The 128,373-nt window shown below is 26.9% G+C and overlaps 17 protein-coding genes across 23 annotated transcripts in view; 6 read left to right on the top strand and 11 right to left on the bottom strand.

Moving 5' to 3' along the window:
- Positions 1 to 20,215: 20,215 nt before the first annotated feature.
- On the bottom strand, positions 20,216 to 21,701 carry LOC134831331 (SOX domain-containing protein dichaete-like). Its single transcript, XM_063845046.1, has one exon. The coding sequence runs from the start codon at positions 21,551 to 21,553 to the stop codon at positions 20,660 to 20,662; it is 894 nt and encodes a 297-aa protein (XP_063701116.1). The 5' UTR covers positions 21,554 to 21,701; the 3' UTR covers positions 20,216 to 20,659.
- Positions 21,702 to 30,045: 8,344 nt separating this feature from the next.
- On the top strand, positions 30,046 to 31,592 carry LOC134838497 (sulfotransferase 1A2-like). Its single transcript, XM_063854041.1, has 3 exons — positions 30,046 to 30,427; positions 30,482 to 30,738; positions 30,791 to 31,592. The coding sequence occupies exons 1-3, from the start codon at positions 30,087 to 30,089 to the stop codon at positions 31,168 to 31,170; spliced, it is 978 nt and encodes a 325-aa protein (XP_063710111.1). The 5' UTR covers positions 30,046 to 30,086; the 3' UTR covers positions 31,171 to 31,592.
- A 263-nt stretch (positions 31,593 to 31,855) lies between these two features.
- LOC134838203 (glycoprotein-N-acetylgalactosamine 3-beta-galactosyltransferase 1-like) lies at positions 31,856 to 33,089 on the bottom strand. Its single transcript, XM_063853681.1, has 4 exons — positions 32,923 to 33,089; positions 32,556 to 32,855; positions 32,116 to 32,491; positions 31,856 to 32,059 (listed from the first exon to the last, which is right to left on the bottom strand). The coding sequence occupies exons 1-4, from the start codon at positions 33,087 to 33,089 to the stop codon at positions 31,856 to 31,858; spliced, it is 1,047 nt and encodes a 348-aa protein (XP_063709751.1).
- Positions 33,090 to 33,492: 403 nt separating this feature from the next.
- Positions 33,493 to 42,172, bottom strand: LOC134838192 (glucose dehydrogenase [FAD, quinone]-like). Its single transcript, XM_063853670.1, has 5 exons — positions 42,144 to 42,172; positions 36,837 to 37,054; positions 36,275 to 36,748; positions 34,577 to 35,394; positions 33,493 to 33,690 (listed from the first exon to the last, which is right to left on the bottom strand). The coding sequence occupies exons 1-5, from the start codon at positions 42,170 to 42,172 to the stop codon at positions 33,493 to 33,495; spliced, it is 1,737 nt and encodes a 578-aa protein (XP_063709740.1).
- Positions 39,302 to 40,083, top strand: LOC134830821 (DNA-directed RNA polymerase III subunit RPC7). Its single transcript, XM_063844409.1, has 2 exons — positions 39,302 to 39,452; positions 39,512 to 40,083. Exons 1-2 carry the CDS (start codon positions 39,374 to 39,376, stop codon positions 40,030 to 40,032), a joined length of 600 nt encoding a protein of 199 aa, XP_063700479.1. The 5' UTR covers positions 39,302 to 39,373; the 3' UTR covers positions 40,033 to 40,083.
- A 1,113-nt stretch (positions 42,173 to 43,285) lies between the features above and the next one.
- LOC134827889 (exocyst complex component 1) lies at positions 43,286 to 49,036 on the top strand. Its single transcript, XM_063840752.1, has 2 exons — positions 43,286 to 45,658; positions 48,646 to 49,036. The coding sequence occupies exons 1-2, from the start codon at positions 43,361 to 43,363 to the stop codon at positions 48,991 to 48,993; spliced, it is 2,646 nt and encodes an 881-aa protein (XP_063696822.1). The 5' UTR covers positions 43,286 to 43,360; the 3' UTR covers positions 48,994 to 49,036.
- Positions 49,022 to 49,619, bottom strand: LOC134827891 (uncharacterized). The gene is made up of 2 exons (XM_063840758.1): positions 49,460 to 49,619; positions 49,022 to 49,319 (listed from the first exon to the last, which is right to left on the bottom strand). Exons 1-2 carry the CDS (start codon positions 49,503 to 49,505, stop codon positions 49,105 to 49,107), a joined length of 261 nt encoding a protein of 86 aa, XP_063696828.1. The 5' UTR covers positions 49,506 to 49,619; the 3' UTR covers positions 49,022 to 49,104.
- Positions 49,620 to 49,670: 51 nt separating this feature from the next.
- On the top strand, positions 49,671 to 52,709 carry LOC134827890 (major facilitator superfamily domain-containing protein 8-like). 4 transcript variants are annotated; one of them, XM_063840754.1, is made up of 5 exons: positions 49,671 to 49,840; positions 50,085 to 50,290; positions 51,014 to 52,126; positions 52,184 to 52,271; positions 52,330 to 52,709. In XM_063840754.1, exons 2-5 carry the CDS (start codon positions 50,093 to 50,095, stop codon positions 52,581 to 52,583), a joined length of 1,653 nt encoding a protein of 550 aa, XP_063696824.1. In that variant the 5' UTR covers positions 49,671 to 49,840; positions 50,085 to 50,092; the 3' UTR covers positions 52,584 to 52,709. The 4 variants fall into 4 exon arrangements, with proteins under 4 accessions (XP_063696824.1, XP_063696825.1, XP_063696826.1 ...); XM_063840755.1 differs by lacking the exon at positions 49,671 to 49,840 and adding an exon at positions 49,928 to 50,028; XM_063840756.1 differs by lacking the exon at positions 49,671 to 49,840 and adding an exon at positions 49,942 to 49,991.
- A 404-nt stretch (positions 52,710 to 53,113) lies between these two features.
- On the bottom strand, positions 53,114 to 55,727 carry LOC134837985 (organic cation transporter protein-like). The gene is made up of 5 exons (XM_063853401.1): positions 55,528 to 55,727; positions 55,018 to 55,347; positions 54,804 to 54,958; positions 53,649 to 54,287; positions 53,114 to 53,589 (listed from the first exon to the last, which is right to left on the bottom strand). Exons 1-5 carry the CDS (start codon positions 55,704 to 55,706, stop codon positions 53,237 to 53,239), a joined length of 1,656 nt encoding a protein of 551 aa, XP_063709471.1. The 5' UTR covers positions 55,707 to 55,727; the 3' UTR covers positions 53,114 to 53,236.
- Positions 55,728 to 57,859: 2,132 nt separating this feature from the next.
- Positions 57,860 to 59,223, bottom strand: LOC134838144 (solute carrier family 22 member 4-like). The gene is made up of 3 exons (XM_063853618.1): positions 59,147 to 59,223; positions 59,048 to 59,080; positions 57,860 to 58,997 (listed from the first exon to the last, which is right to left on the bottom strand). Exons 1-3 carry the CDS (start codon positions 59,221 to 59,223, stop codon positions 57,860 to 57,862), a joined length of 1,248 nt encoding a protein of 415 aa, XP_063709688.1.
- Positions 59,224 to 59,299: 76 nt separating this feature from the next.
- Positions 59,300 to 61,640, bottom strand: LOC134838098 (organic cation transporter protein-like). The gene is made up of 5 exons (XM_063853558.1): positions 61,477 to 61,640; positions 61,105 to 61,422; positions 60,146 to 60,921; positions 59,608 to 59,789; positions 59,300 to 59,554 (listed from the first exon to the last, which is right to left on the bottom strand). Exons 1-5 carry the CDS (start codon positions 61,638 to 61,640, stop codon positions 59,390 to 59,392), a joined length of 1,605 nt encoding a protein of 534 aa, XP_063709628.1. The 3' UTR covers positions 59,300 to 59,389.
- Positions 61,641 to 63,071: 1,431 nt separating this feature from the next.
- LOC134827781 (unconventional myosin IC) lies at positions 63,072 to 79,807 on the bottom strand. Of its 2 annotated transcripts, XM_063840593.1 has the most exons (7): positions 79,716 to 79,807; positions 78,584 to 78,695; positions 67,111 to 67,282; positions 66,283 to 66,861; positions 65,510 to 65,716; positions 63,307 to 65,454; positions 63,072 to 63,170 (listed from the first exon to the last, which is right to left on the bottom strand). In XM_063840593.1, exons 3-7 carry the CDS (start codon positions 67,234 to 67,236, stop codon positions 63,156 to 63,158), a joined length of 3,075 nt encoding a protein of 1,024 aa, XP_063696663.1. In that variant the 5' UTR covers positions 67,237 to 67,282; positions 78,584 to 78,695; positions 79,716 to 79,807; the 3' UTR covers positions 63,072 to 63,155. The 2 variants fall into 2 exon arrangements, with proteins under 2 accessions (XP_063696663.1, XP_063696662.1); XM_063840592.1 differs by lacking the exons at positions 78,584 to 78,695; positions 79,716 to 79,807 and adding an exon at positions 70,987 to 71,375.
- A 1,931-nt stretch (positions 79,808 to 81,738) lies between these two features.
- LOC134827233 (origin recognition complex subunit 5) lies at positions 81,739 to 83,093 on the top strand. Its single transcript, XM_063839817.1, has one exon. The coding sequence runs from the start codon at positions 81,777 to 81,779 to the stop codon at positions 83,040 to 83,042; it is 1,266 nt and encodes a 421-aa protein (XP_063695887.1). The 5' UTR covers positions 81,739 to 81,776; the 3' UTR covers positions 83,043 to 83,093.
- LOC134827234 (glutamyl-tRNA(Gln) amidotransferase subunit C, mitochondrial) lies at positions 83,037 to 83,674 on the bottom strand. Its single transcript, XM_063839818.1, has 2 exons — positions 83,423 to 83,674; positions 83,037 to 83,367 (listed from the first exon to the last, which is right to left on the bottom strand). The coding sequence occupies exons 1-2, from the start codon at positions 83,671 to 83,673 to the stop codon at positions 83,091 to 83,093; spliced, it is 528 nt and encodes a 175-aa protein (XP_063695888.1). The 5' UTR covers position 83,674; the 3' UTR covers positions 83,037 to 83,090.
- A 2,891-nt stretch (positions 83,675 to 86,565) lies between these two features.
- On the top strand, positions 86,566 to 87,101 carry LOC134837173 (uncharacterized). Its single transcript, XM_063852528.1, has 2 exons — positions 86,566 to 86,778; positions 86,841 to 87,101. The coding sequence occupies exons 1-2, from the start codon at positions 86,682 to 86,684 to the stop codon at positions 87,053 to 87,055; spliced, it is 312 nt and encodes a 103-aa protein (XP_063708598.1). The 5' UTR covers positions 86,566 to 86,681; the 3' UTR covers positions 87,056 to 87,101.
- Positions 87,102 to 87,196: 95 nt separating this feature from the next.
- On the bottom strand, positions 87,197 to 114,841 carry LOC134837172 (probable serine/threonine-protein kinase kinX). Of its 3 annotated transcripts, none has more exons than XM_063852525.1 (9): positions 114,740 to 114,841; positions 113,693 to 114,406; positions 112,821 to 113,001; positions 89,952 to 91,313; positions 89,379 to 89,646; positions 88,366 to 88,698; positions 88,016 to 88,306; positions 87,608 to 87,805; positions 87,197 to 87,541 (listed from the first exon to the last, which is right to left on the bottom strand). In XM_063852525.1, exons 2-9 carry the CDS (start codon positions 114,390 to 114,392, stop codon positions 87,500 to 87,502), a joined length of 3,375 nt encoding a protein of 1,124 aa, XP_063708595.1. In that variant the 5' UTR covers positions 114,393 to 114,406; positions 114,740 to 114,841; the 3' UTR covers positions 87,197 to 87,499. The 3 variants fall into 3 exon arrangements, with proteins under 3 accessions (XP_063708595.1, XP_063708597.1, XP_063708596.1); XM_063852527.1 differs by having other exon boundaries at positions 88,366 to 88,677; XM_063852526.1 differs by having other exon boundaries at positions 89,379 to 89,631.
- Positions 114,842 to 126,125: 11,284 nt separating this feature from the next.
- LOC134838040 (probable serine/threonine-protein kinase DDB_G0282963) overlaps positions 126,126 to 128,373 on the bottom strand; it is a 15,327-nt gene continuing 13,079 nt past the window's right edge. The window contains exon 2 of the mRNA XM_063853488.1: positions 126,126 to 126,868. Coding sequence (XP_063709558.1) covers positions 126,805 to 126,868 — 64 coding nt within the window. The 3' untranslated portion in view covers positions 126,126 to 126,804. The remainder of the gene's footprint in view (positions 126,869 to 128,373) is intronic.

Below are 128,373 nucleotides of genomic sequence, written 5' to 3'. Positions count from 1 at the left end.
TGAGCAATGATTCCGTTAAAGAACTTCAGAGCTTTCAAGTAACGCACCATTTACGCTTGAATTTATTGAACGATAATGAAAATGTTAGAAAGACATTTAGAGAGTCGTTTGCAAGTCATTTGATGTAAATTTTTAAACCCTTTAAAAACATCATAAATTGCGAAAAATCATAATTTTCAAAGTCATAAACTGTTGCAAAACTGTGCAATAACTTACTTCTGTTCAATTAAAAAATTACCGAAGAGGTATTTCTCCCTCGTTTTATAAAATATGAAATAATATGAAAAGTGTAGCGAATTTAGTGTATTTTGATACAGATACAAACAAAAACAAACAAGAAAAATAAATAGCCCTAAAAACTAGAGCACTGTGTGATCCTCTTTATTATTTGGGTTATAAGTGAAATCAGGCGAAAATAATATTTTTGATATGGAACAAAGACTAATCGTATCATAAACATGTCATAAGTCTGTTCAATTAACCATGGAAATTGAATGGAATACAGTGTTTAACTTTTTTTTCTCTTAATAGATACTACTGAGAATCTAACCACTCATAAAACAGAACATCTGCTTATTCAGTTCCTTATTTGTTTAAAAATGTTTCTTTGAAATTGACCAAAAAACATGAATTAAACACAAAATAAACAATAAAAATCTCAAATCATCGTTCATCTGCCGAATTTTACAAGTTTCGAACGTTTTTTAAAAGTCTCTTTCTCGGAATTCACAATGCCATGCCGAAATAATTCTACAATTAAAACGTGTGTGCCCTTTCATTGATAAACAATTAATAATAAATAACTAAAAATTTACAACTCATTAACCAATAAAACGATTAAAGTTTCTCAAGAAAACATTTTTTCAAGTTTTTCATTCAACGTATCGGACAAAACTTTAATAAATAGCATTTAAAAATGGACAAAAGAATAAAATAAATGAATGAATTCTCGTCAGACAGTATGTCGCCGACAATTCTCTTCTCTTTTTTTTTTGTCATGAAAGGAACAAGAGACATTAAAGTTTTAAAAATATAAAAATTTGTTGTAATGCTCTTAATGTGCATTTAATTTTGAGGTTTTATTTCAACTTTTATGCAAAGCAAAACAAGAGACTTGCATGAATAGAAAAAAAAGCAATGAAAGAATTTTTCATTAACAAAAGAAATCTTTTCAAAAGCATTTTTGTAACATCATTTATTACAAGTTTTATTTTGCAGGTTTCATGATTCAACGATTTAATTGTTTGTTTGCTTGCTTGGTTGACCGAGAGTCATAAAAACAATTTTGCTGAATTCTTGCAGAGTTTGGTATGTATCGGAGTTAATTTCATAAGATTAGATAAAAATCTATCTAAAGTTTAATAGTTTTTCAAAATATTTCAGTTTAAAAAATTAATTTAAAATATATTTATAATTAGTAAGATTTAATAATATTTTATATAGGAATATTTTTTTTTATTAAATATCAAAAATTATACCATAAATCGATAAAAAATGATTTAATCTAATTTATACAATTTAAACATTAATTTATGCTCAGTTTTTGATATTCAGTATGAAAAAATATATTAAAAAATTATAAAAAATAAATATAAAAAATATAATAAAAAAATAATATATAATAAATTAATAAATAATAATTAATAATATAAATAAACAAATAATATAAATATAATATAAAAATATGTATATCAACAATTGAAGCATAAATCGAAGTTTAATTTGTAAAAATAAAACGAAAACACTTTTATTGAATTAATTTTTATCGATTTATGATACAATTTTTGATATTTAGTGTAAAAAATAATAAATAATATAGAAAAAAAAAATATATTTTTTTCCGCAGCTTAAAAATAATAGTACCTAAGAATAATATAAATATTTTGTAGTTTAAAAAATTATTATTTATTAATTATTTTATTTTTTTTCTTAAATTATTTATTTCATAACTTGTATACAATTTCTTATGAAATATATCAAAAATCGATAATTAGTAAGATTTTGCATATGGTGACAAAAATATCGATTTAAAGTAATAATAACATGAAAATATTCCTCCCCTCTTTTCATCACTCAAACCGAATATTACATAATTAGTCTTGATTTGATGATTCCATGTATGCCTTGTTTCTCTGCATGCTACAAACAAAATCATTGATGTAACAAATATGAAAATCCCTCTTTTGTACAATTTAATTTAATCACCGTTCGTTTACTCGCACTTTATTAAGGACTTTTACGTATGTTTTTTACGCGACGTCGTCATCATCATTTGTTTGTAAAAATACAGCCTCAATGTTACAGTTAAACATCCTATTCAAAAGCACTTTAGTGTAATTGATCTGCATGGACTCTCGAGTTATAATGAATAGCATATTTTTTTATATATTTTTTTACGAGAGGTTACGGCCTTTACTTGCTGTACATGTGTTCCATAAGTCCTTTTAATCGCTTTTTATGATTCAAAAAGTACGTAAAGAGTTTTTAATATAATTTCTTAACTGGCGTACACATAGTTTTAATATTTTGATCCTCGAAATCATTTATTTAGAGAACACTTTTAACGAACGAAAAATACTTTTCGCATCGATGCACACTGAAAAAAATTATTTTTTTTTATAACGACACACAAAAATATGCGATATGCAAAGCAAAGCACATGCACATGTAAGTGGTTGGATTTATTCAAGTATTTTCCCAAAAAAAAAAATATAAAAATGCTGAATTACAACATTTCATGTGAATATTCAAAGCGTAACTTTTTCAAATCCAAATATTGCGATCCAATTAAAATTAAAACTATACATGATAAAGTTCGTGTTTTGAACATTAATTTTTGGTAGTTTGTCAAAAATATTCGAGTTGAATAAAATCAAAACTTTTTTTTTATTCAATAATTGTTCGATAGAGCACAAACCCGAAATTCAAACAATAAATGCCGCCCGTACAAATAAGAAAAACGGTAGTCATTCTTATTACGCGCGTGCTTAGTTTCGGAAATTGTTAGAAAAATGTTTGAGATTCTAATCAATTGATTAAAATTGATCGAATTTCGGTCTAAGTGAAACAAAAAACCTCCGAATTGCTCGAAAAACTAATAAAAAAGGCAGACTCGCAGCATGATATGAAGCTCAGTTGAAATGCTTATGTTTTTTATGTGGATAAGAGGTAAGCGAGATGGTATCAAAGTGTAAAGACGGGCACAAAAGCAGTCAAAGAAGAAAAGAGAGGTGTTGGAATTATAATTGTTTTTTATGAGCTGATTCATCATTATTTATGACTTTTTAATTTATTACACGTTTGCCTTTGAAATCCAACAAAAAAACAACAAAAAGCATCCAAAGGCTTGTTTCATCTCTTTTTGCATCTCTTCAATGTTATTAAAATGTTGGTGTGCAAATGAGCTAATCTTGTTTCTTTTTTATGCGATTCTGCAAGCAGTTGTTATGCAGACTATGTTTCAACGCCGCTGTTTTATTCAAATCACACTTCTGAAATTTTTCACATGGAAAATAGGGAAGTTGTATGCAGCAACCACTTCATTTTCCATGGATTGCGTATTTTTGTACTCTCTTTTTTTATGTATGACACACATTGAATGATATGGTACTTAGACTGTCAGTTATGCATTAATATATATGTTTTTTTTTTGTGTTTTTATGTTTTGAAATGCAGCAGCAAAAAATTACACACCTCATGAACTGAACACTATTTACTGAGGCGTAATATATTAATTGCGACCTCAGCAAATAAAAACAGCAACGATAAGTGTGAGATGTTTGTTTGCATGTACTTCTTTGTTTTCGATCATTTAGCAGAATTAAAATTATTAAAATTATTAAAATTATTAAAATTAAAATTAAAATTAAAATTAAAATTAAAATTAAAATTAAAATTAAAATTAAAATTAAAATTAAAATTAAAATTAAAATTAAAATTAAAATTAAAATTAAAATTAAAATTAAAATTAAAATTAAAATTAAAATTAAAATTAAAATTAAAATTAAAATTAAAATTAAAATTAAAATTAAAATTAAAATTAAAATTAAAATTAAAATTAAAATTAAAATTAAAATTAAAATTAAAATTATTAAAATTAAAAATTAAAAAAATTAAAATTAAAATAAAAATTTAAAATAAAAAGTTAAAATTAAAATAAAATTAAAATTAAAATTAAAATTAAAATTAAAATTAAAATTAAAATTAAAATTAAAATTAAAATTAAAATTAAAATTAAAATTAAAATTAAAATTAAAATTAAAATTAAAATTAAAATTAAAATTAAAATTAAAATTAAAATTAAAATTAAAATTAAAATTAAAATTAAAATTAAAATTAAAATTAAAATTAAAATTAAAATTAAAATTAAAAATTAAAATTAAAATTGAAATTATTAAATTAAAATTAAAATTAAAATTAAAATTAAAATTAAAATTAAAATTAAAATTAAAATTAAAAATTAAAATTAAAAATTAAAATTAAAATTAAAATTAAAATTAAAATTAAAATTAAAAATTAAAATTAAAATTAAAAATTATTAAATTATTAAAATATTAAAATTATTAAAATATTAAAATTATTAAAATTATTAAAATTATTAAAATTATTAAAATTATTAAAATTAAAATTAAAATTATTAAAATTATTAAATATTAAAATTATTAAAATTATTAAAATTATTAAAATTATTAAAATTATTAAAATTATTAAAATTAAAAATTAAAATTTTGAGCTTTCAAAAGAAATATTAAAGATAAAAAATTTGGAATATCCTTTAGATATGTATTCCTTTAAGAAACTCATAAATTATCCTAAATAACTATAAAATTTCTAACAAATTAGAAGTTAACAACTTCGTTTCGTGTTCACATATTCAGTTTACCCAAAATTAGTTTTGCAACATAAATTACGTTTAATAATTTCTTTCGCATGCTTTTTTTATCATCATCATAAAAAAATATGTATGAAATTATGCCTCCTAGCCAATTACACAGAACAGTAGCAGGTAATTGAAATCTATGAGAATAAGACAAACAGACTGCAACAAAAGTAAAAAGGACGAAAAACAACAGAGTGATATCCCAATAACAAAAAAAAAACGAAAATTTTCACAGGTAGCAAAATTAAATAGAACAATGTTCAACCCTTGTTACATTTTTTTTGCATTTTTGCCCTTCTTAATTCTGTAATCTAATGCATCATCTACAAAACGTATGAATTTTGATTACTTATCCTTTTTTCGACACTTACATATTAGCTACCCATCTGTTAAACGATAACATTTTATTTTTTTTAACACTTTTATAATTAAATTAGGTACAGACAACAAACTTATCATGTATGTCCTTGAAGTGAACATGGGTTAAAATAAAATGAGAGTGTCAGGATATTTAAAATGTGCATATTAATATTTTTTCTATTGTTGAGATAAAAAAAGTTAAGGCCGCTCTAAATAAAGTTTAAAGTCCAATGGGGCAAAATAAATTTTAAAAAAAGTTAAAAATTTCATCAAAAATTACTATTTTTTGCTTTATTTTCATAATTTATCTATAAATTTTAAATTTTTTATTTATTTTTTTTTTTTTGTTAAAAATTTTTTTAACATGAATTTTATTGTCTTACAAAATTTGAATAAAATCACACCAAAAAATTTTTAAAATTTTTTGACAATTATTGCTTTACAGAATTTTTATTTTTAAATTGAACTTGAAATAATCTATATTCACTTTTTAATTTCAAAGAAATATTTTTAAAAAAAATTTATTAAATTATTATTTTTTTATTAAATTAAATTTTAAAAATATTAATCAATGATCAAAAATTGTTGATTTTTTTTATTTTCGTTATTTGATGATATACAATAATATTAATTATTTAAAAATAAACGAAAATAAAATATAACATAACAATTTTTTTTTTTTAAGAAAATCCGACAAAAAAAGTTATGTTATGTTTTATTTTCGTTTATTTTTAAATAATTAATATTATTGTTTATCATCAAATTTTTAACAAATATTTCACTTAAAGTACATTCCAACCTACTCATTGTTTTCTTTTTTCATTCCAAAAATATTCATCTTGTTTTTCTGATATTTAATTGTTGTCTACTCCGGAACTTCTTGAAAGAAAGTGAATGTTTATCTTTCTGTCTCAGAATTGAAATAACAATATTGAGGCTGATTTCGAGTGTTTTTATAAAATATTGACGATACATTTTTCTTATTCTTCTGTTGGTCAAAAATCGTGAGAAAAAATTTGTCCGGTATCCTCGTAACGGAAAGAAATTTAATCCTTTCCAATTAAAATTACAATCATTTATCTGCTCTAAAAATGTCTTTTGTACGAATCTCACTATAATATTATTTTTGTAGGGATAATTTGAGATGAACTCTGTGAGAATGACCAAAAATGACAGCAATAACTGTAATAAAGGAACAATGACAAACTACAAGGGTCAAGATTGCTCTCATTGTGTTATTTAATTCCTCACTATCTTCCGGCACTTTAGGGTAATTCAACGTTTTATTTTCGCATTCATACGGAATTTGAATGAAATTAAAGCGATTTGAATCTATTTCGCATCTAAATAGAAGAAGAGCATATAATAGTGAGAAATTAGACAAGGATTTCTATTTCATGCTGTTTTAAGTGTATTCTATGCATTAATATGCATGGTAATGAACTTAATTTCTTTCCTTTTATTGTTTGTGTATAAAAATAATTGATAGATAGGGAATAAAAACATTCTTGCCGTACATTTGTATAAAAGTGACTTGTTTTTTTTTTGTATTAGGCCGCTCCAAGTTTTTTTTGAGCTTTTTGTCTCATGCTTCATTTTATCCAATGGGGCAAAATAAAAAAAAAAGTTAAAAGTTTCATCAAAAATGACCGTTTTTATGTATATTTACATATTTTTCAATGAATTTTTTAAAAAATTATTTTTTCTAAATTTTCCATTGAAAATGACATTTTTACAAAAAATTTCTTCTATAAATTTTTTTTTCGAAAATCATCAAAATTAAGTAAAAAATTTTTTTATGAAAAAAAAAATTTTTTTTTTCAATTTTTTAGTTGCAATTGCACTGAAATTAATTTAAAACTTTTTTTGATTTTGAAAAAAAAAATTTTGGGACATAAATTTCGAAAAAAATTTGGAGCGGCCTTATTTAAATATGTTTGCACCTAATTTTCTGTACGCAAGAAGCTGTTCACATTCATTTATATAATCTTTTACGTGCGCAAGCTTTGTTCTCCATGTCATCTCTTAAAATGGTGAAAAAAGTTATGTGTTTTTTATGAGAAACATCCATTGTTCAAAAAATACTATATCCTAGATTTCTCTCAGTGTTTCACAAAATTTTCGAAAAACGTTTATAACAATAAAAAAAAATCTGAAAACAGAGCATACAGGAATAATAGAAAAGGTAATAACAATAGATGGAGAGAAATAATAAAAGATACACAAGCAAGGTGCGTATAATAAAGGATACACATTTAAGCCAAGTTATCTTAAAAAATCCACACGCAGCATCCATGCACGACGAGAAGTAAAAAGAATAATAGAAACATAGAATGATGAAACAACAACGATAACAATAGTGTTATAATAATAATAACAATTTATTCTTTTTTCAACACAGAATCTTTTGTTATTCAACTTTTCTATCCTTCTCCTTCTTCTTCTTCCTTCTTTTATTTTAAAAGATTTTTTTTGTGAGCTCGAGGGTGTTGTTGTTTCAATTTATCGTAATAATAATATTACAAAAGCATCGTTTGACCAGATGTTTAAAGGATTGAAATACATTCCAGACAGTCTGTCGCCCCTCCGTTACTGGCCTACACGCTGCGATCGCCTATAAAAAAAGTTTATTAAGTTATTAAATTATTGAACTTTTGACTTTCGGTCATTTTGATCATGAGAAAATTCCTACTGCACCATAAATAAAACAGAAATTCCTCAAAGAAAAGACACTCCTAATCTTTTCTTCACAGAAATATTTCGGCTTGAACTTAAAGGAGAAGAAATGACTATGGATAAAAGTAGTGCAACGGAAGAAATGGACGAATCAATGAAATACCTCGCTATTCGTAACGAAAATTCAACGTGCGATGAGTCATAAAATAAGAACGTGGAGATGATGGAGAATTAACTTACTTTTCTCGTATGTCAATGGCAGTAAAATAAATACAAAAACTGAAGCACGCGATAAATGAATATTGTTATGTGAAATTACTTTTTAAATCACGTACAGAAAGATGCGGGAAATGTGAAAAAATAAAACAAAAGAAATGAAAATACTCAAATTTTTTTGATTTTAAAAAAAATAAAATAATAAGGAAAAATAAAAATATTTAAAAAAATTGAAATTAAGAAAAATTATTTGAAAATATAAGAAAAATAAAAAAAAAAATAGAAAAGTTAAAATTTATTCAGAATGTTCAAAAATTTCTCTTTTTTTCCAATTTTTTTTTTATTTTTCAATTTTTTAATAATTTTTTTTTATTTCAAAATTATTTTTTATTTCAGAAAATTTTTAATCAAAAAATCTAAAAAAATTTGAAAATTGAAGTATTTTAATTTTTTTCAAAATTTAAAAAAAATGAAATTATGAAAAATTATCAGAAAAATTCAAGAAAATTAAAATGTGTTTCTCAAAAAATTTTCAAATTTTTTAATAAATTATTTTTTATTTAAAAAAAAATATTTCAATTCTCTTTTTCATTTTAGGTATTTTTTTTAATCAAAAAATTTTTAAAAAAAATGAAGTATTTTCATTTCTTTCGTTTAATTTCACATTTCCCGCATCTTTCAGGCGATTTTTGCTTGTGAATTACGTTTTTCTTTACAAAGAAAATAAAGAATTTCGTAACGAATTTGAACACACATCAATTCATCTTAAACACAGGTTGGAACAATGCTCGAAAGTCACATAAATCAATACAATCTTTTCTTTTTTTGTGGATGTGAATGTGTGTAAGGTTGTTCAACAAACACACAAAATACAAAAATGCATCATTATTGATCGAGTATTTTATGCAGTGTCAGATCAGACAATAATATATAATAATAATAAATAATGATTCGTACGTAAAAGTAAAGCAACAATGAAAAATCAAGCAGAATTTTGTCTTATTTATTGTACAAGAATAATGTCTGACTTCACAAATAACAAAAAAAGGTGCAAATGGTTCATTGTGTTTACGATCATCAAGCAATTAGTTTGATCGACAAAATCGAATCGTGGGAGATTCTAAAAAAATTTAAGGTCAGGCTAGACTTTGTGTCTCCTTTTTTAATTTTTTTTTCTTCTTTCAGACATGTTGGCACCTTTTTAGATGTATCTTCTTAATGAAGCTTGAGAAAAAAAAAGTAAATTAGTCCATAATAAAGCATGTAATAGAACATCTTAACAAACAAAAGAAAATAAACCGTAAAAGATTTTAATTCCTAACGATTTGTTGAGTTACAAAATTATACAAAGAAGGATCGGTTTAACTAATTTTTACTTTGTCTTTACAGAATCGTCTTCTTCTAAGCATAACAAAGATTAAAAATCGGAGATCTGCCAGGTGTCGCATAAGATATGTACCTGATGCTGAAGAAAACCTTTTATACATAACAGCGACGATATTTACGACAAGAAATGAATGTTCACTCTTCATTAGAGAAATTAGAGTTCAGCCATAAATCACAATTAAAGATTTTTGTCTGTATGACTTGTTCGACCTTTTTCGTTTGCAAATAATTGTTGTCTATTATTACGTTGTTGCTTTTTTTCATACATCGTAGGGAAAAAAATGAATCGGAAGACACAAGAAATCAAAGTTTGCTAAATTAAACCCTTTGATTGCAGTACAATGTGCAAAAATTTATCAAATTAAGATCAAGACCCTTTGCGTACGTGTCAAAAGTATTTACCCTTCGACTTGTTTAAACATTCATACTATCTTACAGAAAACGCAACAGTTTGCCAAATATCGAAATTGTAAGCGAACAAAGTTTGAATGAAAAATTGTTTGAGGTCCATGGGTTTTGATTTCAACAAAAGAAGAATTAAAAACGCACCATGGAATACATTTGCAAGACAATGCAAAAAAAAACAACACAAAAAAGAAAATAAAAAGATGAAATGGTAAGAAGAAGGAAATCAATAGATCTAACACAAAAGACAAATGTTGCGATGTGTGTTCATTTCGTCATCTCAGAAACTCCCTCATATCATTTCAAAAAGTAAATTGTGTGTCCCAACAGCAGGAGCATAAAAAATTCGACAGGTAGATAAGCTAAACCTCAAGGGATACTCTTTACAGATGTTTTTTACGAACTTTGAAGAAATATATATATATATTATTATTATATATTATAAAATATATACAAAATATATTACTATATTTTATACATATATTATATCATATGTAATATATATATACATAAAAAATTATTAAATTAATTAAAATTTATATAAAATTATTCTTCCAAAAGCAATCAAACAGATATCTTTAAAAAAATATATATATATAATTTTTTTATAATACCTAACATATATAAATTCATTATGTGGCGGACAAAATTAATTTTTTCAATACTAATTGTATATTTTATGCATATCATTTGTAATATCATATCATATACAAAATATCAAAAATTTGAGCGTAAATTAAACAAAAACACTCTTATTGAGTTATTCTTTCATCGATTAATGGTAAAATTTTTAATTTTTAGTATGAAAAAAAAATTATATAAAAATTATATGCATATTATATACATATTATATGCATATAACATATAATATATTATTATGATATTATATTAAATACTATTATAATAATTATATTATACATTATGATATATATATAATTATTAAGCAAAAAAAATATTTTGTCTGCCACATAAATACGACATTTAATTTTTTACTAATTGTATTAATTTATTTATCGCATACCGACGATAACAAAAAAAATTTTTTTTGACATTCGTCGTTGTAGTTAATTCACTCAGATAAGTCAGACAGTATCATACAAATCACGATCTTTTGTTAAAGTGTAACAAATCTTTTCTCAATTAGCTATTTGTTTGTATCATTATAGCGATATTATTGCCTGTTGTTATGGAATTTATTACACTCAACAACATTTGACAAACATACACGCCGAGAAACGTACAAAAATGAAGAAGAGAAGGAAAAACAAATTTTCTGAATGATAAACCATGCATGATGATACTCGCTAACGATATTTACACAAGAAAGATGTTAATCCGTTCGGCAAATAGCACACCAGTTAAGTATTTTTTGGAAGAGGAAACAAACTCGACACATAGGAGGTGCTCAGAGAAAACTAAGTAGATTTATATTTAAGCAATTAATTATCTTTTCTAAGTTTTTGTAAATAGATTTCGAGGCAAACAACTTGGATTGTCGTGACATTTGTTTAACTTTGCTACTGTTTGATTTTGACAGGCACAAGCTCAAATACAAAAAATCAGAAGCAGGCGCCAATTGTTTGTCCGTATTCTAGACTTTACTTAAACAACGCGTGATTTTGACGCGATACCGTTAAACCAGCTGCTCGTCATACCTTTTCGAGGCCTATTTTGGAACAAGTTGACAGCACAATAGCAAATTAGGCGTCCTTTTTCCATCATTTATTCCATTATCTCCCAATAAACATGTGTCGGAACATTTCAGCCAAATCGAGAGAAAAGGGGTTATGTTTGTGGCTACCACTAAATGTCCATACATTTCATTGACCTGCCGAATCAAGTTTATTTAAATCAAATTAATCAAAAAACGGCCCTTCTCATTATTATTCATGAGGGTTTTTGGCATGATATGGGTTTCGATGCGACAACATGTTTCAGGCCATTTTCCGAAAGGGTTTCCCGCTTGATATTCCTTTCATGTTATGCACAAAAAGCAAAGAGTTGTAAACGGAAACATTTCTCGATGCAAAAATAAGAATAAGTACCTCTTATTATTATCACTGATGTTCGACTTTTTTATTTAAAGTGAAATGAAAACTCGAGTCGTCTGCGGAACAAAAGAAATAGAAATAAAAACACAATAAATGTAACGAGAAATTAAATAATAAAATAGTAAAAGGGTTGTTTTGCCAAAAATTTTAGCCAGTAGAGCAAAACCAGACATATTTTTGCATTTAACAGAAACAGGAAGAAGAAACGAACAACTTACCCTTTCACGCTTCAGTCCTTTTGTGTAACATAAATTTCTTGTACTTTAAAAAAAACTTCTACCTAAGCATGAAAGATGGATAAGAATCAAAAAAAACCTATCAAAAAAAGTGACAGATTTTTAGAATTGAAAAAAAAACCTGCAAAACCGCTATTTATTTACTTCGTTGATGAGATTTGATCGATTAGCTTGAAGTTGATTTCTATCATTTTTATTATTATTTTGTCAGTTGTTTTCGCTCCGTTATTGAGGTTTTGATCTAGATAAGCATGCGGCTATTGTGTTTTTTGTCCTTTTTGGAGTACCTTAACAGAAAGAATAGAAAATAATAAAAAGAAAAACAAGGGTTGTCCTGTCATCTTTTAGATGAAGAATTTTCAAGCAGATTAATTTCTAAAGATTTTTTTTATTTTGCAAAATGTCACAACGGTGAGACTCTCAAAAATATAGAATTTAATTTAAAATCTTTAATTGTATTTAAAAAAAAATTTATTGGAATCAATATTGAATTTTTCATTTATTCAAAACATAAATCCAATTTGCAAAATTTTTATCTAAATGTTCATCAAATTATTCAATTTTCTCGTGATATTCCTCTTCTAAAGAAATTTTATTTTATTTATTTACATAAATAATCATATTTTTATTTTAAATTTAATTATTTTTATTTTTTAATTTAAATCTAATTTAAAAATAGATATTTTTTATTTAATTTAATTTAATTTAAATTTAATTTTATTTGAAGATGCGGGAAATGTGAAATAAAACCAAAAAAAATGAAAATACTTAAATTTTAAATTATTAATTTTAAAATGTAAAAAAAATAATTTTTATAAAAACAAAATTTAAAAAAAATTGAAATTAAGAAAAATGATTTAAAAATATAAGAAAATTAAAAAAAAAAATTAAGAAAAAAATTTGAGAAAATTTATATGTTCAAAAATTTCTCAAAATTTTTTTTGTCAAAGCTTTTTTAATTTTCAAATTTTTTTATAATTTTTTTTTATTAAAAAAATGCTTCAATTTTTTGAAAATTTATAATTAAAAATTTTAAAACTTGAGAAATTTTCATTTCTTTCGTTTAATTTCACATTTCCCGCATCTTCTTTAATTTTATTTTATTTTATTTTTATTTTATTTTTATTTTTATTTTATTTTATTTTTTTTTTATTTTTTATTTTTTATTTTTTATTTTATTTTATTTTATTTTATTTATTTAATTTTAATTTGATTTTTTTTTATTTAATTTTTTTAATCATAAGAATGATGAAAAAAAATTTTCAGATGCTGATCTAACATTTAATTTAAGCCTAATTATTATCATTATTTTCATCATCGTTGTAAAAACATTCAAATTTAAACACTTAGTGAACCATTGTTAAATAAATTACATTCTCAATTGTGTCACTGAACATATTTTTACTAAAATAATCAACATTAAAAGTATCTCTGAATAGTTTAATTTACAAAAAAAAATTAAACAAAAAAAATATTGATGATTATCGTCATTACCATTATTTTTATCACCATCAAACAACAACGAATAATAAATATGAAGTTCTATTCTATTTGTTTTGTTAAACGCAATACAATAACAAAAATCAAAGTAAGCAAGGCGCGACAAGTTTATCGTTTTAGTAGCTTCCAAATCATTGTTGCTTGTAATTATGAGACAATGCAGCGGAAACGGGAAATAATAGTGTAATTTTTTATCGAAATCAAAAGTGAGCTTATGAAATTTTGAGATTAACAACTTGGGTGTTTTCGTATTCAATTGTTTATAAATTAAGTTTTCATAACACATGCTCTTGAAAATTTTACTCAGAAATTATTGCAATTTGGACAATGATCACACCCTGCTCTCAATTAAGTTAGTCTTTCAGTGTTTAGCTAAAGAATAAGATATTTGTACAATAACAGCATGGTTTGAATAAAAATGAGTCAATTCAAGACAATTTAGACCCTTTTATAATTTGTCTTTGAAAAAAATAGATTTTTTGCAAAATTATCAATAACAGACAATTTGGGGCCCATAAATTCTTACCACACATTGGTATTCAGACGCACTACGTGAACTCTATTATGACACAAATGCAGTTCTCCCAAAGAAAAATATACTGTATGGTCGAACCAGATGGTCAGAGACGTGTCTAAAGAACAAAAATATATCATGGTTTCGCTTTGTTCCTACCTTTATGCCTTGCCTCACACAAAATTCTGAGTTTCTTAATGCATTGTTTAGTTTGTTTATTTACATACAGCGCTTTTGTGTCTATTCTTTGCATCTCTATTATTTTCTACGTGTTTTGCAAAATCTCGAACACTTTAGATTTTTTTTCTAAATTGTTGCATTGAACATCCATCTAATATAATAAAAGAAGAACAATGTGATATTTTACAGCAAAAACCAAAAATTGTTGTAAAATTCACTTCATAATAAAGATACTAAAAAAAAAGACTTGGGTGTTAAAATAGACAATAGTGACGATGATGAATGCCTTTGAATGGCATTAAACATAAAGTCAACCTATTTTTTGGTTCTTAAAGTACACAAAAGAATTTTTCATAATTGAAAAGTCAATCATTAAAGTTTCCATGAGGCACAAGAGATGAGGCCACCCGAGCTGTTGAATTTATTTTTTTTTGTCAATGCAAGAGCAGAAAGGATTAGCAGAAAACAAACAAACAATAAACTTACTCCCGAAATAGTTTTTCGAGTTATTCACGTATACTTCTTTTATATGTTGTTGAAAGAATAAAAAAGGCTTAAGCAAACCAATAATAATCGTTCGGGGAATATAATGACATTATTTCATGGAATTCGAATCGCATTGCAATAAAAACTGAAATATCATGTTTTTCATTAAAAAAAATAAATTTAAAAAAAATTTAAAATATATAAGGCGAAAAAGTAAATTTAACTAAAAGCTAACTCTAATTTCAGTAGCAATTTAAATCGCCGCATGCCGTCTTAACCATATCTTTGTTTGATATTAATTTGAAAATTTTGCTCTTTTCTAAAGAGTTGCCACAAGATGATGCCATGAACATGAAGCAATCTAATTTGAAAACATCTGAAGGGCAGTTAATTGTTATTAATATGACAATCATTTTTTGTTGAGTTTTGTCTTTGGCTTCCAACTTGAATTGGATGAAGATGAGTTTTTTTTAATTATAACTCACTAAAATCAGAAAATCAACCACAAACAAAAGGTTCGTATTCTAATATTTTTCTCTCTCTTTCGCTTGTTTGATACCTTGGTGATATTGAAGCGGCAATTCAATACACAATCACTGAGTCGCAAAAAGCTAATAATAAACTCTTTTGTGTTTCTGTATTCGTGTGTGAATAATTAAAAATTGATGGAATTCTCTCTATAAATATAAAAAAAAATTCAAAAGAAATAATCGAGTGAATAGATAAAAGACGAGCACAAGCGTTTTAGAATATCGCATTGTCATTCTTCATTATTTATATGTTTCATATATGTTAAAATGCTTATTGCGAAATATGTTTACCTGAAATTAGGGTTTTGTTTATCCAAAAATAGGAAAAAAATATTAAAATTAGAGGGTCGAGTGGTAAGACCAAGTACATAAAATGATGCAATATATAGACTAAAATGTTTTTAATTCATGCATGAGTTGCAATATTATTTTACGAATATATAATAAATGATCGATTTTTTGGGTTGCTTTAGTGTTGGTCAAGCATATACAAAAAGATAACAATAGAAGACTTTCATGAAAAATGAATAAATTCACACCTTTTAGCAGTTAGAATGTACATTTGTAAAGCAAAACTAATCATAATATTTAGGGTAATTTTGAAAATGTGTTTTAAAAATCTTTTCTAATTTTTTTTTATTCACACATAAATTTGTAAAGAAAATTTAAATTTAGTTTTTTTTTCGTCAAGTGTTCTTAATTAGTACTATTTACGTAAAAAAAACTAAATTTAGATATTTTTGTCTCTTTTGAATATTTTATTATTGATTATTGTTAATTATATTTTAGCAATTTTAAATTATTTAATTTGAATTCTCAACAATTGTAAAAAAACAAACAAACATTGAAGCACATTATGGAGGAATGTCCTACAAGGCACTTCTCAGGAGGCTTATCAGCTCTGCACCAAACCACAGAACAAGCTCGAAACTGGTTAATGGAACTCGATTTGAATTTATAAATTAATTTGTTGTGATTACATACGATGAAAAAAAATTTTTTTCTTATTTTTAACTATTAATTTAAAACTATTGTCAAAATTTTATATCGTTCAGATAATTTACAAATTTTATCTTCAAAGTCTTTTTAGAAAACCTCCGTTTTATCATATTCTCCTCTTGAAAGGATCTTGTTTATTCCTTTTTAGTTCGTTTTTTTAATGAATATAAATGATCTGTTTTAGAAGTTTACAACTTCTTGTATATCAATTTTTTTTAACATTTTTTTAATATATATTTTTTTTATACATTTTTAATATATTTTTTTAAATTATTTTTTTTATATTTTTTTTTAATTCAAAAGCTTCAAAAGCTTCAAAAGCTTTAGGTATCAGCTTTAAAAGAAATTTTTCTTTTTAGAAATCAATACGATTCTTCATGAGTACGAAAAATATATGCAACTTGAAATTTCGCATCATTCAAATAATTAATTAACAAATAAATAAGAGTCAATTAAGAGTGAAGGTGTTGAATTTGAACAACAACGAGAGTTATTTCACAACTAAATGTGAAGAAATTCTTTGACAAGAAATGACAAAACTTTCGATAAAACTACTTTAGTTACAGTTTTTTATGTAAGTGACTTCATTATTCATTACTTTTAATTGTATTTTTTGTACAACTAAATAAAAGTAATGAAAGCGATACACACCCTTGCTCGTACTTGACACAATTGTGAATCTTAATGCATTATGATGAATTGAATATACAAAAAAATAGACAATGATAATAATAACAAACAAAACGTTGTATATTTTTTGTCTCTAATTTTGTGTGTCTTTTCATCTTTTATATCAATTGTGACATGAACAATCTAAATGCAAACAGATCAGATTTACCTTTTTTATTTTATTTTTATATAATGTTATATGAGGTACGATTTCGGATATTTGTATATGAGGTCGAACATTCATTGCATTATTTTTATTGTGTTTCCCTTTAAATTTTTGAGTTTTTTTTTTTGTGAGGATTATGTAAGCTCAATCAAGTATAGTTCAGATAATTTTATTGAGTTTTAAAGGACATATAGTTTTATGGTAAATAATCCCCTAAAGTGTTGCCCAAGTATGACTAACATTTTTATGTGAAATTTTATGTTTCGTAATTCCTAAACGATGCCACGAGGCGCTCAACAATTGTTCACCCTAATTTAGTTTCACACAAATAATAAATTAAATCACATCGCAAAAAAAAATTTATCTGATGATGTGCATTCACGTTTGAAATTGTCAACAATCTTTTGATGCAGATTCGAACACAGAGCGTTTATCTAAAATGTTTTTAGATTTTTTATCTAAACTCTTACTGACATGCGGTGAAACTTTTGTAATATCTCTAAAAGTTCATCTTTTTACCATCCGAAAAGAAAGGATAAATTGTTTCAGTTTTAATTGTTTGGAATTGAGAGCCACGTACTTTAACGTAACCCTCAAAAGTATTTAAAAGCTCAATGGCTCTTAATATTCATTGTTTTCTACGCCACATCTCGTCATCAGTGAACAGGCATTTAGTGAGTGAGGAATTATCTTTTGTATAAACATCTGCTTAAACGAAGGATGATGATTATTGAAAATGATCGTAGGTGAGAAGTTGCCCTCAAGACATTGAAATAATTCCTAAAATAAATATAAAAAAAAAATTATAAAAAAATAAATAAATTTAAAAAAATGTATTTAATGAAGTTTTCATGGGTGAAAATTTTTTGAATTTTTTTTTTCGCGCTAAACCTTCCTTGAGTCATAAGAATCACTTTTCTCCATGAAACATATGCTCGGAAACGCATAGTTTTTGCCACAAGTGCTTAGTTTCAACTTTTGTAGGGCAAAATCAATAAAAATTTTATAATAATAAATACACATTTCAATTAGTCACTCAGCAATAAATTCATAATATTAATAATAAAACCATAAATACACCTAACATTTCAAAGAGTAGCTTCTAATTTCTGAATTGAAATATAATAAATGACAAAATTATTCATGAGATACTTGCACAAATCTCTGTTACGACTCTCTCTCTCTCGACTATAATCGTGCATTATTACATGATTATTATCTATAAACAAAGCAACAAACAATAAAATAATGCACCCCAATATTCGTACGAGCAGATATAAATAAATAAATAACAACGACGACAACAAAATCTGTATTTTATACGCTTTATTGTAATTTCTCTTCTCCCGCTTATTGGGTTGGTGTGTGTTGAACAATGAAACAGGATCAATTATCAAATTTAATAATGGTAACAAATTTCTACATTGGACAAATAGATTCAGCTGTGCTATTCTGGGTAATATTTGAGATGCATATAATAATATATTTATCATTGCTTTTGGTTGAAAACATATATTGCAGAAGAAAACAATATTGTTAATGTTAATATTATGATGATTATGAGATTTTTCATTTTTTTTTATTGAAACGTTTAATGTGAGGGTGAAAAGTTGAGTGCTGTGGTAAGTAATGATATAAGACATATGTTTCAATTCTTTATAAAAAATAGAATATTGTAATTTTTCAAAAAAAAAAAAGTATAGTATTATATTTTATGCATTATTTTTTTTTCAAACAATTAATAAATAATTATTGATTATTTTAAATATGCATATAATTATATAATATATAAATATTCTAACACTTATTATTTTAATGTATCATTTTTGATATTTATATGAAAAAAAATTATAATTTTTTTAATAATATATAATATTTATATAAATAATATTAATAATTTATCGTGATATATAATTATTGCTTTGGCATTAATTATCCTTATATATTATGATACTTTATTATATATATATAAAAATATGCATATAATTTTTATATAATTTTTTTTTCATACTAAATATCAAAAATTTGAACTTAAATTGTAAAAATTAAACAAAAACACTCTTATTGAGTTACTTTTTCATCGATTTACTGTATAATCTTTAATATTTAGTATTTTTAAAAAAAATTATAAGATGCATAGGTATTAAAAGGTTTATTTTTTATAAATATACAATATAATATACATATTATGTATTATATAATATATATATATTATATATAATAACTATAATAATTATATGATACAAATTATATACACACATATAATATAGAAAAAATTAATTTTGTCCGCCATATAATAATTTTAATAATTATTTATTAATAAAAAAAAGTAATTTAAAAATAAAAAAAAAATTGAAATAATATATACTTGTGACAAAATATGATTATCATATTAAAAAAAATTAAACTATTAACGCGCGTGTGTACTTGTTTATTTTTTATGTAAATTTTTCTTGAACTTGTGCCACACTATTGGTTAAGTTGTTATGCATGTATATTATTTAAATTGTATTATAATAATAATCATAATAATATTGAAGAGTAAAAAGGTCGCCATTATTATTTATTTACTTTTTATTCTTTGTTGCATATGTTAATGTTACCTTACATTTCAAACATAAAAAAATTGAATTGGATATTTATTAAATATAAATAATAATTAAATTTATTACATTTGTCATCCAATTATCCATTTTTTTATTGTTCGCTGAAAGAAAAAAAAATCCAAAATTTGTATCGAGAAAAAAATCAACAGCAAATTTAAGGAAAAAATCAAAGTTTTTAAGTTTGAAGATCACAGAATAGAATAAAAAAAAAAAGATTTTTGTTTTAATTAAGATTTTTGTATTTATTTATTTTTTTTACTATATAATTTTATTATTTTGAGATGCAATTTTCTTACATTTTATAATAATAATAAAACAGTTAGTTGCTTTTTTTTTACTTAAGATCTCTACTACTTTATAATACTTTTTTTTTATTTTAGTTGTACTCTTATTTATTTCATTATTATTATTTTTTTATATATAAAATAATCTTAGGTTTAATCTACTCTGTTCAGCATATTATTTACATTTCTATTTTTGGTCATTTAGAAAAAAAAAATTTTATAAGAAAAGAACAGAGTAGAAGTTTTTTTTATTTATCTATACATAAACAAATAATTATTTATTAGGAAGGAATGTAAGAAGATATTGTCGAGTCCGACGGTAAAGCAAAAATAATATTAACAGGTAAAGAGACTCTTGATAAACTGGGTTACATGACATCATATAATATCACGAAGTGAAGTGAGAATTAATTCAAAAAACAACAGTTTTTATAAATTGGAATGTTTTTTACGTTTTTTTGTTACCTAACACTTAATTATTTAAAACACCTTAACTCTTATTAAAATACCACGTGCTTAGTATAAGACAGGCACGGGCCTCCGTAACGAACTATCGATATCGGGAAGTGTTGTTTGTGATCCGGGTGACGATCCGGGCGATACACTGCTTGTCGTCGACGAGCTATAGAGGTTTTGTGAGTGAGCAGCGTACAGCGAAGGCGCCGAAATGCCCGAATAGATGCCTGAGTAGAATGAATTGAGTGTGGTTGGTACTTGAGGAGCCTTTTGTGCTTCCAAGAGTTGTTGTTGTTGGGCGGCTTGCTGTTGCGCTTGCTGCGATTGATGCAATTTTGTCAGAGCCAAATGATCAAATCCCCCGAAATATGGCACGGAATAATTTTCCAATGGATGTGCGGATTGTGTGAAATATGGAGGCAATTGATGGAACGGGTTGTACGACGAGTTGAGTTGATTTTTAGCATTTGTCATGCCTTGTAAGCCGTTTGCTGCATTAGCCAAGGGATTTTTGGGCTTGCGACGTGGGCGATATTTGTAGTCGGGATGTTCCTTCATGTGAAGTGCTCGTAATCTCTTTGCTTCGTCGATGAAGGGACGTTTTTGTGATTCCGTCAAGAGTTTCCATTCGGCGCCCAAACGTTTTGAAATCTCAGAATTGTGCATTTTTGGATTGTCTTTGGCAATTTGGCGACGTTGCAAACGAGACCATACCATAAATGCGTTCATGGGACGTTTGATGTGACCATCTCCGGGACTCATATGACCATGCATGTGATGTTGGGCTTGATGCGTTTGAGCAGTCAAGCCAGCGAGAGATGTTGGAGGGAAAAGACCTCGTTTCATGCTGGAATCCGGACTGTGTGATGGCTGAGGAGCAAAGTCTCCGGGTGTGGGCATTTCTAAACCCGTTGGAAGCGAAAAACCGTAATTTGGATGGGCAAGAGCTGCCATTTTATTCGTTTGAGGATAAATTTTGATTTTTTTTCTTCAAATATTTTCACAAAATGTTTTTTTTGTCACTTTTTTTTTACTTCTCTTTAAATTTTGAAGTAAAAAGTCACTTTGTTTTAAAGTATTTAAAAAAAATTATTATTAATTTTTTTTTATTATTGATGTATTATTATTATGTTCTTTGAACTTTGTAATTTTTTTTATGTTATTATTCTTTTTAATTTATTTTTGTTAAAGTAAAATAGAGCGATTAATTTTTTTTATTTAAACGTCTATTCAGTACAACAGATTTAACAGAACTAAGGTTAATTCAGTTCATCATTCGACTAGCTTGATTTTTGAAATTTTCTTGGTTTGAAAAAAGGTAACGCCCCTCGCCCATCAGCTTACTGCTTACTTTTGCACCAAATTCCTCCAAGCAGTTTTGAAAGCACTGCCACTATGGCACTTTGCATTGCTTACTGCTTACTTTTGCACCTTTTTTCATCCAAGCAGTTTTGAAAGCAAATGCTTACTATCGCCTTCTCACTCTTTTTTATCTTCTCTCTCGCTCTTTTTCAAAAACTCCTCCTTTGCTTCTTTGACGATGGAGGGGATAAAGCTTTCACTAATACTACCTCAGTTTCTCAGTTGAATGGATTGACTGACGAAGAATAAAAATAAAATACTAAAAAAAAATCACACAATAAGTACTCTGTCAAGAAGAATTGAATTTTCGGCTAAAATGAATATGATACAGTGACACACTCATTGCTTTTGCTTCAATTTTAATAATATAATGTAATAATAATGCGTCGAGTTTTGATTTTTTTTCATCATCGTCGTCGATCCTAATGGAATAATAGAAATGATTGAAATACAATATTTTTTGTATGAAAAGTAAATATTTTGACTAGGCATTTTTTATTATCGCTCTTGTGTCATGTGAATTGTTATTACAGTGTTAAATCGTCACTTTTATGACTTATTTGGAAATTTATGTTTATGATATGTAATTATAATTTAATTGTTAGCGTAGAACCTCCCTTCGTTCATTCATTATGAGATGACGGCGCGACATAAGGAAGAAAAATTTTTTTTTCATTTAGAAATCTTTAAAAATTGAGTCGATCCAGAAGCAATTTTTGTTATTCGCCCTCAGAAATCTTGGATGGAGAAGTGACTTTTTGTTTTTTTAATTTTATTTTATGCAATTATTTACCTTATCTAAATTTTTCAAAATGAATTTTATATTTTAATGAATTAAAATTTTTTTAAATTATTTCAAAATTTTTTCCTTTCAAAAACTTTTTTTCAAAATTTTTTTTTATACATTTCAAAAAATTTTAAATATTTTTTTTTAATTTTTAAAAAATATTTACTTTATTAACATTTTTTAAAATAAACTTTATATTTTAATGAAAAATGAATTAATTATTTTTTTTTTCAAATTTTTGATTTTTTTTTTAATTTTAAATAATTTTTGACAAATATTTATTTTATTTAAATTTTTTAAAATTATTTCGAAATATTTTCCTTTAAAAAAATTTTTTTTAAAATTTTTATTTTTTTAATTTTTTTTAATTATTTTAATTTTAAAAAATTTAAATAATTGAATATTTGTAAATATTTTTTCATGAAAAAATTTTTTAAATTTTTAATTTTTTATGATTTTTTTTTATTTAAAATATTTTTATTTTATCAAAATTAATACAAAATTTATAAAAAATAATATTTCAGTTATTTTGTTGCGAGAAATACAATTTATTTTAGATCATTTAATTTCGAAAAAAAGAATATCAATCAAATTTTCTTTGTCCATTCATTTCTTTAATGGAAATTGACCATTTTCTTACTTTAAGGGAAAAAATCAAAAGTCATGGCACTTAAACCCAAAAGAAAACGGAAAAATCGATTTTACCCTAAAATCTGTGAATTTTCTCATATATCATGAATAAAACTACTTAAAATGCAAAGTTAACCATCTCAATTAAGAACTTTTTAACATAAGCACACTTGATTCCATATTTTTTAAAAAGATTTTTATCTCACACTTTTTTATTTTTCATATTAAACGATTAAAGTTCAAGTATTTCCTTTGTTTTGTTCCCAAAACATGCAATGGAACAATTATGAAAAACGATAAAATTAAAATTAATCAAATAGTTTGCCTCTTGAAGTCCTTAGACGTAATTTTTGTCGATTAAATACAGTTTTGCGCGTTATTGTTTATCAAAATTGATTGAAATCTTAAAAAAATTATTTTATAAGGGGGTTGAATGAAGTCCCACGGTTTTTGTATGGCCACAAACGCAGTGTGCATGAGAGTTGGTAATTTTTCGTTTCCCTTCTAATTCCTTTGAATTGCTGAGAGAATCGACTAATCAAGTGGTTTTTTTTTATTTTTTGTGTTGCAAAGCAAAAATTGTATCAAAACTCTTTGACTTCCAAAGAAATGTTTTTAGGACGACTTGTTGCGATAATGATATCTTGCACCCCTTTGGAAAGTCTCAAGCGGATAATCGGTGTTAAAATTCGCTTAAGGCGTGACATTTTAACACTCAATTTCCTTTCTTCTGAAAAAAATGAATGAATGTTTAGCGAAAAATAATCCAAGGACGTGAACTCATGATATGTAATTACCAAATTCACACTATAATTAACAAGTTGGTACTTGTTGTAAAATTTCTTGGAAAATATAGCTCAATGAAGTTAAAGTAAGCGGTACATCCTTAAAAAGAAGTTGAAAAAAATGAAGAATGGTCATTGATTTTTTGCTCATGTTATGTTTTTTTTCGTTCTATTTCTCATAAAGGAAGGTTTGTTTATTGTGAGCAATAAATGTCCTTTTTTTCTTACGCTTTTGTCTTTCCGTTATTTTAGCGATCTAACGCCTAAGTTTAAAAGCAAAAAAAAAAATACTATGAGCAGACGAAAAAAAATGTTAAAACAACAAATATTCCATTGTTCGAAAACAGTAAAGAATATTTTGTGCTTTAATTGGTAAACAATACGTAAAATAGATATACAAACTATTGTTTTAGGTCTCTGTGTATCCTTTTGAACTCAACACGGAGAAAAGGTATAGAAATTGAGTCATTTTGTTAGCCCTTAATCCTCCATAGACGTACATTGTCTATGCAAACTACGAGTTTGCAAAAAGGTGCAGAAATGATTTTTGCTCTAAAAATGCAAATTTTTTGTCTTTTATTACTCAAGAAGGGGATTAAGCGCAAATAGTCAAATACAAACGAAATGGCAAAATTAACTTTTTTGGCTGTCACTTATTTGCAAATTCAAATTTACCTCAGAAGTTTTCCAATAAGACTTAAAATATAAGTTTTTATTGATTGAAGCTCGCAGATCCTGTCGAGCAGATTAGTTAAAGACTACCTTCGTCGTTCCCTTTAGGAGAACAAATTACGAGCAACATGAGCAACGTGGATGTGTCGTCTCCTGAACAAAATAATTAATCTTTTTTCATTGACAGTTTCGCTGGGTCGGAGAGAAATTTTAGTTTCGGACTTTCAAGGAGTAGATTTAAGCAAATGGCGATTGAACTGGGATCAATTTGTCCCATTAAGGCTATACTCTGATCACTGAAGGGGTCAAACTGATCCCCTTTCGAGTCCGTCATTTACAGACCCAAAAAATTAAATCTTTTAAGAGATCAATATGAACCCTTAATGGGTCGATTTGATCCCTTCCATAGGTCAATTTAATCAATCCAGGAGATCAAATTGATCTCTTAAGGTCTCATATTGATCTCTTAAGAAATCATATTGACCTCTTGAAAGATTCAATTTTTTTTGGGTCTGCAGATGACTGACTTGAAATGGGATCAGGTTGATCCATTAAGAGATCAGGTTGAACCCTTGATGAAACAAATTGATCGCATAAGGGATCAAACTGACTCCTGAGGGGTCAACCTGATCAATCTGACCCGTTTTTCGCCCATAGAGAAATTAATTTCAGAATCCATTCATTGAAGACAAGCATTTCCCCATTACTACATATTTACATTGAAAACGTCGAGCTATCACGAATTTTCCTGTAATCAACATATTTCGAATGCTTAAAGACAGCAAACCATACACATGATGCACTTAGATACCTCGAAGAGCAAGGACTTCATTAAAGCGGCGTTTTCACCTTTATGTCAGATCAAAGCAAATATTCCAATAAGAATCCAACTTGCGAAAATAATTTTTGCCGGTAGGTACCTAAATGTCGTATGCTAATAGTATTAACGCACATAAGACAATTAAAAAGGGTAACCAAAATCCAATTTCGGCCTTTAAGCATGCTGCGAAGGTAAATGGATTAACTCTTGCTCATATGCAGCGAAAACAAAGAGAAAGTTGACTTCCAACCATTGACAATAGCGAAAAAAAAGTAAAAGGATTATGTCAAGACAGTCGAAAAACTTACTTTTGCTACAATTTGATTTCATGTGACGCATTTGAACTTTTTGCCCTTAAGCTAGGATCGTCTTCTACGAAAAAAATGTCAAATTTTATTACCTTTATATTGGCATTTTTTTGCAAATGTTACTTTAAGCCCTGATTATGACCCTGAAGAAATTTTTTTTTTCTGACATTGAATTATTTTAAATTTCTTGATGATTTTTTTCTAAATAATGAAAATCATACGAAAACAAGTGTTTTCTTACTCTATTGAATAATCTGCGTGAATAAAAAGTCGAAATCACGATAAAATCAATTTATTGCAAAGGCGACTCATTCTTCAGGAATTCATATGCAAATGTACAGTTATGTGGTTTCATTTAATATTTTTATTCGAATTTCAATAATGTAAAACACAATAAACGCAAAGCCCGACAGAGAAGGATAAGAAAAATGAGTCAATTGTATTGCATTTGCAACAATGAAAAAAGAAAAATTTTCATTCCCCAAAGAAAAAAGACGGAGAAGAATGTTTCAAGTGCGAATGTAAATAACGTTTAACGGCGTTAAAGTAAATAAAAATGTTTTTTCTCCCATGAGAGTGTTGGAATAAAATACGATGAGGTCTGATTTATTTTGTACAAACAAACAAAAAAAAATTAAAGTACCTTTTGAGGAAAACTCAATTTTATTTTTAAAAAAAATCTACCGCCAAACTGATGACATTTTATTTTCAACCTTTTGAATAGTTTTTATATTTAATATTTATTAAATTAATAATCAAATCATCATCATCATCATTGGAGTGTGCAAAATTTCAAGTGCCTACTTATGTTTATATTTTATAATATTTGCCGCTAAAATAGTAAATAGTGAATTTTGATGACAATTGCATTGTCATAAACTAATAATTTAATATTTTGTGAGGATGTACAATAATAGAAAAAATTGTGGAATTGATGGTTTTGTTTCTTTGTTTGAGAGATAGGACATCTGTCATTTGTGAAAATTTTCATATCTCAATAATACTAATCAGTTTTTGTACATATTTTAATAATAGGGTAAGTTAGTAAATTGTCTTGCAAAAAAAATTAATATTTTGACAAATTCGTCTATTTTAATAATTTTTCAAGAAATTTAAAAAAAATTAAAAATTATTAATTTTTTTAAAATTTTGTATTGAAAATGATATTTTTAGAAGAATTTTCTTCTTATAAAAAATAATTTTTTAAAAATCATTGAATTTAAAAAAAATAAGTTTTCAAATTAAATTTTAAATAATTTTTTTTTTAAATTTAAGTTTTAAATTAAATTAATATTTTAAATTATTTTAAAAATTAATTTAATTTTTTAAATTAATTTTCAAAATTAAAAAAAATATTTTATAAAAAAATATTTTTCAATTTTTTAGTTGAACTGCCTTGAAATCAGTTTTAAATAAGAAATTCTTAATGTAGAAACAATAAAAATAACAAAAATATTCACCAATTTTTTTTAATGAAATTTTGTATGAAAAATTAGTTCAAAATTTTTATTTATTTATTTATTTTTTTTTTTTGAAAAATTTAAAAAAAAAAATTTTAAAGAAAAAAAGTTCGAAATAAATTTGAAGCGGCCTTATAAAAAAATCTGAGGAGTTGACCAAATATCGCAACAAAACTTAGAAAGGGGACAATTTACCGCATTTATCATCAATAAAAGTCCATTAGATTACATTAATCGCACATCGAAACCTTTACAATCAAAACAAACAACCCTTTTTAATGGGATAATAAGGGAAGCACACATCATTGAATTCATCTCCGACAAAAATATATTTTTCTTTTTGCTTAAATAGGAAGACAAAAAAACACATTACATGTTCATCCAACAAATTTGATTTAATTCTCATGTTTCATCGTTTGACAATGTGCATTAAGCTTCCGTTTTGACCTTTGGCATGGAGAAAAAATTGATATATTGACTATATAAGTTTTTTTTTTTTTGAAAAATTTATTTAAGAGAAAGCTTCAAAAAACTTCATAGAACTTAAAAGAAAACTGACAAAAATAAAAAAAAATATTTTAAAAATATGCGTTCTTTTATAAAAGAGGGCCCTAAAACAATAAAAATTAAAGAAAATTTCGCAAAATTCAAGCAAAAGAAAAATGCATGAGAGGCTAAAACTTTAAAAATAAATAATAATTTTCTGAAATAAAATTGTTGGTCTCGAATTATTTTTTTCCTTTGCTTGAATTTTGCGAAATTTTGTTTTATTTTTATTTTTTAGGGCCCTCTTTTATAAAAAAAAACATATTTTTAAAATATTTTTCTTTTAATTTTCTTTACAGAAATTATTTTTATTTTTCAGATTTTCAATATTTTTTTTCCAAATTTTTGTTCTCGAAGGAAAATCGAAACTTGAGTATAAAAGGAAGAATAAAAAACACTTTAAAGACAGGAGTTCATCATTTTACAAACGTATTTAGCAAAACAACACTTGACACAAGTAGCTGTAATCCGCTTAATTTACCATAAAATTATCTTCTCAACTCTTCTCATCAAGAGGAGGAAAATTTTAATTTGATTTCAATTGATATCAATTCAGTTCATTTTTGATAAAGGTGCAAAATTTGCGATCTCTTAGCATTTGGTAAGCGATTAAAAAGGGTGAAGTGTCTGTCTTATTTACACCAACTAAATTGATTTAATTGTTACGCTTCACTCGAATTTTTTTTTTAATTTTATGTCAATCGACTAACAGGTATATATATGATTAAATTAAATTCAATTGAAAAGATTACTTGAAAATATTGTAATGTGATTGGCCGACCTCCCACTGACATTAAATCCTGCTCTTTCAAAATATTATCACACCTTCCTTGTGTGATCAAAATACCTTTTTCTGATAAATAAAGAGAAAAAAAAAGAGAAATATATTCCATTCATTATTGTTTATCCGCAAAATAATCGCGAATGGAGCATATGAAAATACTACTTGCATGTGTGTCAACTTATAATTGCAATAAATCATTTTTTGTTGTAATTTTATTTATTTTGTAAGTTTGTGCAGAACAGAACAGCATACACGATGGCGAGAAAAAAGGAAAAATGCCGTTTTGAACATAAATTGTGGCATTTGAATGTTTTTGCAGAGAGAGTCGAAATGCAATATTTTATTTATTTACACGAAACTGTCGTTAATAAATTATTAGCTAATAAGTGCGAGCCACACATGTGTAAAAATAAGTGACCGATTAATCACGAAAGAATTTTCAAACCTTTTTTTTTTTTTTTTCTTCTTAACTAAATACTTCGACCCCCTAAAAAATCGTAAAATTCGTTTTAAAACACAATGAAAACTTAAATAAGCATAAAACCTCGTGTCATCGTCATTGATTGTTTTCCTCCAATTTCCCTGCGTAAATAATGTAGAATCTTTTTTTACTATTATAACTTTTGAGACAAACGTTTCAAGTGTTTGTCAAATATAAACACGCTGTCATTCACCGAAATTTCATTGTTTGCACTGATGATCGTTTTGTTGTATCTGATGAGGTTGGTATCTGATGAATACTCAATAAGTGGGTAAGTTACTGAAAAATTTATGTTATTTTTTAATTTTTTAAATAGTTAAATCAATTTTTTATTTTTCAATTTTCAAGCTTGAGAACCATCCAAAAGACATCCAAAGGCATTTTTCATAACTTTTGATCAATTTCAAGCTTAAAAATTATCAAATGGGCTCTCAAGATGAAAATTACGTATTTTTTACGTATTTTTTATTTTTCAATTTTTAAGCTTGAGAACCATCCAAAAGGCATCCAAAGGCATTTTTCATAACTTTTGATCAATTTCAAGCTTATAAACCATCAAATGGGCTCTCAAGATGAAAATTACGTATTTTTTACGTATTTTTTATTTTTCAATTTTCAAGCTTGAGAACCATCCAAAAGGCATCCAAAGGCATTTTCCGCAATTTTTGATAAAAATGGACAGTGTAATTACCCACACATTCATCAAAGTACAATAAACCGGTTATATATAAGTTAAGTTATAAATATAAGCGCATTGTATTACAGCTGATTATTTGTTCTTTGATTATTTTCATCGTCTGAGTAACAAAAAAAGATTATTTATCAGTTAATTCTTCATTAAATATCTCAAAAATGTCCTACAAAGTGCACGAAATAATAAAAGAAGCTTCATCTGGATTCGAAAAAAACTTTCACACTCAATTTAAGTACATTTTAAACGAATTTAATGAAGAAATAGATCCAAAAATATGCACCTTAATTAAAAAATACAACACAGTTCAACTTCCCAAAGCCTTTGAAAAGTATCTGGAACAAATTCGAGCCCTGGAAGTCTTTGAAGACGACATTTGGGTCATAACTTACCCAAAATGCGGCACAACTTGGAGTCAAGAAGCAATTTGGCAGATTTGCAATGGAGTTGATATCGACGAAAAAGGCAAAATTTCGATTCGCAACAGATTTCCGTTTTTAGAGTAAGTTTTAATTGAATTTTCTTATAAGAATAATAAAAAATAATTTTTTTTAAGAATTCAAGCAGTTGCTGCTGATCCAACGAACGAATCAGAATTTGAAATTATACAAAAATTGGAGAGACCGAGATTCATTAAAAGTCACTTACCATTAGCTTTTCTACCAAATGCGCTTTGGAATGTGAAACCGAAGATTATTTACGTAACGAGAGAGGCAAAAGACGCGGCAGTTTCTTATTTTCATCATTATTACAATTTATACAATTATTCGGGAACAAAAGAAAATTTCATGGAGCTTTTTTTGAATGGAAATGGTAAAAAAATTTTTTTTTCAAAACTCAACATTTAATATTTTTATATTTTTAGTCGAGTATGGAGACTATTGGGATCATCTTCATCAATTTTTATCTTTGAAAAGCGTTTATCCGAACATGGAACTCATCAAATTTGAGGATTTAAAGCACAACATGGATTCGGTTCTCACTCAACTTTGTAATTTTTTAGACAAAAAATTGTCTCCGGAAAAACTTTCGATCCTTAAGCAACATTTGCAATTTGATTCGATGAAAGCAAATCCAGCAATAAATCCTCCGCATCTCAAAATTCTCGTTCAAAAGCAACGACCTGGAAGTGAATACACTTTTCTTCGTCGAGGTCAAACCGGATCTCACAAAGACGAGATGCCTCCAGAATTTGTCGACAAATTTGATGAAAAAACACGAAAAAGATTGGAAGGCCTTCAATAAGGCATCATGCAAAATTTTTATCGTTATGGGAGAAAAGAAGTTAAGTGACGGAAATTTAATGACTCGTAATTATTAGACAAGTAAACAAATAATTAATTATTTCTGTATAAATAAACGGCGATTGGAAGGAAAAATAAGGCAAAAATAATTATGTGTTGTTGACACTTGAAATTGCAATCCAACCAATTTTTATGTCGTCGTCGTTAAAATGTTTGCTCTCATAATTAATTTTTATTTTATTACCGTAATTGGCGGAAAAATGAAAAATTGAAGAGAGCGGTAAATAACTTGTACAAGGAACTCTCGTTTTGTTGGCATCTCAAAAAATCGCCAAGCATATTCATTCAAACAACTTTTGGTTCATGTCTCTGATTAAAGAAAAAAAAATTAAAAAAAATAAAAATATTTAAATTTTTAAGAAAATAAAAAAAAAAATTAAAAATAAAATAAAATAAAATAAATTAAAAATATGAAAAATAAAAAAATAGAAAAAAAAAATAAAATAAAATAAATTAAAAATATGAAAAATTAAAAAATAGAAAATAAAATAAATTAAAAATATTAAAAATAAAAAAATAGAAAACAAAAAAATTAAAAATAAAATAAAATAAATTAAAAATATTAAAAATAAGAAAAAAAAAAAGGCAAAAAGAAATAAAACAAAATTATTTTTTAAAATAAAAAATTATTTTTCTTTTGGCTTTTTTCCAATATTTTTTCTCGGAAACATTACATCAGCATCTTCTTTTTTAAACTTAACCGGCAAATCCTTAACTTTTACTTCCATTTCGTGCACTTTGAACCGATAAAGCAAATATTCCATCGTCAACATATCCACAGGTTTCATATAATGAAATGCTATTGACGTGTTCGAACAACATTCGAGTCCCTTAAAACATAAAAAAAATAAAATAAAAAAAATTAAAATCATTTTTTTCGACTTACCGTTTCATTGTGATAATATTCTGCACTCGACCAATACCAAAATTTGAGATCAGCTGGTTTGTCGTTCACTAACCATTGTAAACTGACAGGAAAAAATCTTTCTTTTCCAAATTCATCGCGTGTATCTCCAAATGTTACATTTGCTACGTTATACAAACAATGCCCAATTTCAGCATCTTCGGCACCGCCATCGATTTGTGAACATTTTTCCGTATCGTAAATTGCTTTTTCGATGAAAATTTTTACAGCTTCTCGTGATAAAATGTATCCTGCTCCGCCTGATACGAAATGAGTGTTGAATTGAAATCCGAAAATTAATGGAAGATCCGATGGATATGGATAAAGGTAATGTCGTAAGTTTTCCATGATGATATATCTAAAAGTAAAAAATCAAAAAATTAATGAAAAATTCAAAAAATTTGAATTTTTTAAAAAATTACGTGTCATCATCAGCTTTTAGAAACCAATCAAACTCATAAAGATGATGTTGATAAGCATAATTAAAACTCAATTTCGTCTTTTTCCACAAAGTATCTCGAGATTCAACCAAATCCAGCACAGTGACATCGATCAAATTGTTTGAATCCGTCACATTCGACATAAAAAGTAATTTTGTGCATTTCGCGCCCCATGTTTGTTTCACCATATAAGCCCATTCCTTGAAATTCTTCTCGTGAGTAAAAACCATGCATAATATTCGCACTTTTTCATTCAAATTTATTGTTGATTCATTCGTTAAACTAAAAATTTTGAATTAAATTATTAAAAAAATCTACAAAAAATAAAATTTTATGAAAAAAAAATTACCTTGAATGTTCTTTTAGTGATAAAAACTCATTTTTGGTCGTCGAAAATGCTTCCTCGAACGGATAATTCATCTCGATCGAAGGTAAAATGACCATTAGCAGAATCAAAACGAACGCTGAACCAATAAAAATTCCCAATAAAAGCGATTGTTGATGAACTTTTGTCATTTTGCACTGATAAATCCTTCTGCCCGTTATTTTTTTTACATAAGAAGTTCATTCACCTCAATTGGTGCATCATATGTTTTTGATAAAAGTCACGTGTTAATACGAAAAACTGGTTTAAATGCGAAAAAATCTCGTTTTAAGTATTTCTTCTTCCTTTTATTTCAAAATTTGCCGGTAAGTGTGTTTACTTCGATGTCTAACGAGCAACTATTGATTTTGGAACAAATTTGGCAATTTTATATGATTTTTTTTTCGTTGATCAGCTGATTCGTTTTTATTTTATTTTTCTTTAAAATTTTTTTTTTTATAATTTAAACTTTTTTACCTTAATTTTGATTTTTTTTTCAATTAAAAATTATTTTTTTTAATGTTTAAAAATTTGTTTATTTGTTTAAAAAAAAAACTATAATCCCCAATCTTCTTTTATCATATCAGCTGCTTTTTCTCCGATCATCAAACTATAAGCTGCTGTATGACCTGAAGGAGGTTCAGGAATGATTCCGATATCAACAACTCTCAAATTTGGAAATCCATGAACTTTTAAACGGGAGTTAACAACAGTTGTAGTATCAGATTCAGGGCCCATTTTTGTTGTAGCGACCTAAAAATAAAAAAAAGTTATTAATATTAAAAAAAAAAAATTATTAAAAATTTGTTAAAGAAAAATTAAAAAAATTTTTTTTTTCGATTGTTGATAAAATTTTAAAATTAATAAATTTTAAGAAAAAATAAGAAAAATTTTATTAAAAAATTTTTTTAAAAGGAAGACAAAAAAAAATTAAATTTTTCAATTTTTATCAAAATTAATAAATTTTGTAAATTAAAAAAAAAATGTAAAAAAAATAAATTTAAGCAAAAAAATTTAAATATATTTAAAAAAAAAATAATTAAAATAATTTTGAAAAAAAGAAAAAAAAATTTAAAGGAAGGCAAAAAAAATTAAATTTTTCAATTTTTGTCAAAATTTAAAAATTAATAAATATGTAAAAAAAATAAAAATAATTAAAATAATTTAAAAAATATTTAAAAAAAAATTTTTTTAAGAAAGACAAAAAATTTTTTTTTTTAAATTTTTGTAAAAATTTAATGAAAACTGACACAAAAAAAAAATTAAAGAAACTTTTACTCAAAAGCTTAATACGATAAAATAATTTTAAAGTAATTTTTTATGAATGGAAAAAACCAACAGATTACGAAATCCATATCGCAAAGTCATTAATCTCTCCTCTCGTGTGCATAAAGAAAGAAAAAATCTATGGAGACGTCTAGTCAGTTATTTGAACCTGTTCTTTGTCTTTCTACTACTATTACAGTTTTTACAACTCAATTCACGTAATCGCAATTTTTCCGTAAATCAAACAGGTTTTCATGCGTACATGAGTTAAACTTGACCGAATTGCCTTACACGGCATTTACAATAATAAAGCATTTCACTTCCTTTGTGAGATATTTTTAACGCGAAATTACGTTTTTTTTTTCAGATTTACCTGATGATGAAAAGTGAACGACATGTGCATTGCATAACATCGCCAATAATTGTGCGAATTAAATTCGTACTGTAGACATCCAGGCACACGTGCGGGATATAATTGTGCTCCAATTTCTCTAAATGCTGGTTGATCCGTGATACGAATGGCTTCTTTAACGCCCGCAACAAGCGTTTCCAAGTCATGATCGACTTCAAAGTACGGATAATAGATGAAAGGATGTTGAAAGGGATTTCGCGAACGAAGTCTGAGATATCCTTTCGTTTTGGGATGCAACAACATCGGCATATATTGAAATGTGCGTTCATTGAGTAACGGCAAATAAACTGAGTCAAAAACATCCTGCCGCATATTCAGAGCTCTTGTTGTCGATTGTGCCGTGTCAAAGTCAAAAGCGGCAAAAAGTTGCATCAACTCGATGTCAGGATAAAACGGATCCGGATGATCGGAAACGTTTGTCTTCATATAAAGGAGACTTTCGACGCCATTTGTTGTTGCAACGCCTCGTCCATTTAACCATTCAATTACCGGTTGAGGGCCTAAAACGCGTTCCAAATTCGTCAAGTTGTCGATTGGTTTGGCGACGGTATAAATGGGACCTGCGACACCAATGTGCTCGTAAAGAGTATTTCCAACAGGAAGATCTTTGATGAGTTTTATGTTGAGTTCAGATAAATGATCAGCAGGACCAATTCCTGAGAGCATGAGGATTTTGGGAGTTTCGAAGGCTCCAGCTGCTAAAATTACTTCGCGTTTTGCTTTGACTGTGTAATATTTTTTATCGCGTACGTAACGAACTCCGTGAACTCTTCGATCATCTATTGAAAAAAAAAATAAGTTGAAAATTAGTTTTGAAATGAAAATTAATAAAAATGTTAAAAAATATTTTTTTTTGAAAATTAATTAAATAAATAAATAAAAGTAAAAAATTTTAAATATATTTTTAAAAATAATTAAAAATTTTTTGAAATTATAAAAAATTGTAAAAAAATTATTTTTTAAAGTATTTTAAAAAATTTAAAAAAAAAAAAAATATTTTAAAATTTTTTGAAATTAAAAAACGAAATAGTAAAAAAATAAGAAATTTGAGAAAAAAGTTTTTCAAGGAAAATATTTTGAAATATTTTAAAAAATAATTTTTTTTAAATTAATTCATAAAGTTTGTTTAAAAAATTTGATATAAAAAAAATTAAAAAAAAAATTATTTAAAAATTTTTGAAAAAATTTTTTAAAGGAAAACTTTTTGAAATAATTTTAAAAAATTAAAAACAAAATTAAATTAAAAAAAAATATAAATTTTAAAAAAAATGTAAATATTTTAAAATAATTTTAAAAAATTAAAAAAAAATTATTTAAATTTAATAAAAAAATCATGAAAAAAATTTTTTCGAAGGAAAATATTTTAAAATAATTTTTAAAAAATTATTAACAATTTTTTTAAAGGAAAATATTTTAAAAAATTTTAAAAAAATTATTAAAAAATTTACCATGGGGCCAAAATTTTTTAAAAAATAATGAAAAAAAAATTAAAAAAAAAATTTTTAAAGAAAAAGTTTTGAAATAATTAAAAAAAAATATTTTGAAAAATTTAGATAAGGTAAATAATTGTATAAAATATTAAAAAAAAAAATTTAAAAAAAAAAATTAAAAAAGCTTTTTTTTTTTGAAAATTTTTTCAGTAAAATATAAATTTCTTACATTCATTAATCAACAACTTCGTCACCCAACTATTCGTTCGAATATGCAAATTCTTCCTGAATCTCACAGGTTCAAGATACGCTTTTGCCGATGTCATTCTCCATCCATTTCTCGTCTGTTGTTGCATATAAGACACTCCAAGTTGCTCCGGACCATTATAATCGTTGTATCGATAACCTGCTTGTTGTCCCGCTTTGATAAAAGTCTCACAAACGGGCGATCTAAAAGGAACATCTTCAACGGGAATTGGTCCATTGTTGCCATGATATTCGCTTCCTTGAAAATCTCTCAAATACGCCGTCTCAATTTTCTTGTAATACGGCAAAATATCACGATAACCCCATCCTGGATTGCCCAAAGCCTCCCATCGATCGTAATCTCGCCGATTGCCTCGCGTGTAAATCATGTAATTAATAATCGAGGATCCGCCAAGTCCTTTGCCATGGGGCCAACAACATCGATTGTCATACATTCCTTTAAAAAAAAAAAAAAAATTTTTTTTGAGAAAATTATTAACTTTCTTTTTTTTTTTGTTAATTTCGTTCAAGGTCAAAATTCTTACCTAAACAAGCTCTCTCCTGCACCTGTGTGGTATAATTCCAATTGAAACTTGTCGACTGAAAGTAGGGCACAAGTAACGGTATGTCAGTTAAAAGATGCAATTCAGGCATTCCAATCTCCAATAAAAGCACAGTGACGGAAGGATTTTCCGTTAATCGACTTGCGATAACGTTTCCCGCATTTCCTGATCCCACGATGATGTAATCGTACGACGAAAGAGGTCGATGGATGTTGTAATTGGTCGCCCAAACTTTTGTAAATGCCCATGGCGGGATATATTGCTCCGACGAATCAACCCCGTTGAGCTTTAAGGGACTCGGAAATGGCAGTTGAAAAGCAAGTGAACACGGAATTAGTAGAAAAAGCACTTTTAACATCATTATTTAGTAATTTTTAGTTTTTGGAGCAAATTCTTCTCTTGACGACGCACAGTTTTCTTGGCAACTGACTCGATAATTCGATTTCTCACGGATTTTTTCTTGAAACAACTTTGCAACAGCACTTGCACGCACATAACTTGCAATTTTCTCTTCAAGGGTGTTTTGTGATAAAGAGTTTTGTTTAACCTCCTTTAACGTGTTTTTAAATTAAAAATTAAATTAATGACAATGTTCGGTAAAAATTACACTCCTTTCTTTAATTCAACATGTAATTATGTAAGAAAGGCTTTAAAAATTTTTTTGAGATTTTAATCATAAAAGGTTTTTGCATGCCAACTTTTTTTCCCACAATATTGTCGAACTTCTAAATTTTCTTTTTTTTACAATTTTTTTATTCAGATTATTATTCAATATTTGGTTAAATAATAATAATTGTTTTAATATGTTTAATAACAATAATTTTATAAGTGAACCGCACTCGCCGATTGCTGAAATAAGACTCACTTTCATGTAAAAATTTATTATATTTTAAACTAGATTCGTTGTTGCACCTTTATTGCAGTTTTTTGATATCCATATGATATGCGTTATGAACAAGGGGAATGCGAAAGTTGAATGGAAAGTTTGCTCGTACATCAAAAAATTTCAAGAATTCATTTTTTTTTTTAATTTTTTACGATATTAAATTAAATTATAATTTTTTTTTAAAGTTAAGAAAATAAAATTTAAAAAATGGTTCTATGTGAGTTTATATTTCAATTTTATGAAATTAAAAAATCGTAAAAAAATATTAAAAGTATTTTAAGTAAAAGTATTTTAAAATAATTAAATATTCAAAATTTTTTTAAAAGTATAAAAAAAATCATAAAAATTAAAACTTTAAGAACAAAAATTTGAAATAATTTAAAAAAAAAGTTTTTTAAATCATTTAAAAAAAAATTAAGTAAGGTAAATGATTGCAAAAAATTAAAAAAAAAAAATTTTTTTGGAAAGAAATATTAAAAAAAAAATTTTTTAAAAATTAGAAAACATTAAGAAAGTTCTTTTAAGAATAAAATAATTTTAAAAAATTAAAAAAAAAAAGTTACAAAAAGGCTTTTACTTCAAAAATTTTCAAGAATGTAATTTTTTTTAACTTAAACATTTTTTATATTCGTATTTTTTAAATTAATAAATTTTTATGAATTTTGAAACTAAAAAATTTACATCTAAAGAAAATTTTCGTAATTTTTTAACTAAACTTGTGATTTTGATGTATTTTTGCATCTTTCATATAAAATAAAGATTTTTTAAGGTTAAGAAAAAAAAAGACTCTTTACAAGTTTTTATTTCAATTTTATTTTTTTAAAGGAAAAAATTAAAAAAAAATTAAAAATTTTTTTTTTAATTATTTCATTAAATTATAAAGAAGGTATTAAAAAAATATTTTTAAAAAAATTATTATTTAAAATTTATTGAAATGTATATAAAAATTCATAATTTTTTTTTATAAAATGAAAAAAAAAAATTATTAAAAATTTTATAAAATGAAAAAAAAAATTTTTTACATCCTTCAAACATTTTCGTTCCTCATAAGTCATCATATCTGTAGTAAAAATAACGGTAAGTCGTGTGAGCGTAGCATATAAACAATTAATGACTACAAATATACTTAAAATGAGAAAAATTCAGGTTTTCTCTATGTTCATATTCATTTAAATCAAAATACGTAGAATTTTAACGCACATTCGAGCTATGCGGAAAATTCACTCGACAACCTTTATTTTTATTCATATGAACATTACAAGCTATAACTCATAAATTAAGTAATTTGTAAACGTGTTGTGCGTAATTTGTCTCGTAAATGATTAAAAATTAATTGTTTAATTTTTTTTTCAATTTTTTTACGTTAATTCATAATTTTTCTTAACAGCTGATCTGCACCAGCATGCAAAAAAAAATTCCTGCCCGCCCCAGAGCACATGGGCAGGAATTTTTTTTTGCATGCTGGTGCAGATCAGCTGTTTTATCAATTTAATTCGTCTCAACTTGAAATGTGTTTGACGTAACTTTTTTTTCACCCTGTTTTTGTTTGTTTACATCGTGTTTCACGTTATTTCAGTGCCTCGAGTTCATCGCTGTTCTTTTTAATGAATAAAATTAGATAAATAGCAATAAAATGGCAAACAGAAGTCGACCTGGCAACTCATCTTTTACTCCAGATCAACTACATGCCTTCGGAGTGTCAAATAACAAAGGTAAATATCATAAATTTGCAAATTTTAACAAAATTCTCAATAATTTTTTACTTTTTTAGACATGCCAGTTCAAGCAGGTCCTCCGCCTTTATTTCCTCCATTACTTTCGAAGCCGGTAAAGTTAAAAATAACTTCATACACGAGCGACAAGATGTTTTGGGATGAACAATTCATCTTCGAGATGAAAGAAACGCCGTATTATTTGTCAAAAACTTCTGATAACATCATTGGAGCGAGCGAAAAACCAAAAGCAAATTTCGTTTACAGTCACATGCCAGCAGAACTTCGTCCTAATTTTACGAAAAAACACAAATTACCGAACGACGGAGGAAATGCAGTGAAAAAAAGTAAAGATTTCGACTTGGAAACGCGACTGAAAATGTTGGAACAGAAAGAAATGATAAAAGTCAAGGAAGAACCGAAGATAAAAGACGAAATGGAAAGTGAAGAGGAAGAAGATGCGGGAAGTGAACAATTTGACAATGAAATGGATGACGAGAACGACTATGGGAACAATTACTTCGACAATGGCGAAGCGTTCAACGAGGAAGATGACATGGATGACGGGCCTGTTTATTAAAAAAAATAAATTTCGCATGATAATTTGATAAAAGAAAAAAAAATAAAAATTATTTAATTTTAAATTAAATTAAATTTTTAATTTTAATTATTTTAATTTCTTTTAATACTTTTTTTTTAAATTTTTAAACGTTAAACGTTAAATTTTTGAAAATTTCAAGTCAAAATTGAAATAAAATTTTACAAAATAAAAATTTGAGAAAAAATAATAATTTTGGTCACGTGACTCAAAAGATTTTTCATCTAAATTTTCGAATTTTTTGTAATTGAAAATTTTTCGATTACGATAAAATATTACAAAAAACAAAATAAATTTGTCTTAAAAAGACATTTTCTATCGAAATGTAGAAAAAAAATTTTTTAGGTCACGTGATCAAAAAAAATTTTTTTTTTTTTATTTTTAAAATTTTTATGTTCAATTTTGAAAATAATATTAACAAATATTAAATAAATGTTAAGAATCAACGTTTAACGTATAAAATGTTTAAAAAAAATTACAATCAAAAAATTCTAAAATATTTATTTTTTTTTCTCATGAAAATCCTTTTAGGGCAAAAAATGAAAATATCAAATTTATTTAATCAAAAACTACAAAAAAAAATGTCAAAAATTTTAATTTTTTCCTCCTGATTTTTTTTTCGACAAAATCGGAGGGAGGGGGTGACATAAAGTGAAATAATTAAATTTGAAGTCCTAAAATGAAGCTATTTGATTTATTGAACAAGATTTTCTTTTTACACATAGGTACTTTTTTTTCGCGTGGCAGATACGACGACTAAAATCTAAGACAAAACAAATGCTTTTCAGGTAAAATCGTATCCGATGCCAAATTGAAATGCTTTTGGTAAATCGCCTTTTTGCATCCGAAGCGGTTGTGTGTAATTAAGTTCAATGCGTGCCCTGCCTCCCAAATTAAATGCGAGTCCAACGCCAACAGCACTTCTTAAACCTTCCGTCGTGTATTCGCCATTGCCTGAATGCCCAACATTACAGAAGATTTGCGTCCTAAAGAGTTTTCCAAAACCTCCGAAATAACTGCTAAAAGGTAATGGAGACCACAAATGCGCCGCCGTGATCCAATAAATATTTCCGCCTGTTGCTGCGCCGTCTCGTTGTTCTCCCGCGCCTCCCGTATAAAAGCCACGCAACGTTTGAGGACCTCCGAGATAAAATTTATCCGCCATGGCAACGGGCTCTGTTCCTTCACCAAGAGGTAAAATTTTTCCAATTCGCCCCGAAAGTTGAACTGACATGCCCGCGAACAAGGGACAATTTATCTCGCCGTGCAAGTCATTTTTGAGATATCCTAACCGCTTGAAGGAACTATTCATGAGTTGATGACTAGTTGAGATGCGAATTCCCTCCGAAGGGAAAACAGGCGAATCTCGTAGATCGTAAATGACGTTGTACGACAAAACATTTGCCATTTTCGGACCGCAATGCTCTCGAACGAAGAACGGCGTGTTGCGATACATCGGGATTGTGTCACGAAGATACACTTCATACCGTAACGAATGCGAAATCAGGTCTTTTGGGAAATTTCCCGTTGCTTCAAATGCAATCCCCGTTTGTGCCGTCTTGAATTTAGACCAATCGAAGAGTGTAGCATGTCTCAAAACAGCCATCGATAGTTCGGGTTTGTAATCTCCGAGCGCTGTATGAAAATATGGCTTCGAAAACTTCAGTTGAAGTTCACTTGTCTTCAAATTGCTGTAACTTCCGTTCAAAGAGAGTCTTTCGCCTCTTCCAAACAAGTTAGGGGTCGATAATTCCGACACAAAACAACCCTCATGTTGATCAATTTCAGTGCCGACACTCCCCGTGATACGAGAAAGCTCTTCGCCATGGAAAATAATTTCATAACCGTTCGGAGAAGCATTCGGTCCTTTACTCGTATCGACAACAGCACTCAAATTCTTAAAAACGCCAAGTTGTTTCAACGCTTCGAGCGTATCTTTGACGCCTTCGAGCACTTCTTGCACATTTTTCGCGGCAAAAAGCTTCTTGGATGTCCTTTCGAGGTAATCGTCGTACGTGCGTTGAACGCCATCGATCCGAACACGATCGATTCGTGCTTTAAAAAGGCTAAAATCAATGCGATCGCGCTTTTGCTCCGTCGTTTTTGACGTTCCGGTTCCCATTTTCTTCGATCAACTGCTGAAAAATGAAAAAATAATTTTAATAATTTGGTAAGTTTTGAATTTTATTCTTACCTTTTTTTCCTAAACCGGATTACTTCATCATTTTTTGCTGGAAAATCGTCAAAAATCTCACATTTCTCGCAGCTGATTATGACATAACACTCCTTCGTTGACGTTTCAGCTGCCAAAGTCATCAAAAACCAAGGCCAGCTAACAAAAAATTCAGGAGTTTTTTAAATTTTTTAATTTTTTTTAAATTTAAAATTATTTATTAAAATAAAAATTAAATTATTAAATTAATAAAAATTATTAATTTTAATAAAAAATATATATATTTTTTTATTTATTTTTTAATTAAATAAAATTGAATTAAATTAATATTCCAATTAGTTTTTTTTTTTTAAAAAATTAAATTTTAAATTAAATTAAAAAATTTTTAATAAAATCAATTTTTTAAAATTTAATTTAAATTTTTATTAAAAAAAAATATTTTTTATTTATTTTTTTTAAATTTTTTTATTTATTTTTGTTTTAATTTTTTTTTTTATTTATTTATTTTTTTTTTTTAATTTTTTTTCAATTTTTCTATTTATTTTTGTATAAACAAATATTAATGCAAAAAAAAAAAACTCAAAACAACAAAAATATTGATAAATTGTTTAAATTTTGTGATTTTGTATGAAAAGAAGTATTTCAATTTTTTTTAATTTTGCCCTCCATTTTTTTTCAAATTTTTTTTTTTGCTAAAAAAAATTAAAATTTTAATAGAAAATACTGTAATGTAGATAATTTAATAGAACAATATTTTACCATTAATTTTTAGATTTTTTTTGCAATTATTTAGACAAATTTTAAATTATTTTCATTAAATAAAAAAAATTAATAAAAATTCATTAAAATAATTTATTCTCAAAAATTTTGTTAAAAATATTGAAAAATTTCGAAATTTCGTTAAAAATTCAAAAGTTTAACGTAAAAATTTTAATAGAACGAATTTTAAAACCTCAATAGAACGGATTATTTTTTTTCCATAAGAATTATCTACATTACGGTAATTTTCGGTATTCATAATTTTCATGAGCTGGCCTTGTTAAAAACAAAATATCAACAAAAAAGTGGGCGAAAAAAGAAATTCCTTCAAAAAATTACCTTTTTCTGTGTTTTCCTCACGATTTAAGCTGCAAAACTATGGCAGCCGGCATCAAATACATTTTACAAAAGGAGATTTGCGATTCGGTAGACGAGCGAATTATTTCCGTGGTGCATGTCAGCAAACTATTTAAGAAGAAAAACACGTATTACTTGTGCATTTTGAGTACCATCAAGCCTCGCGTCGTCGTATCGCTCTGCCAAATCAAACACGAAAAGGGAATTTACAAGAAAAAACGCAGTTGGGAGCTATCAGAACTGAAACAAGTCGATGGAAGAAATTCTGAAGCCGACACCCATGAATTCGACTTGATTTTAGAAAAGCAATATCGTTGGCTGGCCCCAAATTTGCACGAAAGACAACATTTCATCACAACGCTGTGGAAGCAAACGAACAAATTACGCACGAACAAAGTCGATTTCAAAAATGTCCCGCAATCGTGGTTCAGTTTGAGTCCCGAACACGGAGCTGCGGCAGATGCAAAGCCCGATGTCGAAGGAAGCGGCGACGAAAGTGACGAATTGGAGTACGAAGACTTCAATGCACTCACCGAGAAGGAAGAAACCGACTTGAATCGTCTCATGAAGGATTGCAACTACGCAATTAGCAATGCGGAGCTCTTTATGGAACAGCTAACGAACAATTTGCAAGATTTGGATGGCGCCAATGTGCAAAGTGTGCTCGCCAGTGAAGCACAAGTCAATAAACTCATGATTCAGATCGAAAAAGCGATCGACGAAGCGGAAAAAATCGAAAATCGTCTCACGAGTTACGACGAAATTTTGTGTCACATTCGCGATACGATGGAAAAAATGGGCGAAAAAAACGCAATGATCGAAATTGCCAACAGTAACAACATTAAATTGCAAGAAGAGCTGAAAATGGTAGTCACGCAACTCGATTTGCCTCATAATTTGCAAGGAGCTCTCGCAAATCCGGATTTAACGACGTCAGCTGGCTTGAGAGTCGCAATTGAAGCGGGAAAAGCTCTTCAAAATGCGATGAATGCTGAAATTGATGCCCCATTGTTGCGTTTGACAGCAGTTCAGGATCAGAGAAAACGATTTGACAAATGGAAAGCTAAATTTTCGCAATCTATCACGCGACATTTGAACAATTTGTTCATCCATTTGGGAAATGACTTTGCCGAAACGCAACCAACGAGCGATTTGGTACTCCCGAAACACAACAACGTTCATCGAGAGCTCGCGGCGTATTCGGAACTCATGCATTGGATGAAAGCCATGGACCGAAAGGCGTATGATGCTTTGGTAAAAGTTTATACAACGTCCTTGAGCAAAGTTTACGAACGCGATATTCGATCATTTTTCGAACAAGCGACGAAACGAACTCAAAACAAGCGTTTTGACTCGCGGGACGAACTGAATACTTCCGTTTCGGGCAAACTCAAGCTTCAAACGGGCAGTAAAACGGTACAACATCCATACGGATTGTTAGGTGTCAATAAGGAGTTATGGGCTCCGGGTGCAGAAACGAGCGAAAGACATGCTTTTGATTCCGTTTTAGAAAAAGTTTTGGCAGAATTGGAGCCTGTTGCGTTAAGTGAACAAATGTTTTGTATGGAATTTTTCCAACTAAATGTCTCGAGCCCGACATCAAAATCGAATGTTTTGACGCCGATGGATGTTTCAACGCCTCTCGAGAGTCCCGGAAAGTCAGATCGTGATCTTTCCTTCCCGTCGCCGCAGAAAAAACTCGATCGACAAATCAACGAAGAACTTCGTAAAATGATGTCGTCACTTTTTGGATGTTTAGAGCAAGAACTCATCGATTACATCATGTCATTCGAAAAGTACGACAGTTTTTTCTCGTTTTACGTTCTTGTTCGTCTCACACAGCATGTGATGTCGGCACAAGATGCCCATTCATTCCTCAGTATGACCTTCGGATCGGCACTGATTCATGTCAAGCGAAGCTTCGACAAATTCATGCATCAACAACTCGCCTCGATTGCCGATGCAAAAGTCCCGAAACGCTCGAAATGCGGATTGTTGCCTTACGTGGAGAACTTTGAGGAGTTCGCAAAGACCTCAGAAAGTATTTTTAAGAAGACACAACGGCGAACGGATTTGGATAAGTGGTACACGAAACTTGTGCAATCGATTTTTGAACATATTCCAATTCATGCACAAGAACATCCGAAGACGCCGCATCAAGTTATAAATATGGAGAATTTCCATCACATGCATTCCCTGTTGAAGCAATTGAAGGTTCCGGTGTTGGAGGACATGCAAAAAGATGCGAAAGTAAGATATCAGGAAGCGCTGAGAGCGTATGTCACGAAATATTTTGGAAAGCCGCTCGAGAAATTGAATGTAAGTATTTTTATTTCAATTTTTAACTTTTCAAATTTTAAACAAAAAAATATTTTTTTCCTTTTCATTTCAAAATTTTCATAAAAATTTAAAAAAATAGAAAAAGTAGTCGTCTAAAGAACGACATACTATACCGCATTTCGATATTACATACATATCTTTATTGTTGTCCTCACTTTACAATTTCATACTCCTCATTTCAATTTTCCGAACTTTTTATCAACTACAGACTTTCCATTGAAATGCATATATTTCATAATTTTGTACCCCTAATTTCACATTTTCGTACTCCTCGAAAAAGAAGAAAAACGGTCATGAAATTTTTCAAGTCAAGTTTTAATCAACTTTCGATGGATTTCAAAGCTAAAATTGAATAAATATTCATTCTAAAGTTCATTTCTGTTCATATTGGGTCGATATTTGATTTTTGGACGCTGATTTTTTTACATGTCAATCACTTTTAAGCCTAAAATTGAATAAATATTCATTCTACAGATGATTTCTTATCATATTGGGTCGATATTTTATGAAACAAAAAAATCAGCGTTTGGAAGTAAAAACGCTGATTTTTTTACATGTCATGTTTTGATCACTTTTAAGCCTAAAATTGAATAAATAGTCATTCTAAAGATGATTTTTGTTCATATTGGGTCGATTTTTGAAGAAACAAAAAAATCAGCGTTTGGAAGTAAAAACGCTGATTTTTTTACATGTCATTTTTTGACCAGGTTTAAGCCTAAAATTGAATAAATATTCATTCTAAAGATGATTTTTGTTCATATTGGGTCGATATTTGACGAAACAAAAAAATCAGCGTTTGGAAGTAAAAACGCTGATTTTTTTTTACATGTCATTTTTTGACCAGTTTTAAGCCTAAAATTGAATAAATATTCATTCTAAAGATGATTTTTGTTCATATTGGGTCGATATTTGACGAAACAAAAAAATCAGCGTTTGGAAGTAAAAACGCTGATTTTTTTACATGTCATTTTTTGACCAGTTTTAAGCCTAAAATTGAATAAATATTCATTCTAAAGATGATTTTTGTTCATATTGGGTCGATATTTGACGAAACAAAAAAATCAGCGTTTGGAAGTAAAAACGCTGATTTTTTTACAAGTCATTTTTTGATCACTTTTAAGCCTAAAATTGAATAAATATTCATTCTAAAGTTGATTTCTGTTCATATTGGGTCGATATTTGATGAAACAAAAAAATCAGAGTTTGGAAGTAAAAACTCTGATTTTTTTTGCAAGTCATTTTTTGACCAGTTTTAAGCCTAAAATTGAATAAATATTCATTCTAAAGTTGATTTCTGTTCATATTGGGTCGATATTTGACAAAACAAAAAAATCAGCGTTTGGAAGTAAAAACGCTGATTTTTTTACATGTCATTTTTTGACCAGTTTTAAGCCTAAAATTGAATAAATATTCATTCTAAAGATGATTTTTGTTCATATTGGGTCGATATTTGACGAAACAAAAAAATCAGCGTTTGGAAGTAAAAACGCTGATTTTTTTACATGTCATTTTTTGACCAGTTTTAAGCCTAAAATTGAATAAATATTCATTCTAAAGATGATTTTTGTTCATATTGGGTCGATATTTGACGAAACAAAAAAATCAGCGTTTGGAAGTAAAAACGCTGATTTTTTTACATGTCATTTTTTTGAATAAATATTCATTCAAAGTTGATTTTTGTTCATTTGGGTCGAATTTGACTAAAAAAAAATTTTGAATAAAAACGCTATTCATTCTAAAAATTGAATTTTCATGTTCATATTTGGGTCGATATTTGACGAAACAAAAAAATCAGCGTTTGGAAGTAAAAACGCTGATTTTTTTACATGTCATTTTTTGACCAGTTTTAAGCCTAAAATTGAATAAATATTCATTCTAAAGATGATTTTTGTTCATATTGGGTCGATATTTGACGAAACAAAAAAATCAGCGTTTGGAAGTAAAAACGCTGATTTTTTTACATGTCATTTTTTGATCACTTTTAAGCCTAAAATTGAATAAATATTCATTCTAAAGTTGATTTCTGTTCATATTGGGTCGATATTTGACGAAACAAAAAAATCAGAGTTTGGAGGTTCAAACTAGTCTGATTTTTTTGAATAAATATTCATTCTAAAGTTGATTTCAAGTTATTTGATTTTTTGATCACTTTTAAGCCTAAAATTGAATAAATATTCATTCTAAAGATGATTTCCATCAAAATCTCCATAATTTTTAAATAAATAAAAAAAATTTTTTTGGGGCACAGCGTTACTGACACACACACACACACACAGACGACAAGTCGAATTTAATACCGCATTTTTTCTTCGAAATGCGGTAAAAAAAATTAGGTATAAAAATTTTGATTTTTTTTTTTTAATTTAGAAAAATTTTCAGAATTTGATATGTTATGGTATAAAAATTTTTGAATCTATTTTTCAAATTATGAAAAATTTTAAAAAATAAAAAAATGAAAAATTTAAAAAAATATAAAAATTTCGATAATTTAAAAGATGAAAAACTTTAAAACCATATTATATTATGAAAATTTTAAAAATTATAAGAACTTTAAGAATTTCGAAAAATTTACAAAAAATTTTAAGAATTCTAAAAAATCATAAAATTAGTTAAGATTCAATAAAATATGAAAATTTTGATAAAGTTAAAAAATTATTAAAATTATGAAATTCTTGAAAAATTTTAAAAAATTAAAAAAAAAATTAAATTTTGCAAGATCCAAAAAAAATTTATAAAGTAGAAAATTTTTGAAAGTTATAATTAAAAAAAAAAAAATTATAAAAATTCGAACAAATTTTTAATCAAAATATGAAAATTTTTATGTACTTAAAATTTCAAAAAATTTAGAAAATAATGAAAATTTTATGAAATAGAAAAATTTTTAAATTTAAATTTTTCAAAAATTTTGTAAAATTTCTAACAAATACTCAATCGAATATTTAACTTTTTTTAATTTTATTTTTCAGTTATTCTTTGAAGGCGTTCAGCAAAAAGTATCACAAGGCGTCAAAGAAACCGAAATTTCGTACCAAATGGCGTTCTCAAAGCAAGAATTACGCAAAGTTATCGCTCAATATCCCGCGAAAGAAGTCAAAAAAGGTCTCGAAAGTTTATACAAAAAAGTCGACAAACATCTGTGCGAAGAGGAAAATTTACTTCAAGTCGTTTGGCGAGCGATGCAAGAAGAATTCATCACACAATACAACTATTTGGAGGATCGCATCCAACGTTGTTATGCCGGCGCAATGATCAGTTTGGACTTTAAAATTGACGACATTTTGAATTTCTTCACGGAAATCGCCCAATCACACTAAATTTACTTGTTAACAATAAAAAATCACGTACTTTTACGCTGAAGCAGATTTATTTGCCTTCATTTTATTTTTATGCTAAATTTTTGAACACAGTTGAATTTGGAAACTAATTTAGTCGAGGGTTTTTGGGGGAGAGTAGTGTAATTCCATCAAACCGGAGTTGGCGGCGAATGCGAGAGATGCTCCAAAGACCGCAAGTCCCGAAAACAAGACAGAGTTGTAGTAGCGGTTACGGGCAGCTTCCAACTCGAAAAAGTCTCCGTGTGGTTGGGGCATGTCGTTCATGGTAACGGTGCGATGATGCTTGCTCTTGTATCCACGACGAGCTGAAAATTTAAGAGAAAAAATTGATAAAATTTGGAATCAATACACACGACGAGCTTATACGGGTTATATAACATGGAAAATTTTCAACTTCAATTTTTCGATAATTTCTTGTTAATTTTTAGATATTTTTGATTTTTACCTGTGAAATTGACGCTGTTGCGAATGAACATACGAGCAGCTTGCATTTTTGCTTCGATTTGGGGCCTTTTTCACGCAATTAAAAAAAAGACTCACGCAGGAAAAAATTTAAAGTGTCAAAAAATGAAACGTCAAAAGTTCCTCACACTTTTGAACTCCTCAATAAACAGCTGTTTTTGGTTTGAGGAGTACGAAATTGAAAAAGTATCAAAACAAACCATTTTTTTCTTTGTTTTTTGTTAAAAAAATTACTTTTTATACCTTTTTCTTATCTTTAGACTATGTTTTTGTAATTTCAAAATCAAAATTCTTCCATTTTTCATTGGACTTAAGAAAAAACTGACTGAATTCGTACAAAAAAATTCAAAATTTGTATCAACAGGTGAGAAAGTTCAAATTCCAATTAGAAAATATTCGTTCTCGTAACTTGTTTTATCATGAATCACTCGAACGATGCTTATCAGTTTATCTTTTTGCCTTGCAAGTGACTGACATGACGTAACAAGTATCTTCAATGCTTTTATAACCGCAATGTAAAATAATATTTTACCTGAAAATCGATCTTTGAAGGTTTTTAGTCAGTTTACGTTCAGAATTCAAGCTAAATAGAAGTTTTTTCATTTCAGAGTGAAACATGGATTGGTTTAAAAAAGTTTTTCGACGAGGAAGAGTAGCGGAAGTCAATCGCAAAGAGTTACACAATCCATCGTTAGAGACAGAAACGGAATATCGAGAACGATGGGTGTCGATTCGAATAATTTATTTTACGATGTTTCTCATGTCTCTTGGATTTAGTATCATTCTTACGGGGATTTGGCCTTATTTGAGTAAGGTATTTCATGAAATTGATTTTTTTTATGTTTTTCAAGATTTTTTATGACATTTTTACAAAATTTATTCATTTTTTTTAATTTTTTTTTAAATATTAAATAAATTTATTAAAAAAATGTTTAAAAAATAAAAAAAAATATTAAAAATAAAATTAAAAAGATGAAGTTTTCAACTTCAAAACTTAACACTTTAAAGTATGAAATAAAAAAAAATAAAAAATAAAAAAAAAATTAAAAAAAAATAAAAAAAAAATTAAAAAATATAAAAAAATAAAATTAAATTAATATTTAATGAATTTTTTAATTTCTTTTTTTTTTTTTACTTCTTTTTTTTTTGCTCAATATAATTTTTTTTAGAAGTTAAAAACTTCATTAAATATTAATTTAATTTTTTTTTTATTTTTTTAATATTTTTTAAATTTTTTTTTTATTTTTTTTTAAATATTTTTTTTAAATTTTTTAATTATTTTTTATTTTTTTTTATTTGATTTTTTTATTTTTTTTTTTTTTTTAATTTTTTTTTTAATATTTTTTTTTATTTTTTTTAAAATTTTTTTATTTTTTTTATACCTAATTTTTTTAAATATTTTTTTAATTTTTTTTTATTTTTTTAATTTTTTTAATTTTTTTTTTTAATTAATATTTTTTTTTTGTAAATATTTTTTAAAAAATTTTTTATTTTTTTTTTATTTTTTTTTTTTTTAATTATTTTTTTATATTTTTAGATGGATCCTGATGCAAGTAAAGAATTCATGGGATACATTGTCGCTGCTAATCCTTTAGCTCAAATGATTTTCAGTCCTCTTGTTGGATGGATTGCCAACAAATTAGGCTCAAATCGTATTCCGCTCTTGAGTTCTTTGAGCCTTTTCACGTTTGCCAGCGGCTTGTACTCAACAATCGATCTTTTTCCATCACACAAAAAATATTGGTTACTCGCTTCACGATTTCTCATCGGCTTGAGTTCCGCAAATATCGCTGTTGCACGTTCTTATTTGTCCGCAGCAACAACTATCGATGAAAGAACGGGCGCTGTAGGGATGGTTTCTTTGGCGCAAGTTCTTGGATTCATCGTTGGACCTGCTTTACAAGCTGCTGTCACGCCATTTGGAGATAAAGGCTTTTTACTTTGGGGATTTTTGCCAATTGACATGTACACAGCCGCTGGATGGATAAATGTTTTCATGGGAATTCTCAATTTATGTCTCTTTTTGCCTTTTATCTTCAAAGAACGCAAAATTGCAGCGAAAGAAATTATGGTTTTGCAGGGAAAAACGAGCGAAAAGGAGACATGGAAAGCAATAAAACCGGATTATGTGTCGGCATGGACTTTGATCGGAGCATTTTTCATCCTTGTCTTCCATTTTGTACTTTTGGAGACTTTGGGAACGCCTCTCGTGATGGATCAATTTGCATGGACAAAGGAAGAAGCAGTGAAGTACATGGGAATTTTAATGGCGGTTGGTTCAGTTATCGCTTGTGCAAGTTTTGTCTCTATCAAACCGATGACGACCAAATTCGAAGAACGAAAAGTTCTTTTATGGGGAGGATTTTTCTTGATGGCTCTTGCAGCAGGTAGTTGTATCCCAATGGGATCTGAACCGCCGAAATTAGCATATCCCGTTGAGCTAAATGGAACATTAGATCACAATAATAACACGATTTGGGTCGACGAAAACGAAGTTGGATGTCCTATTAAGCAAGAATGGTGTGCAACGACAAATGCTTTGACGATCCCTCAATTTATTTTTGGTTATGGCTTAACTTCATGGGGATATCCGATCGGAGTAACTCTCATTCAAACCATTTTTTCGAAGATTTTGGGACCAAGACCTCAAGTAAATTTTAATTTTTTTCCTGATTTGAACTTTTTTTTAGTAATTTTAATATTTTAGGGTACATGGATGGGAATTTTAACAGGCGCTGGATGCTTTTCGCGTGTTCTTGGTCCTCTTTACATCTCTTTCGTTTACACAAATTACGGTAAATTTGATTTTTTATTATGAAATTCTGTCAAAAATTTAATTTTTTTCATCAACAGGTACCTATTTCACTTTTGGCAGCATAACATTTTTGATGCTAAGTTGCATGTTATGGCTTTATATTGTTCGTGGAAAACTCGTTCCTCCTATTTATGAGAAGCCAGCAACAGAAATGATCGAAATTGTTTCAAAAAAACCCGAAGATGAAACGCAACAAATTCCAAAGACTGAAAAATCTACAAATATTAGCACTGAAGACGCACATCAGTCAATTAGTTTACTTAAAAATGAAGATGACGACGATAGGAGATGATATTTTTACTAAAATGACAACTATTTTTATTGGAGAATTATATATTTACAACTTAAAAGTTACTTATTTTACCAACGATTTTGTGTCATGTTACGAGAAAAGTAAATAAAAAATATTTTACTTTCATCAAAAATGAAAATTATTGAGAAACGAAATTTTACATAAATTTAAAATTAAAAAATTAATTAAAATTTGAAAAAATCAAAAAACTTAAAAAAAAAATTTTATAAACTTAAATTTTTTATTATTTTTAAAAATTATAAGAATTTGAATTTTTTAAAAAAAATTATGAAAAAATTTTAAATTTTTTAAATTTTTAAATTCATTTTTAAAAATATTTAAAAAAATATTTTTTAAAATTTTTTGCAAATTTTTTTCATAAATTTTTTTGTTAAAAATTTGAAAACAACTAAAAAATTAATTTTGGACAAAAAATTCTTTAAATTTTGTCATTTTGTATGAAAAAGTATTTCAAAATTATTCCATTTGAAAACAAATTTTTGGGACAAAAACAAAATTTGGAACGGAGAATGTCTTTTTGACACAAAAAATCGATATTTTCATTTAAATAATTTAAATTTATTGCTAAATTATAGATTTTCTTAATTAAAATGCAAAAATTACTTCTAAAAATTGATTTACAAAAAAATTTTCTAATCAACAGTTTTTTGTGTCATTTCATGTTCGTCTCCCATTTTAATGGCTTCTTCAATCGTATCGGGCAATTTCGAGTTTAACGTTTCCGGAAACGACAGCGAAAACACTCCTGCCATCATTGAAATGCCTCCAAAGAGAAAGAGAGGCAATGATGGATAAAATGTTGCCAATAAGGGAGTTTGCGGCGCTGAAATTGACCCAATTCTACCAAACATCGAACAAATCCCGAGCAAACTGTTTCTTAAATTTGTTGGGAACATTTCCGCTGTGTACACGTAAATTATCGTAAAAGAGATGGAAATCGAAAATTTTCCTATGAGATACAAGACGAAACGAAGCTGTGTCTCATCTGCAAGAAAAATTATTTAAAATTTATTTTTTTTTATGGAAAAAGTTAAAATTTTTTACCTGTTGACACAAATTCTGTCGCAACGCACGATAATCCAGCTAAAACTAATGCTCCGCACATCGACCAACGTCTTCCGATCTTGTTGACGAGCAACAAAGCCAATAAATGCGCCGGAATTTCGATGATATTGCTAAAGGTAAAGTTGAAATATTTATTTCCTGCTAACGAGACGGCATTTAAACTCAATCCGTAATACACAAAAGTATTTGTGAGCCAACAAAATGAGCAATTTGCGATTCTGAAGAGTAATTTTCGACTTTTGAACACAACAAGCACTGAAGGAGACTCATGTTTACTCTCGTTGTTACTTTCAAGTTTTTCCTCGTTCTCTGTTTCTCGAGCCAACACTTCGATGGTTTTGTTTGATAATTCTTTCTTGTTCATTTTTGCTGCTTTTTTGATGATTTTTGTCATTTCCTTCACTCGGGACTTTGTGTGAAGCCATCTTAAACTCTCAGGAATTAACCAAAAATAGGAAAAGCCTAATAAAGCAGGAATGTACATCGCGAGCAAAAAATGTCGCCAATTATCTTGGAAAAAGTAGCCAATGATGCCCATCAAAGTTGCTCCAACGGCATAAAAACAACTTATTATAACGCCGCCTAAAACGCGGTATTTTGGTTGAAGGTATTCCATTCCTAAAAATAATAAGAAAAAAAATTACAAAAAAAGTTACAAAAAAAATTTTTAATTTAAAAAAAAAATACCTATGAAAAAAAATATGCAATAAAAAAAAATTTAAATAAAATTTAAAAAAATATACAAAATAAATATATAAGAAAAATAAAATAATAAAAAAAAATATTAAAAAAATAAAAATAAAATTAAAATTTCAATTAAATTAAAAAAAAAATAAATTAAAATAAAATAATAAATAAATAAAATTTTTTTTAAAATATTTAAAAAAAATAAATAAAAAATATTAAGTTTTTAACTTCTAAAACAAATTTATATTCATTTTTTATTATTTTTTTTTTAAATATAATTTTATATTTTTTTAAATTTTTTTTTTTTAATTTTTTTTATATTTTTTTAAATTTATATATTATTTTTTTATTTTTCTTATATTTTTTTTAAATTTAATTTTTTTTGTAAATTTTTTTTATATTTTTATTATTTATTTTTTGGTTTTTTGAAAATAGATGAAAAATTACCCAAAATAAAAGCTACACTGTAACATCCCGCACTGAAAAGAGGATCAATGAACTCAAAAGCCATAAACATGTAATAATTCACTGAAAGAGATCTGCAAATTCCGAAAATTCCTCCCATTACGACTCCAATAACCAATGCTGTTCGTCTCCCATAACTAAAAAAAAAACAATTTTTTAACTAAAAATTAATTTTTCTCATCAAAAAAATTCTTACTGATCCGACACATATCCCGTTATCGGCAAACAAAACAATTGCGCAACATGGTTTACTGTTCCCGCCAACGTCAGTTTCCATTTATTTTCTTTGCAAGTGATATTCCATTCCGTAGCGATCGTTTTTTCGGGCGTTTCAAACACAAATTCACTGCACTTGACAACATTCGATCGATTAAAAGCATTTTTCGTGCACTCAAAACCCTCCTTGTTGCTTATTGGACTGTATCGCGAACACTGTTCCGGACTTTTGTCAAATCGTTGGGGGATTGCGAACGAAATCCATTCCGTTGTTGACTTGTTGGTTGACTCACACTCGGGTATCGCACATCTTGAACGAGAAGAAATTTGCATTTTTCATTATCGTGTTGCGAGAAAAGTGAATTAGGCAACATTTGTAATGATTAACACTTTGTGCGAAATACTATTTTTACCATATTTGCACACAGAATTTCACAAATAGGTGATTTTTATGCTTTTTGATGACGGAACAGAGGGGAAAATTTTTTACCTGTGGTTCGGGACTCCAGCGGTAAAGATGTAACTTAAGGTGAACACAGCGTTGAAGATGATCGGAATGCAGATGAGGAAAAAGTTGATGCATTGAAATTTTCCAAAGGAGCCTAATTCCGTGAGAATTACATCGAGATCTATTCCGTCGGGTTTTTGAGTTGTTCTTGAAATTGTCATTTTTTAATTAATTTTTAAAAATTATTTTTTTCAATTGATGTTTTCAAATTTTTTTATTATTATTTTTGAATAATTTTTATAGCTTTTTTCGAGATATTATTTTTTTTTATTTTCAGGCAAAAATCAATTTTTTGAATAATTTTTTATTTTTTTAAAAAATTTTTTTAGCTTTTATTTCGAGTTTTTAAGATTTTTTTAAAAAAAATTATTATTTTTTTTTAAATTTAAAAAAAAAATTATTTTTTTTTTAATTTTTAATTATTTTTTTAATTTTATTTTTATTTTTTAATTTTAATTTTTAATTTTTTTTTATTTTATTTTATTTTTAATTTTATTTTAATTTTTTTTTAATTTTTCAATTATTTTAATAATTTATTTTTTTAATTTACAAAATTTATTTTAGCTTTTATTTCGAGTTTATAAGTTATTTTTTATTTTCAGGCAATTAATTTAATTTTTTCAATTATTTTTATTTTTTTTTTTAATTTTTCACAAATTAAATATTTCAAAATCATTTTCTTTATTTTTTCAATGTTTTTTTTTAATTATTTTTTATTTTTTTATTTTAATTATTTTTTTTTTAATTTTTTATTCAAAAAATATTTTTTCAAACAATTTTCTTTTATTTTTTCAGGTAACTCGTTGTTAATTTTGTAACAAAAAATCACAACTAAAGTAGGTGTTTAGTCTTTTTTTGTAATTTTGCCAAAAATTTTTCTGTCTGTTCTTTTAAATAATATTGAAGGTCAAGGGTGAGCAACGTGCTCTTATTGGATACAACGCTCACAGTTTACATCGTGCTCTTTACAAAAAATACTTTTTTTTCCTTCTGATAACTGTCACTCACGACTTACAGAACGAAACGACTGATAATTAGAACGATAAATAAATAAATAAATAGTTGAGCAGAGAAATTAACGTTTTTCGAACCGAACTTGGCAAAGACTTGCAATAAACTGAGACACTGATCATTCATGATTTGAGCGTCGTCGCGCGAAAAAAAAATCATTTGCGTCAATATGTTGCTTGCCGTTTCAATTAAAGATTTCAATTTATTTGTTTACGTTCGGGAGGAAAATTGTAAAGAAGGTGTTTCAAAGGCTCACGTCTCTCAGAGAATTATTACTCATCATCATCATCGTGTCTCGTAATTAGTTGTGTACCAACAAAAAGCACGTGCCGTCGCATTTTTTAAGCAATTATCGCATTTTTTATGTCGCGAAAAGTAAACGAAAAATTTTTGGTCACACTGTGAATTTATTTCAAACTTTTTTTTTTAACAAATTTTAATTGAATTCACATAACGAAACACTTGTTGCACTCATTGACATCAATTTCTAATTTTTTTCGTATCTTTGCCTAAATTGAGCACATCTTCGATCGTATCAGGCAACTTTTGGTTTGACGTTTCCGGAAAGCTGAGAGCTAAAATGCCCGTAAAAATGGAGAAAACAGCAAAAATCAAAAGCGGCAAGGACGGATAAATTGTTGCCAATAAGGGGGTTTGAGGAGCAAGAATCGCCCCAATTCGACTAAACATCACTCCGATACCTACAATGCTGTTTCGAATACTTGTCGGGACCATTTCCAATGAAAAAATTAAAAATATAGAAAATGACGTTGCGATCAAAAATTTTCCCATCATGAAAGATGCGAATTTTAAATTTGTTGCTTCTGAAATGGAGACGCATGGTAAGTTTTTTTAAAAAGATTTTCATTAAAAAAAATGGGCATATTCAGCAGTCATTCAGTGAAACTTTTGCGTAAAATTGCGGTTTGAGCTGTTTTAAGCCAACCTACTTTTTTTTATCAATTTTCTCATATTTGAGAGAGAAATAAAGTATGAGTTATCTTTATTAAATTTTCAAGCGGTTTGTTCGGTTTGAGCCAATCGAAAGTTTAAACATTTTTATAAAATCATAAATTGAAAGTTTAAACATTTTTATAAATTTATAAAAATTTTTAAACTTTCGATTGGCTAAAAACGGCTCAAACCGAACAAACCGCTTGAAAATTTAATAAAGGTCACTCATACTTCATTTCTCTCTCATACTCTCTCAAATATGAGAAAATTGATAAAAAAAAAGTAGGTTGGCTCAAAACGGCTCAAACCGCAATTTTGCGCAAAAGTTTCACTGAATGAGCGCAAAATTTTAGTACGTTTGCTGAATGGGCCCAAATAATAATTTCTTACCAACAGGAAGCATTTCTGTCGTAAAGCAAAAAATTCCTGCCAAAATCATCGTGCTTGACATCGAATATCGTCTCCCTGCCTTTTCCAAGAGAAAATATGCCAAAACATGTGACGGCAATTCAATCAAATTAACAATTGTAAAGTTCAAATATTTGTTTCCTCCTAAATGAACGGCATATAAACTCAAGCCTGTGTATACCAAAGTGTTCACTAACATGCAAAAAGTGCTATTGACGAAAATGAAGAACATCCGTTTGTACTTGAAGATCGAAAGGAGCGTTTCTCGCTTTTCCTCTGATGCATTTTCATCTAATTTTCGAGGATTTTTCAACATTTCAAGCGATTTTTCTGAAAGTTGCACATTATTCATCTTCGCAGCAGCCTGAATTATCTCCGAAATTTCATCAATTCGTGATTTTGTGTGTAACCATCTCATACTTTCAGAGATCATCCAATACAAAAAGATCGTAAAAAGCGCCGGGACGTATAATGCTAATAATAAATATCGCCAATTTTGAAGCAAATAAGCTAAAAGAGCGATTATCATGCCTCCAACGGGATAAAGAGCACTAAATGTCAATCCCCCGATAGTTCGATGTTTCGAAGGAAGAAACTCCATTCCAAGTACGAAGGCGACAGAAGCTGTTCCCGCACTAAAAAGTGTATCCATGAACTCAAAAAGCACAAAAGTCAAATAATTCGGCGACAAAGCTCGTAAAATCCCGAAAATCCCGCCAAACATCAATCCAGCGATCAAAGTAATTCGTCGCCCATAACGATCGGAAAGTATTCCTGTGATAGATGTGCAAATAAATTGCCCGATATTGTTAATTGTTCCAACAATTGATAATTTCCATTTGTTCTCGTCGCACGTGATATTCCATTCGTTCGATATTGTGATCTCCTCTGTGTCGAAGACTAATTCATCGCACGCAACAACCATCGAACGATTAAACGAGTCAGCTGTGCAAGAAGGTGCTAATGTGCTGAATCGTGAACATGATTCTGGCGTCTCGTCATAAGGTTTTTGAGGAATACTGAACGAAATCCAATGTTCTTTGGGATTTGACGACGATTCGCATTCAGGAATTGCACATCTAATGAAATTAAAATTATTAAAAATAATTTTTTCGTGAAAAATTCTTACCTATGAGGCACGACTCCCGCAGTAAAGACATAACTGAGCGTAAAAAAGGCATTAAAAATGAAAGGGATACAAAAAAGTATGAAATTTTTCCGTTGAAACTTTCCAAAAGATCCCAATTCGACGAGAATTGAGTCAAGATCGAACGTTTCTGACGCTTTTGGGGGAGTTTCAGTCATGTTTGTGATAAATTCAAAGTAATACTGAACGGAAAACTAAAAAATAGCTGTATTTGATAAATATACATTGATGCTTCACTCCCCTAAAAACGATCAACAGTTAAAAATCAAAGGTCAACTTCCTTTTAAATTACAAATTACATGATAAAATTAATTTTATGGAGCACTAATCGCTATTTTTAATCATTTTTTGTTTGCCTAGATTCAATACTTCTTCAATGGTATCCGGAAGTTTCGCATTTGAGGTTTCAGGAAAGCCGAGAGATGTGATTCCAGCTGCGAGAGAAAGACTTCCAAAGAGATAGAGGGGCAATGATGGATTAAAAGATGCCTAAAATGAAGTTTTTAATGACAAAAAATTGAAATTTTTGAAGAAATATTTACCAAAAGAGGCATTTGAGGAGCAATTACAGCACCGATTCTTCCTGCCATCGAACAAATTCCAATTAAGCTGTTTCTCATACATGTTGGAAACATTTCCGCTGCATAAACATAAATTATCGTGAATGAAGTTGTTATTAAGAGTTTTCCAAGTAAGTAAAAGGCGAATCTCCATTGAAGTTCATCTGAAATTTTTTATGTTTTCATAAAATTAATTTTTAAAAACAATAAAATTTAAAAAAAAATTAAAAATTCTTCAAAAAAAAATTTTTTTTTCAAAAAATTTAAAATTCTTCAAAAAAAATTTTTTTTTTTCAAAAAATTTTAAATTCTTCAAAACAATTTTTTTTTAAATTAAAAATTCTTCAAAAAAAAAAATTTCTTTTTCAAAAATTTTAAAAATTTTTTTTAAAAAAAAAAAAAAAAAAAATATTTTAAAAAAATTAAAATTCTTCAAAAAAAATTTTTTTTTTTTTTTTAAATTTTTTTTTTTTTTTCAAAAATTTTTTAAAAAAAAAATTTTTTTTTTTCAGAAACTCACCGGTTGGTATCAATTCCGTAACAACACAACATATTCCAGCAGAAATTGTACAAAAACAAATCGAAAATCGTCGTCCTGCTTTTTCGAGCAAAAAGTATCCAAAAACATGTGATGGAAACTCAACAAAACTGCTTAAAATGAAATTCAGGTATTTATTTCCCGCTAACGTCACAGAATTGAGACTCAATCCAAAGTAAACCAATGAATTGACACAAATACAAAACGAGCAATTGACGACGATGAAAAACATTTTCTTGTACTTAAAAATTGACAAAACAGATTCACTTTTGGTCACTTTTTCCGTCTCTAAATTTCTCGGAGGAATTTTTAACATTTCAAGCGTTTCTTTTGAAAGTTCAACTTTGTTCATTTTAGCTGCTGAATGAACAATTTTTGAAATTTCATCCAATCGACCTTTACTGTGAAGCCATCTCATGCTCTCTGGAATGAGCCAAAAGTAGAAAAATCCGATAAAAGTTGGGACATAAAGCGATAATAGGAGATGACGCCAATTTTGAAGGTAATTCGCTAAAAGTGCGATGAAAATCATTCCAACAGGATACATAATACTGAAAACCATCGCTCCCATACTTCGATGTTGCGGTTGAAGATATTCCAAACTTAAGACGTAAGCAACGTTAGATCCTCCTGAACTGCAAAAAGTGTCAAGAAACTCCAAAAGAAGGAACATCGGGTAACTTTGGGAAAAAGCTCGTAATGTACCAAAAATTCCGCCTCCTAACATTCCAATTATTAAAGCGATTTTTCTTCCAAATCTAAAAAAAATTAAAATATTTTTAAAAAATTAAAAAAAAATATTAAAAAAATATTTAAAAAAAAAAAATAATATTAAAAAAAATATTAAAAAAATATTAAAAAAAAATATAAAAAAAAAAAATATTTATTTAAAAAAATTATTAAAAAAAAATATTTAAAAAAAATTCAAAAAAAATTCTTACCGATCAGAAATAATCCCAATAATAGGTATGCAAAAAAATTGCCCAACCACATTTAATGTACCAACAATTGTTAATTTCCATTTATTTTCTTCACAGATGAGATTCCATTCCGTTTGAATCGTCTTCTCTTGAGTCTCGAACACAATTTCTTCACATCTGATGACATCCGAACGATTAAAAGCATCAAAAGTACAAGACGCCTCCATCGAAGTTGAATTGTATCGCAAACATTGCTCAAAAGTCTTGTTAAATCTCTTTGGAATAGCGAAGGAAATCCATTCTGACGAGTTTTGGGACTCACATTCGGGTATCAAGCATCTTTTCTAAACAATTTTTGTTAAAAAAATAATTTTTTAATGGAAAAAAACTCACCTATGAGGAACAACTCCCGTTGTAAAAACATAACTCAACGCAAAAAATGCCGCAAAAATGAACGGAATCGAGAAAAAAGTATAAATCTTCCGTTGAAATCGCCCAAAAGGTCCCAATTCACGAAGAATTGAATCAAGGTCGAACGTTAAGTGCTCTACTGACATACTAACGCTCATCTGATATTTCTCCAACTGAATCGACTAAATGCGAAGATGAGAGTGACAAACAAAAAGTTGTACACAAATTAATTGTTGTTGGATTTATCTAGTTACGAACAATTAAAATTCAGACAGTGCAACGACTTTCAGGCAAAACAAACGAAAATAGATAAAAAAATTTGGTTGTTTAATTAAAAGCTTATCTGAAGGTCAAAATCAAATTTTATCACAAAATTACATAAAACATAAAATTTTATCATAATTTAGTGCTCTCAATTTTGCTTCTCAAAAAAAAAAAATAAAGGAAAAATATATAAAAAAAAATTTTTTAAAAATCGAACTAAAAAGTATCAAACAAGCTTTTCTTTTAATTTTTTATTGTTTTATTCTTTATCTTTATGAAAATAAGTAATTGCTTAAAATTATTTTTTTTTTAAATTTCATTTTTCATTAAACAAGCTTGTTTGATAATTTTTAGTACGATTTTTTTTTAAATTTAATTTTCTTTAAAAAATAATTTTGAGCATAAAATAAAGAATAAAACAAGAAAAAAATCGAATTAAAAAAAAAAAAAAAAAAAATAAAAATGAAAATAAAAAAAATATTTTGAAATAAAATATTAATTTAAAAATATTTTTTTTTAATTTTTTTTATATTTAAAATAATAAAATAAAAAAAAATTAAAAATCGGTATAAAAAGTATTAAAAATCTTAAAAGTAAAAAAATAAAATTTAAAAAATATTTTTTAATTCATTAAAAATTTTTTTAAAAATTAATAAAGAATCGTTTTAAAAAATAATTAAAAATCATTTTAAAAAATTTATTAAACATTAATTTAAAAATTAAATAAAAATTGATTAAAGAAATTAAATAAAATTAATTTAATTTTTTTTTATTAATTTAGGTAAATATTATAATAATTAATGGAAAAAAAAGAAAAAAAAATTAAAAAAAGGTTAAAGAAGAATATTTGACATCTTGAGAAATTAATTCCATAATGTGAAATTTTTTCTTAAATTCTTTTAGTGAAATAAAGTAAAGATCAACTTTAAAAAAAAAATTTTCAGATACCTATTAATTTAAATTTGAAAAAAAATCAAGATAAAAAAGATAACGAAATATTAGGCAAGGTTAGGAAAATTTGCAATGAGTCAAAAATTTTATGTTTCGAATAAAAACAATTTTTTTATATTTTTATTCATTTCCCCTGTATTTGAAAATATTTTTTTTTTTATTTTTCTGACTAAATTTTACATTTTACAGCATCTAATGTATAGGAAAAAAAATAACAATACTTGGTCAAAAATGCATATAAAGGCAGCTTTCACAGTACATACAAGGCAACTATTCACAGCTTCTAATATCGATCTATATTTAAATGTGTAAGTACTTTATATCTTATCAAATATATATTTTATTTCATTTTATTTTAGTAATTTATTTGCGTCAATAAAATCATCGTTGTTGCGATAGGAAGGCAATCATGGCACTTTTTGTTCGTTGTTTTATTTTTTTTTCTTCTATTGTGCAGCAATCTACAAATTTCAAAAAAATAATTAGAAATTTAAAAATTTTTCAGATACAAAAGGCTTAACCTCATGGTTCAAGACCAAAAGTTTAGCTCGAATAATGAAACAAAAAGGAAGCAAGGAAGCAGAAAATGATACTCACGACAATCAAATGCCCACTCTTGTCTTTAACAATAGCTGGTTCGTTGCCCGTTTTCACTTCGATGACGCCTTCTTTGCCGCCAACCAAATGATGATTAAGTGTATCGGTGTCGAGTATCTGAACGGTATCTTGTCTGCCAACCGTATCAATGATCCAGATGCAACACTCGATGATTTCGGGGACTTGCAATATCAAATCGCCCTTATCTTGTTTCAAGTCAAGCGGAATGCGAATCAGCATGAGGTTATCCTTGGCATTTGTGACGGCAAAGTCAATTTTGTTCAGCGGGAGACGATGTTTCATCTTGTATTTATCGTCGAGCAAATAAACGGCCCTTGTGCTCAGGAGGAAGAAACGTTTGCGAGGTTTGTAGCCATGACGATCGAATTTCACAACAGGCGTACAATAACGAAGCCTTTCTTGACCAAACTGCATCTGCACGAAATTCGTGATTTGTGTCATATTTTCTTTAGCGCAACGTTCGTCGATGAACCACGGACCAACACTATCGGGATAATTTCGTTTTTTGTCTTTAAAGGCATTTTCAGCCAAGACTTTTAACTCTAATTGTCGTTTTCGTTCGTCACTGAGAGCTTTGCGGTACACGCGAGCCAGATGAAGTTTGTGCATGTGTTCCAAATGTTTCGACGCCTCTTGACAATGAACGGGACTCGCGGGCCATTGATGATTCATGAAGCTCGTTGGAAGTTGTTTCGCCAATCTTTGCAACCATAACCGCTTTGTTTGTTCAATGAACTTCAAGTTACACTCATTTGGCGGATCATTTCGCGTAATGAACCCTTTAATGAAGAATCTGATATTTTTGACAGCTTCTCGACGACGTTCCAAACGTTGTTGTGCCAAATTTCGACGAATATACGATTGTAATTGAATCGTCGTCTCTCGTAATTTCAAATATTTACGCCGCTGCAAAATTCCCTTCCATTTCGACTGAATAATTGAAGCGATGAAATGTTTTTGTGCTTGATACGCATCCTCCGTTTCGAACAACATCTTCGGTTGACGAATAAAAATCTTAGTTTTTCCCATGCGATAGTCTTTGGGATCGTATCCCAACTCGTTGCAAATTATTTGAACCCCATCCTTCGCCGCTCCGTGATAATTGGGCCATGTTTGTTCACTCAGCGACTTGTAACGTTGCAAAAACATCTCGTAAGTACGACGATACGCGAATCCAGCACGTTTTACACGCAAATTCTCCATGAGACCCAAATATTTGACTTGATGACGTACGAGCTCCTCATCAAACTGTCCCGGCAATTGCAAATCATTGGGTTTGATGCAACGAATGTACGATGGCTCTTTGCACATTAAAATTTCCATCAACTTATTAAGGGAATTTTTGAACTGAGTTACTGCCGTTTCAGGACGTTTCTTAATAAGCAACTCCTTTTCGCTGAAACACTCTTTAATGACGCTGTTCGTTGAATAAACCATCGCTTCTTTCAAGTCGCGGAACAGTAAATCGTTGTTTTTGTCTAAAAATCCTGTCACGCTGTAAGTTACATCGCCGGCGTAATGAACTAAACGGAATTCCTCGCGATTCATCGTTTTTTGTAATTTAGTTGAAGCAAGTTCGTGACAAATGTAATGCGCGTGATCCCCGAGATGTTTGTTCATTTTGTTCAAAAAACTGAGATCTGTGGGTTCGCCAGGACGTAAACACTCCTCATCGAGCAAAGCAATGATGCCACGATGCTTTTCCTCAATTAAGTTGCAAATTACTTTGTTATCGAAATATTCGATATTTTCCCATTCGATGCCTTCGCGTTCGTATTCCTCCTGTTCCGAACGTAGCGTCAACTCGATGAACAGCTGTTGTAATTTTTCGTTGCAGAAATTGATGCAAAATTGTTCGAAACTGTTCTTTTTGAAGATTTCGAAGCCGTAAATGTCCAAAATTCCCATTACTGCGTTTTTAGCTGAAGTTGGGCGATTCACGTGAAGGGATTTGTTCAAACGTGAAACCAACCACGTGAATAAGCGATCATAAATTGCCTTGGCAAGAGCATCACGTGCGTAAATAGCCATTTCGCGAGATAACGGAGACGTTACTTGATCTCCGCGAGCTTCGATCGTGCGATTTGTGAAGGCATTTTTGACTTTTTGTTCGTCGGCGCCAAGTAACTAAAAAAGAAAATTAATGAAAAATTGATTTTTTGTGAAGAATTTTAAAATTTACTTTAATAATAGCAGCAACAGCTTCAGGTTTAAGGATTTTAGCTTGGCCTTCTTCTTCGGTAAAACCAACATTGCCCATGTGCAAGACACTTGCGACGATTTCAAAGATGGCTTTTTGCTCCTCAGCTGTTATTTCAATGACTGACATGGCTTTTTTGATGGTATGGAAGTTTTCACGATCATTTATGCGACTTACGTTTCCTTTTTCCTAAAAAAAAAATTAATTAATTAAATATTTAAAAAAAATTAGGCCGCTACAATTTTTTTTGTGTTTTTGTCGGGGCAAATAAAAAAAAGTTAAAAATTTCATCAAAATTGATCGTTTTTAAATTTTTTCAATTTTCAAGAATTTTTGGTTTGAAATACGAAATTTAACATGAATTTTCTTCTCTAAAAAGATTTAAAAAAATATATTTTTCAAAATTTTTTGATAGATATTGTATGTAAAAAAAATAAAAAAAAAAAATTGTAAAATTAACTATTAAAAATTTTTGAAAAATAAATTTATTGAAAATATTTTTAGAAAAAAATATTCATCCTGAATTTCGTTTTTCAAAAAACAAAATTCTTAAAATTTGAAAATATTAAAAAAAAATTAAATTTTTTTGAAAAAATATGAAAAAAGACTAAAAACGGAAATTTTGATAAAAATTTTCACTTTTTTTATTATTTTTTTTCCCATTGGATTTTTGGCTTTTGAAATGGGGTATGGGACAAATACATGGAGTAGCCTTAAAAAAATTTGCTTTACAGAATTTCAAAAAATTTACTTACCCCATCACTCAAGTAGTAATACATATCCAAATTTCGCTTCAAATTCAATTCTTTCAACAATTCATCATCCGCTCCAGCAAGTAGTTGATAAAAAATATGGAAATTCCGTTCGCCGCTCGACTGATGTATCACACGACTTTTCTCCAAAAGGTAATTTAAAATGTTTCCGCTTTCAGGAACGCCCAAATAATTGAATTGAACATCCATGTATTTGCCGAAACGTGAAGAATTGTCGTTACGATTGGTTTTTGCATTACCAAATGCTTCTAATACTGGATTACTTTGCAAAAGTTTGTCTTTGACACTGTCGACGCAATTTACATGCCCCGAAGCTGCTGCGATGTATTGAAGAACTTTCTTCGAAGCTTCCGTTTTTCCTGAACCTGATTCGCCGGAAATTAAGATGCATTGCCCGCGATGCTCTTCAATCAAGGATTTAAATGCATTTTCGCTGATGGAAAAGACGTGCGGAGGCGCTTCGAATAAATGTTTGTTGCGGTAATTTTTCTCCTCTTCTTCCGTGTAAATGGGAAGTTCTTTGTATGGATTAACGGAGATCAGTACTTGACCGATGTATGTCTAAAAAATAAAAAGTTTATAAAAACTTAAAAATGAAATATATTAAAAAAAAAATAAAAAAAAAATATTTTTTAAAAAATATTAAAAAAATATAAAAAAAATTTTAAAAATTAATTTTTTTTAATATTTTTTTTTCCATTTAATAAATTAATTTTTTTTAAATATTTTTTTTTTAATATTTTTTTTATTTTATTTTTTTTATTGTACATTTTTTTTATTTTAAAAATTAAATGTGAGACAAAAACTTACATAGATAAGATTTTCTTGAAATCTTTTCCTCAAATTTTCGATAAAATCTTTGTCATCTTGAAAGTTTTCCAACAAGACCTGATCTTGCAATCCAACGCGATCACGCTCATGAAGTTCCTTTTCCATGGCAGCGAACACGTGCTGTGGCAATGAACGTCTATAATGGGTGTTGCTGTAAAAAAAGAAGAAATTTTCATTATTTTAAAGCATAAATTCAAAAAAACAATTAAAATCAATCAATGACGAGTGGATTTTTTTTGTATGAAACAATCGCTTTTGTTATCAGACACTGTTAAGTAATTTCGTAAATCGGATTTTGCAACGTAAGTGTGCGATAAGTCGAATGAAGTGTCATCAAGTAATCGTTTTTAAAAGATAATTTTATTGAAAACACTTGAAAATGTTCTATTTATGAAGAAAATTTGACATTTTTGATGAAAATTTTGTAAATGTCAATTCAAAAAATGACCGTTGAAAATTTGAAAATCGCAATTTGCTAATTCAAAAATTGAAAAAGTTCTAAAAATGATGAAAATTTATAAAAAAAAGTTCTAAAAATGAAGAAAATTTGATATTTTTGATGAAAAATTTGTAAATGTCAATTCAAAAAATGACCGTTGAAAATTTTAAAATCGCTTTTTGGTAATTCAAAAAGTAAAAATGTTCTAAAAATGAAGAAATTTAAAAAAATTTAGCATCTGCTTCGTATGTAGGCGTTCATTAATCGAATTTTTTCTGTTGTCATAACATTTTTTGAACCAAAAATAGATTTTATTAGTTTAAAAATCCAAAAAACAAACAACCTTTCACAAGCAATTATCATCTTACAAATTAATTCGATGTAAATGGAGACAAAGTCTGAACGAAAAAAAAAAATTAAAACCGAAATTATCTTTGTTGATTTATGTTCTTCAACTTTTATTGCGTCATTTCGTTGCACCGCATCATGCAACTTTAGTGTCTTGTCGTTCGACCTGTTTCTCAAGCCTACAACTTTAAATGCACGATAATTTCAATTAAAAGATGTGACTTGTCTCGATTTTATGTAAAAAAAAAAAATAAATAAAAAGTGAGTGAAATGTGCATCTCCATATTTCGAAAGTGTGACAATTAAAATTTATCGATAACAGTCACATTTATTGACAGATTTAGCTCAATTGTCTCGTCTCGCGACGCGAATGACAGCTAATTAAAATGCCATTTATGATGTTTCGACCTACAACATCCTGCAGAAAACGACTTAAAATGCTTCTTTCTGCTGTTTGGACAAAAATTCCTCAGTTCTTGGAATGAAATATTTTATCAAATGGCAATAAATAATAAAATTATTAGATAATCTTATCAGTTAGACGTGAAAAATTAATGAAAAAAACCTGAACTACTTGCAATATTTGTACGTTAATGATGCGAAACGAGATATTTCTAAAAAAAAGTGAAAATATTGTCTGTCAATATTAGAACAGGTGAATCACAAAAATCCCCGTTAATAGAAAAATTTATTTAATTTTTTTTATGTTGTAAAATATTGAATTTACGCGCATTTTTCTTAATTTTTTAAAAATTTTTAATTTTTTTTTTTGTTTTAATTTTTTTAAATCTTCTACAGAATTATTTTTGTAATTATAAAAACTTTTTTTTTATTTTTTTTTATTTAATTTTAAAAATTTTTAATTTAATTAATAATTTTAAATTAATAAATTTATTTGAATTTTTTATTTATTTTATTTTTTTTAATAATTTAATCACATGAGTAGAGTTGATAATTACTCGCCTTGATTAATTCACACATTTAATCCATATTTTTTTCGGTATTTGACGAATTACGATGATAACAGAAGAGGTTAACGTCAACAACGTGCTTATCGATTTATTAAATATTAGTTTATCGAAAACTCGACAAATATTGACTTAAAAACTTAATAATTTAGTTCATACGTTAAATAATTTGGAAATAAAACAAAAATGACGCATGTTGACAGAAATTACGGAGGTTGCTTAACAATCTTTCAATTATCATTAATTTTTTATGAAACTTGAGAAATATTTTCAAAATTAATAATCTCGACAACAATGATTTTTTTCGTTTATTTATTTGTTCAAAGAAAAAAAAATAAAAGAAATAATGAGACAACGGTTTAAATTCAATCATCTCAATCAAATAGCATAAAAACCATAAAAAAAATATTTCCAAGAGCAATTTATTTAATTTCGACATTTCTTCGTGGTTTTTGTGTATTTTTCTGCTATTTTAAAACAATTTAATATTTTTTTTTAGAATTAATTTAAATATTCCAACCGGCGTTTTTATCATTCTTGCAAGATAATAGAGAAATGTGTTTTCATGTGAAAAATTATACATCTCAACAATAAGACAATAAAATACCATTTTAAGAGTCGACATCGTCACTGAATGAGGAAATAACGGACTAAAACGCATTTTATTTTATTATTACGATGTTTAACTTTTTTTTCGTACACATATTATAGAATTAATAATAGTTCACAAGAAATAGAAAATAACATTCATTCACATACGAAAAAAAATAAAAATATAAAAAAATCATGTGAATATGAATAACTTAAGGTGTTTGACCCAGACAATGTGCTATGATAAAATTATTGGAACGAAAATGATTTTTTTTTTTTATTTCTTTCTCTAAAAGTAAATAAAAACTTGTATAAAAGTTAAGCAAACACAATGAGAGAAGAAAAATAATCAGATTTTAACTAAAGAAAGCGAGTCACATAATAAAAATGTCTTAGATTAAATTTATTAAATTGACTGCTAAAGGTGAGTCGAAATAAACGTACGAATGATAAAATTAAATGGAAATGTCAAAACTTTATTATTATGTATAACTTTTATTGGCGAAATGCCAAAATCACTTCCTGTTATAAATATACTGAATGTAAATTGTGTTGGTTATGAGTATTTATTTACAAAATAATAGAAAAGAATACTTTGTTGATCAATATAAAAATAAATTGTTAGAAAATGGTAATTTTTTGGTTTGATTTTTTTTTGATTTTTTTTTTATAAAAAATTTTAAATAGCGAATTTCTATTGAATTAAAAAAAATATTTTTTTTTTTAATAAAATTATCATTTAAATTTTAATTTAATTTTTCATTTGATTTTTAAATTTTAAATAAAAATTAAATTTAATTAAAAATTATTTTTTTAATTTCATTAATTAAAAGTTTCAAAAATTATTTTTTTTAATTTTTAAATTTTTTGTTTTCATTTTAAAAATGTTAACAAATTTTTTAATTTTTATTTAATTTAATTTTTTTTAAATTTATTTTTTTAAATAAAAAAAATATTTTTTTTAATTTTTTTTTCAATAACTTTTCATTTTAATTAATTTTTCAATTATTTTAAAAATTTTTTCAATTTCTCATAAAAAAAATTAACACATTATTTTCTTAATTTCATTTTATAATTAAAATTTTAAAAAATTATTTTTTTTTTTTTAAATAAAAAAAATATTTTTTTAATTTTTTTTTTTAATAAAATTATCATTTAAATTTAATTTTTTTATGTTTTCATTTAATTTTTCAATTTCTAATTAATTTTATTTATTTTTTTTTGTTCTTGAGTTTTTTATATAATTTTTTTTTGCAAAAAATTTTGTTAAATCATAAAAAGAATTATTTCTGGTCAAACATTCTCTTTTTAAAAAAAATTATCTCAATTAAATTTCATTTATTTACGATTAATTTCCGTTTCCACACTTTTTTTCATAAATCACAATAATTTTTTGCGGTTACACTTATTAAGCAATTCTAAATCAAACTTGACTTCGCTTTTATTTATGATTTTTTATTAAATATTTTATTTTAATAAAAACAGTAATAATTGGAAGAAACCACTGACCTCGGCATTTTTTTTTATTTTTTTTTTCACTTCTTGCAATTTTTTATTTCTATTTTATTTTTTGCTGATTTATCGAATGTTACAAATTATCGTCTTCTTCTGTGCAATTTATTTTTGTGGTTCACTGAATATTCGTAAAAAAATGTATTGATTTTTAATAATAATACGACTACTGCAACATAGGAAATACAAAACTGGTCTGTTGCCAAAAAAAATGTAGTTCAGGTTCAAATGTGATAATAATTTTTTTTTTGTGTGTTTTTATCTCGTTTTGATATTATTTAACGACGATTTTTAATCAGTTCGTATTTAATCTTTTTTTTTTTTTTTTTTCAGGATTTTTCCCATCAATACATCGTTAGTCCACAAAGTTTTGAGCAGAACTGAAATGGCGAGTGCTACTGTAGCGCGAAGGTACAAGCTGCGTGTTGCTTAAATGTGCAGGAAATTTCATTTCGATTGTGTACAACCATTGTTGACGGCACACATTGATGTATTTGTGTGGATTTTTCGATGATATTTTGTGTAATACAGTGTCAATTTTCAATAATGATATGATCACACTTCATATTTAACGAGAATTTTGATGTGTATTGTCATTGTAGTGATATTTATTTGTATATTGATAAGTATTTAATCAAAATTTTGTGACAATCCGACACTGAAAACGTGCGTTAATTCAGGGAAGTAAAGTTTGATGACCAATTTTTGACCTAATTATGATTTTTTTAATTCTTAGAATCTTCTAATCTCTTAAAATTTTTATTTTTTAGCAAAAATTTAATTAAAATTGAATACAGGGACTGATACTCAATAACTTCTATTCAATAAAACCTTCAAACTGATAAGCTGATAACGTGTTTGTTGGAATTTATGATCGGATTTTTTGCAATTTTGTCTCGAATAACGACATTTTTCATCAATTTAATATGAAATTTATTGACATCAACAGGAAGAGACATATTAGACATGTTTGTAAGGCGACATGAATGAACATATGTCAAAAACAGGACATCAATGTACTATTTTTAGTAGCCTTTCATGAAAATTGACGTTACCTGTCTTCATATGAGTAAAAAAACTCAATATGGTAGAAGACAATGGAAGAAAAAAAACGAGGGCAGCAACTGATAAGTGACGAGAAGGACGAGCAAATGAATGAAAATGTGACGTAATGTTTGTAAAAAAGTCGTTTCTTTGACTGAAATGAACGAAAAGAGTGAAATTGTGGGAAATTTGTGTTTCGCAATCGAAAATTTCTACTAAATATAATTGAAAGATCATCAATCATTTTACAACTCAAAACTGCCAAAATATTGAAACTGAAAAAAATTTTTTTCTTTGACACAGTTTTGATTTGAAAACTAAATCAAGAAAAAAACTAAATCAAAAACTATGTCAAAAACTGTGTCAAAGCAATTTTTGTCAAATCTTGCTCCAAATGGATGAAAATTTGTCAGAGGGCTCTAATTTATCATTTTTAATCATTTTATAACTCAAAACTGCCAAAAAATTGAAACTGAAAAAAAAAATTTTCTTTGACACAGTTTTGATTTGAAAACTAAATCAAGAAAAAAACTAAATCAAAAACTATGTCAAAAACTGTGTCAAAGCAATTTTTGTCAAATCTTGCTCCAAATGCATGAAAATTTGTCAGAGGGCTCTAATTTATCATTTTTAATCATTTTTCAACTCAAAACTGCAAAAAAATAGAAACTGAAAAAAAATTTTTTCTTTGACATAGTTTTGTTTTAAAAACTAAATCAAGAGCAAAAAAACTGTGTCAAAAACTGTGTCAAAGCTATTTTTGTCAAATCTTGCTCCAAATGGATAAAATTTTGTCAGAGGGCTCTAATTTATCATTTTTAATCATTTTATAACTCAAAACTGCCAAAAAATTGAAAAAAAAATTTTTGTTTGAATTTTTTTAAAACTTTTTGTCAAAAACTATGTCAAAGCAATTTTTTTAAATTTTTGAAAAATCAGAACTCTAATTTATCAAATCATTTTTAACTCAAAACTGCCAAAAAATTGAAAAAAAAAAATTTTATAAATTAATATTTTTTCAATAATTCAAAGTCATTATTGCTCAACGTTGTCGTCGATATCTTATCAATGCATTTTCATGATCACCCATATGTCGTCTAAAACTCTTATCTTATCTAAAACTTTTAATCTAATCTTCGTGTCTAAACTTGTTTTTTGCTCCAACTTTGCCAATTTTGTCAATTACGGACAAAACCGACAATTTTTTGTTAAATATAAATATTTTTTTTTATAAAGGCGTTCCCATTAAAAATTCTTTTTCTTTTTTTAAATTGAAATTCTCAAAAATATTTTTTTTTATATGAAGCGCCTTCTTTTTTGTTCAATTCAACATTATTTTCAATGAATTCAAAGTCATTATTGCTTAACGTTGTCGTTGCCGATATCTTATCAATGCATTTTCATGATCACCCATATGTCGTCTAAAACTATTATCTTATCTAAAACTTTTAATCTAATCTTCGTGTCTAAACTTGTTTTTTGCTCCAACTTTGCCAATTTTGTCAATTACGGACAAAACCGACAATTTTTTGTTAAATATAAAATTTCAAAGGCGTTCCCATTAAAAATTCTTGTCTCTTCTCATTAAATTGAAATTCTCGAAGAATTTAATATGAAGCGCCTTCTTTCCTCTTATTCAATTCAACAAATCTATTTTGGGTGATATTCACTTGATGATTTCATTGTCGTTTGCCGGTCTGCATACAAATTCATAAAAATTCAATAAAAAAATATAAACAAAATTAATTAACAGAGTCACACACAATTTCCTTATGATGTGCGATGGTCTGATACATTTCCATGGCATTTTTGTTGTTTATAAATGGAATGAAGTTTATTTGCTCTCACACACGTCGTGCAGTGTAAACAAAGTGCATCTGTCTGTTTATTCATCGTGAATCACACAAGAAAAAATAAACATCGGACAATATTCTCAAGGATTTCGCTCAAGTATGATTTTTTTTTCGACAATTTATTAATTTTTCTTGCATTGAACGTTCCGGAAACAACGATTTCATTGTCACTCGATACGTTTTTTTTTTTTTTTCTCGAAAATTTCTCTGAGTAAATTTCTAATTTTATTTTTAAAAAAAAATCTTAACGAAAGACTGACACATAAAATTTTAATGACCTACGTTTTTTTCTCACACGCGATAATTAATGCATCGTCGGTCCATCTACTTTACTCTAATTCTTGTCTTGTTCTTGTCAAACTGTCTTTTCTTAACCAACCATGACTGCAGAAGAAACTTCACGCGAAAAAAATGTTTTTCATAAATTTGCATTAAATCCCAATAAATTCTAAAATTAGTTGAATGCAACATAAATCTCATACAATTTCGTAAACGTGATGCTATAAAAAAAAAGAAAATTATGTGGGTTGATTTGACAAACGAACGTTTGTTACGAGATCCAATTTTTTAAAAATAAATGCAGAATTCGTGTAAAAAAACTTCGTTTAATTGGTCAACCAGAGATTTGTTGCGTGAAGTTTTTTTTTGCATTTAATTTGGCGTGTGGATTAATTAAATCGAAAAAAAAGACAAAACAAAAGGTTGCGTTAAAAGATGCGCTCGAGTGTTAAATGCACAGATACGGCACACTTTTCAACGAATTTTGCTCTTTTTTCCATTCATGTGTCACTCATCACTCAAATAGAAAGAAAATTAATTAACGGAGTCGATTCTCGACGAGTTTTTGTGCTCCGTGTGCGAGTTAAATGACGAAAGTGAATGCACTGATGCATCTAAATGTACGTCGTAAGATGATTTATTGCTGCTCTAATGAGTTAAGTTGCACTTTGTATATTATAAACAGTGTCTGGATTAACTTTTGAACATCTAATTTTGACGATTAAAAAATTAATTTATTAAAATTAATTCAATTAAATTAAAATAATTAAAAATATTTTTTTACTAATTTTTGTTTTCTTTTAATTTTTTAAAAATTATTTTTAATTTTTTTTTTCAATTTAATTAATTTATTTTTAATAAAGAAAAATGTTTTATTTATTTTTGTTTTTTTTTTAATTATTTTTAATTTTTTTTTTTTTTCAATTAAATTAAATTATAATTTTCTTTCCAATAAAAAAAATATTTTTTTTGTTTTTTTTTTTTTTTAAAAAATTATTTTTATTTTTTTTATCAATTTAATTAAATTAATTTAATCATTTTATTTTTAATAAAAAAAATTAATTAAAATTAAATTAAATTTTAATAAAAAATATTTTTTTTCTTTATTTTTTTTTCAATTATTAAAAATTATTTAAATTAATATTCCAATTAATTCAAACCAAGCAAAAAAAATATTTAAAAAAAATTTTTTATTTATTTTTTTCACAGGGCTCAAAAATTGAAGATCCATCTCTGACTAAAGAGATGATCTCTTTCACAACTTTACGAGTAAATTTCTTTAGAACTCTATTTTTAATACGTTCGCTTCCGGGTTTGACCTACAAATATATCGAAAGAAAGTCATTTACTTAAACTTAACTGTCTCTTCTATTTTTAGAATCACTGCACTCGAAATTTCAATAACATCAAATGCAACTTTAATTACTTTTGCGTGTTCAAAAATTTTCGCTTATCAAATTCGTAACACTTTAACAACTGATAAAAAGCAATTAAAGTGAAAAATGATGTCACTTTTTGCACGAATTTATTTTATTTATAAGAAAGTAATTTGACAAAAATTCTAAAGTCAGCCCTCGAGCAAAATAAAAATAAATATCTTGCACGCCTAATAAATAAAGAGACGAAAAAAAAAACAAGAGAAACAAGAAAAAATGCCGGTTTTTATTTGGACAACGTTCATTAATAATTCCATAAATTTATCAATTTTGGAGATAAATCAAGGCAAGACAACAAAAACAAGCAAAGACGTTGACCTGTGTTAATCTTTCACCGCCTCGAAAAAAAAACATAACAAAACAATTGAAACACGTTCCGAAATAAATTAAAAATGTTTTAGTTTCTCGAAAAACGTGTTGCGGTGTTTTGTTGTCTCTATTGACACACTTATTACTCATAATTTTCGTTTTTTTTTTATCTGAACCACTATGTTGGTACGTAACAATTAATTAAAAAGGTAATTTAATTTGTTCACATGTCGTTTTTACACCTTTTAATAGGCATCGCAGTAGAGCGGTTTGATTAATATCCCCATGTGAATTGCTTTGTAATTATAATATTACGATGAGAAAATGTAACGAGCGACTTAGAATGAAAGAAAAATAAAAGTGAGACAGTGTCGTCGTTTCGTATGGTTTTTGTCATCTTACGACTTTTTTTTGGATATCCGAAAAATTCTAATAACAAAAAAAAAATGTTATGAGTCATAAAATTTGAACGACGAGAATATGGAGGAATGGACAAAATTTTGTATTAGTCATCCTTTTGTTTGTCATTCTGTGTTTGTTCTCCCTCATGGTTTTTTTAGAACAAAAAAATAAAAAGTGTTAAAGTATCTTCAGGAAATGTTGAATTTAGCGCTTTTCGGTTATTTGAGAAAAGTTTAAAAGTATTCTAATTATGATTAAAATAATTTTAAAAATAAAAAAAAAATAATTTTTAATAATTTAATAAAAAAAATTATTTTTTTAATTTAATTTTTTTAGTAAATTTTTTATATTATATTTTTTTAAATATAAAAAAATTATTTTTAAATATAATTTTTATTTTATTTTAATAATTATTTTAAAATCAAAAGAAAAATTATTTTTTTGAAATTTTAATAATTTAATAAGAATTATTATTTATTTTTTTTCGAAATTTTAATAATTTAAAAAAAATAATTTGATTATTTTAAAATTTTGATAAAATAATTAAATTCATAATTTTTATTAAATTATTAAAATTTAAGAAAATTATTTTATTTTTGATTTTTGAAATTAATTATTTTTTTTAAAATTTTATTTTAAATATTTTAAAAATAATTTTAATAATTCAATAAAAATTATTAATTTATTTTTTCAAAATTTTTAGGTTTTTAAAATTAATTAATTTTTATTTTTAAATTTAATTTTATTAAGAAAAAAATTTTTTTTCAGAAAATAAAAATTCTGAAGTAGTAAAAAAGTTAAATAAAAATTATTTTTTTTTACTTTAAAAGACAAAATCGTGAAAAAATCAAATTTTCCTTTACAAAATGCGCTAAAAACAAAATAAAGCTAAATCACTCCAACGCAAATATGATAATAATATCGTTATATCCTTACAACTTTTCCCTACTTATTTAGTAGTTTGGTTTCATTTCTATATCTATCCATGCTTTGACTAGACAAGACTTCTATTAATACATATTTCTGCTGTAACGTGATATATGTTCGTAAATATTTCTACTGAAATGTCATGAAAGTTATGAAGCGAGCAAAAAATTTTTTTTACAATTTTCATAAATAAATCCGAATTCAAGGGGAATTTATCCTCTTATCTCCGTTTCAATGAATTCGCTTCCTTAATTACCTACCGGCGGCGTTAATCGTAATATTAATCAAGAGGTCGCCACTCCTTTTTACTTAATTAATTTGTTTGTTTTTGCTCACAAAAGTTATGAATCATCAACTTTTATATCGTTACTTAATAATATTTATTATAATCCGAACATATATCTTAAAACTTGATTTTATTCGTTTATTATACAATTTTCATGTTCAATCACGTTTTTAATCTCTTTTGAGTAAGTGAAGTACTTACTGAGAATCCTCGAAGCGATAAATCGAATGAATCACTGTGGCAATAAAACTAACATTTCCTTCGTGTTAACAAGAAGAATAAACTGCTTGCACAATTCTTGCAGACATAATAATGACTTGTTCGACGTTGTTTATGTTAAAAATTAATGTCTTGTAAAAATCGTTCGATTTTTTGAACAAATTTCTCTAACATTCTATATTTTGTATTTAATTACTTTTTGTACGTAATTCAAAGTGCATTAACACTTGACTTGATGCCAGACTTTATTCGTTGATGACATTTCTCGACATTTCCTTCAAATAATGTTAAATTTAATTTTTCTTATCTTTTAACAAATGCAGAACATGACATACGAGATAATTTTTTTTTGTTAAATATATAAAAAAAAAATTAAATTAAAAAAAAAAAATATTTAAAAAAATATAAAAAAAATAAAAAAAAATTTTTTTTTTTTAAGTTTTCGACTTCTAAAATAATTTTAATATTTTTCAAAAAAAAAAAACAAGTTTTTTTATTTTAAATCATAATTTTTTTGTCCAAATTTTTATTTTTTTGGCGCAAATTTTTTTTTGTTCTTTTTTTTTTTTTTTATTTTTTTAATTGAAAACTTCAAAAAATTTTTTTTAATATTTAAAATTTTTTATAATAAATTTTTTTTTTATATTTTTTTTTATTTTTTTTTAAATATTTTTTTTAAGATTTTTTTTTTATTTTTTAGCATTGTGCGTTGACTCGAGTACGTCATAACTAACATTTTTCTCCATGAAACATATGCTCGGAGACGTATAGTTTTCGAGATTACCTCTCAGCAACAAATTTTATAAGGCAAAGACATTATAAAAATTGTAAAAACTTACCAAATGTGTTAAAAGTTATCCAGACGTCGTATTTTTTATTGTTGAGATCCGTCAAAAATTATATTGATCGCTGACAACAAGTGCTTTTCAACACTCAAGTGTTGTTTTTTTTCTTTTGAATAAAAAAAAAATAAAAATTAATATTATTTTATAACTTTTTTATGCGATTTTTGATCAATCACTGTCGTAATAAATGGATGAATAAACAATAATTGAAACTACAATAAAGACGTTCAATGCCAATTTTGCTAAAAATATTCTTCTCCATGAATTTTTTTTTTTTTGTAAATATAAAAAAAATTCATTCAATATTATACAAGGTGAGTGATATGCAAGTTGTTCTTTTATTTTTATTTATATTTCTTCTGAAAACATCTGCTGCTTTTTATTTTATTTTTTTGTGTAAAACGAAAGATGTTTCAACTTCCCCTTTACTTGTTTCAGAACAAATCAAGGTCTCAAGACCTCACGATTTCACGAGTCAATCTACTGACACAATTTTTACCCTCATCATCGTAATTTTCATTATCACTCCGATAGCTGTTAACCGACAAATTAGTAGCGAGAGTCGTATCAATTATTGTGAAAACTGGTTAGTTAGTTATTTAGTTGGCGAGTTACTGTTGTTATTGTACTTCAATTATTATTTATTTCAAATTTCTTTCCATATATTTGCACTTTTAATTTTTTTTCTGCTGTATGTTACATTTTCTGAGCTCACATCTTCACAGGTATTTTTTTATATAATTTTAATTTTATTACGTTTGAAATGTAGGAAAAAAAAGAATTTCACTTCGTTTATGTGTGTACTTTTACTCTTGGTTTTTCATAGCTTTGCCGCAAGAAGTAATTGACATTGATCGAACAGATACCGAAGATGGACACATTTTTCAACGAAGAAATTTTTCTTGTGAAATTGATCACATTTCTTATTATTTATTGAGCATACTTTGTAATTTTTTTTTAAAATTATTTTTTTTTTAATTTTTATTAATTTAATTTAATTTTTATTTAAAATTTTTTTTTTAATAATATTTTTTTTATTTATTTTTTTTAATATATTTTTTAATTTATTTTTAATTTTTTTTATTTTTTTTTTTTTAATAAAAATTTAGCTTATCACTGCACTTACTCAAATATTTGTACAAAAAATTTTTTATCTTGTGTAATTTAATATTTTTATTTTTTTTTTCAATGTCAATGCACTTTCGTTTTTAATTGTTCCTTATAAAAAAATTTTTTTTTTCAAATTTTTATATTAAAAAAATAAACCGACAAGCACGATCTCATCAGTTCAACAGTCAACTACAGAATAAAGCGTGCTGCGACTCTCATTTGCTCTACATTCACTTTGTTGTTGTGTGAACACTGCTGAACACAAAACATGTTTCTTACATTTCATTTTGTTTTGTCGTCTCGTCGCCGTACACTTTATTCGCTCACTTTATGTATATTTTTATATATTTTACGCTCTTTTTCCGCTGCAAAACTATAGAGAAGATACCCTCTGTCGTTGTAGAACTTTTACACTTAACAATATTTTGATCGTAAATATGATATATTGCAAGACGACAGCGCGCACAATTAGCTTAAAAATTGTCGAAGGAACGAAGAAGGAACTTTTTTTCATGACTTTGAAAGAAATTTGATATTTACTCGTTTTATGACTTGTAAGCAGTTAAATTCTTATTCGAGTGAAAATGTTCAAAATCACATTAGATCATCGCTGCACTTTTTAAACTTTTATTGCAAATCCGGTTATTTTTACGTTAGTTACTTTTAAGGAGTTTATATAAATAACATATTTGCACACAAAAATGACATAATGAGTCATTCGTTCGAGTGCCTTGAATTGAGAATTTGTTGTTGAACGACCATATGTTGATGAAGCACGCGGTGAATTTTTTATTATCCTATTTTTTGCAATGTTCTCTTTCGTATTTTTTTTATGTTAATTAATCGTTTTTTCCTTTTACGTGTTTTTTGGATCATCTTCTTTTTTTAGTTTTTTTTTTCAATTTGCTTTTTTTTTATTTTTTTATACTCCTTTTATATAAGAAACGTAATTTCTTTAAATCATTTTTTATTTTTTTTTTTATCAATTTTTCCTTAAAGTGAATTAATTAGAATTTATTTTAAATTTTTCCTTAATTTATTTTTATTCTAAATATTTTTTTTTAAATTTTTCTTATTTTTTTAATTTTTTTTTTTTTATCAATTTTTCCATAAAATAAATTTTTAATTTTCTCTTTAAATTTTCCTTAATTTTTTTCATCAATTTTTCCATAAAATAAATCAAATTTACGACGGATTCCGACGAGGGGGGGAGGGGGGTAAACAGAAATGTACGACGTCGTAAAAATATGCCATATTCACGATTTAAAAATTTTTCGTTTTGAATTATTTAATAATTAATTTTTTTAAGTTTTCTTTAGATTTTATAATTTTTTTTTTTTTAATTTTCATTAAGGCCGCTCCAAATTTTCCAAAAATTGAATTTGAATTTTTTTTTTTATCAATTAAAATTTTTTGAATTTTTTCATAAAATGACAAAATTTTTTTTTATTTTTTGAGCTTTATCAATTTTGAAATAAATTTTTAATTTTTTTCTTTTATTAATTTTTTTAACTATTCAATTTTTTCATTTTTTCTTAAAATTTTTTTCAATTTTCAATTGGTTATTGGTTACAGTGGCGGATTATCCTGTAGGCTAACAAGGCTGCAGCCTTGGGCCCCGAGCATTCTGTAGAACAAAATTCTTTAAAATAGGCCCCAAAATGGTTCAAAAAGGTTGAAAAAGGTCAATTAGCCTTAGGCCCCATTGCCAGTTAATCCGCCACTGATTGGTTACAGTGCACAACAGGAGGCGCTACTCTCGACCGGAAGTGCACCAATTTTTTCATTTCCGGCACCGATTTTTTCATTTCCGGCACCGATTTTTTCATTTCCGGCACCGATTTTTTCCATGAGACGAATGCAATTGATAAGGACGCCAGCGCCATCTGTGTAAGTACTAAATGATATCTTTTTAGTTTCTTGCTGAACGGTTAGATGGCGCTGCATGAAATCTGAATTAGCGTAAAGGCAAAATATGTTATCAATTTCATTCGTCTCATCACAAATTGCCAATTGTTCACTTTCATACGACTCAAAATTAACAGATTGGCGCGATAAAATAAAAAACAAACAAAAAATGAACATAATTTGTCGAAATTCCGTAATAAATAAGCTCCAAAGTTACTACGAACCTGATCAGCAAGAATATGAAGTTCAATATCCGCCCGTTTTATTTGTCTATGGCAACCAATCTACCGGAAAAACCTTAGTTATCAAAAAATTCTTTGGAAATTCTCGCATCCCGCATACTTTCATCAACTGTCAGGAGTACAACACATCCCGAGGACTGTTGGAAGCCATCATCAATCGTTCAGAATTCCTCCATTCGCCCCAAAATGACGAGGATTACATCAAAATCGATTCAAATTACGCCTTTATGGATCACTTGATGAACGTCGATGCTCGGAAATCGTTTGTGATTGTTCTCGATAACGCGGATAACTTGAGAAATATCGATGTGAACTTGATGCGAATGTTTTTCAACTTGCAACAATTGACGAGTTTGAATATTTCGCTCGTTCTCATCTCACAACTCCCCTTTGAAAAGTTTCATTCAAAGAGCGGCGATATTCGCCCGAACATCATTCACTTCCCGAGTTACACGAAAGAGGAAATTGTTCAAATTCTCACGGCAGACTTCAAGTTGGCGACTAAAGTCGATGCCCGTGCAACCGAGGACTACATTCAGATAATTTTGAACGTTTTCTTCAAGGCATGCAAAGATTTAACAGAACTAAAGTTCGTTTGTCGCAAATTTTGGACTCCATATTGGCAACCAGTGCTCGACGGAACAATCGCGGAACACGAAACCCAAAAATTGTGGAAAAATATCAGCAAAATATTGAGAACGGGACTCGCTGGATTGTATCAACGCACAATCGACGATCCAAATAAGACTGAAACGCGAATTAAAGTTGTCGATTTGCCGTATTACACAAAGGGGCTTCTCGTTGCAGCTTTTCTCGCCAGTTATAATCCTCTGAAGAACGATAAGAGACTTTTTGTGAAGCATCATGGCAAACAAACAAAAAGACTTCAAACTGTGAACAAAAATGCCGTGAATTTCGACAAAGCAACTCTCACATTGGGCCCGAAAACGTTCACTGTCGATCGATTACTTGCCATTTTTTGCGCGATTTTGGATGAAAAAGTCGGAATTACGACAAATTTAATAAGTCAGATCTCGACTTTGGTTAATTTGAAGTATTTATCGTACATAAGCGGCGAAAATAACGTTATTGATGGAGCAGGACGCTTGCAATGTAACATTACACAGGAGAAGGCGTCGCAATTGAGCAGTAATATCGGGATTGACTTTAAAAAGTACATTTCTGCATTCTAATTTTTATCCGTTTTTTGTTTAATTTATTACTAAAATCACTTTTTTATGTTATTTTTTGGACTTTTTCTTGATTTCTTTCGCATCTTTGTCGAAATCTTCCGTTTCGAGAGGAATATTTCCCGGAGGAGCAACGAAATAACCTTCTTCCGTGACGGCGGCATTCGATAAAATCCTTTCTTGCGTGTTATGAGTAAAGGGGATGTCTTCTCGTAACTTTTGTTTAAAGTCTTCAGCAACTGTGTACATGGGTTCGACGCCTTCCGTGTCGATATCGAGAATTTGACTTGCAAAAGCAACTGCTTCTTCGAGTGTTTGAATTGCTTCTCTGAAAAAATTTTAAGTTTTTAAGCTGAAAAATTTTTTTTTTAAAAGAAACTTACTCGTCTTCGATGTTTACTAAAGACAGTCTTTCCAAAAGTTCTAAAGTTTCCTTGTCGATTTTTTCTACTGCCTTGCCTTTCATTTTGTGATCTTTGATGTCGTCGAAAACGTCATGACTTCCATTTGTGGGAGATGATGTTTTGTGCTCTGTTGAGCAGTTTCGTGCGTTTAAAATTGAGATTTTCACATAATTTTTGCCTGAAAATTGACGATTTATTGCACGAGCAAGAGGAAAAAGTTGTCGGAACATTTTGTTTACTTTTTTGAGGCAAACTCAACTTGAGAAGTTGTTTCCATTCATTTAGTTTTCAAAACAAAACTATGTCAAAGGAAATTTTTTTTTCAGTTTCAATTTTTTGGCAGTTTTGAGTTATAAAATGATTAAAAATGATAAATTAGAGCCCTCTGACAAATTTCAATCCATTTGGAGCAAGATTTGACAAAAATTGCTTTGACACAGTTTTTGACATAGTTTTTGACACAGTTTTTCTCTTGATTTAGTTTTCAAATCAAAACTATGTCAAAGAAATTTTTTTTTTCAGTTTCAATTTTTTTGCAGTTTTGAGTTATAAAATGATTAAAAATGATAAATTAGAGCGCTCTGACAAATTTCAATCCAATTGGAGCAAGATTTGACAAAAATAGCTTTGACACAGTTTTTGACACAGTTTTTTTGCTCTTGATTTAGTTTTTAAAACAAAACTATGTCAAAGAAAAATTTTTTTTTCAGTTTCAATTTTTTGGCAGTTTTGAGTTATAAAATGATTAAAAATGATAAATTAGAGTCCATATTTCAATCTGACAAATTTCAATCCATTTGGAGCAAGATTTGACAAAATTTGCTTTTACACAGTTTTTGACACAGTTTTTTTGCTCTTGATTTAGTTTTTAAAACAAAACTATGTCAAAGAAAAAATTTTTTTTCAGTTTCAATTTTTTGGCAGTTTTGAGTTATAAAATGATTAAAAATGATAAATTAGAGCCCTCTGACAAATTTCAATCCATTTGGAGCAAGATTTGACAAAATAGCTTTGACACAGTTTTTGACACAGTTTTTTTGCTCTTGATTTAGTTTTTAAAACAAAACTATGTCAAAGAAAAATTTTTTTTCTGTTTCAATTTTTTGGCAGTTTTGAGTTATAAAATGATTAAAAATGATAAATTAGAGCCCTCTGACAAATTTCAATCCATTTGGAGCAAGATTTGACAAAATACACAGCTCTTGACAAAACTATGTCAAAGAAAAAATTTTTTTCAGGCAGTTTTGAGTTATAAAATGATTAAAAATGATAAATTAGAGCCCTCTGACAAATTTCAATCCATTTGGAGCAAGATTTGACAAAAAATAGCTTTGACACAGTTTTTGACACAGTTTTTGACACAGTTTTTGACACAGTTTTTAAAACAAAACTGTGTCAAAGAAAAAAATTTTTTTCAGTTTCAATTTTTTTGCAGTTTTGAGTTATAAAATGATTAAAAATGATAAATTAGAACCCTCTCTTGATTTAGTTTTTAAAACAAAACTATGTCAAAGAAAAACTTTTTTTTCAGTTTCAGATTTTTTGGCAGTTTTGAGTTATAAAATGATTAAAAATGATAAATTAGAGCCCAATCCATTTGGAGCAAGATTTGACAAAATAGCTCCATTTTTTTGAGCAAGATTTTGAGTTTTGAGTTATAAAATGATTAAAAATGATAAATTAGAGCAAAAGTTTTTGACACAGTTTTTGACACAGTTTTTGACACAGTTTTTTTGCTCTTGATTTAGTTTTTAAAACAAAACTATGTCAAAGAAAAAATTTTTTTTCAGTTTCAATTTTTTGGCAGTTTTGAGTTATAAAATGATTAAAAATGATAAATTAGAGCCCTCTGACAAATTTCAATCCATTTGGAGCAAGATTTGACAAAATAGCTTTGACACAGTTTTTGACACAGTTTTTTTGCTCTTGATTTAGTTTTTAAAACAAAACTATGTCAAAGAAAAAATTTTTTTTCAGTTTCAATTTTTTGGCAGTTTTGAGTTATAAAATGATTAAAAATGATAAATTAGAGCCCTCTGACAAATTTCAATCCATTTGGAGCAAGATTTGACAAAATAGCTTTGACACAGTTTTTGACACAGTTTTTTTGCTCTTGATTTAGTTTTTAAAACAAAACTATGTCAAAGAAAAAATTTTTTTTCAGTTTCAATTTTTTGGCAGTTTTGAGTTATAAAATGATTAAAAATGATAAATTAGAGCCCTCTGACAAATTTCAATCCATTTGGAGCAAGATTTGACAAAATAGCTTTGACACAGTTTTTGACACAGTTTTTTTGCTCTTGATTTAGTTTTTAAAACAAAACTATGTCAAAGAAAAAATTTTTTTTCAGTTTCAATTTTTTGGCAGTTTTGAGTTATAAAATGATTAAAAATGATAAATTAGAGCCCTCTGACAAATTTCAATCCATTTGGAGCAAGATTTGACAAAATAGCTTTGACACAGTTTTTGACACAGTTTTTTTGCTCTTGATTTAGTTTTTAAAACAAAACTATGTCAAAGAAAAAATTTTTTTTCAGTTTCAATTTTTTGGCAGTTTTGAGTTATAAAATGATTAAAAATGATAAATTAGAGCCCTCTGACAAATTTCAATCCATTTGGAGCAAGATTTGACAAAATAGCTTTGACACAGTTTTTGACACAGTTTTTTTGCTCTTGATTTAGTTTTTAAAACAAAACTATGTCAAAGAAAAATTTTTTTTTAAGTTTCAATTTTTTGGCAGTTTTGAGTTATAAAATGATTAAAAATGATAAATTAGAGCCCTCTGACAAATTTTTATCCATTTGGAGCAAGATTTGACAAAAATTGCTTTGACACAGTTTTTGACACAGTTTTTTTGCTCTTGATTTAGTTTTTAAAACAAAACTATGTCAAAGAAAAAATTTTTTTTCAGTTTCAATTTTTTGGCAGTTTCTAAGAAAAAATTTTTTTTCAGTTTCAATTTTTTGGCAGTTTTGAGTTATGAAATGATTAAAAATGATAAATTAGAGAAACGCGGTAAAAAATAAATGTCAAAATTTTAAAAATTAATCGAAAAAAAAATTTGTGAAGAAATTGGAAACATTTTTGAAAATTGTTCCATCCTCATTGTTTTGACAGTTCTCCATGCTTGTTTTGAAAAAGTAAAGAATTTAAAAAATCTTGAAAATAATTAAAAATTAAAGCCTTAAACCTTCTTCTACTTCATTAGAACCCATTAAAAAGAAACTTTCACAAACATGGCTCAAGGAGGAAAAATGAAAACAAAGGCAAATCTCCCCGCAAACGTCAAAAACAAGAAAAAGCAAGGAGGACAAGCTTTCAATCGCAAAAAAAGTAACAAATCATCAATTTTTTTTATCTTTTCTCCTTTAAACTTTTTTCTCATATAATTTTAGATGCTCCCATCAAACAAAAGAAACTCAAAAACGTAGAAGCAACAAAACTCAAACAAATCATTTCCAAAGCCGTCAATTCGAACATTGAAGAAGAAATGCGACGACGAGCTTATGAAGGACAAACCACGCTGAGCAGAGTGCAAGAAACTGTCGCAAAGCATCACAAATCAAAAGATGCAAAAAATGAAGCAGGAACGAGTGCGATGGATGAATAAATTTGAATTGATTTCTTTTTGTAAATAAATATTTAAGATTTTTTTCTTTCTTCAAAAAGAAATTTTTTTATTTAGACAATTATTGATGGGTTTTTTTTTTAAACATCACAAAATAATTAAATGTCTTTGTTAAAGTTTTTCATTTCTTTTATTATTATACATGTTTCTATTTACACATTAAACATCTCTCTAAACTTATAAATAATTACAACTCTCTAATTCTACAATTTTTAGATTTTTTTTTATGTAAAAATATTTTAGTTAATATGATAAATTATATTTTTTTACGAATTTTTCATCGTCTAATTTTTAATTTTTATCGAAAAACTTAAAAATATGAACCAAGAAATGCTTTTCTTTCTTTCTGTGGCGAAAGGAACGATCAATGTAGTAATTGGATAATGTCTAACGGTTGTAAATAAGTTATTTTTATCAGTAATTTTCTTAGCCAGAACAATTTTCGCTGTGTTCGTCCCATGCTTGAACCTAAAAAAAAAATTTTAAAAAATTATTAAAAAAATTTTTTTTTGAAAAAATTTTTCAGGAACTCACTTGACACTCTCTACTGCAATACCATTGATTGCCACAACCTGCACAGACAAATTGCGCTTCACGTTTTCGACATCCTTGACATTCGGGAACTTCGCTTTCTTGCATTTCCTCCGTTGTGTTTCGCCCGAGAAGACTTTGTTGATTGTCGCCTTCGTCGATTACGAGTCGATCTGTGCTGTTGTCGTCATTGTCGTCGTCCTAAAATTATTTTTTTTATTAAATTTTTTTTTTAATTTAAATTAATTTAATTTTAATTTTACATCTTTGAAATTTTAAGAAAAAATATTAAAAATTAAAAAAAAATTTTTTTTTTTAATTTAAAAAAAATTTTTTTTTTTTTTAATTTATTTTTTTTAATTTTTTTTAAAAATTTAAAAAAAAATTTTTTAAAGAATTTTTTTAATTTACCAATTGAAATTTTTGTTGTTGCTGCAAAAGTGTTTGTTGTAACGATTGGGAATTAACAACTGGCGTAATTGTGATCTCGCTGTTTTTGTTCGACAATCCCAATCCGCTTGCTGTAAGACCTGCGAGTGCACTGTTATTTGATGCCTGCGTGTAATTTGGTAGATTTTGCGGCGAAATGCGTTCTGGTGAGGTTAAAAGTCGTGCTAATGTTGGCGAATAATTTGTAAAGTTAGCTGCTGCGGCGGCGTTTGCGACATTTGCGGCTTGATTGTTGCCTCCGCGATTTTGTGTCTAAAAAAATTTTAAAATATTATTAAAAAAAAAATTTTTCTTTAAACAAAAAAAATTACCTTTGTTAAAATTCCATGTAATAACGACGAATTTCCGTTATCCGAGGCATTCATGACGGGATGAAGCGTTACTTCTGGATATGGCGGTGGTTTATTGTTGCTCGACGCTGAATTTCCTGCAGAGTTTTGTTGGGCAGCTGCCTGTGTCATCATATTTAGCGCCGAAATAATGCTATTTTTCGATCCGTAAAGTTGTTGTTCGGCATTCGTCATTTTCGCGTATTGCGCCAAGATGTCCTTGAACTGGGCATTTGCTGAAATGGCAGCTGCTGATGCACTGTGCGACGAATCAGCACTCGAGGGTCGAGAATTCTGTTCCAATAGTTGATAGAACTGAATCAGTGAGAGTAATTTAAAAATAGGATCAAATCAAACACAAAACAAAAACAAAAAAAGGGAAAAAAAATTTGAAATTTAAATTTAATTAATTAATTATTTATAATTAATTAAACTAATTTACATTTAATTAAATTTAATATAATTTTTAAAATAAATTTAATTTTTTTTAAAATTAATTTTTAAAAATTTTAAAAATTAATTAAATTTAATTAAATAATTTAATAAATTAAATTAAATTAAATTTATTAAAATTAATTAATTAATTAAAATTAAATTAAAATTAATTTAATTAAATTTAATATTTTTTGATTTAATTTTTTTTTAAATTTAATTTGAAATAAATTTAATTAATTAATTAATTTAAATTAAATTTTATTTAATTAAATTCAAAAAATAAATTTGATTTTTTTTTTTAAAAATTAAAATTTTAATTTAATTTTAAATTTTTTAATTAAATAATTAATAAATTAAATTAAATTCATTAAAATTAATTAATTAATTAAAATTAAATTAAATTTATTTAATTAAATTTAATTTTTTTTAAATTTATTTTAATTTAAATTAAAATTAAAGAATAAATAATGAATTAATTAAATCTTTAATTTAATTAAATTTAAATTTTTCAAAAATGAATATAATTTTTTTTAAATTAAAAAAAAATTTTCACAACTCACCAAATCAACATTATTTCCTTTGACGCGTCGCCCACGCCTCGGCGGAACATCGGGATTCTTTTCACGGAAATCAGCAATGATACTGCTCACATCTTTGGTTGGTCCCTGACGTCCCATGTTGATTTTGGAATGCCCATTGAATAATTCGTTGAGTTGCTGCTGCTGGAAAGCCGTTGACGTTGCCGATGACATTGCCAAATTCCTCAAAATTTGCTCGTGATTCGGAAGTGTCGTCGGTCTCGGCAGAATGTTCCTGCGGATGAGAGAACTTTATTTTTTTATTATGTTTTTGCCGTTCTGATGCTTAAATTTGAGGTGTGTGTGATGAATGTGTGACTCCGTGAAATGTTTTTTGCACTCCACAGAGATGATTAAATGAATGGAAACGAACGAAAAATTAAACAAAAGTAAAAGCAAAAACATCCAAAGCGTTATTTTTGTGCGAAAAATCATGCAAAGTGACAAAAAATCGGCAAAAAAAGCCAATTTTGTCACAAAATTTTTCAAAATTTGGAAAAAAAGTGTGAATTTTGTTCAATTTCATGTTTTTTTTTAGTTAGTTACAACACTTACCTTTGAATTTTTGCAGCAGCTTGTTTCTCTTTGACCAAATCCGTGCCCTTCATATTGGCTCGTTGCTGCAAAATCGATTGCGTTGACGAGTTGTTCGTGTTGTTAAGTGGCATCATTGTGACTTGTTGCGTTATATTTTGAATTGCGCTCGTATTTCGATCTCTTTTGAGACTTTCTTGCAATAACGGGGCATTAAATGATGTCTGCGATTTATTTGGTAATGGCGTTGAACTTTGGAATCCGACGTTGTTCGTGGCTTCGCCGCTCAAAATGTTCACGGGATCCGTCAATTTCATCTCGAGCGTTTCCTTTCGTCGCACAAGTCGCAAACGAATTTCCTCCTTTACGAGCTTCATGTGCAAAATGTTATTCCATTCGTCTTCTTTGGCACGCAACATTGCATCGAGAGACTTTATCTCCGACTCAAGGACACTGATGCTTTCTTTGACGTCGTCAACGTTCTTGTTGCGACCCGATTTCTCGATATATTCGCGCAAAAGCTTGTCGTGACGCCCATAGTTGTTTTCCAGTTCGAGTCGGAGCTTTTTGGACGGTTGAATGTTCGTTACGGGACTTTGTCTCTCGGATTCGGGACTTTTTTCGGGAGATGGCGATCGACGACGTTTGCTTGAAGCTTCTTTCGTCACTTCTTGGTTAATTTCTTTTTTGATGGATTTTTCTTCGACGTCGTTTATTGTGGTAACTTCTGTTTTTGAAACAATTTCCTCCTCCTTCTTCTTCGACGGAGGTTCTTTGTTGCTGTTCTGCTCAACAGACACAGCTTTCGTTAAATTCACAACGTGAGGCTCTAATTCTTGCTCAATATCGTCGTATAAATTTTCTTCCGTAACCGAAGGAGCTTTTTTCGTATCAGCTGCATCGTCACTTCCCAAATCTTCGAGAAAAGCGTCTTTTATGTTGTCTTCGATTTTTTTCGTCTCAGACTCAGTTGCGACTTTTTCTTCCTTTTCCTTCGTCGCAACCTCAGTTTTCACTTCTGGCACAGATTCGTTCGTTACTTCATCTTCGCTGTCGATCATTTGTATCGAATCATCATTCTTGCTAATACTCTCGACTTCTTGCTCTTCTTCCTCATCATCGAAGGATTTTGTCTCCGAATTTTCGACAATTTCCTTTGATTCTTCGCTCGAAACGAGAGATTCCGTGGCGTGATTCGACTCCAGCGGATCTGTATTCTCTTTTTCGTCATTTTGCTCCGACGTGGGCGACGCAACTTTTGGCTTTACAATTTCCGGCGATCCGTTATTCGGTATTGTCGATTCAAGTTCGAGTGCTGCTTCGCCGGCATCGTCCATAATCTGCATTATTTTTCGTTTTTGACTGTAACGACGACAGTTCAACCTAAAAAAAGAGAAAAATTGTTAATAAATTCTTGGAAAATTAAATTATATCGAAAAAAATGCACTGAAACCGAACAACAACGATGAATCTGAAAAAAAATTGGTTAATAAAATGGACTTGCAACCCCAAACCGATGATTTTTTGCTGTAAAAAGAGAAAATTCAATTAAGAAAAAATACGCGGAAAAATATTCACACAATATTCAAAGAACGCAAATTAATGCGCTTCAATTTTTTTTTTTGAACTTTTTGTCTCATGCAAGAAAAAATTTTTAAAAGAATTTTTAATTTTTATAAACTTTTGTGCTGAAAATAATTTTTTTAAAAGAATTTTCTTCTCTAAAATAATTTTTCGAAAATTATTTAACTTTTTGATTTTTTTAATTTTAATGAAAAATATTTTTTTAATTTTAAATTTAAAAAAAAAATAATAATTTTTTTTAATTTTATTTTTTTTTTATTTTTTAATTTAAAATTTTTTTTTTATAAAATATTATTTTTTAACTTTATTTTTAATATTAAAAAAAATATATGAAAAATTATTTTTTAATTAAAAAAAAATAAATTTTATGAAAAGTTATGTTTTAACTTTAATTTTTTTTAATTTAAATTTTTTTTTTATAAAAAATTAATTTTTTAATTTAAATTTCGAAAAAAAGTTTTTGGAACAAAAAATTCGAAAAAAAAATTGGAGCAGCCTTACATTGGTCAAAAAAAAACGGAAAAAAACGAGCCAAACCCATATCTGAAGGTCACTCAAACTTAATTGAATGATCAAAATCAGGTGAACAATGTGTTTTAATAAACAGGGTTTGGCTCGCACTCGCAAGTTCATTGCTTCCATCTTCGAATGAGTTATTTTCATGGAGGCGACTTGTTCGCCAAACATTCAAAAATAAACTCAATCAAGGCTTTCAAAACACATTTCAATGGGAAAATTCTTTGTGCTTATCCACTCATGCAAGGCAAATACACATATTGTAAGGTAAAAGACTAATTTATCAACTAATCGTCTGGATTATAACAGAATCTGGTGTGTCTGCACACAAAGTGATAAAATTCATATGAAAATCCGTAAATTTCTCGCAAAGTGTAAAATTTATTCGGAATTTATTATTATACTCGATCATCATCCTTGTGACGGCGTGCGTATCGTGTCGCCGATGTATGCGAAGTTATCAACAAAAATGTTTTTTCAAGGTTTTTTCGCACTTCTTTGTGCCGTTATTTGCCATGTCTGATGGTTTTTCGCTGCGGTATTGTTCGGGTTGAGGATGTACTTGGGACTATTTGTTCGACGTGAAATGTAAAAGTGAGACAAAAATTGACACTTTTCATTAAAAATTTACTTCTATAAAAAAAAATTATTATTTTATTGATGCAAAAAAATTACAATTTTGTTAATTTTTTAATGAAAAACAAAAATTTTCAATGAAATTCAAGAAAAAAAATTTTCGAAATTTAAAATTTAGTTAATTTATTGAAGAAAATATAAATTGTTCAAAGAAATTCAGGAAAAAAAAAGTTTTTTTCTTTAAACTTTATATTTTTCTGACAATTTTCGAAAATTAAACTAATTTTGTATAAAATTTTAATTTTTCATTAAATATTTTATTATTTTATTGAAGTAAAAGAAAATAATTTTAAGTTAATTTTTTAAAGAAAAAATTTTTTTTAAATGAAATTCAGGAAATTTTTTTTTCTTTAAAGGTTTATATTTTTTTGACAATTTTCGAAAATTGAACTAATTTTGTATGAAATTTTTTATAGAAAGATTTTGAAAAAGGCATTGAAAAAAATTTTTTTATTTCTCAGAATGAAATAAATTGGTTCTTCAGAAAAATTTCATATTTCATATGGAAAAAAATAAAAAATTCAAATATTTTTGTCAACTCCTTGTGAGGAAAATTTCTTTAAATTTGCTTCATTTGCATTAAAATTTCTTCATTTTCATAAAAATTCTCGATTTCTTGTCATTGAAACACTCGAAAAGTGTTGATAAGGTACAACACACGCTGTGACGTGTGGTTTTCTAAAACTTTATCTGTGGTTAAAGAACTTTTGTGTGTCTCACAAAGTCACTCGTGTATAGGCGTTCTTGATAAAATTGATGAGATAAACTTCACGCAAGACGAAACAATGACCGTTCTGAAGCGGGGGCGTTTTAACCACTGAAAAGTTCTTTGTTCATCCGTTGCGATGTTTGTTTCTTCGCATCCAGTGTCAGTGCGTTATTTATCTATTAATAGCCGAACGATTGCTTTTTACGAGAGTTTATAGTTTTTTTTTTAAATCAATTAAAATAAACATATATGACACTGAGAATGACGTTGCAGCGCGAGCAGTTCAATGATAACTATTGCATTTTGTCAAGGTTGTTTATTTTATTTCATTTCGCAATTCGCGCAAATCTTTGACGACTTTGGCAACATCCATTAATGGCGTCTCATAAAATGGGGCATTTTTTGACCCCAACCTCCCCTATTTGAAATATCCCTTAATTTACGACTTATTTTTTAACATGACCCTCCCCCTAATTGAGAAGGAAATTTTTTACCATCCTCCCCCTTCGTCGGAATTCATCAAAAATTTGAAGGACCCCATCCTCCCCTAAATTTTCGACGCCATTAATGAATGGCGCCTTTACTTTTCTAATCAAACTCTCAGTCATCACGTGATTATCCCGATGGAATGAAGATAATTCCAATTGATGCTTATTTTCAGTTATTGCTAAAAAAAAATCGTGTATTTAATAACGTGTCGTTCGTATGGATGGCAACAAGGTCAATGAATGACAAATTGCATTATTTTATTCTACAGTTCAATGCCACGATGTGTTTCGATGATAATATTCAATAAAATAATAAAGTACTTGTTCAATAATATGATAATTTTGTGAATGACGCGCGTGTTGAAGGCAACATTTCTCTCTAAACATTTTCGCGAACAAAGAAATTTATAAAAAAAAAAATTTTTTTTCGTGTCATATATTTTACCGAAACAAAAAAAAAATAAATAAAATGAAAACCGAAAGTAGAATGATGACCGTTTAATGCAAGAAATAACAAAAAAAAAGAAGAAGACGACGGAACTATATGGCACAACAGCGTATGGCATGACGACGATTGAGCATAGCGGTAATGCGGTGTTATGTAAGAAGAATTGTGGCGCGACGACAATCCAAAAGATATTATGCACAAGAATTTTTTTTTTGCTTTCGAAATTTATGGATGTCTGGTTTTAACATTTTTTTTTTTTTTTTGAAGTAAACAATTCAATATTTTTTTTTTATTTTATCAAAATCACTTCCTTTTTGATAAAAAAAAAATTATTTTATAATTTTTTAAGAAATTTTGTTATAAAACACGCAAACGACTCGACATGTGAATGTCCTTGAGAACCTTTATCGAATAATTAGTCAACTGCACAACACAACTCAACTCAAGTCAACTGAACGAGCACAAAAAAATTACTTAAAACGCTACGAAAGACACACAAAAAGTTCATAAACGCAGGTCAAGGAGAATATTCACAACAAAAAATAACGCCAAGCTTATCTACTGAACAAATCGATTTTATTTGTTTAAACATTTTTTTTAACTCCTAAACAATATTGTGCGCGATGCGACAGACCTCTGATAAGACTTTTGATAAGATTTTTTTTTAAACTTTTTCATGTTGCGTTCGTATGTTGCATTTCTCGCATATTTGTTGCATTAGTCATTCCATGCAGTTTTAAACACTTTTGAATAATTAAATTTCCTCTCTCTTCGTTGTTTGAATGCAATTCACAAGAGAATTTTCTTCTCATCACAATTTATTTTGTATTAAAAAAATATTTTATTTCAAATTAAATAAATTTAAAATTATTTTTAAATAAATATTATTTTAAAATTAATATCTTTATTAAAAACAATAATTTTTAACTAGATTAAAAATTTTTTAAATTATTTTTTTTACTAAATTAAATTAAATTAATGAATTAATTAATTAATTAAAAAAATATTTAATAAATTATTTAGTATTTTTTTTAATAATAATTTAATTTAATTTAATAATTTAATAAATTTTAAATAAAATTATTTTTTTTTATTTTTATTAAATTTTAATATTATTTAAATTTTTATTTATTTTTTAATTTTATATTATTATTTTTAATTAATTAATTAAAAAATTAATTATTTTTGTAAATTTTTTTTTTAATTTTTTTAATAAATTTTAATATTTATTTATTTTTAATTATTTATTATTATTAATTTAATTATTTTTATTTGAATATTCAACAAATTTATTATTTTAATTTTTTTTAGAGCTTTTTCTCATTTTATTGCAATTTAAATTCATTTTCAATTGTGTCGCGGCATCACATTATATAAGGCAATGCACATTATTTTATTAACACTGCGATTATACAGGTGCAAGTTCTTGCGTCGTCATTTTTTTCTTCAAAAGCACTCGAAAATTGCTGAAGTAATATCGCGAAACGTGATACTTTATATAAACAATCGTCGTCAACAGAAGATTTTTATTTAGATCAAACATCTTTTGCCTTTTAATATTTAAATGAACTTTTTTTTGCACACAAAACACTTTTGTCGACCATTGCGTTGGTCTCATTCGCACAAATTTTTATGACATGGGTTTAATTTTTTATTTATTTTTGCATGACGAACCTTTTATAAGAATTTTATTCCTTTATTCTGCGTAAAAATCGTCACTGGATTTACTGTTGATTCATTTTTTCCATATAATTTTTTAAATTAAAACAGATTTTTTTTTTTATAAATATCAATCTCTCAAGTACTTTTTTGTATAAATATTTTAATTTTTTCAATTTTTTTTTGTTTTCAGAGCGAGAGAGATTTTTCAATGTATTCGTGTATGCGGGAGTATGCTGCTGCTTTAATTAATCCATTCAGTTTCTATTACTACTTTGTGTAAGAAGAAAAAACAACACAAAAAAAAAACCGGCAATTCGACCATCAACGAAGTTGATTATAATACGGTTGTGCTTGAACTGATCGTCTTGAGTTATACTTGAAAAGTGAATACCTTCAAACAGCCAATGCAAAAATAGCGTTACAGCCGAAAAAAGTATGTATATGCAACTGTTCGCTCGCACAGGGATCCCTTCGACAAACCGATGTCTGTGTGCCGTTGAAATGAAATTGTACGAAGTTTGTACTCTCGATTCTCGTCGTCGTTTGCTCGCTCATTCTCTCGTTGAGTCATCAACATGCATGTAGCATAGAGTGTTTCTAATAATTTGTATGTTGAGATGAGTTACGGGTTGCAAGATAAATTTTTTTTTGAATGGATTCTCGGAAATGAGTCATTGAGAATATTTTTAAAATTCTTAATGAAAAATTTTTTAATGATTATTTTTTTTTTATTTTAGATTTTTGAGGCAAATTTATGATTTTCGAGAAAATTTTTAAATTTATCAACTTTAATTTGGAATTAAAATCATTTTGCAATTGAAGTAAAAAAAAGGTAAAAAATTGATAAATTTTTATTAATATTTTTTTAAATTATTTTTTTTTTAATTTTTAACTAAATTTCAATTGTTTTTTTTATCAAAAAAAAAAAAAAAATTTTTAAACTTAATATTTTTTTTTATTTTTTTAAATAAATTATATTAATTTTTAACTGAATTTCTAATTAAATTAAATAAATAAAATTAAATCAATTTTTTTTAGAATTTTAATAAAAATTTAATAAAAAAATTTTAATGAATAATTATTTTTTTTATTTTAATAATTTTTTTTTTAAAAAAATTAGAAATTATAGTAAAAAAAGGTAGGAAATAATTTAAAAAAAAAATTTAAAATTAATAATTTTTTTTTTAATTTCTTTAAATTGAAAAAATTAGAAATTGGAGTAAAAAAAGGTAAGAAATAATTTCTTAAAAAATTTTTAAAATTAATAATTTTTTAAATTTTTTTTTTAGATTTTTGATAAATTTTATTTTAAATAAAATAAAATAAAATATTCAAAAAATGACGAAAATTCCAAAATCCCTTTCAACATGGGCCTCATCTCCCGTACAACGCAAATTCAGAAATACTCGTATCATGAAACGCCATTGGATTGGACGACGGAAAAATGAAAAGAGCTCAATAAACTGTTAGTTAAATTCTCTTTTTCCAACCGTACGACGTTCTATCGTTGCACTTCTAAACGCGTAAATATACCGGGTGCACTATTGCCAGACATACAAACTCATCGTTCGGGCATGTACAACAAGTTGCCTTGAATCAGAGGTTATCAAACTTTTTCAATTTTAATGTTGCTACTACTCTTCTCTCCTTCATACACTCGCTGTTCGGTCATAGTTTACATCGTGTTGAAGTAAAGTGTGTAAAGTAGTGTTTTAAGTCGAGTATTTACTATTTTTCTGTAGAAGAAGGAGTTAAAATCATCATAAACTAAAAGCGTAATGAAAATGGAAAATATGCAAAGGAGATGAAAAGAAAAAGGATTTAAACTTTATTGCACGGATAATGAGAGATTGTGTGGAAGTTTCGATGGAAAAAAAGCACTTTACCTTGACGTGCAATAGAATTTGAATGAAACGCGCTCTATGAGTTGAATAGAAGGTCAGACATCCATTCTCTGTCTCTAATTCGTTTGTATTCAAATTTTAAGGCTGATTTTCCACACCTCACTGCACATTTCTCATACACACACACTCACGTACCCAATGGGCTAAAAAAGGGTTAAATTAACCCCTTAAGTTGTCTTTCTTAAGAGATAAATTAATCCCTTAAGAGGTCATTCTGACCCTAAAATAACCTTCTAAGGGTTCAGAATACTCCTTAAAGAGGTCAAATTAACCCCTTAGAAGATAAACTAACTCCTCATGAGATAAATTAACCCTTTAAGAGGTAAATTTGACCCCTTAAGGAGTAAATTTATCTCCTATTGGGTCAATTTGACCTCTTTACAGGATATTCTGACCTCATAGGAGGTTAATTTGCCTCCAAAACGGATCAAGTTAACCTCCAAGGGGTCAGAATAACTTCTTAAAAGGGTCAAATTAATCCCTGAGGATATAAATTGACCTCTAAGGGGTCAAATCATCCTCTTAAGGGGTCAACTTTACCTCTTAAGGGGTTAATTTATCTCATGAGGAGTTAATTTATCTTTTAAGGGGTTAATTTGACCTCTTTAAGAAGTATTCTGAACCCTTAGAAGGTTATTTTGGGGTCAGAATGACCTCTTAAAGAGGTCAAATTAACCCCTTAAGAGATAAATTGACTTCTTGAGAGGTTAATTTAACCCTTTTTTCGCCAACAGGGCACATGCGAAGTAGTAACCTTCTAATGAGTATACAAAAATGCATCTCCGTTGTTGTTTTCTGCACATTTATACACATCACTTTACCTTGGTTTGTTTCTGAGTTGACAACAACAACAATAACAGCAGCAGCAACGACGACGAACCAGGCAACCACATTTTGCTTAACCTTGTTCCCTATTACGTATACCTCATTTCGAAATATGTACGTGTTGTTTGTTATATATATTTTATTTGTAATATTTGTACAAAAAAAATATATCTAATAAAACATACACTATATTTTTATTTGGGTACTCTGTGTGTGTGTGTGTGTCACATTTATTCATTTTATGCATTTTTAAAGAAGGTCAGACTTTATTTAGTGCGTTCTAATGCATCACATCGCACTCTATATATGCACGTCGATACTTTTTTTGTTTATATTTATTAATAAATGCATCAAGGTTAGCTTCGTATGATTGCGAGTTGTTCTAATTTGTGCAACTTCTTCATCTCTCGATGCGTTCTGATTCGCTTTTGATCGAAAAACGTAAGAAAATTTATTGCCTCTGAAGCGAATTGTAAGGTTGTTGTTGAAAAGAACAAGCAATTTTTAATGAAGCGTGGGAATTGTGACAAGAGAGGACACACTTTTTAACGATAAATTATAAGTGCATTGAGCAGTTTAGTTTTTATGGGCAGGTTCGTTCCTCGAAAGATTTCTGCCCTTTATTGATTTATTGATGAGTTCTAATGAAATGTAATTAAAAATTCTTCAATTTATATGACAAAATTTTCTCGTATTATTTTAAATCGAATGATTTTTACGAGATTTTATGAAAAATTTATATATTTTAAAAGAAAAATTTAAAAAAAATCAAAAATCGAAAAAAATTTTTTAAATGATAAAAAAAAAATTATAAAAAATAAAAATGTAAAAAATTAAAAAAAAATATTTGGAATGTAAAAAAAAAAAATTATTTTAAATGATTTTTAAAAAAGATACGGAAGGTTTTTAAAAATATACAAAAAAACTAAAAAAGATAAAAAATTAAAATTTATCTTATTTAAAATTTTTAATTAATTTATTAAATTTAATTTAAAAAAATTAATTAAAAAAATTTTTTTTAAATATTTTTTTAATAAAAATGATTGAAAATGCATTTTTTAAAGCACAGAACGACATTAAAACCCATTAAGACAAAATTTAATTAGAAACGCATTAAAATATGCAACAATAATAATTGACAACCTTGAACCAAAGTCACTTGAGTCACCTGAAAACCCTTCTTTTTGTCATTGTTAGCTGATCACTTGGAGAGATATCCTTGAAAAAACAACCTTCAATTCATAGAAAAATAACTTTATATCGAAGTCGAGTTTGTAAAGCGAGAGAAACGTTGCACTGTGCACTAAAATTTTTTGTTGACCTTCAAAGATCATGTGCACACATTCAAATTTTTGTAGATTTTTTTTTGTTCGTCGTCGTGAAATTAGAATCCATTCTTAAGTAACTTGTAACTCTTGGCATGCCGACCTACTTTTGTTGGCTGCATTTACAATTTTTTTTTTACACACAAGTTGTTTGTTATTAGGTTCTATCAGTCCAAGGCGAGTCATTTGCATTTCCAGCAATGCGTCATTTTTTTTACAGTATTTGTGTCATTGGATGTTTTTAACCCCGATTCCAAGGATTTTCTCCGCGAAGAAACTTTAATTGACGAATTAAGATAGCTTTTTAAAAGGATCGACATTTTTCTTCGTTTTAATGTTTTTTTTTAATTTTGATTAATGACAATCCCACACAATGTTTTATGAAAAAGCATTCCCGATTAAGTAATTATTGTTTTTACAATTAATTCCATTGTGCGTGCATTTCTTGTTCGCCCGAGCTCTACGTGATGCAATGTGAAGAAATTTAATGCATTAATGACATATTATGACGGCAATTATTTACGAGTTCATTGTTGGCGATGCATTCAATGGCAAGTTATCGCAAAAAAGTAAAAAAAAGATCTTCAGGGAAATTCTCTTTTGAACTGATTGAATTTCGAGGAATTGTAACGGTTGTTGATCGAAATTGACTTTTTTTTTAGGAAGAAATTGAAATTTAGGATGAATCAATATAGAAAAATTTTATAAGGTAAGAAGATTTTTAAGAATAATTTTAATGAACTTTTTTTTTCAATTCAAATTCATGAAAATCAATTTTTAAAATTTTTAACGGATATTTTTTGAAAAGATATTTATAAAAATTTAAAAAAAATTAAAATTATAAAAAAAAAATTTAAAAAAAGTTATTTTTAAAAATTAAAAAAATTTTTTTTTAAACTAAATTTAACTTTAATAATTAATTAATATTATAATTTTAATGAATTTATATTTTTTTTAAATTTAATTAATTAATTTTTATTTAATTTTTTTATTTAATAAAAATTATGAATTTAAATTTATTTTTTAAATATTTTTTTAATTAAAATAATAATTATTTTAAAAATAGTTTTTAATAAATATTTTTTCAGTTCATATCATTAGAAAATCGAATTTTAAATTTTTAACGAATATTTTTTAAATTGACATTTACGATTTAAATCTTTGAAAAAATAAAAATTGTTAAAAGAGGATTTAAAGTAAAAAGCTTTACAAATTAAAAAAAAAATAAAATTAAAAAAAAAAATTTTGCTAAAATAAAAAAAAAAAAAAAAAAAAATTTTTTAAAATTTAAAAAAAAATTATAAATTAAAAATATAAATAAAAATTAATTTAAATAAAAATTTAATTTTTAAATATTTTTTTTTTTATTAAAATTAAATTATTTTTAAAAAAAAATTTTCTTTATAAATTTTAAAATAATATTTTTTTTTTTAATAATTTTAGGTCTCAAAAGCGAAATGGAGAAATATGAAAAAAAATTGTTCATCGTTCGAGCCTTAATAAAACTCTGTTTGAAAAGAGCCCTCAGCGATATTTTGTTACGATATTTGATACAAACAATTGGCAATAATTTCGCCTAAAGGACTCTTAAAATGCCCATCATCAACATCACACACACACAAACTTGATTCAAACAATCAAAAACGAGACGACATTGCACGCGAGGATATTTGATCGCATGTTTGGCTTTTGATTGATTGACGATTGTGTCTCGACAGGCGGAGGAGATTTTAATGATAGTAGTTGGCTGCTTGTCTCTTTATCTCTCGGTGCTAATGTCCTGCTTTGACGGAGGCTAATTATTATTCGGAAATGTGACACCCCGAGACAAGCAACTTTGATTGTTTTCGTCTGAAATTCTACCAAAAAAAAAAGTGAAAAACGAGGTAGAATGGTACCAACTATCGATTTCTACTTAAAAAATAATATAAATATGCCGTAAAATAGCGTGACGCAATGTCTGGACTCTTACTTTCACTATCACTTTTATTGCGATACACTGCACGCTGTCTCGTCTCTCTTTCTCTCGTTTGTTTGTTGTTTGTTTCATTCATAAAATTTTGCATGTTTGTACTTGTAATGTAATAATAAAATTCATACATATATTAAGTGATGCGCATTTCTGTCTCTGACTCGTTACGCGTCGCACTAATGAGTGTATGCGCGTGTAAAATGGAAATTTAAATGAAAAACAAGGAAATAATCGATAGCTCCTCGTACAAAAACAACGTGGTAATGCGTTTTTGAGGGACTGTCAGATTAATCCTGTGTGTGTTTATTTATGACTTTAATTCGTTCGCCACTGTGCAAAAAACAAACAAACAAAAATTGCCGGACCCTCCGATAAAACGACGTCGCATACTGTGACAAATGATCATCCAGCATCCTCTTCGCCGTCTCGAGTAGAATCCTGTCGGATTTTATCTCGTTTGACGACCGTTCGTTGAGCAGGCAGTAACGCACGTAGGCATTACGTGAACAATTTTTATAAAATGTTTGTTGGGAGGAAGGCGGGAAATGGAGAGCAGCAGTTCATTGAATGCAAGCAAGATTTTTTTTTCGTAAGACGACGACGACGATGATGATGAGAGTTATTCACAAAAATTTATCATTCATTAACCGGCTCATTGACTCAAGCAGCATACGGGGCTATTGTCACCACCGCAATTCATTCGCACTGAACGAAGAAAGCTGAGCAATAAAGACAAAAGCAATAAAAAATCTAAAATTAGAGGTGCATGAAATCCGAATAGAAGTAATACGAAAGTGCACTAAACTTTGATTATTTTCGTTACTTTGCTAACAATGCTGCTGACAATCATGTCATGATTGTATTTTATTATTGTCAGAGCAGGAGTTACGTCAAATGTATTCTCAGAGGAGCCCTTAAAATCCTATTTACTCATTGGAAGAGGAAAATTTTAAATTTTTGCATTTTCCAAGCTTAGTTGAGTATTTTTTTTCACTTAAAAATCGCTTAAATCGTTATTCAAAAGATACAATTTTAAAAATTTTATTAAAAAACTTCAATTTTGTGTTATTTTTCTTTAAATTACGGTAATGTAGATAATTTTTATGGAAAAAAAATCCGTTACAAATTCAATAATTTTGAAGTCAATTGAAAAATATTTTTATATTAATTTTTTGATTTTTTTTTTAAATATTTAGAAAAAATTTAAATTATTTCTCATAAAATTAAAAAATAAATTAATAAAAATTTATTAAAATTATTCATTCTCAAAAATGTTCTTAAAAATATTGAAAATCGAAATTTCGTTAAAAATTCAAAAGTTTTATTTAAAAATTTTAATAGAACGAACTTTTTTTTCGTAAATATAGAACGGATTATTTTTTTCATAAGAATTATCTACATTTCGGTAATTCAATAATAAATTATAAATAATTTAATAATTTTTTTTTTAGAAATTTTTGTTTTTTTTAATAATAATTTTAAAATAATTTGATGAAAAATTTATTTAAATCAAAAATTATTTTATTTGAAAATATTTTTGAAATTTTTTGATTTAAAAAATATTTTTAAAATAATTTTAATTATTAAAAATATTTTTATAAAAAATTTAAATATGAAAAAATTATGGAAATTATGGAAAAAAAATTATACAAATTTTCTCCTGCTTTTTTTATTTAAAAAAAATAAAATAAAAAAAAATAAATAAAAATTTTATTTTATTTAAATTTAAGATTTTATGAAAAAAATAGCAAAAAAAAATTATTTGATGATAAAAAATATTTAGAAGAAAAATAAAAATATTTCTTGAATAGTCTTAAACATGACTTTAAGTAATGAAAAAAAGAAAAAAATTGTTATTTTTCTTCATTTTTAGACTCATTTTCTTTAAATTTTATACAGAAAAATAACAATTTTATCTTTTCTTTATTACTTAAAGTCATGTTTTTTATCCTTCTTCTAATAAATTTTTATTATCAAATATTTTTTTTTGCTAATTTCCTTCATAAAATCTTTAATTTTTAGAAAATTTTTGATTTAAATAAATTTGTTGTCAAATTTTTTCAAAATTATAATGAAGGAAAACCCAAAATTTCCGAAAAATTTCGTCAATTTTCCATCCCTGACAACAACACATGCAACTTGCATCGCATGCCTGTCTCTTTTTATTGCAGTATGCAGTCGTCGTCCTATATACGAGTTTGTTATCACTTTGAACTAGGCCAACTTTTGTCTTTTTTTTCCTTCTCTTTCTCTCTCGCATGGCATCAAAAGTTGGAATAAAACATTCCAAAAGCGCTAAAAAGTTCCTTCGCCATTTATCCTTTCACCTCTGCCCTCGTTATCTAAATTAACTTATGGAAAGTTGACGAGTTGAGATATCAATGAACGGCAAATCTGCATGACTTTTGTCGTCGTTGCAATTGTTAAAGATAATGCGCTTTGGGTACTCAACCTCTGGCTAATTTGAAAAAAAAAATGTTGAACACGAAAACAACGAGAAAATTGGAGATTTTTTTTTGTTTGTTACTGATACGAATTTAGCAGACGATGAAATTGTTATTTTTTTTTCGTAAATTCGAGATTTAATGAGAGAGCTTCATTCCACGAATATTTTATAAGGTTGCTAATTGTTCGGCGAATCGAAAATCGAAGATTGAACCAAAGTCACGTGTTTTGAGGAGTTTAACCTTTTTCGATTAATTGAAAATTTTCTCCCGGATGTCGTCTCGTTAATCCCTTTGCCTCGGTCTCGGTCAATGACTATCCACGAAAAAACGAAAAACAGGCTTCTCAAACACACGTTTCTGCCGAAGAAATGTTTGTTGTATGATTAATGACACATCCAGTGGGTATGAGCGTAATAAAGTACACATATCTGCTCTTATCAGTAATAATAATGAAATAACACGAGCCTCAAATGCACTATAAACGTCTCTTCTCTCCGCTACTCTCGGATCATCAAAAAAAAAAGCAACTCGCATTAGAACGTTGAACTTCAACCTGCGTGGCTCGCTCGTTGTTTATAACCCAAGGTAGTTACAGGCACGAAGAAAGTCAACAACATTATATTTGTGGCATATGTGAACTACAAACTATTTATTTTCATTTAGAAAATAAAATATTTTTTTTTTGTTGCTGAGTCGAGACATAAGTTTCGCAGATCATTGAACTTTAATTTTAAATAGCGCAAATACAAACACAATTTTTTTTTATTTTTTTTTTTAATACTATAAGATGATGATTGCAAACGAAAAATATCTATGTTGTTTGGAACAAAATATCGTACGAGTACATTGACTTTTCATTCTATAAAAAGTTCGTTGAACCCAATTCGGTTTATTTTTATTCACATTATTTATTATTATTTTTTTTTTTTGTACAAATTACTTTTTATTTAATAACGACTTAACTCGAGTCGCCCAGTTCCTGTGTACATGCAAAAAGTTTTTCAGCGAAACGTACGAAAATTAACTTCGTCATAAAATCCGCGCGCGAAATTTATGCAGAATCCACAACATATGTCGTCGTTGTTTGAAAAATTGAATTTTTATATTTTAACTAAACAACAAAAAAAATTTACAGACTCGTTGTGTCATCTGCCATGAAGTTTGGGTCTATTCAACAGACGTTTTTACGCAAAACTTGTGGTTTCTAATTTGTGGTTTGAGCCGTTTTGAGCCAATCGAATTTTTTAATCAATTTTCTCATATTTGAGAGAGAGTTTGAGAGCGAAATGAAGTATGATCTTTATTAAATTGTCAAGCGGTACAAGCGGTTTGAGTCGTTTTGAGCCAACCTAATTTTTTCATCTGTTTTGAGCGGTTTAAGAGTGAAATGTAGTATGAGTGATATTTATAAAATTTTTGAAGCTTATGATTTGCTCAAAACGACTCAAACCGAACAAACCGCTTGTGTTCATCGATAGCTCAAAAATTTCATGAAGATCCTTCATACATCATTTCTCTCTCAAACCTCTCTTAATATGTAAAAATTGATGGAAAAAACTTAGTTGGCTCAAAACGACTCAAACCGCTTGCGCCAATCGAAAATTTTTCGCAAAAACGGTCTGCTGAATGGCCCCTTATTGTCTCGCTTGCTATCCAACTTCGAAAGGATCCTTTCGCAAAAAAAATAATAAATTTTCTGATAAAAAATGGGAAGATGGACAATTTTCCGGCAACGCATGAAAAAATAAACACAAAACAGCCGAGAATATAAATGAATTGTTACTTTTTTTGCCTTTCGCAGCACTAAAAAACAATTTAAAGTTCATTCTAATGAAAGTCGATGAACTTTTGTCAATGCTTGTTTTTGTACGATGGTACAAAATAATAAAGTAATGTTCAAAGTACAAAGTCTCTCTCTCAAACGCGAGCGCGCTCTCAAGTTACTTACTTACTTATGCATGCAACTAGAACTTCGAACAACAAATATAAAACAAATTCTAATTAATTTAATGTGTTGAAGATGATGATATATTAAGTGAGTTTGAGACTTTTATCTCTTTTTTCCTCTTGCCAAGCGGGTGACAATTTTCGTCAAATAAACAAAGACAAAGTTTTGAAAAAGAAAAAAAAATATGTTTTCGTTAGATTTAATGGAGCCAAATGACTGCTTGAATGGTTGTTTATGAAGGATTAACATAAAAAAACATTTTTTTCTTGTACCAGTTGAATGAGTTTTACGAAAAAACAGGCAACATTTAAGGATTCGAGGAACGATAAAATTGGATGAAATGTAATTTTTATCCGATTTGGAAGACTTTTAAAGTTATTTTCTTTATAAAAAAGTTGAAAACTGTTAAAATTTTTGACTTAAAATAACTTTTGCCTTAAAATAATTCTTCTGCTCGAACAAAAATTAAAAATTGAACTTTCGATGAATCTTATAGAATTGACAAAAAATAAACATTTTTGTTACAGATTTCGATATGAAGATACCAAAAGTCAAAAGTCATGAACAAAATTTACATAAAAATTGAAAACTAATTTTTTAAGAATTTCAGATGTTTTTAAAAAAATTAAAAAAAAAATAATTAAAATAAAAAACAAAAAAAAAATAAATAAAAAAATAAATTAAATTAAATAAATAAATTTAAAAAAAATAATTTAAAAACAAAAAAATAATTTGAATCAAAAAGTCTGAATCATAAATTTTCATTTTTTTAAAAGAAAAATACCTAAACTTATTAAATTTTTTTTATTTATTTTAAAAAATTTCTGAAATATTAAAAAAAAAAAAAATTTTTTTTGAAAATTTGGAAAAAAAAAATGAAACTTCCGATGAAACTTTTTCTGAAAAAGTTTTTTAATCAAAAAAAAAAAATTTTTTTTTTTGAAAATTTAGAAAAAAAAAATTTTTTCTCTTCGTCAAACGCCTCCCCATGAAACTTGTCCTGAACAAGTTTTTTAATAAAAAAAAAAAAAAAAAAAAAAAAAAATTTCAAAGAAAATTCAAAGAACAATATTTTTACACAATTTTTTTTTTTGCTTAAATTCTTAAAAAATTCTATAGAAAATAATTTTTGTTAAAATTTTTGAGTAAGGAGAAATTTAATTTAATTTACATTTGCAATATTTTAAGGAAAAGAGAATTTTCCATGAAATTCCTTAAAAACTTTTCTATCAAAATAAACCGTCAGTTAATTATTTATTACAACTTTACAAACTAAAAAGAACAATCTCCATAAACCATCAAAGTTCATACGAAAAATTTTCCTTCCCATTTTCGGTCAAACACTCCAATTATTTGCGAATACGACACGTTGCCTCCCAAACTAGATTGAAACTATTTTTCGTACACTCACTCATCACTATTCCATGCTTTTTTCTACTCAATTACTCTCTGCCGCGCGTTGCATGAAAACTGAAAAATCTTTGCATGCATTTGGAGACGCGCGCTTGCTTGCTTGCAAAATGTGAATAATAAACATTTATCAGAGTTTAGTCGATGCATACGAACGTCTTGTCTAGTTTGTTGTTTATACCTTCACTGCCAGAGACAACGTCGACGACGACTACTTAGGCATTGTGTGTGAGTGTTTGCAAAAAAAAAAAAAAGTTCATTATACTTTAGACACATTTCTGGTTTCTTGACCTCTTGCAACAAAAAAAAATTTATATAAATATTCTATTTCTCCTCTCTTCTTGCACATTTCTCGTTGTCGACTCATTTTTGCTGTTCATTAGTAGGTAATGCGAGTTGTTGTTTTTTGTGTGTGAATCACTCGTTCGCTCGCTCGTTCGGGGTAATATATTGGTCTATGAAGTCTCTTCGGTGCGGAATGTAAGAGAGCGTCGTCGATGCTGTTGATGATAATAACAATAAAAAAATAATAATAAGAATGCATGAAGCTAATAAATAAAAAGATAAACGGCTCTTCTTGTTTTGCGTTTTTTTTTCCTCTTCCATATTTTTTTTTTTCGTGTGTTAACGAGTTACGATGCCCAAGCACGACTTTACGTCATTGCACGTCAAATGCAGCACACACAAACACAATTTATTGTTGTTTAGGTGGCTTTTCAAAAGTTCATTAGACCCAAACTTGATAATAATGTAATATTTTATACATTTGTAGCACTTGTTACTTGGACAGCGTTTGTAATCACGGAAAATTCGCAAATAAACTGCAGGCAAAATTGTAAATTTTCAGCATTTAATTTGTACATTGGTGCCTTTGAGTTTATTTATTCAATATTCTGGTTTATATTTTGGAATGATAAGTTTTTTAGGGTTTAATGACTCGTTCGTTGATTCTTGATGGTTTTTAAAGAGATGTATCCTGAGGGGTTTTAACATTAATTTTACAATTAATTAATTTTAATTAAATAATAATTATAATTAATTTAAAAATTTTCAGAAATTTAATTTAAATTTAAAAAAAATAATAAAATTAAATAAAAAAAATAAATTAAATAAATAAATTAATAAAATTTAAATTATTTTATAATTAATTAATTAATTAAAAATTAAAATAAAAAAAATTATTTAAAAAAATAATTATTTTAACAATTTTATTTAAGAATTTTAATGAATTTAAAAAATATTTGACAAATATTTCGAATTTAACGAAAATTTTGATATGTTTCAAAAATAATTATAATTAATTTAAAATGTCAAATTTTGACTTTGTTCATTAAAATAAAAAAAAAATATAAAATTTTAAAAATTATAAAATAAAAAAAATATAAAATTAAATAAAAAAAATTAAATTAAAAAAAAAATAATTTATTAAAAGTAATTCTACCATTTATGATGTAGAAGAATGAATAAAAATTATTTTTTTTAAATTTAATTTTTTTTTAATTTATTTTTTTTTTATTTTTGAATAATTTTTAAATTTTTTTTCTAATGAATTTAATTTTAATTTTTTTAATTTTAAAATTATTCAAAAATTTAAATTAAAATTATAAAATTAAAAAAAAATAATTTTATTAAAAATAAGTTTTCCATTTATTAGGTAGAAGAAGAAATATTTTTTTTTAATTTTATTGCTTTTAATTTATTTTTTTATTTTATAATTTTAAAAAAAATAATTTTTGAATAATTTTATTCTAATGAATTTAATTTTAAATAAATTGAATTTTATTTTATTTTAAAAAAATTTAATTTTTTAATTAAAATTTTACCCTTTCAAAATTTTGTGACGAGATACGCCACTGATCAGTTGAATTTTTATAAATCATTAAAACTTTACAAAGAAACGAGCGATTAAATTTATGATTTTGCATGAAATGTAAATCAAAGTTGTTGTTGTTGTGTCGTTTTGTTTTGATATTTTTTTTGTTTTTTAAAGGAATGATGAATAATGGAATTAATTGTAATTGGAGACTTTTTCATGCGGTTTTCATTCGATAGCGGTTGGATCGATCAATCGATAGTTGGATGGGGAAGCAATTAGTATTTCCGTATCTGGTTTTGATTTTCAATGGAAATGTTCGAAATTTTTGTGTATCTCGTTTTGCTAAAAACAAAAATTAATGAGAATAAAGGAAAAATCCTTGACCAATTTGTTTTGTCTTTTTTGTTAAAAAAAAAGTTTTCAGATGAAACCTTCGAAGGAGTTTAAATTCAATCACTTTCTCACGTTTTTCTGCAGCAGACTCATTTGCGATTTCCATAAAATGTAATTAGATCACCAATTTGTGTCTTACGTAAACAACAAAATTCCGTGTAATTTCTACAATTTTGTCCTCAATTACGCCGGAATGCAACAATAGACGTTTGAAGCCGCCGCAATGTGTTAAAATCAATTAATTTATTCATGAATGTTGTTTGTCAAATTCGCGTGCAATTCCCTCCGTCGCTGACTTTTTGTCTCGTCATAAATTTATCTGTTAGCGTAATATAAGGAGCAACATAAATAAAACAGTAGAAGAAGAAACAATAGACCGATAAGTACTTTTAGTCATAACATGTATAGAACAACCGAACAATGTCTTCAAGTAGTAGCTGCGACGACACACGAAAAATTTCTATGGAAGGTATGATTTTTTTTCGTTCTTTCTTTCATCATCATCATCATCCAACATGGATAGAAACATTGCCATGTAAGGTACATTTGGAGGTGAAACTTTAATATTAAATTGAGCACGATGAACTGCTGCCTTGAATGATGTCTCTCTTCTTTCTATGTGATGTGTGCCAATATAAAATGAAATGTAATAATAACAATACACTCGACAAACGGTTACCAACTCTCATTTGCACAGAGGACACTCAAAGGTCAAATCACAAATTTTTTACTTATTTTTCACTTGTTGGATTTTTATTTTTTCGTTTTGCGCTGCCTTGATTAACTTTAATGGGAGTCCGTACAAAATTCATTAGTTTTGTCTTGTTTTCTTTAATGTGGATTAGTTTGATTGTTTTAATGAAAGTGATGCTTTTATCCTGATGAAATCAGTATTGTTCTTGCTGGCACATTAGATTAAGTTAAGGACGACTATTAGAATGATTATCACGTCTTTATTATCACATTTGTGTTGGGTTGATTGGCATTGAAAGACTTTTTTCTCTCGTCACACAAAGAAAAACGACAAATATTGTTCTTTTGACATTTTGCTATTAGAAGGGAATTGTTTTTAATAGAGTTACTTAACTTTTTCAAGTTGTTTATTGTCGCAAATGGTAGAATATCAAGACGAAAAAAGGAAAAGTTTCTCTTCGGTAAAAGATTCTAAGAAGAGAATCTAAAAAAATTTGGGAAATTTAAGGAAAAAGTTTTTTTTGATACGTTTTAAGCTTAAATCAATCAAAAGTTTGTATTGAATTTAGATTTTTATTGAAAACGTTCAAGTTAAAGTTGTTTTAAACTTGAAATTTATCTTTTTTTAACATATTATTTTCCTCTTAAAGTTAGTCTTAAAGGCAGAAGAAAAGTTAAAAGCTTTGAATTTTATCCAAATATTAAAAGTTGATTAAAATTTTTTTAATTTTTTACTTTTTTTGAATAATTTCATTGTTTGTATCAAAGAAATTAAATGAAATTATTCAAAAAAAAAAAAAAAAAACTAAAATATAAAAAAAAATTTAATCAACTTTTAATATTTGGATGATGAAATTCAAAGCTTTTCACTTTTCTTCTGCCTTTAAGAGGAAAATATTATATGTTCAAAGAGTATAAACTTCAAGATTTAAACAAATTAACTTGAACGTTTTCAATAAAAATCTAAATTCAATACAAACTTTTGATTGATTTAAGCTCAAAAAAAACTTTTTCCTTAAATTTTTTGAAAATTTTGTATCTTGTCCACATTAAACTTCGAATTCACATAAAATGTGTTCAGAACTTTCATCATCATTGTCACAGAATCTGCAGTTTGTCCATCTTATTTGCTTTTTTGACATAGATAGTAGCTCGTTTGATCTATTTGAGTCGAATCTTCTTAAAAACCTTTTAGATTGTCTTAATCCTTTCTGATTCGTAAAGTATTGTTGGCGTGTTTTTGAAGGTTCTGGTTGATATCTTCCTTTAAAATCATTAAATTTTCTAAAAAAAATAGTTCGTTAGTTGAAATTTCTTAATTTTTTGTTTATTTAAGGCGCCAAAACTTAAAAAAAATCTCCCACTAAATTTTTGATTTTTCAGCCAAATCGCAGTATGTGCGAGCAATGAAAGGTTTACATCATAAGTACACAAAATATTTATTGTTTAATCTTTTCAAGGCTACCAGATGCAAATATCGCATGCAAAATTAAGTACATAGTACTGCGAAAGTTGTTCATATTCGTCGTCGTCGTCGTCGCATCTTCTTTCATATTTTTTTTTGTGCTGTGCTCGTTCGACTGTTTGCTACATTATCATAAGTATCATTATTAAGTACAAGTAATAATAATTCGTCGCGTTTATTATTACTTTTTTCCTTGTACTCGTCGTACATGCGAATTCAAGACAAATTTTCAGCCAATCACGTTCGAGGCCATTTGTTGCAAAAGTGCATCGGCATTGTAAAAATATCAGGGAAAAAAAAAATTTCAAAATATATTTACAGAAATGCATTTGTTTGCAACTTGTTTGCCATTAAAATGAGTATTTGCCGTCGTCGTCGTCGTCGGACGATGAGTTGTTGTTGTAGTTGATGCGATCGCACACACATTAAAATTATAATCAGGTCAAGGATTGATCGACTGGCCTTTATCTTGTGAGTTTTGTGCGAATACGACGACGAGTGTTTTGTTAGTAAATACACGTTGATGTTGCATCAACAACAACTTCGTGTTCTAATTGAAATAGAACAAGGTTGTGTCGTTGTCGTCTTCGGATTCAGTGCACTTTTTGTGGGAACAAACAAAAGTGAGGAGAAAGAGATTTGTACTTACATTCGCACGCTGCGACGTTTGATTTGCGACAAAAAGAGTCGATTGAGGTCTTGCGGTTTGTATTGACGCTTCTTTCCTTCAGCTTTGGCACTGGCAGGATTGACAACCATTTGGATGTCTTCATCCTCATATTCTTCGCCGTATTCCTGTCCTTCGGAATCGTCTTCGGAATATTCTTCTTCTAAAAAAAATTTTAAAAAATTAATTTCTGAGGCGATTAAATTTAATTTTTTCCTTTATGTCACCGGTTCTCCGATTTTGTCGAAAAAATTCAGGGAGAAAAATAAAAATATTTAGAAAAAAAGGAAAATTTTTGACATTTTTTAATACTTTTTGATTAAAAAATGATAAAAATAGCAAATCTATATTTAAAAAATATTAAATATGAACTTAACTTGCTTTAAAAACACATTTTCCTTCGAAATTTAGATGAAAAAAATTTTTTACTCACGTGACCAAAATTAATTTTTTTTTTTCTTAAATTTTGATTTTGTGAAATTTTACTTGAATTTTGACTTAAAACTTTCAAATAATTACATTAAATAAATTTTTGTTTTAATTTTTTTAAAGTTTTAAGTCAAAATTGAAATAAAATTTCACAAAATTAAAATTTGTGAAAAAATTATAATTTTGATCACGTGACTGAAAAAATTTTTCATCTAAATTTCGAAAGATTATGCGTTGTTCATATCTAATATCCTTTAATTGTAAATTTGCTATTTTAATCGTTTTTTAATCAAAAAGTACAAAAAAATGTCAAAAATTTTCCTTTTTTTCTAAATATTTTTATTTTTCCCTTTGAATTTTTTTGGCGAAATAAAGTGAAATAAATTAATTTATTTGCCTAAAAAATTTCAATTTGAAAAAATTACCTTCACTCCTTCCATCATTTTCTCCTTCGTCATCCTCATCCGAGTCATCTAACTCGATGACGTCTCTTAATTTCTCTTCTTCTTCTTCAGGTACGTTCATTTCTTGTAAATTTTCGTCAATTTCATTCTTAATTTCTTCCTCTTCCGTAGGTAACTCGCCATTTTCGCTGCGATCTTGCGACGACAGCACTTCCGATGGCGACAAAAACATGTCAGACTCGTCTTCCGTAACTACCGCATCTGTAAAAACCTCGGATTGGCGTTCTTCGTCGCTTGTAATCGTAACTGCGGCATCTTCTTGCGACGTTACAACTTCGCCATCGTCGCTCAAAGGATTTTCAATCAGCTCAGATGTGACATTCAACTTAATTTCCCCGCTTTTTTCACCTTTTAAGGAAGCTGCCTCTTCTTGCGAGTTAAAAGCTGATACATTATCGACACTGACATCGGATTTTTGTGAAAGTAAAACCTGCGTTTTTTCACTTGTGAAGGAGCTCGTTTCGGATTGTAGCTCAATAATTGCCTCGTCGCCCGTCGTTGTTGTTTCTGCATTGCCATTTGTTGTCGCGGGAGCAATTTCCTCCTTTTCGTTGCAATCGATTGTGTCCATTGGAGTGACTTCGTCGAGAACTTCCTTCAACACTTCTGCATCTTTGACAATTTGAATGTCTGAATTTGGCTGATCACTGACAGCTTCCATGTCGAATACTTTTACTAAAACGAAAAAAATCATGAATTTTAGATCAAATTCTTACAAGTCATCTTTTGAAGTTGATCGAAACAATGAAAATTTCACTTCCGATTCGAATTAATTGAGTTTCAACTTTTTTTTTGCAATTAAATTTAAATTAAGTTTAGATGAAAATTCACTTTGCGCAACAAAAGAACGTCAAAAAAGTCAAAAAACAACGAGGAATTAATTCTGTTCATTAATTTTTTTGCATATGTGAGAAAATGGCTGGAATCCGGCAAATGTTTCGACGCATAATTCAACAAAAATCCGATATTTTTGCACATGTTCTTCATTTCCAACACAAAGATACTCACTTTTTGCTTGTTTTTGGATAGAATTTTGCTGTTTTTACGTCCTATAACTCGATTTAATTGATATTTTTTCAATCATAATAAAATTGTTTGGAAATGTTTGCTTGAGACGAATGAAATTGATAAATCAAATTGTCTCTGCTAATTCAATAGAGTCATTTCTCGTATGTGTACGTGTTTCTATAGCTCGTTTGTGTATGGAAGTCTATAGCAATCGCCATTTTATTTTCGTACAGAACAAATTTTTATCAATTTCATTCGTCTCAAATGTATTTCATGGAAAAGAAACTTTTAAAGAGTTTTTATTCAATGAAATACAGTTTTGAAATTCAAAAAAGACCGTTATCTTCGTAAAAACACGTGACAGGATATTAATTGAAAATGTCTAACAATAGATTTCAATTAAAATCTTCTACAGATGATGTCAAATGCATTCCTTTCGAGAAAAAGCTTTCAAATTTCCTACTGATGCATTTTCCGCTCAGAAACACACATTTTGTGGTAATGGTAATGCATTCAATGAAAATTAATCTTCTACATATGAAAGATTTTAGGGGGTAAAATATTTTATGGCTTGAAGGTAAATATCCTTTATTGCATTGTTTCGAGATGATGAAACGTCAAATATGCGAAAATGTGGTCTCTGCAAAAGGGATTGTTATTAAATTTGCACCATATTACATTGATTTTAGACAATTTATTATTAAATCTTACCTTTTAAAATATCATTTGTATTATCTTGAAGCCTTTTACATTTAATTTTGGAATTTTAAGTAAGGCCGCTCCAATTTTTTTTTTAACTTTATGTCCTAAAAGATTTTTTTCAATATGGGGCAAAATAAAAAAAAGTTTTAAAATAGTTTTTCATACAAAATCACAAATTATTGACAATTTAAAATTATAAAAAAGTCATAAAAATACATGTCAGAAATTTAAAAAAATATTTCAAAATTTTTAAAAATAAAAAAATTTTAATTAATTAATTTACAAAAAATTAATTTTAATTAATTAAAATTTAATTCAATTAATTTTTTTAAATTAAAAAAATATTTAAAAAAATTATTTTTATTTTAAATTTAATTTTTTTTTTTAATAAATTTTTAAAAAAGAAAATTCCGTTTTTTAATACAAAAATTCTTAAGAATTGAAAATTTTTTTAAAAATTTCTTGAAAATGTATGAAAAAAAAAACAAAATACTTACGGTCAATTTTGATGAAATTTTTAACTTTTTTTATTTTTTTTTTTTTCAATTTTTACATTTTAAAATGGGGCAAAATTTTAAGTTTCATTTAGAGCGGTTAAATCCTATAATTTAATAAAAAAAATAAAACAAACAATTTTTTTATAGAATATTTTCAATAGTACTTTATTTTATTGAAATATTGATGTATATTATTTATTGTTTAGTATCGTTTACTTTTTTTTCATATTTCAATTCATTTACTTTACTTAATTTAATTTTTACAGTATACAATGATAGTAATACATACATAATATATATAATTTATTTATTATTCATTTATCATATATATATGACTTTCATTTATCATTTTTAAAAGTTACTTGCAAACATTCAGTAGTTTTTATCGTTTGATTTAATGTTTTTGATAAAAAGTTTAGTATACGACCATATATGATGTATGATGATATATATTCTCAAAAGCTGACTAATTGTAATTTAATTTGACTACGTACGACAAAAAATTCTTCGTTATTTAATTTATTTTTTGAAATATACAAAAAAAAGTTTTTTTTTATCGTTTGTGGTTTTCCGCATTTTTGTAAAATAATATGGAGGATCATATTATCATTTAATTTTTTTGATGTACTATTTAAATATAAATTTCTTGAGTAACAACAACAATGCTGGTTATCATTAATATATTTATTTTATATATTAATAAGTTATTTATGAGTTTTTTTTAGTATTGTATTGTATGCAAAGTAGGTTTTTAATTTCTTTTTAATGTTTTATTATAATATTTTATATAAATATATACCTGACAATGATAACATTATTATTACACATAATAATATTTTTTTTTTATTATTATTGCAATTTGATTTCAGTTTTATTGTTTTTTGGCTAGGTTGGTAGAATCGAATGTTTTTTTTAAATTATATTATTTTTGATCTGTTTTCATTTTATTTATTTATGATGTCACGTCTAATATACTATCATATACATTTTTGTTAAATTTTAATGTGATCAATATATATTATATATGGTCGTGTATTTATTATTGTTATTATTAATAATGTAACTTTCTCCACTGTATTATTTTCTTTCTTCGTAAAATATTTACATTAGTACGTTGTTTATCTCCTTTAATGATTGATTGTACTTTTTTTTTTATTATTTTAGAAATTCATAAACACGAATATTATTGGCCATATCAACATACATAAATTTTAATGTGTCATTGTTCTAATCTAAATATAGTTTTTTTTATGTATGTATGTGTTTTCAATTCAATTTATTCTTCTGTACAAATAATAAAAAATAGTTAAAAATATTTACATTTATATTTTAAGTCATTATTATTAATGTTATTTATTATACTAAGAAAGAATGAATAATGTTTATTTGGAACTTCTAGTTTATGTTTAATGTTTAACTTTTAATGTTATTTTTCACTACATTAATCATATCATGATAATAATAAATAAAATGACTTTTTTTTGTTTATTTTAATAATTAATAAAGAATGACATTTACATGAGTTTTATAAAGTTAACTTATCAAATTGTCGTTTAATTGATTTTTATATTATTATTTTTTTTATATATGTTTTTATACATCACAGATCGTTAAAGAAATTTAATTGTTTAATAAAATGTTAAGGAATTATTATTTGGCGGACAAAATTAAAATTTTCTATATTATATGAATATTTTATAATATATAATATACAATATTATATACATATTATATATAATTATTTTATTTAAAAATAGTTAATATATTATACAATAAATAATAATAAATATAATAATTAATTAAATATTTATTATTATTTATTATATAATTATTAACTTTATATAATAATTATATATAATATGTATATTATATTGTATATCATATATTATATAATTATATATATACATATTATATAATGTATAATATTCATGTAATATAAAAAAAAATTAATTTTGTCCGCAACTTTAACAAATAACCATTTCTAACAACACAAAAATATATCCAATTAATCCAAACCAAGCAAAATTTGACAAATTTACGGGAAGTGTTGCGTTTATAAATTGCAACTTGCCTGTTTCTCCCCACACATTGACTCCAATCAATCAACTTGTGCGTTATTTATATCAAAAATCAACAACAAGATGAAATGTTATTCTTACAAGGCTAGAAGTAATTAAATATTAATTCAATTATGGTCTCGGATGATAGTGTCTTGTTCAATAAACGGAGGGTAATTGACGACAAAGAGGCGAAGACATGCATGGAAATAATTAAATTTCGCAAAAGGAAAAGTTTTGCGACGACACACGATATATTTTGCTCCGCATCATTATTATTAGTGCGATTATTATTAGTAAGTATCGTAATCTGTATTTATTAGAGAAATATTTCTTTCCTTTTACTCGAGGGATGAACCTTTGCTACATTTAATAAAAGGAAAAAAAATATAAAGTGCTTTCTAAGCATCATTCACGTCCCTGTTTGATATTCATTTTCGCCGCTTGTATCGACCAATACGCCGTGTGTTTGCTTTTAATTAAAAAATATTAATTAAAAAAAAGTTTTTTTTTTGTTTGATGAACTACAACGCGTTACTTTTTTCGACGGTATTCTATCTCCATAATATTATCATCACAAAACTGATTAAACAAATTTTTAATTAGTAATTTTCTCTTTTTTTTTTTAGATGAAATTTTTCCCGATAACTTTTCATCATAGTCACAGGTAAAAAAAAAAAGTTTTTAACAAAGCAAGTCAACCGCACAATAAATGTCGTCAATGGTACTCGAACAAATTCTATGCACACTTGAGAAATTCATTTACTTGTTCCTCGTCATAAATTGGAATTATAATCAATAAATTCGAATACCAATGCAAGAAACTCACATTATAATTGATTACTGATTTTATATGCGATCCGATAATCGCACATGGCGGATGACGAGTGTGCGTTTTATGGCTTTTTCTTGTTTTCCGTGTATTTGTGTGCGAGGTCAATCAATAAGAAGATTTTTTATAGAACCTTTATATTCTGTCAGTATCGGATAAAAATATATTTAAAAAATATATATATAAAAATATATTTTATATATATATTTATTTAATATAATATATTAAACAATATATATGTTAAAAATATATTAAAAAATTTTAATAATTTTTTTAATAAATAATTATAATTATTTAATAATTATTAAAAAATTTAAAAATTAAATAATTTTATTATTATATTATTATTTTTTTATAATAATTATTTTTTTTTTAATATAAAATTTTTATTATTTTTAATATATATTAAATATTTTTTAATATTATTTTTAAATAAATAATATATATATATAATTAAAATATAATTATTTAATAATTTAATATATTTTTTATATAAAATATGTTAAAATTTTAAATATTTTTTAAAAATATTTTTTTTTATTATTTTTTCAATTTCACGCAACTTTGGGTTTGAATGTTAAGTAATTGAAATAGAAAGATTAAAAAGTTTGTAAATGAACTTTATCAAAAGGGAAAATACAATTAAAAATCGATTAATGAAACGAAAAAAAAGTAATCCTTTCAACTGAACGTTAATTTCTTCCATTTTTTCTCTTTAACTGTAAAAGAATTGATTCTAATTAGCGATAAAATAAAGTGAAAGAAACCCTTAAAACAATTCCTTTGTTCTATCACGGGTCATTTTTGTCCCCCTTGTTTTCTTCCTTTTTAAAAGAAATTAAATGAATTCGTGTAAAAATAAAATTGTAACAAATTTTATGACTTTACGTTCTCTTCATCATGAAAGGTTGATGTTGTAAAATGAAACTATAAAAAAAATGTGTGTAAAAATAGACTTATCATCAACTTTTTAACACATAAAAAGTAATAAAATTTTGCTTTTAAATTAAAATATGAAGTACAAAAGAATTTAAATGAATACAACCACAATTATTACGAATACCATAAATTTGCATTTTTTGTGTGTGTGTTACTTTCAGGTTTAGATAGGGCGATCGTTCATATTTTTTAACCCAAAAATTTTGACCTTTTTGAATTGTTTCGACGTGTCATCCTAACCTCAAAGAAATTTGTTATTCAAATAAATCCGTACAAAGTCCAAAAGTGATTTTTTTTCGACAAATTTCGATTTTTTTTTTGTTCATTGAATGAAGAGTGCTCGAGTCTCAAGAGGGCATCCTAATATTTTTATTCTAAAATAAGCACGTTTATGCAGGACGATAAAAATTTCACGTCGTAACAACAGCGAATTTGGGTGTGGCAGCGGTTTTTCCATGCAGCAGCATCATCAAAGTTGACAATATGCGGTTATTCTTGGAATTTGACGACTTCCCGTGTGTTTTTGAAAAAAAAATAACAAAGCAAAAAAACGTAAAATTTTGTAATTTTGTCGTCAACGTCACAATGAGACAAGCCAACATGAGGTTCTTTTTTGCCGCAACAAAATGGAAACCATATTTTACAATGTACGACGCGGAGGTTTCTCTTTTGGGAATGCATTTGTCTCTACTGACGTTTTTCGCTTTTGTAAAAGGATTTTCAGTCAAAATAAAATTTGAATAAAATATAAAAAAAAAATAAAAAAAAAAAATTAAAAAATAAATAAAAAAAAATTAAAAAAATAAAATAAAAATAAAATTAAAAATAAAATAAAAAAAAATAAAATAAAATTAATAAATTTTATTATTTATTTTTTAATTTATTTTATTTTTTAGTTTTTTTTTATTTAATTTTTTTTATATTATTTATAAATTTTATTTTATTTTATTTAAATTTTATTTTTACAAAAAAAAAATTTTTTTTTTTAATTTAATTTTTTTATTTTTTCAATTAATTCAAATTATTTTTTTCAGGAAAAACCCTCAAAAAATGCAAATCCATCACTGATAAAAGCGTTTATTTGTTTCTAATGGAAATTTATAATCAAGTTTATTAAAATATCACAGCGGCGAACCTTTGTATGAAGCTCAGCGGAAATTTTAGCGACATGGCAACAACAATTGTGCAAGCAACGAAATTTTCCAAAGAGAATTCGTCACGTCGGGAAATATTCATGTCAAGCATATGTTTAAATTTTGCAAAAGGAAGCAATGTCACGATTTAAATTACAAAAAGCTTCGACCGCTGTCGCCTTGTAGTAAAACCGCATACAAAATCGGAAGGAAAATCAAAAGTCACGTTCGTTTCTCTCGTCATAACGCAGTGCACTTTACCTTCCAATATAGAAGTGAGATGGATGCGGTCAAATTTTCACCTCATTGAGTGTGTGTTGCATGTTCCCCCATTAATTATTCATCGCAATTTCATTCGTTTTTGGGCATCTTTTCCCATTTTAGGTGAAATTTTAATGCATTTTTGGGGTTCTATCGTCGGAGGAACTTGTCATGTCAGCAGGAATTTCGTTAAAATTTTTATTAGATTTTCCCCTTTCTACTTTCGCTCGTCATATTACATGCACCCGATCCAAAAACACAAATCACATATATCATGTCTTGTATGCATTTTATTACCTTTCCTTGTTTTTGTACGTTTGAACCCCCCTTGGATGCATGTTATTCGGTTCAACCAATTTCTGGTTTATTTTTTTTTATTTTATAAATTTATGTTTACTTCAAATCGAAAAATAAAATATGAAGAAAATAAATCAGATAAAGGAAAATTGGAAAACTTTTTTTTCTTCATGTTTTTGGGTTTTTCTTGTAAACAGGTAGCTCATAATACAAAATTTTTCAATTTTAATGAAATTCTTCTCAACTTTTGTTTTATCGAAGTCTTTCTCTTAAATAATCTTGAAACATGTGATAATTCTATATCTAAATGTCTTTGTCAATAAATTGTGAGGGTCGTTTGACGGGCCCGCGGCGATATTTTGATTAAAATTCTTAATGATGTTTATCTAAGTAGATCTATTTCGAAGAGGAGGAATTCGTTGTTGTGATATCACAAACTTTGTTGATATTCAATTTTTTTTAATCTTTCTCTCGTTTTCGTTCTCGTTTTCTTGCATCTACTAATAAGATTATGTTCTTATATCTCATAAAAAATCATCAATAAAGCCGTCATTAATATATCAATACATTTTAAAAACACATTTTTTTTAATAGGATTATATGCGGGAGACATTTTAAGACAATTTAAGGAGGATTGATTTATTATTGAAGAAAAAAAGTAAGAAAACAATTATTTTTCATTACAAGAAAAACATGAACTTTAAACTTTTTGGTTTATTATTTCGTAAATTCTCAAATTTTTTAAAAAAATTAAAAAATAAAAAAAAATATTTTAAATAAGGCAAAAATTTTAATATTTTAATTATTAATTAATTAATTAACTTTTAATTATTATTAATTAAATTAAAATATTAAAATTTTATTTAAACGAAATTAATTAAATAAATAAAATTAAATATTTTTAGTTAATTAATTTTTTAATTTTTTTTTTTTTTTTTTCTTTAAATATTCAATAATTTTAATTTTTTAGTAAATTAAATTATTTAACTTTGATTTTTTTTTAAATGAAGATCTAAAAAAAGTACATAATTTAAATAAAAATTCTTTTCATTGAAAAAATAAATAAAATTTTATTTTAGTATTTTAACTCGAAATTTAAGCAAAATTAATTTATTTTAAATAAGGTAAAAATTTGCTATTTATTTTTTTATATAAAATTTTATTTATATTTTTTATAAATTTAATTTAATTAAAAATAAAATTTAATTTTTTAGAGCAAAAGAAATTTTTAATTAAATAAATAAATTTAAATTAAATTTATTTTTTAAATAATTTTTTTTCTTTAAATTTTTAATAAATTTTTTTTATATATTTTATTCTTTATTTTTTTTAATAAAATTTTAGAACGAAATAAATTTTTTATAATTATATATTTTTATTATAAAATTATAATATATTTTTATATTTTTAACAAAGTTACATGTTTAGACCCATAAATAGAAGAACTTTTTTCAGGTCATGAGAACAACAAGTGACCATGACACACATAACCTTTCGATAATTTTTGTGTTCTCTTGGGCGTGACGTCAATAAAATAAAAAGTCAAGGCTCTAAGACGATGTCTTTGTATTGTTTAGCCCGTATAATTTCTTTAAAAGAACTCATCTTTTTCTTATTCAACCCACATAATAACCTCTTATTTGATGTAGGTCAACAAATTCAAAGGATTTTAATGAAGCAATTATAAAGTTCTTTCCCGCATTCATGATTTGTATACACAACAAGAATGTACCGCCAATTAGCTCACTTTATTATGACAACAGCTACTGTGTTGTCGTGTCTTTGCTGATAAGCCAACAACTACTGATAATACGGTGTCAAGAGTGTCATCGAAAGATGAAAATTTTTCAGCCTTGAACGTTTAGATGTTAGATAAGCGCAAAAAGTCTCAAGATAACTTTGTTACGTATTTTTTGAAATTTGACCTTGTGAAGGTCAAATAAGAATAAACAATAAAAATCTTGATTCTAATCGGATTTTTTTGAATGAAATTCGATCCTGTGTTCATTAAAAATCTTTTTAAAAACTCAAACATCAATTAATCGAATGATTGATCGACTAAAACTTTGAAATAAGTAAAAAGAGGATGATTAATAATCAGACGTGTGTGTTTTATCTGTTGTGACACATTTTTGTTTGAAAAGATGTTAATGATATGCTTTGTATCGCGTCACGTTACCCTTCTTTGAAAAAACGGAATGACAGAAAATGCAAACAGGACTGCTTGTCGCTGATGAATGATGATGGCACAAGTGCATTTAGAGAAGAAGATGACGAGAAGTACTTGAGATGAAACATATGGCCTTAATTATCGTCGTGTGTTGATTTGTTTTCTTTCGCTTTTTTCTGCTGGCACCTTTTGTGAGAACGAAAGAGAAGAGTTTGAAGAGAACTTGAGCAATGTTGAATGAAAAATTAGTTGGAAAAGGCTTTTCTTTGATATAAAAGTCGAAAAAAATGAAGAAAATGGAATTTTGAGTCATGAAATCAAATGAAATGAGAGAAATTCTTTAAGATAATTGAGTTGAAGTTGTTGTTTTATAAACAAATGTTTGGAATTTTTAACACTTGTCTCCCCCAATTCTTCATTCAAATTTATCTATTTGAAGTTTTTGTTGCTACATTCATAAATTTTTAGACTTCTCACATATTTTTTTGAAAAAAATGTATCAAAAAAAAAAAAAAAATAAATAAATAAAAAATATAAAAAAATTTCCTCTTGTAAAAAATATTGGTATTTTTTGTAAAAAAAATTTTTTTGGTTGAAAATTTTTTTTTCGCGCAAAACCTTCCTTGAGTCATAAGAATCACTTTTCTCCATGAAACATATGCTCGGAAACGCATAGTTTTTGCCACAAGTGCTTAGTTTCAACTTTTGTAGGGCAAAATCAATAAAAATTTTATAAAAAAATTAAAATAAAATTTTAAGCTTAAATTATCTTAAAAAACTTCAAATTTTGAACTTTTTGAAATAAAAAAACATTTTTTGATACAATTAATTAAATTTTTAAGAATTAAATTAATAAAATAATTAAATAATTAATTTTTAGACCTCTCACGTATTTTTAAATATAATTGTATCAAAAAAAAATTAGAATCAAATATTAAGCTTTATTTATTTCAAAAAAAAAACTTCAAATTTTAAACTTTTTGAAATAATTAAAGCTAAAATTAAATTAATTCTAAAAATTTTTTTGATACAATAAATTTCAAAAAATACGTGTGAAGCCTAAAAATAAGAATAAGTAGAAAAACCAAAACTCGGTTATAAGACTTCACGCCTAAATTACTCCTTTAATTGATTTTCCGTCATACAATTCACGACTCGCATATGGGAATTACGAAAGAAGTAAAAAGAATTAAAAACAAAGAATGGAATTAAAATTACTGACCTGTGACGCGAAATAATCAAGCAATCAAATCAGAAATTTCTCATTTAGTGTCTTCCTTTGTTGTTCGCAGACTTTTAATCAAATGAAATGCACCTGCGCTCGTTTTTATTTTATGTTTTTTCGGATTTGATGATTTTTATCGACGAAAAAAATTTTAGATATTGCAAGTCACGACGCCTACGAGCTTTTTTGTCATCGGATCCTCGAAAAAAAAAATATAAAATAAAAACTCGACACCCTTGCTCGAATTTCATGTGTGCGAAGCGCTTTTCGGCAGCGAACATACACACATGAATTTATGCACGGCTTCGTATGATGCATTTAATAAAACAACAATACATTATAAAAAATGCAAAAAGGAAACAAAAAGAATGAAACCGAGTACGAACTATAAAATTGGGAGCTTTTAACCTCTTTCCGGGAGGCGAACGAGCGAGTTCGCGTTTCTCCCTCCCCCCGTCCCCCCGCACAATGATGGTATGAGTTGTACTTTTTTTTTTGACGAGTGTGAGAAATTTGGCGGGGCAGATGAGTCGCACACAAACACACACAAGTACACGGACTTTCCCGAGAATGTAAAAGTATTTTTTCTTGTGACGTGTTTCATGCACGGAAAATGCGCGCGCAACTCGTACAAGGCTCCATACGAAGACCAACTTGCCTGCACGAAGGTACAGAACATTTCAAAAAGTCATTTGACATAAAATCAATACATTAAGAAGAAATTATTATATGTCCCTCCTGGATGACTGATTTATATTTCTCGCATATGAGTCATGGCTTACAACAATTTTCCATCTTTTTTCTGCTGAAAAATGGTTTGAAATGGAAAATTCTCGTTAATTTGATTAAAAATTCATAAAAATATTAAAAATTAAGAAATTTCTCGAAATTTTCATTAAAAATTCATAAAAATATTAAAAATTAAGAAATTTCTCGAAATTTTCATTAAAAATTCATAAAAATATTAAAAATTAAGAAATTTCTCGAAATTTTCATTAAAAATTCATCAAAATTCAAAAATTTCTCAAAATTTTCATTAAAAATTCATAAATTTATTAAAAATTAAGAATTTTCTCGAAATTTTCATTAAAAATTCATAAAAATATTAAAAATTAAGAATTTTCTCGAAATTTTCATTAAAAATTGAAAAAAAAAAAAAAATTTTTTTTTAAATTAATTCTCAATGGAGATCGAAATTACATAATTTTTCTTTTAATCAATAAAAGTTGGATCTAAAGGAAGATGACAAGAATTTATAATTGATTGCCCCATTTATTTAAATTATTCGTATATTTATGTAACACGAACACGTTCATTGAACGTCACACGAAGTTGATTGATTGCAAAAAATATGCATGCGCGTGTTTCGCTCGGAAAAACTTTTTTCAAGGAGATTGCTCAAGTTTTTTCCAAAAAATCATCATTTTATGTTGGATATAAAATTGTGTTGTTATGGAAAATTTTTTTTGGAAACATAAAAAAACGAAATTCATGCCCTAAAACGAGTTTAACAAGAAATTTTAACTATCTAAAAAATTTTTTTGACAATTTTTTGCTTTTACAAAGAACGACACATTTCTATTTTTTTAATTTTTTTTTTTGAAGCAAACTTTGGTCTTTCTTTTTTTTTAATTCTAAGCTAAACTTTTATCTCTAATAAATTTCTCTTCGCTTTTTTTCTTCTACTACAAGACATTTAATTACCTTTTTCTATTTTTTTCAGACATTCCCATTTTTTTTTTGAACTAATAGGTATTATGGAAGTTGGAAAAATCAAATCCAAACGGTGGTAATGCTCGATTCGACTGCTGAGACATGCTGTTGTTGCCCGAGTTGTTGTTGTTTCCGCTGGAACTTGCGCCTCCATTGCCCGATGCATGCATCACGGAGTTTTGCAGTGCATGTTGCATGCTGTTGTTGGATGCGGACTCTTTGCGAGCCCCGAGGTTATGTCATTCGCCGCTCGCTGTTACGGTTGTCCAATTCCACGGACTGTTGTAACTGGATTTTTGCTGACTGAAAAAAAAAAAAAAATAAAAATAAATAGTTAGAATCTTCGTGAAAACGAGAGAATCGATAAAGTTCAATATGTACTTAGCAAAATTGAAATTTATGTTTACATTGAGGAATACACGAGTTTTTAATAATGTTTTGAAAAAAAAATAAATAAATAAAATTTGTATCAATATTGATGCGCACATGTTCATATTTTAGTGCGAAAAAATTGTTCTCGAACAAACACATCAGTTTTGAAGTCGGTAACAAACGCCTTTGTTGTTGTTATCACTTAACGTTAATTAATTCAGGTGTTTTTCAAAACACATGCACGTAAATTTAAATCAATAATGGAAATTTTTATAAAAAATTACGTAAAAAAGTTTTTGTATGAACGATTTAATCGTATTTCTAATTTTTTTTTGAACAATTATTTTAATTTAAGTCATTTGAAAATATTTAAAAAAAATTATTTTACGAAAAATAATTGTAATTAAATTTTTATTTTTTAATTCAAAAAATTATTAATTTTAATTCAAAAAATATTTTTTAAAAAATTTGAATTAATTTTTTTATTTTTTTTATCAATTATTTTTCATAAAATTATTTTTTTTTAATTTATTAATTTTTTTTTTAAGTAAAAAAAAAATAATATTTAAAAAAATATTTTTATCTTTTGCTGTCAACTTTTTAAAATTTTGAAAATCGTATTTTTTTTTTTAAAAAAATTTTTTATAAATTTTTTTGACAATTATTTTTTTAAATTTATTAATTTTTTTTTAACTTGAAAAAATTATATTAAAATATTTTCGAAAAAAAAAATTTCAAGCGAAAAAAAAGCATGAGAAAAATATTTTTTTAATCTTTTTTTTTTTAAAATTATTTTATTATTTATTTATTTTTTTTTTTTTTGAAAATTTTTTTAATTTAATTTTTTTCAAGTTAAAAAATTTAATAATTTAAAAAAAATAATTGCCAAAAAAATTTGAAAAAAGATTTAAATTTAAAAAAAGTTTTTGTAAAAATACGATTTTTCAAGAATTATTAAAAAATTAAATAAAAAATCAAAATTTTTTAATAATATTTTTAACTTTTTTTTTAATTTTATCCCATAGGATTTTCGATTTTCAAAATAAATTTCATAAAATTTTTAACAGAATGAAACAAAATTTCAATGAAAAAATTTTTTGAATTCTTAAAATATTTCTTTCTTCTTTTATATATTATTTATTTACGAATCCAAAGTAAAATAAATTTTCAGAACATATTTTGCGCAACAAAAAAATACGTTGAATGGACAACAATATATCTACCTATCATCATCGTGTTTGCTTAATAAGTTAATAATATTGACTGTGCACGGAATGATTATTGTTATTAAAATTTTACACTCGCGAGTAATAATAGTGTAATAGTATCCACGTGTTTTTAATGATCAGTCAAGCCACTGTTATCAATATTGTATTTGAGATTAAAGCAAAAAAAAATGAGAACAAAATTTTTTTTTGACTTGTTTTTTGATAAGA

This window comes from Culicoides brevitarsis, chromosome 1 (assembly GCF_036172545.1).
Source record: "Culicoides brevitarsis isolate CSIRO-B50_1 chromosome 1, AGI_CSIRO_Cbre_v1, whole genome shotgun sequence".
Classification (NCBI taxonomy): Eukaryota; Metazoa; Arthropoda; class Insecta; order Diptera; family Ceratopogonidae; genus Culicoides; species Culicoides brevitarsis.
The sequence above is the reverse complement of the archived record's forward strand: the minus strand, read 5'-3'. Positions and strand labels throughout refer to the sequence as shown.

Coding starts and splice junctions, on each gene's coding strand:
- LOC134831331 (XM_063845046.1), bottom strand. CDS start 21,553: ATGGCAGCTCTTGCCCATCCAAATTACGGTTTTTCGCTTCCAACGGGT.
- LOC134838497 (XM_063854041.1), top strand. CDS start 30,087: ATGTCCTACAAAGTGCACGAAATAATAAAAGAAGCTTCATCTGGATTC. Junction 30,428..30,481: donor AACAGATTTCCGTTTTTAGA/GTAAGTTTTAAT, acceptor ATTTTTTTTAAG/AATTCAAGCAGTTGCTGCTG. Junction 30,739..30,790: donor GCTTTTTTTGAATGGAAATG/GTAAAAAAATTT, acceptor TTATATTTTTAG/TCGAGTATGGAGACTATTGG.
- LOC134838203 (XM_063853681.1), bottom strand. CDS start 33,089: ATGACAAAAGTTCATCAACAATCGCTTTTATTGGGAATTTTTATTGGT. Junction 32,856..32,922: donor TCACTAAAAGAACATTCAAG/GTAATTTTTTTT, acceptor CAAAATTTTTAG/TTTAACGAATGAATCAACAA. Junction 32,060..32,115: donor AATATTATCACAATGAAACG/GTAAGTCGAAAA, acceptor TTATGTTTTAAG/GGACTCGAATGTTGTTCGAA.
- LOC134830821 (XM_063844409.1), top strand. CDS start 39,374: ATGGCAAACAGAAGTCGACCTGGCAACTCATCTTTTACTCCAGATCAA. Junction 39,453..39,511: donor CGGAGTGTCAAATAACAAAG/GTAAATATCATA, acceptor TTACTTTTTTAG/ACATGCCAGTTCAAGCAGGT.
- LOC134838192 (XM_063853670.1), bottom strand. CDS start 42,172: ATGGGAACCGGAACGTCAAAAACGACGGA. Junction 37,055..42,143: donor GGAACGTCAAAAACGACGGA/GCAAAAGCGCGA, acceptor CATCCATCGACC/TCTTTCGTCGTACGATTACA. Junction 33,691..34,576: donor CGTTCACTTTTCATCATCAG/GTAAATCTGAAA, acceptor TTTTATTTTTAG/GTCGCTACAACAAAAATGGG.
- LOC134827889 (XM_063840752.1), top strand. CDS start 43,361: ATGGCAGCCGGCATCAAATACATTTTACAAAAGGAGATTTGCGATTCG. Junction 45,659..48,645: donor AGCCGCTCGAGAAATTGAAT/GTAAGTATTTTT, acceptor TTTATTTTTCAG/TTATTCTTTGAAGGCGTTCA.
- LOC134827891 (XM_063840758.1), bottom strand. CDS start 49,505: ATGCAAGCTGCTCGTATGTTCATTCGCAACAGCGTCAATTTCACAG. Junction 49,320..49,459: donor CAACAGCGTCAATTTCACAG/GTAAAAATCAAA, acceptor TTAAATTTTCAG/CTCGTCGTGGATACAAGAGC.
- LOC134827890 (XM_063840754.1), top strand. CDS start 50,093: ATGGATTGGTTTAAAAAAGTTTTTCGACGAGGAAGAGTAGCGGAAGTC. Junction 50,291..51,013: donor TTTGGCCTTATTTGAGTAAG/GTATTTCATGAA, acceptor TTATATTTTTAG/ATGGATCCTGATGCAAGTAA. Junction 52,127..52,183: donor TTTTGGGACCAAGACCTCAA/GTAAATTTTAAT, acceptor TTAATATTTTAG/GGTACATGGATGGGAATTTT.
- LOC134837985 (XM_063853401.1), bottom strand. CDS start 55,706: ATGACAATTTCAAGAACAACTCAAAAACCCGACGGAATAGATCTCGAT. Junction 54,288..54,803: donor CAGTGTAGCTTTTATTTTGG/GTAATTTTTCAT, acceptor TATTATTTTTAG/GAATGGAATACCTTCAACCA. Junction 53,590..53,648: donor GACAGAATTTGTGTCAACAG/GTAAAAAATTTT, acceptor TTTTTCTTGCAG/ATGAGACACAGCTTCGTTTC.
- LOC134838144 (XM_063853618.1), bottom strand. CDS start 59,223: ATGACTGAAACTCCCCCAAAAGCGTCAGAAACGTTCGATCTTGACTCA. Junction 59,081..59,146: donor GAATTGGGATCTTTTGGAAA/GTTTCAACGGAA, acceptor TTTTACGCTCAG/TTATGTCTTTACTGCGGGAG. Junction 58,998..59,047: donor GCGGGAGTCGTGCCTCATAG/GTAAGAATTTTT, acceptor TAATTTCATTAG/ATGTGCAATTCCTGAATGCG.
- LOC134838098 (XM_063853558.1), bottom strand. CDS start 61,640: ATGTCAGTAGAGCACTTAACGTTCGACCTTGATTCAATTCTTCGTGAA. Junction 61,423..61,476: donor ACGGGAGTTGTTCCTCATAG/GTGAGTTTTTTT, acceptor TGTTTAGAAAAG/ATGCTTGATACCCGAATGTG. Junction 59,555..59,607: donor CTCCTCAAATGCCTCTTTTG/GTAAATATTTCT, acceptor ACTTCATTTTAG/GCATCTTTTAATCCATCATT.
- LOC134827781 (XM_063840592.1), bottom strand. Junction 66,862..67,110: donor TTCAAGAAAATCTTATCTAT/GTAAGTTTTTGT, acceptor TTTATTTTTTAG/ACATACATCGGTCAAGTACT. Junction 65,717..66,282: donor ATTACTACTTGAGTGATGGG/GTAAGTAAATTT, acceptor TTTTTTTTTTAG/GAAAAAGGAAACGTAAGTCG.
- LOC134827233 (XM_063839817.1), top strand. CDS start 81,777: ATGAACATAATTTGTCGAAATTCCGTAATAAATAAGCTCCAAAGTTAC.
- LOC134827234 (XM_063839818.1), bottom strand. CDS start 83,673: ATGTTCCGACAACTTTTTCCTCTTGCTCGTGCAATAAATCGTCAATTT. Junction 83,368..83,422: donor TTAGTAAACATCGAAGACGA/GTAAGTTTCTTT, acceptor AAATTTTTTCAG/AGAAGCAATTCAAACACTCG.
- LOC134837173 (XM_063852528.1), top strand. CDS start 86,682: ATGGCTCAAGGAGGAAAAATGAAAACAAAGGCAAATCTCCCCGCAAAC. Junction 86,779..86,840: donor AGCTTTCAATCGCAAAAAAA/GTAACAAATCAT, acceptor ATATAATTTTAG/ATGCTCCCATCAAACAAAAG.
- LOC134837172 (XM_063852525.1), bottom strand. CDS start 114,392: ATGGAAGCTGTCAGTGATCAGCCAAATTCAGACATTCAAATTGTCAAA. Junction 89,647..89,951: donor GCTGCTGCAAAAATTCAAAG/GTAAGTGTTGTA, acceptor AAAAAAATAAAG/TTCTCTCATCCGCAGGAACA. Junction 87,542..87,607: donor ATTGCAGTAGAGAGTGTCAA/GTGAGTTCCTGA, acceptor TTTTTTTTTTAG/GTTCAAGCATGGGACGAACA.